The sequence below is a fragment of the Salvelinus fontinalis genome, chromosome 27 (assembly GCF_029448725.1).
Source record: "Salvelinus fontinalis isolate EN_2023a chromosome 27, ASM2944872v1, whole genome shotgun sequence".
NCBI classification, from domain to species: Eukaryota; Metazoa; Chordata; class Actinopteri; order Salmoniformes; family Salmonidae; genus Salvelinus; species Salvelinus fontinalis.
The window spans coordinates 23,602,823-23,711,123 of NC_074691.1; the positions used below are offsets into that span (position 1 = coordinate 23,602,823).

A 108,301-nucleotide genomic window follows, 5' to 3' on the forward strand; every position below is an offset into this window, starting at 1 on the left:
AAAAAGGGACTCATGAGTTCTGCTAGTCAGTGCCTAAATTGGAACCATTATAGTGGATTGGCTCAACTGATAAGACTGTTACACATTATGCCTAAATATCAACTCAAACCCAATATTTTTTAGTACGACTTTGATGAGGAAAGATGTAGCATATCCATGGATGTATCACTTTTCATGCCTCAGACTCAAACACATTGTTGAAAAATTCACTACAAATGTTTTCCTGATCCCCAAAAACAGACTGAAAACACTCTGTTGAGGACAGTAAATACACAGTGGCTTCATCTGAAATGGAAGCCTATTCCCTACGTAGTGCACTACTTTTGGCCAGAGACCTGTCTGTGTCCTGGTCAAAGTATAATGCACTACGTAGGGAATAGGATGCCATTTCAGACACACCCAGCTATTATTTGATGCGTTGACGAATGACCATTTCCTGTACGGGGGAGGCAGAAAAATTGCCAAAAACAGCAGCCCTTCCTGTAGTGCCAGCCGAGCAAAGTATCATCATGAAACACGAAATGGTGTCTGTTGTGCTAGGGGAGATGGGAAAGTACAGCATTCCCTCAACAGCTGATCTAGGGCCTGTTTGACTTGTTCTGCTCATAGTCATTGAGGTTAAGTTTGCAAAGAAGAGAGCTGATCCTGAAGTTGGCAGAGCTGATCCTAAATCAGTTGTTAAGGTCCCTAGAGCGGTGTTTCTCAATCCTGGTCCTGGGGACCCAAGGGGTGCACATTTTAGTTTTAGCCCTAGAACTCGCACACCTGATCCAAATCAAAGTCTTGATGATCAGTTGATTCAAGTGTGTTTAGTTCTATGGCAAACTAAAATGTAGGTCCTCATGCGTCCCCAGGAACAGGATTGAGAAACACCGCCTTAGAGGGTATCGGAAGCATTGTGACATGCCTAAAGACGCCACTCATTTACTGAGGTGAGTAGGGGCTTGGTTGGTGGGGATTCAGAGATAATTTAAAAAAAATGGCATCCTTCCTGCACTCAGACCCTGTCCCACCCCTGGCGGTCGTAATGACCCTGGTGTTTACCCCACAGGGGCCATTTTGGGGCAGTTGCTTCTCACAGGAAATGACAGAGTGGGGGGTGAACCGGGGCAGATGCCGTTTTGGTGCTAATTGCTGGTTTTGCCACGTTCACCTGTGCTTGTGTACGGCTGTACACGTATGTATTTGCATAGTGACTGTGTACCTTGTAATAAATGTGTGTGTGATCCCCTAGGTGAAGGCTAAGCTGACATCCTGTAATATTAAGACTGATATGAAACAGACTGGGTGTATAAACAACTGTAATTTGTGGCACTTAGCTAGGTGTCCTACTGTACTAATACTAGCCACTGCTTAGCTAGGTGTCCTACTGTACTAATACTAGCCACTGCTTAGCTAGGTATCCTACTGTACTAATACTAGCCACTGCTTAGCTAGGTATCCTACTGTACTAATACTAGCCACTGCTTAGCTAGGTATCCTACTGTACTAATACTAGCCACTGCTTAGCTAGGTATCCTACTGTACTAATACTAGCCACTGCTTAGCTAGGTATCCTACTGTACTAATACTAGCCACTGCTTAGCTAGGTATCCTACTGTACTAATACTAGCCACTGCTTTGCTCTGTGTGTGTGTGTGTCAGAGAGACCGAGATGGGGAAAGGGAGTGAATGGTCAGTGTCAGTATGTAACAGGTGGCATCAGCTTCTGGAGTTTGTCAGTGTAGCTGAGAACAATAGCTGAGGATATCTGTGAATGCTGGCTTTTCTGGCTCATTGTGCAGCAGGAACCCAACAGATGTGTGTGTGGTAGAGAGAGGGAGGGAGCAAGGGAGAACGTAAGACTGAGGAATTATATGTGTGTGTGTGTGTGTGGCCTATCCATTGTGTCCTCGGCCCTCAGCAGATGTGGCCTGAACAATGAACTGGGTAAATAAAAGGAAGTGGCGTATAAATAGCCTCTTACGTCTGCATGATTGGAGTGTGTGTGTCTAGTTCCTGTGTGACATGAATTAATGTGTTTTGGAAGTTCCATGGCAGAGTGTTCTCTAGCTGCAGCATTCTAAACTAGTCTCAAAGGTTAAGGTAGAAGCTTGAACGTTGCTCATGCGCAAATGTCTCCTGTTTTTACGATGCCCTGCAGGTCTCTCCTTCCTGTCCGCCTCTTTCTCTCCCTCTCTGGATCCAAAGGTGAACACACTGAGTGGTAGTCGGAGGTGTTGGTTTTTGCTTTCTCAGTCAAGGTCAAATTTCTATCCCCTCAGGAGGATGACACCTAGGGCTGGTTTCACACACACTGGTCAACTAAAAACTAAATTTCAGAAAGCAAGAAAACATATTTTTTTGTGGCTGTGTGTTATTTTTCTAGTGTTTTCATGTGCGACACTCAAATTCTGAGTTTTGTGCATAGGGCCAGTGTTGTAGTGTAACATGCTGACCACACCGCTAACGTTGTGTGCTGCAAAATAAATGTATTCAATCATTGCATCCAAACTGCTTGTGCGCGTCAACGAGCGTCTGCGTAGCCAGGCGCTAAAATAGAACTTGGTTCTATTTGTGACGCGCTGCAAGTCCCGCCTCTCCCATCTCCTCATTGGTTTTTAGGAGTATATTGTACACCCATGTGGGTGATTGAAAGATGAACTGAGGTCCACAGTCCAGTTGGTAATGCACCTTAAAGTTGGTTTCCAACCACCATATAAAGTCTGAAGAAGAAGAGGCCTGAAGGAAGAGAGATTAAGTTGGTTTACCTTTCTATCTGTGGATTAATTGTCGGAGTAGAGGACCTTATGCATTTCAGGTTAAATAACAACCCAATGTTTATATCCCAGGACAAATTTAGCTAGCAACAGCAAGCTAACTAGCAAAAGTGCCATAAATGTTTGCTTTTTGACCTGCCCCCAAATTAATATAGTTGGTTCAGAGTTCGTTTTGATATTTCAACCTGCGTGTCCTCATCGCGTCTAGTGTGGGTGAACAAAATCAACATGCACATGATGGCGCACACGGACGAGCGGTCTGGTCAGCATGTAAGAGGCCTATTTTTAATCGGTGATTGAAGCCCTGTTAGGAGCCAGGTCCTAAATCACATCCTGGTTATAAGTGTGCTAGGGAACAGCTAAATATACTCAACACCTTCCCCTTCCCTCCTTCCCTCTGTCCTCACCTTCTCTCCTTCTCTCTGCCCCCCTTCTCCGGGGGACGAAGGGAAGCTTCGTCCCCCGGTCATCTCTCTTCTCCTCCTGTATCCAGGCCACATATAGTGCCATAAACACTCACTCACACCTACTCAGTTTTCTAGGCCACCTCTTGAGCTGGCCTGCCCCAGTCGGGTAGCTTCTATCTGGGGCTGAACTAGGCCAAGCCTCAGCCTGCCAATGCAGACAATGATTATGGTACGGTACTGCATTATATTATGCTCATCTATAAGAGACAATGAGGTGGATCTCTCCCCTTTCTCTCTCTTTTGTGGTAAATTCTAAGTGGATCCCAGTAGAGTGGTGACAAACGAGCTCTCATGTCCTAATGAGCACTTAATTGCAGCTATTACCGCAAACCCATACCCCCATACTAACACACACACTCCTTTCTGCATCTCTATATAACCCTCATTAATCCTATGCATTTCCTCTCTCCCGTTCACATTGTTGCAGATTTTAGTGATAGGTATTTGTTGCCGAACAGACGCATTTCTGAGTCTGTGAACGAATTTCACCTACTATCTAGAGATGTTGACAGGTGGACACACCTCTCACACACACCTCACTCATACACTCACTCATACACTCACTCACACACACACACACCTCACTCTCACACACCTCACTCTCACACACCTCACTCTCACACACCTCACTCTCACACACCTCACTCTCACACACCTCACTCACACAGCCACACAGACACAGCCACACAGACACAGCCACACAGACACAGCCACACAGACACAGCCACACAGACACAGCCACACAGACACAGCCACACAGACACAGCCACACAGACACAGCCACACACAGACACAGCCAGCCACACACAGACACAGCCAGCCACACACAGACACAGCCAGCCACACACAGACACAGCCAGCCACACACAGACACAGCCAGCCACACACAGACACAGCCAGCCACACAGACACAGCCAGCCACACACAGACACAGCCAGCCACACACAGACACAGCCAGCCACACACAGACACAGCCAGCCACACACAGACACAGCCAGCCACACACAGACACAGCCAGCCACACACAGACACAGCCAGCCACACACAGACACAGCCAGCCACACACAGACACAGCCAGCCACACACAGACACAGCCAGCCACACACAGACACAGCCAGCCACACACAGACACAGCCAGCCACACACAGACACAGCCAGCCACACACAGACACAGCCAGCCACACACAGACACAGCCAGCCACACACAGACACAGCCAGCCACACACAGACACAGCCAGCCACACACAGACACAGCCAGCCACACACAGACACAGCCAGCCACACACAGACACAGCCAGCCACACACAGACACAGCCAGCCACACACAGACACAGCCAGCCACACACAGACACAGCCAGCCACACACAGACACAGCCAGCCACACACAGACACAGCCAGCCACACACAGACACAGCCAGCCACACACAGACACAGCCAGCCACACACAGACACAGCCAGCCACACACAGACACAGCCAGCCACACACAGACACAGCCAGCCACACACAGACACAGCCAGCCACACACAGACACAGCCAGCCACACACAGACACAGCCAGCCACACACAGACACAGCCAGCCACACACAGACACAGCCAGCCACACACAGACACAGCCAGCCACACACACACCTCACTCTCACACCACACACACACAGACAGCCACACACACACCTCACTCTCACACCACACACACACCTCACTCTCACACCACACACACACCTCACTCTCACACCACACACACACCTCACTCTCACACCACACACCTCACTCTCACACCACACACCTCACTCTCACACCACACACCTCACACACCTCACTCTCACACCACACACCTCACACACCTCACTCTCACACCACACACCTCACACACCTCACTCTCACACCACACACCTCACACACCTCACTCTCACACCACACACCTCACTCTCACACCACACACCTCACTCTCACACCACACACCTCACACACCTCACTCTCACACCACACACCTCACACACCTCACTCTCACACCACACACCTCACACACCTCACTCTCACACCACACACCTCACACACCTCACTCTCACACCACACACCTCACACACCTCACTCTCACACCACACACACCACACTCTCACACCACACACCACACACCTCACTCTCACACCACACACCTCACACACCTCACTCTCACACCACACACCTCACACACCTCACTCTCACACCACACACCTCACACACCTCACTCTCACACCACACACCTCACACACCTCACTCTCACACCACACACCTCACACACCTCACTCTCACACCACACACACCACACTCTCACACCACACACCACACACACCACACTCTCACACCACACACCACACACACCACACTCTCACACCACACTCCCACACCACACACCACACTCTCACACCACACACACCACACTCTCACACCACACTCCCACACCACACACCACACTCTCACACCACACTCCCACACCACACACCACACACACCACACTCTCACACCTCACACCACACACACCACACACCACACACACCACACTCTCACACCTCACACCACACACCACACACACCACACTCTCACACCTCACACCACACACCACACACCACACACACCACACTCTCACACCACACACACCACACACCACACACCACACACACCTCACTCTCACACCACACACCTCACACACCTCACTCTCACACCACACACCTCACACACCTCACTCTCACACCACACACACCACACTCTCACACCACACACCACACACACCACACTCTCACACCACACACCACACACACCACACTCTCACACCACACTCCCACACCACACTCTCACACCACACTCCCACACCACACACCACACACACCACACTCTCACACCTCACACCACACACACCACACTCTCACACCTCACACCACACACCACACACACCACACTCTCACACCTCACACCACACACACCACACTCTCACACCACACACCACACACACCACACTCTCACACCACACACACCACACACCACACACCACACACACCACACTCTCACACCACACACACCACACACCACACACCACACACACCTCACTCTCACACCACACACACACAGACAGCCACACACACACCTCACTCTCACACCACACACCTCACACACCTCACTCTCACACCACACACCTCACACACCTCACTCTCACACCACACACCTCACACACCTCACTCTCACACCACACACCTCACACACCTCACTCTCACACCACACACCTCACACACCTCACTCTCACACCACACACCTCACACACCTCACTCTCACACCACACACCTCACACACCTCACTCTCACACCACACACCTCACACACCTCACTCTCACACCACACACACCACACTCTCACACCACACACCACACACACCACACTCTCACACCACACACCACACACACCACACTCTCACACCACACTCCCACACCACACACCACACTCTCACACCACACTCCCACACCACACACCACACACACCACACTCTCACACCTCACACCACACACACCACACACACCACACTCTCACACCTCACACCACACACCACACACACCACACTCTCACACCTCACACCACACACCACACACACCACACTCTCACACCTCACACCACACACACCACACTCTCACACCACACACCACACACACCACACTCTCACACCACACACACCACACACCACACACCACACACCACACACACCTCACTCTCACACCACACACACACAGACAGCCACACACACACCTCACTCTCACACCACACACACACCTCACTCTCACACCACACACCTCACACACCTCTCTCACACCACACACCTCACACACCTCACTCTCACACCACACACACCACACTCTCACACCACACACCACACACACCACACTCTCACACCACACACACCACACTCTCACACCACACACCACACTCCCACACCACACACCACACACACCACACTCTCACACCTCACACCACACACCACACACCACACACTCTCACACCTCACACCACACACACCACACTCTCACACCACACACCACACTCCCACACCACACACCACACACACCACACTCTCACACCTCACACCACACACACCACACTCTCACACCACACACACCACACTCTCACACCACACACACCACACTCTCACACCACACACACCACACTCTCACACCACACTCTCACACCACACACCACACACACCACACACCACACTCTCACACCACACACCACACACACCACACTCTCACACCACACACACCACACTCTCACACCACACACACCACACTCTCACACCACACACCACACACACCACACTCTCACACCACACACCACACACCACACACCACACACACCTCACTCTCACACCACACACACACAGACAGCCACACACACACCTCACTCTCACACCACACACACACCTCACTCTCACACCACACACACACCTCACTCTCACACCACACACCTCACACACCTCACTCTCACACCACACACCTCACACACCTCACTCTCACACCACACACCTCACACACCACACTCTCACACCACACCACACACACCACACTCTCACACCACACACCACACACACCACACTCTCACACCACACACCACACACACCACACTCTCACACCACACACCACACACACCACACTCTCACACCACACACCACACTCCCACACCACACACCACACACACCACACTCTCACACCTCACACCACACACCACACACTCTCACACCTCACACCACACACACCACACTCTCACACCACACACCACACTCCCACACCACACACCACACACACCACACTCTCACACCTCACACCACACACACCACACTCTCACACCACACACACCACACTCTCACACCACACACACCACACTCTCACACCACACACACCACACTCTCACACCACACACACCACACACACCACACACCACACTCTCACACCACACACCACACACACCACACACCACACACACCACACACCACACTCTCACACCACACACACCACACACACCACACACCACACACCACACACCACACACCACACACACCACACCACACACACCACACACACCACACACACCACACACACACCACACACCACACACACACCACACACCACACACACACCACGGCCACACACCACACACACACCACGGCCACACACCACACACGGCCACACACACACCGCGGCCACACACCACACACGACCACACACACACACGGCCACACACCACACACGACCACACACACACACGGCCACACACACACACGGCCACACACACACACGGCCACACACCTCACTCTCACACACACACACGGCCAGACACAGACACGGCCACACACCTCACTCTCACACACAGACACAGACACAGCCACACACACACAGACACAGACACACACACACAGACACAGACACACACACACACACCTCACTCTCACACACCTCACTCTCACACACCACACACCACACACACACACACACACCACACACCACACACCACACACACACACACACACCACACACACACACACACCACACACACACACACACACACCACGGCCACACACACACACACGGCCACACACACACACACACACCTCACTCTCACACACCTCACTCTCACACACCACACACCACACACCACACACACCACACACACCACACACACACACACACACACCACACACACACCACACACACCACACACACACACACCTCACACCACACACACACCTCACTCTCACACCACACACACACCTCACTCTCACACCACACACCTCACACACCTCACTCTCACACCACACACCTCACACACCTCACTCTCACACCACACACCTCACTCTCACACCACACTCTCACACCACACACCACACACACCACACTCTCACACCACACACCACACACACCACACTCTCACACCACACACCACACACACCACACTCTCACACCACACACCACACACACCACACTCTCACACCACACACCACACACACCACACTCTCACACCACACACCACACTCCCACACCACACTCTCACACCACACTCTCACACCTCACACCACACACCACACACCACACACTCTCACACCTCACACCACACACACCACACTCTCACACCACACACCACACTCCCACACCACACACCACACACACCACACTCTCACACCTCACACCACACACACCACACTCTCACACCACACACACCACACTCTCACACCACACACACCACACTCTCACACCACACACACCACACTCTCACACCACACTCTCACACCACACACCACACACACCACACACCACACACACCACACACCACACTCTCACACCACACACCACACTCTCACACCACACACCACACACACCACACACACCACACACTCACACCACACACCACACACACCACACACCACACCACACACACCACACACCACACACACCACACCACACACACCACACACACCACACACACACCACACACACACCACACACACACCACACACACACCACACACACACCACGGCCACACACCACACACACACCACGGCCACACACCACACACACACCACGGCCACACACCACACACGGCCACACACACACCACGGCCACACACCACACACGACCACACACACACACGGCCACACACACACACGGCCACACACACACACGGCCACACACCTCACTCTCACACACACACACGGCCAGACACAGACACGGCCACACACCTCACTCTCACACACAGACACAGACACAGCCACACACACACAGACACAGACACACACACACACACCTCACTCTCACACACCTCACTCTCACACACCTCACTCTCACACACCACACACACACCACACACCACACACACACCACACACACACACACACCACACACACACACACCACGGCCACACACACACACACGGCCACACACACACACACACACACCTCACTCTCACACACCTCACTCTCACACACCTCACTCTCACACACCACACACACCACACACACCACACACACCACACACACACACACCACACACACACCACACACACACCACACACCACACACCACACACCACACACACACACACACCACACACCACACACACACACACACCACACACCACGGCCACACACACACACACCACGGCCACACACACACACACCACGGCCACACACACCACACACGGCCACACACACCACACACGGCCACACACACCACACACGGCCACACACACCACACACGGCCACACACACCACACACGGCCACACACACACGGCCACACACACACACGGCCACACACACACACGGCCACACACCTCACTCTCACACACCTCACTCTCACACACACAGACACACACACACACAGACACACACACACACAGACACAGACACACACACACAGACACAGCCACACACACACAGACACAGCCACACACACACAGACACAGCCACACACACACAGACACAGCCACACACACACAGACACGGCCACACACACACAGACACGGCCACACACACACAGACACGGCCACACACACACAGACACGGCCACACACACACAGACACGGCCACACACACACAGACACGGCCACACACACACAGACACGGCCACACACACACAGACACGGCCACACACACACAGACACGGCCACACACACACAGACACGGCCACACACACACACGGCCACACACACACACGGCCACACACACACACGGCCACACACCTCACTCTCACACACCTCACTCTCACACACCTCACTCTCACAGACACACACAGACACACACACACACAGACACACACACACACAGACACACACACACACAGACACAGACACAGCCACACACACACAGACACAGCCACACACACACAGACACAGCCACACACACACAGACACAGCCACACACACACAGACACAGCCACACACACACAGACACAGCCACACACACACAGACACAGCCACACACACAGCCACAGCCACACACACAGCCACAGACACACACACAGACACAGCCACACACACAGCCACACACACAGACACACACACTGCCACACACACTGCCACACACACTGCCACACACACTGCCACACACACTGCCACACACACACACACAGCCACACTCACACACACACACACACACACAGCCACACTCACACACACACACACACACACAGCCACACACACACACACAGCCACACACACAAACATGCTCGTCCTCTTGCTCGCCCGTCCTCTCGCTTACCTGCCCGCCCGTCCTCTCGCTCGCCCGCCCGCCCTTTCTCTCGCTCGCTCGCCCGCCCGCCCTCTCTCTCTTGCACTCTTTGTCTTTCTTTTCTTTCTTTCGTTCTTTCTTAGCACTGGGCGTCCTAGATCCTGAGTTCTGTTACAGCACCTTAGGGAGCCAGGCGAGGAGGGTTAGAGAAGGGGTGGGTTTGGGCTGGGAGATCTGGGTGTTGTCATTGAAGTCACAGTTGTCCTATATTAGCAACACACTTGGGCTGAAACGTAATACAGGTAGCCAAGGCTGCAGATCAGTTTAATAAATAGTTAGGGAGAGAATGAGGGGGAAGTGAGAGCGAGAGAGAAGTGTGGGTTATAGATTGGAGTGGTGTCAGAACGTACATTCAAACTACTGTGTGTCCTTCTATTAAATCGTGACCACTGGTATGATGGTGAATAAAGCCTTTGACTGTGTTGCCCCATATCTGTGTGTGATATGATGCAGTGCGAGAGCTCCTGTTCCCATTCGTTACCTCTAGGACTTGATCCAATTAACGCACACACGCACACACACTATCCACCCTGGTCAAAGTGCTGCCTAGTTAATCTTACCCTTGACCTACTCTCACAGTACCTGTCAAATAGGTTTTGAGTTCAGTGCCGGGCTCCTAGGAGAGGAGCAGTCTATCACATGATGTCTGTAGGAAAGTAAGGGTATGCATTGCATTAAGCTCTCACACTCTCACTTCAGAATTAGACGTTCATCCATGTTTCTCAAACGTCAAATTTCGAAGTGGTTCTCTCGGCTAGCTGGAGCCTACAGAGATGATCGCCTCGCTTCTAGTCCTTAGGAAACTATGCAGTATTACATTTTATAATTTTTTTTTTCTCCCCTTTTTCTCCCCAATTTTCGTGGTATCCAATCGCTAGTAATTACTATCTTGTCTCATCGCTACAACTCCCGTACGGGCTCGGGAGAGACGAAGGTCGAAAGCCATGCGTCCTCCGAAGCACAACCCAACCAAGCCACACTGCTTCTTTAACACAGCGCGCCTCCAACCCGGAAGCCAGCCGCACCAATGTGTCGGAGGAAACACCGTGCACCTGGCCCCCTTGGTTAGCGCGCACTGCGCCCAGCCCGCCACAGGAGTCACTGGAGCGCGATGAGACAAGGAAATCCCTACCGGCCAAACCCTCCCTAAACCGGACGACGCTGGCCCAATTGTGCGTCGCCCCACGGGCCTCCCGGTTGCGGCCGGCTGCGACAGAGCCTGGGGGCGAACCCAGAGACTCTGGTGGCGCAGTTAGCACTGCGATGCAGTGCCCTAGACCACTGCGCCACCCGGGAGGCCGTATTACATTTTTTATGTATTATTTCTTACATTGTTACCCCAGAAAATCTTAAGCGTTATTACATACAGCCGGGAAGAACTTTTAGATATCAGAGCGACGTCAACTTATTAACATTACGACCAGGAATACGACTTTTCCGAAGCAGATCCTTTGTTTGCACCATCACCCAGGACATTTAATCTAATTCCAGAGGCCGACTCGAAACAAAGTCGCCACAGAAGAGGTAGATGGAGCGGCCTCCTGGTCAGACTTCGAACGCATACCCACCGCTTCCGAGTATATTACTTGCCAATGTCCAGTCTCTAGACAAGGTAGACAAAATTAGGGCAAGGGTTGCTCTCCAGAGAGACATCAGAGATTGTAACGTTTTCTGTTTCACGGAAACATGGCTCTCTCGGGATATGTTGTGGAGGTGGTACAGCCACCGGGATTCTTCATGCATCGAGCCGACAGAAATAAACATCTCTCTGGGAAGAAGGGCGGGGGTGTATGGTGAACATACAGGAACTCGAGTCCTTTTGTTCACCTGACTTAGAATTCCTTACAATCAAATGCCGACCATATTATCTCCCAAGAGAATTCCCATCTGTGATTCTCAGCCGTGCATATCCCCCCTCAAGCCGATATCACAACGGCCCTCAAGGAATTTCTTTGGACTCTATGCAAACTAGAATCCATATATCCTGAGGCTGCATTTATTGTAGCTGGGGATTTTAACAAAGCAAATTTGCGAACAAGGTTACCAAAATTCTACCAGCATATTGATTGTAGCACTTGTGCGGGCAATACACTGGATCACTTCTACTCTTAACTTCCGCTAAGCATACAAGGCCCTCCCCCACCCTCCCTTCGGCACATTTTTTGCTAATGCCGTCCTATAGGCAGAAACTCGAACAGGATGTGCCCGTGACAAGAACTATTCAACGCTGGTCTGAACAATCGGAATCCACGCTTAAAGATTGTTTTGATCATGCAGACTGGGAAATGTTCCGGGCAGTCTCAGAGAATAACATCGATTTACACGCTGATTCTGTGAGTGTGTTTATGGAAGTGCATTGGAGATGTACCCACTGTGACAATTAAAACCTACCCTAACCTAGGGATGGGAGGTATACAGTATTTGACTATATACCGGTATTGATGCACGGACCAGTTTTGGTTTTTACTTTACCTTCTATAACGGTATTTTAATGTTTGGTTTGTTAAATGTGATACACCGTGTGTGTAACGTCCATTTGTATAGTTTACTCTGCTACCTGAGTCATCCCTCTCTCCTCTGTCTCTCCACACCGCTTCCACACAGACCTAGTCCCACCTGTCACTCAAGGAGCTTATGTTGTTGTTGCTTGACCACGAGACACTTTCATTCAGTCTGCATGGTCAATGCAGCACATGCAACAAAGTGTGTAAAGACAATGTTGTTGTTTCCACTTTGATCTTAATATAAATCCACAAGCGTTCTATAATTACAATATTTGTGTTTCTTACATCTGCAAACAGCTAGTTTGTATTTTCTTAGCAAGTTAAGCTAAATCGTGTTAGCCACTAATGCTAATCGCTAGTTAGCTGGCTAGCTAAAGAGCTAATAAAAGTACTGAGTCAGAGCAAACATAGCTAGCTAATACAGCCTGATACCAGTGCTGGTGGAGGCCTATATCAGCATGTTGTTTGTGCAACAGTATCTTCTAAATCAAAGAGGAATAGGCAAAGCATGAATATGTTGGCTACATGAATAAAGATTTAATGTAACCAAAGATTATAGGGTCCCCTTGGAAACCCTGAATATCACTTTGGTTCCAACCCTGTCACAATAACTCGTCCATGGCATTTTCATTTGTCATGTCAAACACTGTATTCAAAGTGCCCACTATTATTTATATTCTAACTAGATAATTAGAATAAACATTCTATTTCCATAATTCCAAAAGTTCACCCAAGTGTTTTGATCTAAATCTCAATTGCAACATTTGCTTAAAAATAAGGCCTAGTATTTTTGCCCATATTGTGGCAGTGGGAAATTATCTCAAATGAGTGCAGGAAATGCAGAAATTGATGGAAATGCAGGAAATTATTTTAGGTTGAATTGAACAGTATAAAAGAATCAGAATGGAGAAAGACCGATTTGAAATAATTTAGAATAAATGTGTTGCCACCCTATGGACACGCACTACTCATAAAGCAAATGTAGAACTTTTATTAATCAAAAACATAAAATACCATCATACTGTCAATTTGAAAAATACCATATGATATTTTGGCTCTACCCTAACCAGAGACCGTGGATAGATGGCGGCATTCGCACAAAACTGAAAGCTCGAACCACTGCATTTAACCATGGAAATAGGTCTGGGAATATGTCGGAATATAAACAGTTTAGCTATTCCCTCTGCAAGGCAATCAAACAAGCGAAATGTCGGTGTAGGGACAAAGTGGAGTCGCAAATCAATGGCTCAGACACGAGACATATGTGGCGGTTACTACAGACAATCACGGACTACAAAAATAAAACCAGCTACGTCACGGACACCGTCTTGCTTCCAGACAAACTAAACACCTTCTTTGCCCACTTGGAGGATAATACAGTGCCGCCAACGTGGCCCGCTACCAAGGACTGCGGCCCCCCCCCCTCCTTCTCCGTGGCTGACTTGAGTATGACATTTAAACTTGTAAGGCTGCTGGCCTCGCAAGGCTGCCGGCCCAGACGGCATCCCTAGCCAGCATCCCTAGGCCAGCATCTCGGAGTCACCTCTTCACCGATAGACGTTGAGACTGGTGTTTTGCGGGTACTATTTAATGAAGCTGCCAGTTGAGGACTTGTGTCTGTTTCTCTAACTAGACACACTAATGTACTTGTCCTCTTGCTCAGTTGTGCACCGGGGCCTCCCACTCTTTCTATTCTGATTAGAGCCAGTTTGCGCTGTTCTGTGAAGGGAGTAGTACACAGCGTTGTACGAGATCTTCAGTTTCTTGGGGATTTCTCGCATGGAATAGCCTTCATTTCTCAGAACAAGAATAGACTGACGAGTTTCAGAAGAAAGTTATTTGTTTCTGGCCATCTTGAGCCTGTAATCGAACCCACAAATGTTGATGCTCCAGATACTCAACTAGTCTAAAGAAGGTCAGTTTGATTGCTTCTTTAATCAGAACAACATTTTTCAGCTGTGCTAACATAATTGCAAAAAGGTTTTCTAATGATCAATTTGTCACTACTTTTGCTGAATTCGGCTCCTCTCCTTGTTCGGGTGGCGTTCGGCGGTCGACGTCACCAGTCTTCTAGCCATGGCCACTCCACTTTTCAATTGTTCCATGTGTTTTATCTTGTTTCCCTGCACACCTGGTTTACATTCCCTAATCTCACTACATATATTTTCCCTCTGTTCTTTGTGTTCTCTCTTCACTACAATTCCACGCCACGTGTTTTGTGTGACACGCCAGGCTGGTTTTTCCCCGGGTACTGTGTTTAACCCAAAGTATGTTTAATTGTTAAACATTTGCATCATTGTGACTGTTGTCGCGCTTTTCACTTTTGCCATTGGCTGGAGGTTTTTTGACGCAGTTCCATCCGTCTGTTGTTGCTTCTGCCAAATCAAGTGTGTGCCTGATATCAACTCTCTGCTCTCCTGCACCTGACTTCTATACCAGTAGAACACAACCTGACTCAATTAGCCTTTTAAAATGATAAACTTGGATTAGCTAACACAACGTGCCATTGGAACACAGGAGTGATGGTTGCTGAAAATGGGCCTCTGTACGCCTATGTAGATATTCCATTAAAAGTCGGCCGTTTCCAGCTACAATAGTCATTTACAACATTAACAATGCCTACACTGTATTTCTGATCAATTTGATGTTATTTTAATGGACAAAAAATGAGCTTTTCTTTCAAAAACAAGAACATTTCAATGTGACCTTAAACTTTTGAACGTAGCAAAATAATCATAAAAAAAAAACTAAGCTATTTGTCCTTCGAAGAGTGGGGGTGGTGGAAAAATTTAAATGCTGTTCATTAACTACAGCTCAGCATTCAACACCATAGTACCGTCCAAGCTCATCATTAAGCTTGAGGCCCTGGATCTCAACCCCACCCTGTGCAATTGGGTCCTGGACTTTCTGACAGGCCGCCCCCCATGTGGTGAAAGTAGGAAACAACATCTCCACTTTGCTGAGCCTCAACACTGGGGCCCCACAATGGTGCGTGCTCAGCCCCCTCCTGTACTCCCTGTTCAACCATGACTGTGTGGCCATGCATGCCTCCAACTCAATCATCAAGTTTGCAGACGACACAACAGTAGTGGGCTTGATTACCAACAACAACGAGACAGCCTACAGGGAGTAGGTGAGGGCACTCGGAGTGTGGTGTCAGGAAAACAACCTCTCACTCAACATCAACAAAACAATGGAAATGATCGTGGACTTCAGGAAACAGCATAGGGAGCACCCCCCCTATCCACATCGACGGGACAGCAGTGGAGTAGGTGGAAAGCTTCAAGTTCCTCAGCGTACACATCACGGACAAACTGAAATGGTCCACCCACACAGACAGTGTGGTGAAGAAGGCGCAACAGCGCCTCTTCAACCTCAGGAGGCTGAAGAAATTTGGCTTGTCACCTAAAACCCTCACAAACTTATACAGATACACAATTGAAAGCATCCTGTCGGTCTGTATCACCGCATTGTACGGCAACTGCACCACACACAACCATATGGCTCCCCAGAGAGTGGTGTGGTCTGCACAACGCATCACCGGGGGCAAACTACCTGCCCTCGAGGACAACTACAGCACCTGATGTCACAGGAAGGCCAAAAAGATCATCAAGGACAACAACCACCCGAGCCACTGTCTGTTCACCCTGCTACCATCCAGAAGGCGAGGTCAGTACAGGTGCATCAAAGCTGGGACCGAGAGACTGATAGAAGCTGTTCATCTCAAGGCCATCAGACTGCTAAACAGCAATCACTAACACAGAGAGGCTGCTGCCTATATACAGATTCAAAATCATTGGCGACTTTAATAAATGGATCACTAGTTACTTTAATAATTCCACTTTAATGTTTACATATCTTATCTCATATGTATATACTGTATTTTTGGGGGGGATGCACGATATATCAGTGAACAATCGGACGATATTAGTTAAAAATGCCAACATTGGCATCGGCCCGATGTCTAGTTTAACGCCGAAGTACAAAACTGACGTCAAAGCTGACGTGCATACTTATATACATGACGTGATGTCACCACATGAAATTTTGCGCTACATGTGCAACACAGCATTCCTAACCTAGCCCACAATGTCTGCTGTGTGGATTGAGCAGCCATTTGAAAGAGTAATAAAATTTCAGCGAAACAACTCAAAGGCGAAATCCATTAATGCAAAGATAATGGAATCCTTTGCCCTTCACGATCAACTGTTCTCTGTTTGCTTTCGCCGATTGGTTGAGCACCGGTACACAAGTTGCCCTACTGGAGTTACATAGTAATGGCGTCACTACTATTAGCTTCACAACGTACTATGGATCGCCCTTTGGGTCTTTTGCGTGTCAAAAAAATATACCCGTGAAATTACGCTTTGACGCATTAAATAAGCTTTAAATTTGACGGTCAAATAACACAGTTCTATTATAGAATGTTGTGTGTTCTGAATTTGCACGTGCAAGCCAAGCGCAACCACTATCAGTATCACTGTCAAGGCTGTACAAAAAAGTCCTCAAACAAGCAAAAACCGGCCACGAACGATGTGTTTACAATACCACGTTGATAATAAAGCATTATTTGTTTGACCGCAACTTCTGGGGTAGCTAGCTTTAGTTTGGTACCTAGCTAGCTCCAATACAACCAGCCTGAAAACAATGACCAGTAGAAACTGCAGTCGTTTTCATTATTCTTAGCAATGATTTAGGAATCCTTGTAAGTATTAGCTAGGAAGTTCACCTATTGAAATTGAACTTCAGTTCATGAAAATAAATAGCTAGCCAGCTACTTAACCCTGTTGCCCAAAGCTAACGTTATAAGCAGCCAGCTAGCTTCATCTGGCTAGTGAGGCTCTACCGGACCGGGTTATGTGTTGTGAAGCTAGCCACAATAAGGATTAGGCACAATAGTGGAATTTGCGGTTTGCCTTCAAAATAAACGTACCTCCTTTGAAAGTGATGCAGAAGGTTACAATTGGTGTTGTCATGCCATATTTAGACTAGATAATGTTAAACACGGTTGGAATGAGAAGCAATGAAATGGGGTATCAGTCTACTCAGTGACACCCACAGAACACAACTGTGAAGAGTTTATGCAATTATTAGCATTGTAGTTCTTGTCGCAGGACTGTGACTGTGTGAAATCCCCTCCCCAGTCAGCCCATTGTGTATATTGGCATTCATATTGCACTGTATACCTAAGGATTGGGGATCAATGAAATGGGGTATCAGTCTACTCAATACCCAAGATATTTTTTCCCAACGTCCTCCTCAGAATAATCAGACTCAAACATCCCTGCAGTATTGTTTTTCCTCAGGAATAGTGTTCAATACACATAGGTTGACAATAAATGTGGCTCAACTCACAGTGTCCGAGTCCCACAAAAAGATCTACGACGCTAATGTTCTTTGGGAGTCACTGAGTAGACTGATACCCCATGTCATTGATCCACAATCTATAGGTAAGGCTATGCAGTGAAATAAGTATGCCCCCAATGCAATTCTAAAGTATAATACATCCAGCGTGATTTCAACATTTGTCAAATTATTGTCTTTTGTTGATTTTTCTAACTATAGCTACTGAAACTGATGTAATTTTGCTATGTTTTTGGGGAAGAACATTGTTTGCATCCATGAGCTAGCTAGCTTTTTTTTATGACCAGCACTGTAGGTGCCCGAGACAACTTTACCAGCATCATAGCATAGGTATCGAAGAATCGTTGTGACGTATGAAATACGAGTGATAGTGTAATCAATGTGTAATAACTACGTAAAAAATGTATCAATGTTTTCAATTATTATGTGACGTGCAGTCATATTCAGGTCTTGATTGGTCAACAAGCTTATTTGACACGTCAAATAGACCCGAACAGCATTCCATAGTATGAGAAATCCTGTTTGAGAATGAAACGACTGAACAACGAAACAGCACAGCAAATAAGTGGAAGAAATAGGTTTTGATTGTTTTACCAGTAACACTTAAATGCCAACAAAGTAACTTTTTGGTGTGTGTGTGACCTTTTTAACTAGCCAAGTCAGTTAAGAACAAATTCTTACATACCCGGACGACACTGGGCCAATTGTGCACTGCCTAATGGGACGTCCAATCACGGCTGGATGTGATACAGCCTTGATTTGAACCAGGGACTGTAGTGACGCCTCTTGCACTGAGATGCAGTTCCTTAGACCGCTGCGTCCGTGTGTGTGTGTGTGTGTGTGTGTGTACTATTTAACTGTACTAGAATGTTTAAAAGGCATCAATAATTTTAAATATCGGTATTGTTTGTTTTTGACATGAAAAATATGGGGTATCGGCCAAAAATGTCATAACGGTGCTTAACTCATTATATAATATCTTCTGCATCGTGCCTATGCCGCTTGGTCATCGCTCATCCATATATTTATAAGGACATATTCTTATTCCATTCCATTTTTGTGTATTAGGTAGTTTTTGTGTATTTGTTAGTCTAGCAATATCTAACAAAAAATCTATCGGAACTAGATGCACAAGCATTTCGCTACACTCGCATTAACATCTGCTAACCATGTGTATGTGACCAATAAAATAAAATGTGATTTTATTTTAAGTATAGGCATTAACTCTAAATGGTTAAGGTTTGGGATAGGCTTAAAAAAAAACGCCCCAAAAAAACATCACTGGATTCGAACATGCAACCTTTTGGATTAAAGACAGATGCTTACAAACTAGCAACCTTTTTGTTACTGGGCTAACGCTCTAACCACTAGGCTACCTGCTGCGTATTGGAGAGAGTCTGTCTTAAATCATTTTCCACACACAGTCTGTACCTGTATTTAGTTTTCATGCTAGTGAGGGCCGAGAATCCATTCTCACATAGGTACGTGGTTGCAAAGGGCATCCGTGTCTTAACAGCTTGATTTGCCAAGGCAGGATACTCTGAGCGCCGCCCTATCCAGAAATCTGGCAGTGGCTTCTGATTTTAAATTCAATTTTCACAGAACTGCTTGTTGCAATTTTGATGTGGCTCTCTTGTTCAGATGGTGGACTGGAAGCAGGGCATGAAAGGGATAACGAATCCAGTTGTTTTTCATCCGTTTGAGAAAGTACCTGCGTAATTGCGCACCCAACTCACTCAGGTGCTTCGCTATATCACATTTGACATTGTCCATAAGTTTGAGTTCATTTGTACACAAAAAATGATACAATGATGGAAAGACCTGTGTGTTGTCCTTGTTAATGCAGACAGAGAAGAGCTCCAACTTCTTAGTCATAGCCTCAATTTTGTCCCGCACATTGAATATAGTCGCGAGTCCCTGTAATCCTATATTCAGATCATTCAGGTGAGAAAAAACATCACCCAGATAGGCCAGTCATGTGAGAAACTCGCCATCATGCAAGCGGTCAGACAAGTGAAAATGATGGTCAGTAAAGACAACTTTAAGCTCGTCTCTCAATTCAAAACAACATGTCAATACTTTGCCCCTTGATAACCTGCGCACTTCTGTATGTTGTAAAAGCGTTACGTGGTCGCTGCCCATATCATTGCACAGTGCAGAAAATGCACGAGAGTTCAGGGACCTTGCTTTAACAAAGTTGACCATTTTCACTATAGTGTCCAAAACGTCTTTCAATCTGTCAGGCATTCCCTTGGTAGCAAGAGCCTCTCGGTGGATGCTGCAGTGTACCCAAGTGGCGTCGGGAGCAACTGCTTGCTGCGTACCACTCCACTATGTCTACGTGTCATGGCTTTTGCGCCATCAGTACTGATGCCAACATGAGCAGCAGCTACGTTTGGCTACATATGGACCGTTAGTGGAATTCCCGCGAGAGAGAAACGGTTAATGTGATTGGATGTTAATTATTTGACTAGGCTACTTGTATTTGACATTGTGTTGTTATTTCGCTGAAGACTAGATGGTTTCATTTGATTTTTGGCAGGGAAACGAGGCTACTCAGGTGAGGAAAAAAAACTCACACAAATGTATAGCCCCGTTGGAAAATATAAATAGACTGTTGGAAAATGTGAAGATTTATTTGTATTTATTATATATTTTTTAAAATGTGAATCACATTTTATTTGGCGTACCCCCGACGGCATTGCACGTACCCCAGTTTGGGAATACCTGTTTTAGGTGATTAGGCCTGGCTCGCTGTCTGCGTTCCAATTTATCCTAAAGGTGTTCGATGGGGTTGAGGTCAGGGCTCTGTGCAGGCCAGTCAAGTTCTTCCACATCGATCTCAACAAGCCATTTCTGTATGGACCTCGCTTTGTGCACTGGGGCATTGTCATACTGAAACAGTAAAGGGCCTGCCACAAAGTTGGAAGCACAGAATCATCTATAATGTCATTGTATGCTGTAGTGTTAAGATTTCCTTTCACTGGAACTAAGGGGCCTAGCCCGAACCATGAAGAACAGCCCCAGACCATTATTCCTCCTCCACCAAACTTTACAGTTGGCACTATGCAGTCGGGCAGGTGGAGTTCTCCTGCTATCCGCCAAACCCAGATTTGTCCGTCGGACTGCCAGATGGTGAAGCGTGATTCATCACTCCAGAGAACTGCTCCAGAGTCCAATGGTGGCGAGCTTTACACCACTCCAGCCGACGCTTGGCATGACACCCCATTTCATGAAGCTTCCAACGAACAGTTCTTGTGCTGACATTGCTTTGAGGCAATTTGGAACTCGGTACTGTGTGTTGCAACCGTGGACAGACAACTTTTACGTGCTTCAGCACTCTGCTGTCCCGTTCTGTGAGCTTGTGTGCTCACCGCTGGACCATTGTGGCTCCTAGACTTTTGTACTTCACAATAACAGCGCTTACAGTTGACCCGGGCAGCTCTAAAAGGGCAGACATTTGACAAACTGACTTGTTGGAAAAGTGGCATCCTATGACGGTGCCACGTTGAAAGTCACTGAGCTCTTCGGTAAGGCCATTCTACTGCCAATGTTTGTCTATGGAGATTGCATGGCGGTGTGCCCAATTTTATACACCTGTCAGCAATGGGTATGTCTGACATAGCCGAATCCACTCATTTGACATGGTGTCCACATACTTTGGTGTGTGTATGTATAGTGTAGATTTCACCTGCATTCACCCAGTCAGTCTGTCATGGAAAGAGCAAGTATTCCTAATGTTTTGTACACTCAGTGTATTTCAGGATGTTATTTGGTCAAATTCTCAATTTTGTGTATGTTTTCCTAGAAACAAGGGTGGCTCAACTTACCCCTTTGGCTCAACTTACCCCACTCTCCGCTACTCTGAATCATGTCTAACAAAGTCCACACATCAGCAGAAACATGTCTCTGCGTTGTGAATAACTCTGGAGTTTGTCCTGCAGAGAAGGACTTCCTCCCTCTCTGGCCTGTTCTGGTCAGAAAATCCACCGTTTTCTCCTCATTTGGGAGAGGGTGAGGAAGAATGAGAGAGGGAGGGAACGCTAAAGAGGGAGAGCGAGTTTCTTTTGGTACTGTAAATAATAGACCTCTGAGTTGGACGGCTTTCAGGGCTCCTTTTGTTCACGATGACATCTTAGGTTCCCTGAAGGCTGCAGAGGGCCAGGTTGCAGGTGTTTTCACTGTTCACTGACAGCATTGGAAACCAGGGGTGTTAACCTAGGATTAATATCAGAGAATATAACCCCCCCCCCCCCATACTGTAGGTGAAAAGCAAACTGCCAACATTCCTCCCGCTTCTTGATCTGGGGCATGCACAAATACACACGCTATCAAACAGTAGCACACATACGTACGATTTTAGCTTCACCCCCTCTTCACCACCAGCAAATGGAGGAAACTTCACCAAAACTCAACAGGCACTAATGCGTTTTGGCCAGGATTACTGAGGCGAAGGCTGTTTTCATGAGAACAGCTCTGTGGTAGCGTTGTGGCCTACTCTTTTCTACACTGTAATATAGGTTTTTAATTTTAATAGCAAACGCATGGGTTCCATCTAATGCCCAATTACACATCTATAGTGTGGTGTATTTGAGAGGGACTTAGTACTCCCTAGGTACTCCCTTTGACATATTTTCTATAAAAACATTTTTTAAACTGCTTGTCTGTTATTTTCGTGCGTCGGACTTGGCCTGAAATGATCGACCACTTCACTTGAAATTTTGCTTACTCATTCAATGACGTTATCTCTCTATACTGCTGTCACACACAATCTAATTCCAAAGTTCATCATAATCTGACATGAGCTCATTCAGCAGAACCAGGAAGTAAACAATGATACGTGTTAAATGATACCATCATCAGAACAACTCATGAGAATGAAAAGATCCCTGATTAGAGAGAGAATGAATGGATGGGGTTTCGACTGACTCCCCTGGAGTGACAATGCTACTAAATGGAGATGATTCATGTCCCAGGTGGATGACATCACTTCCTGTTTGATTCCTTAATTTCCAAACATCCGGAGAGGGACAGGAAGGGGTGGGATGGCGTTTCCTGTGGAAGTTTGGGGCGAGTCCGAGGCTGTTATTCGCTCCTCATTACATCTATATTAGGGGTTTATTTTGACTGGCCACTGATTTCCACCAATACCACCTCTAGTGTGCTGCAATATCTCACCTTTCTGTGACAAACACATGTGCGCAGCAAATGACGGTGGGTGCCTTTTGACTCCTACACTCCTAACCTACCTTAGATGGCAAATTTCTCTCCCAAATGCATCTATATTCTCGGATGGTGCACGTGTTAGGTAGATCATATGATATAAGTAGTCAAAACAATGTGTCAATGGAAGCACTATCTACCTCTCTGTAGGTCATTCTAGTATTCCCCTCATAATATGACCCTTGGGGCATCTCCATTCCATCACCCAGAAGCAGTCCTTATTGTGTTGTTTAGGCTATATAATCTTCACTCCCCATCTTTGGCATCCTGTGTTGTGCTAATACATTATTCTGGAGCCCAACCATGGACATTGCCCAAGGATATCATAAGCACCAGCTAATATCTATTATTCTCCTCATCTCTTGTAGGTCTGGGGTATTGTGTGTCGTATAGGCCTGGCACAATTACCGTATAATTGTGTAACCATTGATTATGGATGAAGACTGTCTTGAAATTAAAATAACCAACATAATGTTTTTTTTGGGGGGGGGGGCATTACAGCTGACTGTAGATGGGACGGCCAGTATTTGTGCGGTGTCCTTTTCTGCGTTAACATGGATTCTTTACAACGTAATGAAACTTTGTTGCTCCTTGCTCAAACAGGCAAGGTGTTGTAGCAAACAAGTCTTTGGTTGCCTAGGCACTGCCCCTTCCCTGCAGTCAGGAGTGGCGTCAGGAGCAGAGGAGAAAATGTGCGTCTTTAAAACGAAATCGTGCTGTTCAAATGATTTATAACATGTCCGCTGTCATCTGGCTGACCAATAAGTCATCCAAAATGTCATCAACGTCACAGCCCTAGTGTCTTACACATATAGGTATATATGTTTTTAAATGCCATGTTTGTACTGAGTGTGTAGGCTGTTGTGTATTGTGTGAGTGTTATTCCCTGCTCTCTGGGTGTGGCAGCCTGGTGATTATACAGGTTAAGATAACAGCTGGTGACCCATATCCTCTCTGCCCACAGAGTATGAATAGCTATGGTCGGATCGCCACAGACTATATGTCAGAGTCAATGGTTAACATTACTTACTGTAGTGTGTGTGTGTGATACATACAGTGCATGAGTGATTTCCCCAGAAGGATAATTGTCCAGTCCAAGGACTGGCATCCTCACAGTTTAATATTTCTAGAAAATGAAAATCCTTCACTGAGAACATAGAAATGAGGAAGTGAACTGGTGTTGGGAACTGGGCTGTGAGGTATCTGATCCCAGGCAGCCTTGTTGGAGTGAGGAACGCCGTTGGCTCTCAGTGAGGGGACTTTCCTCTGGCCTGGCTGTGCACACTGCACTGAGGATTCAGAACAATGAGGCCCTACTACTCACAATGACTATTCACCCAGATATGCAGTATGTTTTTTATATGATTTATTTCACCTTTATTTAACCAGGTAGGCCAGTTGGGAACAAGTTCTCATTTACAGCTGCAACCTGGCCAAGATAAAGTGAAGCAGTGCGACAAAAACAACAACACAGAGTTACACATGGAATAAACAAACGTACAGTCAATAACACAGTAGAAAAATCTATGTACAGTGTATGCAAATATTGTAAGATTAGGGAGGTAAGGCAAGAAATAGGCCATAGTGGTGAAATATTTACAATTTAGCATTAATACTGGAGTGATAGATGTGCAGATGATGTGCAAGTGGAGATACTGGGGTGCAAAAGAGCAAAACAAAAATTACAATATGGGGATGAGGTAGTTGGGTGTGCTATTTGCAGATGGGTTGTGTACAGGTTTCTCCATGCCGAGAAATGATTACATCCTGTAAAGTACAGCGATTTGTCTGTCAAGGTAGGCACTAATTTAAGTTTGTTTTGCTTGACTTAGTATGCAAGGGGAGAACGTGAGTCCCCCACTTTCAGTAACATGCACTTGATTTTTTTTTTTAGTTTTGCAAATAAAACTCAAATCAATTTGCAAATAAATTCATCCAAAATCCCACAATGTGATTTTCTGGATTTTTCTCCTCATCTTGTCTGTCATAGTTGAAGTGCACCCATGATGAAAACCACAGGCCCCTCTCATCTTTCCAAGTGGGAGAACCTGCACAATTGGTGGCCGACTAAACACCTGATTGGTAAGCTGCTCTAACAGCTGATGCTTAAAGTTAGTGAGGGAGATATAGGGCTCCAGCTTCAGTGACTTTTGCAATTCGTTCCAGTCATTGGCAGCAGAAAACTGGAAGGAAAGGCGGCCAAAGGAGGTGTGGCTTTGGGGATGACCAGTGAAATATACCCGCTGGAGCACGTGCTATGGGTGGGGGTTGCTATGGTGACCAGTGAGCTGAGATAAGGCGGGGCTTTACTTAGCAAAGACTTATAGATGACCTGGAGCCAGTGGGTTTGGCAACGGATATGTAGCGAGGACAAGCCAACGACAGCATACAGTTCGCAGTGGTGGGTAGCATATGGGGCGTTAGTGACAAAATGGAGGGGACTGCGATAGACTACATCCAATTTGCTGAGTAGAGTTTTGGAGGCTATTTTGTAAATGACATCGCCGAAGTCAAGGATCGGTAGGATAATCAGTTTTACGAGGGTATGTCTGGCAGCATGAATGAAGGAGGCTTTGTTGCTAAGTAGGAAGCCGATTTATAGATTTCATTTTGGATTGGAGATGCTTAATGTGAGTCTGGAAGGAGAATTTACAGTCTAACCAGACACCTAGGTATTTGTATTTGTCCACATATTCTACGTCAGAACCATCCAGAGTAGTGAGGGGGTGCGGGCAGCAATCGGTTGAAGAGCATGCATTTAGTTTAACTAGCATTTAAGAGCAGTTGGAGGTCACGGAAGTGTTGTATGGCATTGAAGTTTAAGTGTCCAAAGAAGGGCCAAATGTATACAGAATGGTGTCGTCTTCGTAGAGGTGGATCAGAGAATCACCAGCAGCACGAGCGACATCATTGATATATACAGAGAAAAGAGTCGGCCCGAGATTCGAACCCTGTGGCACCCCCATAGAGACTGCCAGAGGCCCGGACAACAGGCCCTCCGATTTGACACACTGAACTTTATCTGAGAAGTTGGAGTACCAGGCGAGGCAGTCATTTGAGAAACCAAGGCTATTGAGTCTGCGGTGATAAGAATGCGGTGATTGATGAAAGCCTTGGCCAGGTCTATGAAGATGGCTGCACAGTACTGTCTTTTATCGATGGCGGTTATGATATCGTTTAGGACCTTGAGCGTGGCTGAGGTGCACCCTCAGAGGGTGTGTGTGAGAGGGAGGGAGCGTGCGTGTGTGTGATTGTGAGAATGGGGGCGTGTGTGTGAGGTAGCGTGTGTGTGTGTGATTGTGAGAATGGGGGCGTGTGTGTGAGAATGGGGGCGTGTGTGTGAGAGAGGGAGCGTGTGTGTGAGAGAGGGAGCGTGTGTGTGAGAGAGGGAGCGTGTGTGTGAGAGAGGGAGCGTGTGTGTGGGAGCGTGTGTGTGGGAGCGTGTGTGTGAGAGAGGGAGCATGTGTGTGTGAGGGAGAGCGTGTGAGAGAGGGAGTGTGTGTGTGAGAGAGGGAGCATGTGTGTGTGAGGGAGAGCGTGTGAGAGAGGGAGTATGCGTGTGAGAGAGGGAGTATGCGTGTGAGAGGGGGAGTATGCGTGTGAGAGGGGGAGTATGCGTGTGAGAGGGGGAGTATGCGTGTGAGAGGGGGAGTATGCGTGTGAGAGGGGGAGCATGCGTGTGAGAGGGGGAGCATGCGTGTGAGAGGGGGAGCATGCGTGTGAGAGAGGGGGAGCATGCGTGTGAGAGAGGGGGAGCATGCGTGTGAGAGAGGGGGAGCATGCGTGTGTGAGAGGGGGAGCATGCGTGTGTGAGAGGGGGAGCATGCGTGTGTGAGAGGGGGAGCGCGTGTGTGAGAGGGGGAGCGCGTGTGTGAGAGGGGGAGCGCGTGTGTGAGAGGGAGAGCGCGCGTGTGAGAGGGAGAGCGCGCGTGTGAGAGGGAGAGCGCGCGTGTGAGAGGGAGAGCGCGCGTGTGAGAGGGAGAGCGCGCGTGTGAGAGGGAGAGCGCGCGTGTGAGAGGGAGAGCGCGCGTGTGAGAGGGAGAGCGCGCGTGTGAGAGGGAGAGCGCGCGTGTGAGAGGGAGAGCGCGCGTGAGAGAGAGGGGGAGCGCGCGTGAGAGAGAGGGGGAGCGCGCGTGAGAGAGAGGGGGAGCGCGCGTGAGAGAGAGGGGGAGCGCGCGTGAGAGAGAGGGGGAGCGCGCGTGAGAGAGAGGGGGAGCGCGCGTGAGAGAGAGTGAGGAAGCGTGTGTGTGAGGGAATGCACGTGTGGAGAGAGAGGAAGCGCGTGTGAGAGGGAGCGTACGTGTGGAGAGAGAGGAAGCGCGTGTGAGAGGGAGCGCGTGTGTGTGTGAGTGAGAAGGAGCGCATGCGCGCATGTGAGAAAGGGAGTGCGTGCGCGTTTGCAAGAGGGAGCGTGTGTGTGAGTGAGCGGGAGCGCTTGTGTGTGTGTGTGTGTGAGTGAGAAGGAGCGCATGCGCGCATGTGAGAAAGGGAGTGAGTGTGTGCGTGTTTGTGAGAGAGGGAGAGTGATGGAGAGAGAGCGAGAAAGTGAAAGAGAGAGGTTTCTCTTGCAGCAGTAATTGGTCAGGATGTGGGCTGGCTGGAGGAGCGCTCCCTTCTCTCTCCCCTCCCAGTTGGCTCTGCTCCTTTCTGTTCCGCTCCCATCTGCTCTCCTCGCTTCTCTCCCCTCTCTCTTTGAGCTGACTGACCTCATAGAGGTGGGGACCTGTCTTTCCACTGACCATCCCAATATACAGAATAGCTCTCTGCTTTAGAGCGTGTGCCAGTTTTAGTGTGTGTGTGAGGCAAAACTTCTCGATTCGTGGAGATGGACCTAAACAGTTAAAGGATACTGGGATATCATCAGCGACTGGCTGCCCAAAGGAAAGACTAGCCGTTGGAACAGTCTCAAAGGTGAGGGACTTCCTAACGCTGTTGTTCTGTAATATTGCTATATACTGTACACTTATACTGTGTGACTATGAAACAGACTTTGTCAGGGAGATTCACAGTAGAGGTCTTTTTGAAAGTGTGTATCAGTTTTAAAGTAGTGAATTTGTAAGGCTGAAATATAAGCTGTCATGTGTGATGCAGCTTCTGTGCTGAAGCTGATCTCAACACGAGTCTCCTTTACATTAACTCTAGACGTGGTTTTCCCTGCCAGAGTCTCCTATACATTAACTCTAGACGTGGTTTTCCCTGCCAGAGTCTCCTATACATTAACTCTAGACGTGGTTTTCCCTGCCAGAGTCTCCTATACATTAACTCTAGACGTGGTTTTCCCTGCCAGAGTCTCCTATACATTAACTCTAGACGTGGTTTTCCCTGCCAGAGTCTCCTATACATTAACTCTAGACGTGGTTTTCCCTGCCAGAGTCTCCTATACATTAACTCTAGACGTGGTTTTCCCTGCCAGAGTCTCCTATACATTAACTCTAGACGTGGTTTTCCCTGCCAGAGTCTCCTATACATTAACTCTAGACGTGGTTTTCCCTGCCAGAGTCTCCTATACATTAACTCTAGACGTGGTTTTCCCTGCCAGAGTCTCCTATACATTAACTCTAGACGTGGTTTTCCCTGCCAGAGTCTCCTATACATTAACTCTAGACGTGGTTTTCCCTGCCAGAGTCTCCTATACATTAACTCTAGACGTGGTTTTCCCTGCCAGAGTCTCCTATACATTAACTCTAGACGTGGTTTTCCCTGCCAGAGTCTCCTATACATTAACTCTAGACGTGGTTTTCCGTGCCAGAGTCTCCTTTAATCATGATTGTGGTGGTTGATGCGCCTGGGCTGCTCTGATCTGAAAGGACTCTGTCCAAGGTTTTAATTTAGCCTGGAGCTTATGGTAGCCTTGGATCCCCCTTTAATTAGATGTCAGTCTATTGGTATTATAGCATCTATCCTCTCTTCTGCAGTTAAGGTAAAGGTGTGTGTGTTTGTGTGTCACTGTCTAGTGTCCACTAGTGTCCAACAGTGTATACATCCTTCTGGTTCTCTGAAGCTTCATGTTTGTGTATATGATCATGCGCAGCTGCAGGTTGGCAGGTACAGTATCCTTTGGTTAGAGGGCTAGGATGTGTGTGTGATGGAGGGTTGTTGTATTGAGATGTTAGTGTTTTTTTTGTCTTGTTTTATTGAAATGGAATGAAGAGTGTGTCTGGATTTTAATGTTCTAAGCCTTCTATGATTGAAATGTGATTGACTTATTGGATGTGGAGGATAATGATGGATTGATAGGGTTTTGGCCTGTTGTTTTGTCATGTTGAGATTGTTGTTGTCTGTCAACCTCAGACTCTAGTATCTCACCTTTCGAACACTAGTGTGTGTGGTTGTTTGTGGTTGTGTGTGTGTGCGCGCGCTCCCTTATTGTGAGAGGGGTAACTGATGCATCCAGCCAAACTGCGACACACGGAGGACAGAACAACTTGAAAGTACTTTGTCTTAGCCTTGATTTATTTGAACTTCTTACATAATAGAACAGTACTGTTTATGTTTACATTTTGAGTTTCATAAACTCTAAGTTACCAAGGAAGCGTGGGTGTTTCATTGAGACGTGTCTGTTCTTCCTATGTCCAGGGGGCTGTGTTAAGTTGTGTTGTAATGGTGGGAGTAGAGAGGGAAGAGGTGGAGTAGAGAGGGAAGAGGTGGAGGAGAGGTAGGCCCTTTCACAATCTCTTCCTGCTGGACCCTCATCCTGCATTTTTAATCTGAGTCCAAACACAGCTTCCTCCATATGTCCCCTACACACACACACACACACACACACACACACACACACACACACACACACACACACACACACACACACACACACACACACACACACTACCATGTCCAGTTGTAACTCTGGCAGTCTCTTCTCTTTCTTGCCCCTTTTAAGTTCTGTGCCCCAGTTCACTTATCCCTCCCTCCCTCCCTCACTCACCCACTCACTCACTCACTCACTCACTCATTTCCACTCCTCTTCCGCCTGTAGTGATTTGTTTAATCATTAAGCCGTTTATGTGAATACTAAACACTATACTAGTTACTACCTTTTATAGTATTGGATGTTGCCGTTTCTATTGTGGTCAAAGAGCTGCTGCTGCTGTTGTTTCAGTGGCAATGCTGTTCATTGTTGTTGTTTAGTCTGCTATAAGGCAGAAGCTGCTCCTTGTTTTCCTCATGGGTTTTCCAGTTTCTCTGGTCATCCCAAGGGATCCCTGCTCTTATAGGAGCTTTATTCACAGAGTCTGAATTCTGTCCCCCGGACTCAGACATTCCTGGACTTGTCCCGGCACCGTGGCCAGACTGCTGCACACTGCTCAGGGAATATGGGAAGCTCATAAGGCAGGAATCTTAGGAAAATAAATTATACACATTATGGAGGCCACCAGGTAGAGGATAGTGCTTTTCAATTGGTCTGTTTCAGTGATGTCATTTTTTTATTCACTGCTATTCATATGGACTTGAATCGTACTGAAAACCCATATGAAACTCTTGTTGCACTGTTAGGCTTTAGTTGAAGTAGTTGAAATGAACGTTGATATACTGTATCAAACAGTACAGTCAAATATCAAAAGAGAATGTAAGAGGTGAGGTATGCAGAATGATTGATTATGTTGACTTTCCTACAGTGACATTAGGTGAATGTGGACGAGAAGAATGGAGCTTCCCTCAGATCTACAAGTGATCCATCTCTGGGCTGACAGTGTAACAGGGTCACAGATGGAGGAGAGGAGAGTATCTGTAAATAAATGACCCCTCCCACTCTATCTAGCCCTCAGTACTGAACCCCTCCTCCTCTGCTCCCCAAACTGGTTTACTGTAGAAACACACTGGCCTCATTGTGACTGGCACAGCTGGGAAAACGAAGGAGCTGTCAGGTCGTCTGAGGAAGCGCACACGCGTTCACTCTGTGCCGACTGCAATAACAACCACCCCCCTTCCCGTCTGTAGCACCCCCTCCTCTTGGGACAGATGCTAAAGCGCAAAGGGGGTTGGAACGAGACACTTTTTTCCTTTCGTGTAGAACTTTTTCCCAAAGTTTGTTTGTCTCTTGTTTTCAAGCTCTCTTATCGTGTGTGTGTGTGTGTGTGTGTGTGTGTGTGTACCCTTACCCCACTCCAAGTGTCTGTCTGTCTGAGTGCTATGAGGAATAGAGGGCTTTATTGACGCTCTGCTCTCGGTGCCTCTCTTCACTCCCTTCCTCAGACTCGGGGGTGAGCTGAGCGCCTGACTGTTGCCATGGTGACCACAGCGCTATAGCCTCAATCATCCTGGCAACCACACAAACCCTAAGTGTGTGTGTGGATGTGTTTGTGGGTGCTCTGTGTTAGCCATGAAGTGGGGAGAGGCCTTGTGATGGGCTGTTTTCAGAAGAATCGTTTTGCTTCTGAAGAGCCAGAGGGAAAGTGGAGGAGTTGTAAAAAGTTATATTAGTTAGGAGGAAACGAGGGTAAGAGAGGCAAGAGCAGCTGGGTTGTAAGGGTGTCAGATAGGATAGGCTGTGACTGACTGTAGGGATTGGTCCTTAATGAACTGTCTAGACTTCGGAGCAGGAGCGCTGGTCAATGGTGTTGTGTATTTGCTTAGCCGGGAGTGCTCGTTATGTGGCAAGGGGAGAAGGCGGTCGGTGTTTGGGGTTAGGGGGAGAGGGTGGAGGCAGAGGCCTTCATGGGTCAGTGGGTCCCCTTAGTACTAGAGGGGTTGTGCTGCTGGAGATGGACTACTTACTGGAGGTTTCCTGAGACATGTTGGGGTGGGGGCTCTAGTTAGAGTTCCCACAGAGGGTTCACTAGCGTTGTATGGTAACCTACTGACCAGTGACCAGTAAGCTGCACTGACCAGTAGGGGGTAGGGGAGGGGGGCAGTATTATTGTATGGTCAGTAAAAGGGGGAGGGTTTAGGGGACGCCCTGCTGCTGGGACCAGTACCTCTCATCTGAAGAAGGGGGACAAATAGCCGACCTACTCGTGTGTGTGTGTGTGTGTGTGTGTGTGTGCAGAAGCAGCTATTGTCTAAAACGTGTGGTCATTAGCTGGTGTCTGTCCTGACGTGAGCTGAACTGTCCGCAGACTAGGTGATCACTCATAAAAATGGAAATGAAATATTTGTAACCGTTTGTAATAGACAAATGGTGTTCATTTGGAACATGTGGCGATTACCTTGGCTTATGAAAGAAATATACTTCCTGTTGCATTCCATTCTTGTTTGATGCACAGTGTACCTGTATGTGTGCAAACTTACTCTCACACTTGTCCCATTACAAACCCATTCTGTGTATATGGGGGGGGGGGGGGGGGGGGAACTGAACACTAAACGTAAGTAGTGTGCTGGGGGGGTCTTTTGTTTGGGACGGCTACCAGCTATTGATTAGGGCTAACCTTAATCAAGAGAGTGTGAGTGAGAATCTGTGGAATTTGAGAGATAATTCAATTTGAGTAAATTTCCTGCAATTCTCCACATTTTGCCATGGGGAGGAGAAAATATTTCGCAATTTAACAGATTTTCATGCAATTCTACTCATTTTGCCATGGGGAGGAGTTCGGGCTGGGCTATATGACCAAAATCTCATGTCCCCGATATAGGTCATTTCATATCCCGATAACGATACATATCACGATATAGCACATTTTGTGTAAATTCAATGAATAAATAGTTTATATAAAATGACCACATGTTAAGGGCTATTTCTTATTACCTTTTGAATTATACTCAACAACTAAAAAGTACTTACTCATATTTGATTATTTCTCCTTTTATTTAGAACCTTTGTACAAATTTTCAATTAAGCATGTAACAAAATATAAATTATTAATGTATAAAATCTAAAAAGGTAAGTAGAAAACACAAAATAAATAGGCCTAAAATGTGAATATGGTCTAAAATATCCAAACCAAACAACGTCTGAGTCGGGGGTTTGTTTTGAGCACCCGACTGTACATTTTTGGGTCTCGTCCGTAGACTCTCTCCGTACTGTTTCACATGATTCTTGCGTAGGTGGTAAAAGAGGTTAGCCCTTTGACGCTTACAAACACATGGGTGTGATCATTTTACAGTTCTCCCTGCAGCGTACGCTCAAACCGGTGTGAGTAGAACATATTATATTTGTATTAGGATATTGAATTTGTTTTCAATATTTTTGAATGTTTACTGCACAAATTGAATCATTGAATTCATAAATTGAACTTGTTTTTCTTGATTTGAAATGGAATTGAATGAATATTGCATTCAGTTTCAAAACCAAATGTAAATTTAATAGAATATTCAAATTCAATATTTTATACATTCACTTTCAATATGATATTGCGTTCATTGTCTGTGTATCAAGTTCACAAACCATAATTTCAATTTAATCAAAGTTTCATACACTTGAAGTGGGAAGTTTACATACACCTCAGCCAAATACATTTAAACTCAGTTTTTCACAATTCCTGACATTTAATCCTAGTAAAAATTCCCTGTTTTAGATCAGTTAGGATCAACACTTTATTTTAAGAATGTGAAATGTCAGAATAATAGTAGAGAGAATGCTTTAATTCAGCTTTTAAGTCTTTCATCACATTCCCAGTGGGTCAGAAGTTTACATACACTCAATTAGTATTTGGTATCTTTGTTTTTATGGCGGTTTTGGAGCAGTTGCTTCTTCCTTGCTGAGCAGCCATTCAGGTTATGTCGACATAGGACTCGTTTTAATGCGGATATAGATACTTTTGTACCTGTTTCCTCCAGCATCTTCAGAAGGGCTTTTGCTGCTGTTCTGGGATTGATTTGCACTTTTCGCACCAAAGTACGTTCATCTCTAGGAGACAGAATGCGTTTCCTTCCTGAGCCGTATGACGGCTGCATGGTCCGATGGTGTTTATACTTGCGTACTATTGTTTGTACAGATGAACGTGGTACCTTCAGGCGTTTGGAAATTGCTTCCAAGGATGAACCAGACTTGTGGAGGTCTACAATTTTTTTTCTGAACTGATTTCTTTTGATTTTCCCATGATGTCAAGCAAAGAGGCACTGATGTGAAGGTAGGCCTTGAAATACATCCACAGGTACCCCTCAATTGACTCAAATTATGTCAATTAGCCTATCAGAAGCTTCTAAAGCCATGACATAATTTTCTGGAATTTTCCAAGCTGTTTAAAGGCATAGTCAACTTAGTGTATGTAAACTTCTGACCCACTGGAATTGTGATAAACTGAATTATAAGGGAAATGATCTGTCTGTAAACAATTGTTGGAAAAATTACTTGTGTCATGCACAAAGTAGATGTCCTAACCAACTTGCCAAAACTATAGTTTAACAATACATTTGTGGAGTGGTTGAAAAACAAGTTTTACTGACTCCAAGCTAAGTGTATGTAAACTTCCGACTTCAACTGTATATTCAACTTCTCATCCTGGTACTTTGCCAGTCAGGAAAGGTGGAGCTGAACAGATAGAATCAAACGCTTACTATGGTAAACAGAAACTTCTGGCAGTTTCTGAAGCCAATGTGGCATGTTGAATTCATTTTCTTAAGGTGAATTTGACTCTAGCATTTGAACCATTTTGGCTATGAGCTATTATGACCCCATTTCTGAAAGCTAAGACTCTCTGGCGTTTGGATGTGCGTTCTGTTTCCCTCTATGATGATCACAGGCCAAGTTAGAAGGGAGTGTCACAGAAAAACGCAATTTGTCCCCCATAAGAATGAGTCTGACCCCATTTAGTCGTCTGGTCGATTGTTTGGTCAATAGGCTGTTGGTTGACCAAGATCTGATAGTATTTTCTTAACTTACCACCACTGTGGAGCTTCTCAAAGTAATTTTTTCTTCACCTCAAACAGCAAGTAAAAAGGGGGTAAAAAGGGGAGGGGGGGAATGTAATGCTCTGATCCAGGGGAAACGTCATAAAATAGGCCTACCCGATTACTTATTCTTTGCGTAAATTGCCTACAGCTATGTCTATCCTGTCTGGAGCTCATTGGTGCAGGAAACTCTGAGGGCCCAGAATTTTTATACAATGTTGCAAGTTTGCTACTGCCAGCATCAGGCCAGACCAAAGTTAATAGTTGATACAGTACAATGTTTCAAGTTCCTTGCAGACAGGCCATGCATATCCAATGTGATTTATAAGATATTTATTTTTATCAGGATATTGTCTACCTGCAGGCTGCAATGTTTTTATTTGTTGGCATTTTAGAATTTGGATTAACCACATGATAATGATTTTGAGATAGCTGGTGTAGCCTATTATCGAACTGCAACTTCAGGAGCTTAACAGCAGAATCTGCTAAGGCCAGCAGCAGCAGGAGGAAGAGGGTCGGAAACAGCTAATTAACCAGAAGGAAAAAAACTATCTTGATCTCTGGCTCCCTCTTGAATAATTAGTGTCTTAATTATTTAATCACAATGTGCTTAAAGCATCAGACAAGCTCAGTAGCCTATATATTGTTGATTTGACTAAAACACACATATATGTGTGTATATATGTGTGTGTGTGTAGGGAAAAATACATGTTTAAATTCTACCTATCAATTGGTCGAAAGGACATACAACTCTAGGTCGATCAAGATTTAGTTGGGGACAGCTCTAATAAGATATAGTTGTCTAGCACCAATATAACTGACTGGGTTCGAAGTCGGGCCTACTGCACAACAACACTTTGTGGCAGAATTATCTGTGCACTCCATTTAATGAGTGCACAGATGAGTGCAACAGAGGTGGTGATGCGTAGCCTCGTAATTACCAGACTGATTACCTTGTGTAGCGAACCATTCATGTAAGCTTTCGGGATCAGGCCGTCTCACGAGGCTGTTTATTTATTTTAAAAATTATATATTTCACCTTTATTTAGCCACGTAGGCCAGTTGAGAACAAGTTCTCATTTACAACTGCGACCTGGCCAAGATAAAGCAAAGCAGTGCGACGAAAACAACAGAGTTTCACATGGGATAAACAAACGTACAGTCAATAACACAATAGAAAAATCTATATACAGTGTGTGCAAATGCAGTAAGATTAGGGAGGTAAGGCCATAATAAGTAATTACAATTTAGCATTAACACTGGAGTGATAAATGTGCAGATGATGATGTAAAGTAGAGATTAGAGGTCGGCCGACTAATCGGAATGAGCGATTAATTAGAGCCGATTTTCAAGTTTTCATAACAATCGGTAATCGGGATTTTTTAACACCGATCATGGTCGATTACGTTGCACTCCACGCGAAGACTGCGTGGCAGGCTGACTACCTGTTATGCGAGTGCAGCAAGGAGCCAAGGTAAGGTGCTAGCTAGCATTAAACATATCTTATAAAAAAACAATCAATCTTAACATAATCACTAGTTAACTCCACATTGATGAAATTACTAGTTTATCTAGCTTGTCCTGCGTTGCATATAATCGATGCGGTGCCTGTTAATTTATCATTGAATCACAGCCTACTTCGCCAAACGGGTGATTTAACAAGCGCATTCGCGAAAAAAGCACTGTCGTTCCACCAATGTGTACCTAACCATAAACATCAACGCCTTTCTTAAAATCAATACACAAGTATATATTTTTAAACCTGCATATTTAGTTAATATTGCCTGCTAACATGAATTTCTTTTAACTAGGGAAATTGTGTCACTTCTCTTGCGTTCTGTGCAACAGAGTCAGGGTATATGCAGCAGATTGGGCCGCCTGCCTCGTTGCGAATTGTGTGAAGACTATTTCTTCCGAACAAAGACAGCCAACTTCGCCAAACGGGGGATGATTTAACAAAAACGCATTTGCGAAAAAGCACAATCGTTGCACGAATGTACCTAACCATAAACATCAATGCCTTTCTTAAAATCAATACACAGAAGTATATATTTTTAAAATCTGTATATTTAGTTAAAATAAATTAATGTTAGCAGACAATATTAATATAGGGAAATTGTGTCACTTCTCTTGCGTTCATTGCACGCAGAGTCAGGGTATATGCAACAGTTTGTGCCGCCTGGCTCGTTGCGAACTAATTTGCCAGAATTTTACGTAATTATGACATAACTTTGAAGGTTGTGCAATGTAACAGCAATATTTAGACTTATGGATGCCACCCGTTAGATAAAATACGGAACTGTTCTGTATTTCACTGAAAGAATAAACGTTTTGTTTTCGAAATTATAGTTTGCGGATTTGACCATATTAATGACCTAAGGCTCGTATTTCTGTGTTATTATATTATAATTAAGTCTATGATTTGATATTTGATAGAGCAGTCTGACTGAGCGGTGGTAGGCAGCAGCAGGCTCGTAAGCATTCATTCAAACAGCACTGTCTTGCATTTGCAAGCAGCTCTTCGCTGTGCTTCAAGCATTGCGCTGTTTATGACTTCAAGTCTATCAACTCCCGAGATTAGGCTGGCAATACTAAAGTGCCTATAAGAACATCCAATAGTCAAAGGTATATGAAATACAAATGGTATAGAGAGAAATAGTCCTATAATAACTACAACCTAAAACTTCATACCTGGGAATATTGAAGACTCATGTTAAAAGGAACCACCAGCTTTCATATGTTCTCATGTTCTCAGCAAGGAACTTAAACGTTAGCTTTTTTACATGGCACATATTGCACTTTTACTTTCTTCTCCAACACTTTGTTTTTGCATTATTTAAACCAAATTGAACATGTTTCATTATTTATTTGAGACTAAATAGATTTTATTGATGTATTATATTAAGTTAAAATTGGTATCGGCTTTTTTGGTCCTCCAATAATCGGTATCGGCTTTTTTTGGTCTTCTAATAATCGGTATCAGCGTTGAAAATTCATAATCGGTCGACCTCTAGTAGAGATACTGGGGTGCAAAAGAGCAAAGAAAATAACAATATGGGGATGAGGTAGTTGGGTGGACTTTTCACAGATGGGCTGTGTACAGGGGCAGTGATCGGTAAGCTGCTCTAACAGCTGATGCTTAAAGTTAGTGAGGGAGATATAAGTCTCCAGCTTCAGTGACTTTTGCAATTCGTTCCAGTCATTGGCATCAGAGAACTGGAAGGAAAGGCGGCCAAATGAGGTGTTGGCTTTGGGGATGATTAGTGAAGTATACTTGCTGGAGCACGTGCTACGGGTGGGTGTTGCTATGGTGACCAGTGAGCTGAGATAAGGTGAGGCTTTACCTAGCAAAGACTTATAGATGACCTGGAGCCAGTGGGTTTGGCAACGGATATGTAGCAAAGGCCAGCCAACGAGAGCATACAGGTCACAGTGGTGGGTAGCATATGGGGCTTTAGTGACAAATTGGATGGCACTGTGATAGAGTACATCCAATATACTGAGTAGAGTGTCGGAGGCTATTTTGTAAATGACATCGCCGGATCAATAGGATAGTCCGTTTTACGAGGGTATGTTTGGCAGCATGAGTAAAGGATGCTTTATTGTGAAATATGAAGCCAATTGTATATTTAATTTTGGATTGGAGATGCTTAATGTGAGTCTGGAAGGAGAGTTTACAGTCTAACCAGACACCTAGGTATTTGTAGTTGTCCACGTATTCTAAGTCAGAACCGTCCAGAGTAGTGATGCTAGTCGGGCGGGCAGGTGCGTGCAGCAATCGGTTGAAGAGCGTGCATTTAGTTTAACTAGCGTTAAAGAGCAGTTGGAGGCCACGGAATGAGTGTTGTATGGCTTTGAAGCTCGTTTGGAGGTTTCTTAACAGTGTCCAAAGAAGGGCCAGATGTAACAGAATGGTGTCGTCTGTGTAGAGGTGGATCAGAGAATCACCAGCAGCATGAGCGACATAATTGATATATACAGAGAAAAGAGTCGGCCCGAGAATTGAACCCTGTGGCACCCCTATAGACTGCCAGAGGTCCGGACAACAGGCCCTCCGATTTGACACACTGAACTCTATCTGAGAAGTAGTTAGCGAACCAGGCGAGGCAGTCATTTGAGAAAACAAGGCTATTGAGACTGCCGATAAGAATGTGGTGATTGACAGTCTAAAGCCTTGGCCAAGGTCAATGAAGACGGCTGCACAGTACTGTCTTTTATCGATGGTGGTTATGATACCGTTTAGGACCTTGAGCGTGGCTGAGGTGCACCCATGACCAGCTAGGAAACCAGATTGTATAGCGTAGAAGGTACGGTGGGATTCGAAATGGTCGGGTATTTGTTAACTTAGCTTTCGAAGACTTTAGAGAGGCAGTGCAGGATGGATATAGGTCTGTGATGAGCATCCTTGGCTGAGACATCAAGACGTGTTAGTTTGACTGATGGGTCTCCTGTGCACCAGGAGTTTATTAGTCATATGCACAGCGTCGCACATGAAATTGCAGGATACAGTGAATTTCTTAAGCTCCGAGCTCTAACAGTTACTCATCACACAAACATGGTCAGCGAACCACCTGCTACATTTCACCCCCCTTTGACCTCCTCCTTGAAGAGACCCATCCAAGTCACAGGACCAATGCCTATGCTTTAGCTCAAAAGGCTAACAGTCTTAACCCAGTCAGTCACATTTTAGCCTTATAATGACTACCCTTGCCGGAGACTTGAACCTAGACTATGTTTAAGACAAAATAACACATGTCAAACTAACATGTCTCAGGCAAGGTTCTCATCACATAAGCATGGATCACCAAACCACGCGAGTAACCTTGCTGGATCTTGAAGACTTGTGTTAGTGTAGCAGATGGGATCTGTGAAACTCTGAAGTGTTGCCCCTTTTTTAATAGCCTTTTTTAATAGCACGATGGGTTGAAACGCTTCAGGAGGGCTGTCACGTGTGTTTGCGAGGCAGATGTCCTGAGTTTGAGCTGTAATCGTTAAGCAAGCAATGTGTTGTCCTTTACATGAACTTCCTGTACTTTTCTCTATAGGCTTTAGCTAAATGGGCTAACACAGTCTTGTTATCTGCAGGAGACCTGGTTTGAACCCAGTCAGTCACAAGTCCAAGATTAAACAGGGAGTGGAAAGACTATCCTTAGAAGGGCTATGAAGGGGCATTTCAACCTATATTCTTATGGGTCCAAATACATATATTTTTTTGTGACACTCCTTTCTAACGCAGCCTGTGATCATCATAGCGGGGAACGTCCATGCTCCAGAGAGACTTAGCTTTCAGGAAAGGGGGTCATAATAGCTAATAGCCAAAATGGTTCAAATGCTAGAGTCAAATTCAGTGTAAGAAAATGAATTCAACATGCCACATTGGCTTCAGAAACTGACAGAAGTTTCTGTTACCACAGTAAGCGTTTGATTCGATCTATTTTCCTCTACCTTTCCTGACTGTCAAAGTACCAGGATGTTGTCTCTGGTTTTGTTGAATATACATGTCTGAAACTTGGATAAACTTGAAATTATAGTATGTAAACTTGATACACAGAAAATGTATGCAATACCTACCATATTGAAAATGAATTTATAAATATTGAACTTGAATATTCAATTAAATAGAATTTTAGAACTAAATGCAATATTCTGTTTCAGATCATGAAGTACAAGTTACATTTCTGGATTCAATTTTTGCATTACAAATAAAAAAAATATTACATTCAAATTCAATATCCTAATACAAATTCTAAATTATGGGATTCAAATACAGTTTCTGTTGTCACTGAAATCGCACCATAGGGGTAGCGGTGTTTCTGTGCTGTACAATGTAGGCCTACATTGTATGCCCTCCCGATTTTGATACAAATCATCATGATATCATTCTGCCAGGTAGGTCTACTTTGCAGTCAACATTTATTGGGAATGTTTGTTGGGAAAGAAATGTTCATTCAAACATCGCATGATGACTGCATTGCGCATCGCAAAGTTTCAACCAAGACTTCGGAACAAACTTTTTCAATGCCTGGCCTGCATACCCATTGTTGCCTTAGTTGGCATTTACTGGTAGATATAAGTTGAAACGTCTTTCCAATCCTACCGATGTTGTTCACTATTCTACTTTGATACACATCAGTCGGGATTAAGAAGTGAGTATACGGGCCTCCCGGGTGGCGCAGTGGTCTAGGGCACTGCTTCGCAGTGCTAACTGCGCCACCAGAGTCTCTGGGTTCGCCCCCAGGCTCTGTCGCAGCCGGCCGCGACCGGGAGGTCCGTGGGGCGACGCACAATTGGGCTAGCGTCGTCCGGGTTAGGGAGGGTTTGGCCGGTAGGGATTCCCTTGTCTCATCACGCTCCAGCGACTCCTGTGGCGGGCTGGGCGCAGTGCGCGCTAACCAAGGGGGCCAGGTGCACGGTGTTTCCTCCGACACATTGGTGCGGCTGGCTTCCGGGTTTGAGGCGCGCTGTGTTAAAGAAGCAGTGCGGCTTGGTTGGGTTGTGCCTCGGAGGACGCATGGCTTTCGACCTTCGTCTCTCCCGAGCCCGTACGGGAGTTGTAGCGATGAGACAAGATAGTAATTACTAGCGATTGGATACCACGAAAAATTGGGGAGAAAAGGGGATAAAATTTAAAAAAAAAGAAAAAAAAGAAGTGAGTATACGCAATGCCAACTGAAAAAAAATATAGCCCCCCCCATTGGTATGTGCCCGATTTTGATAATTCAACCATGATTACTACAAGTTTATTTAGCTGGCTAGACTAATTTAACCAATCTCAAAAAAAAAATCCTGACATGGACTAATTGAGTCACCGTCAGTTACTGACATATCAAGAGAGAAACTACTGATTCACAACCCCATTTCGAAATTGCACCTTGTATATTCTACTATTCTAACTTTCAACAGAGACAATTGAGACCCCGACTGAGTTCCCCCAAAACATTTTGGTGGTCACGGGCCCCCTAGCGGCCAGGGCCCTAAGCGACCGCTAATGTCACTTATACCTGGTGCCGGCCCTGGAGAGAGCACTTACTGTGGAACTCCGGTCCTTGTAATTTGTTGTGGGAGAGAGGGGAGGAGTCAGGGGGAGGGGAAAGCCCAGTGGGGAGGGAACAGGGGAGAGCAAAGGCCATTCAGTCTGATGCACACACAGAGATATACAAACATATACAGAGTGTATGTGCTACCACTAGAGAGAGGAAAAGAGAAATGTAGGCTTCTGAAAGAGCGACGAGCCCAATGAGAGTTTTAGCAAGCCAGCAAAGGAGAAAGAGAGAGAAAGCTATACAGAGCATCAGAGAGAAAGAAAAGGATAGCAAAAGTGGTCAGCTGCTACACCAGTGAGAAGTCTGTCTGTGATAGGTGAAAGAGTGAGTGTGTTGGGAGCAGCGCACTGCACGCTTGCTCCCTGAAGAAGGAAATGTATCGGGCTGACTGAGAGAATGTGAGGTGTGCTGTGGCTGCGGGAACTGGGAGTACTGCGATCAGTATAGTCTGCTCCCTGTGCATATGTGAATTTTCCTGGACTGTTGTTTTCTTATTAACAATTCACTCCTGTTATTTTTGCTGAAGGAAATTCAAAGCCATTATGCCAACTGGTAAGCAGAATTTATTTCAGGTATTTCTAATGTAGACTGTTTTATGTACTAGGCCATTTGAGAGCTCAACATCAGTTGGTTTTGTATGGTTAAAAAATGCCTAGATGTATATTTTTTCCTCAGGTGTTTGATCTGCAGTCAAAGGTGCAACAGAGTTTAGATTTCTTTATCTTTCATATAATATTTTAGTTTTTGTGGTAAACTGGGGGCCTTGTGGTAAATTGAAAGTCTTTGAAGGTGAATGCCTCGATGGTGTGTCTGGTAGGAATGAGTACTCCTATTCATGTTTTTATTCACATGGATGTAAGAGCTGGCTCTGTTTTAGTTCCACATGTATTTCTTGCGTCTGGTAAAGGTCATTTGAATGAAACTTGTGTTGTGTGCTTTTGTCGTCCTTTTTGGTTGTTGGTTAGTTGTGTGTTGTATCTAGCCCTCTTATTGCTGTCAGTTGTGGTTGTGCGTTGGCTCCATTTGTGTGTTGGTGTGATATCTTCTCCCTGCTGACACTGTTGTGTGAAGTATGTGTGACCTCTTTGTCGAAAGGTTCTCTCCCCTATGCTGTGAACAGTGTTTTCTAGTTTTCCTGCTGAGGCAGTTGAATGAAACATGTTTGCTTTTCCGCAGGGTTGTTGGTTCTTGATATTGTTGTTATTCCATTGCAGATTACGAGTGATTATTTAAAATTCAGATCATCGTTAGTTCCTCTCCTGTAATTTCTCCACCACAGACGTTGTTCGTAGGTAGAGCCTATTCTCACTGATTTGAGAGGTGGAGGCACAGTTGAAGTCAGAAGTTTACATACACCTTAGCCAACTACATTTAAACTCAGTTTTTCTCAATTCCTGACATTTAATCCTAGTAAGAATTCCCTGTTTTAGGTCAGTTAGGATCACCACTTTATTTTAAGAATGTGAAATGTCAGAATAAAAGTAGAGAGAATGATTTATTTATTTCATCACATTCCCAGTGGGTCAGACGTTTACATGCTACCAAATACTAATTGAGTGTATTGCCTTAAAATTGTTTAACTCGGGCCAAACATTTTGGGTAGCCTTCCACAAGCTTCACACAATAAGTTGGTGGAATTTTGGCCCATTCCTTCTGACAGAGCTGGTGTAACTGAGTCAGGTTTGTAGGCCTCCTTGCTCGCACACGCTTTTTCAGTTCTGCCCACACATTTTCTATAGGATTGAGGTCAGGGCTTTGTGATGGCCACTCCAATACCTTGACTTTGTTGTCCTTAAGCCATTTTGCCACAACTTTGGAAGTATGCTTGGGGTCATTGTCCATTTGGAAGACCCATTTGCGACCAAGCTTTAACTTCCTGACTGTTGTCTTGAGATGTTGCTTCAATATATCCAAATAATTTTCCTCCCTCATGATGCCATCTATTTTGGGAAGTGCACCAGTCCCTCGTGCAGCAAAGCACCCCCACAACAAGATGCTGTCATCCCCGTGCTTCGCGGTTGGGATGGTGTTCTTCGGCTTGCAAGCCTCCCTCATTATGGCCAAACAGTTCTATTTTTGTTTCATCAGACCAGAGGACATTTCTGCAAAAAGTATGATCTTTGTCCCCATATGCAGTTGCAAACCGTAGTCTGGCTTTTTTATGGTGGTTTTGGAGCAGTGGCTTCTTCCTTGCTGAGCGGCCATTCAGGTTATGTCGATATCGGACTCGTTTTACTGTGGATATAGATACTTTTGTACCTGTTTCCTCCATCTTTACAGGGTCCTTTGCTTTTGTTCTGGGATTGATTTGCTCTTTTCGCACCAAAGTACGTTCATCTCTGAGACAGAACGTGTCTCCTTCCTGAGCGGTATGACGGCTGCATGGTCCCATGGTGTTTATACTTGAGTACTATTGTTTGTACAGATGAACGTGGTACCTTCAGGCGTTTGGAAATTGATCCCAAGAATGAACCAGACTTGTGGAGGTCTACAATTTTTTTTCTGAGGTTTTGGCTGATTTCTTTTGATTTTCCCATGATGTCAAGCAAAGAGGCACTGAGTTTGAAGGTAGTCCTTGAAATACATCCACAGGTACATCTCTGATAGGCTAATTGACATAATCTGAGTCAATCAGAAGCTTCTAAAGCCATGACATAATTTTCTGGAATTTTCCAAGCTGTTTAAAGGCACAGTCAACTTAGTGTATGTAAACTTCTGACCCATTGGAATTGTGATACAGTGAAATAATCTGTCTGTAAACAACTGTTGGAAACATTACTTGTGTCATGCGCAAAGTAGATGTCCTAACCGACTTGCCAAAACTATAGTTTGTTAACAAGAAATTTGTGGAGTAGTTGAAAAACGAGTTTTAATGACTCCAAGCTAAGTGTATGTAAACTTCCGACTTCAACTGTATATCCGGTATAGATACAATGGAGGAAGCTTCTCACCGATGCTGTTGACAGAAGTTTATACTCAAATGTTTTCTGTGTAGAAGTGTCTGTTTGCTAAATTGACATGGAGTTATTTCCATGCACTGTTTCTATGTAGAGTTAATTTTTTGCATGGGCCATGAATGGGCTATGTCAGTGGTGTAGTGCCTGGAGAAGTGTGTACTCTAATTTAGCAAAAACAAATCCTAACCGGCTCGCCCGGCGAAGGGAAGGCCAACCCAACCTGTACTCTGCAAGTAGGCTAATAGTAGGCCTACAATTGAAACAGATACATTAGGCTGTCAGTTAAGTCAGAAATTTAGAGGTTTTTAAAAACAACAAAAGTGGGTGTTCTAAGTCCACAACAATGCGTGAACCACATCGTGATGACTTTTGAGGTCTGGGAAAAATGTAAGACATTTTTATTTTTCATGTAGTTACCCTTTAATTAAACTGTGCTGCAGGCACCTAGCAATGTTGTGTGGTTAGCATTGTTTCTGTAGCGCATATGAGATGGAGTTTGCAAAAGAAATGGACACTGGATTGATGCAAATAATCATGGTATCATTCTGCCAGGTAAGCATAGGCTACTTTGTAGCTTGTGAACATTTAATAGAGATGGTTTCTGGGAAAGCCTTTCCATCTACCAGAAGATGGTTAGGTCTATCATTAGCATCACTATATTTTTCCTGTTTCTTCATTGAATGAAACCTGGACATTTTACTTCATATTCTGAGGCATGTCTTACCTTGCTTCAAAGTAACCTATAGCCAAAATACCACCATAGAAACATGGCGGCAATTATTTTATAAAGACTTTATTGTATACGCTGTCCTGTTCTTTCATTGTCTGGCAGCCAAAGACATTATCCTAGTCATATATCGACCCATAATAGTTGTTGCATCTTCAGATCTTCCCTCTTTCTAAACTTCTAACAGATATTTCCATCTCTGTCTATGAAACTGCTTGCATCCGCTTGTATGTGCATGGTGTTTTCCCGCAATTGCATTTTGTAACATTTGTGTGGAATGCCCACTGGCTGTGTGCCTATTGCTGCTCTAACAATGCGAAGAAATAATAGTTTATCAACATTTTAAGCTAAACATTCTGATCTGTTATATCAACCTTATTAATTGATACGGCCTATTCCACCACCACACTACTTTGATACGCATCGTGGGAATTAAGAAGTGAGTATATGCAATGCCGTATACCTGTGTATACCCTCCACTGCACACCATTGGGCTATGTTGACTCTCTTTTTAAATTGTGTGTTATTTAATTTCTCCATCTCTTCACTCCTGGTATCTCTGAGGGCCTTTTGTTAGTTGGTGTGTGTTGGTTTCCTCTCCGTACCTGCCTGTCTGTCTGTTTGACAAAGTAGCTGTTTGGGTAGGGCAGAAATGCCATTCTGCAGCCCATGACCCAAATTAGAGCCCTCAGTGGTGGCAGGAAGGGCGCGAGGTGTTGAGGCAGGGGGGGCTAGAGGGGGGCTTAATTACTATTGAGAGGCTCAGTGGACAATACACCACCAACCTACCCTAGCTCAGTTGGACATCTGCCCCCATACTTAGCTAGCCCTGCTGGGGTAGGGATGGGGAGGGAGCATGGTGGGAGGGTGGGAGGTCAATTTGGGTGAAATTGCTCAAACAAAACAAATCAATATCTTCCCCTTTCACCCTCAAAGTTCTCATGTGTATTGTTAAAAGAGAGATAGTGAGACTGAGGGAGGCTGTGGACAGCAAGCACAGGCTAGTGGGACAGATGCAGACCTTAATAATGTGGGAAGTTGTAAGGGATACTAGGGAGAGAGAGAAGTGAAAATCTATGTCAGGCTTGATGAGAGGAAGGGATAGGATAGGAACACAACTATTTCAGTTCCTATGGTGTGGATTTCTGTGGGGTGGTGAGATCCAATCACTTTTGAGAATAAGCCCAGTATGTCACATAGTCATAGGAAGGGCGAGAGAGTGTGCCAGGGGGCTTGTTGGTGTCCCAAAGGTGTTTGTGTGTGTCTGTCTGAATTAAAGGGGGTGTTAGTGGACTTTTCCCCACAGCAACTCTCTCACCCTCTCCGCTTTCAGCTATACCACCACCCCTCCCCCCTCTGAGCCCTCTCCCACTGTTTTAATAACACAGAATTAACACTATACTAATGTGTCCCATACTGTTATTTTCATGTTATAGACACTACTAAGATACGAGGTGTTCGTCTGTTGTTATACACACTATACAGTGCATTCAGGAAGTATTCAGTCCCCTTGACTTTTTACACATTTTGTTACGTTACAACCTTATTCTAAAAATGTATTAAATAAATGTTTTCCCTCATCGATCTGCACACAAAACACCATAATGACAAAGTGAAAACAGGTTTGTAGAATAAATAAAAAAATGTATTAAAATTCAGACCCTTTGTTATGAGTCTCCAAATTGAGCTTGGGTGCATCCTGTTTCCATTGATCATCCTTGAGATGTTTTTACAACTTGATTGGAGTCCACCTGTGGTAAACTCAAACTTGAACTTAATGAACTCGAACTCAAACTTAAACTTGATTGGACATGATTTGGAAAGGCACACACCTGTCTGTATAAGGTCCCACAGTTGACAGTGCATGTCAGAGCAAAAACCAAGCCATGAGGTTGAAGAAATTGTCCGTAGAGCTCAGAGACAGGATTTTGTCGGCACAGATCTGGGGAAGTGTACCAAAACATTTCTGCACCATTGAATGTCCCCAAGAACACAGTGCCCTCCATCATTCTTAAATGGAAGAAGTTTGGAACCACCAAGACTCTTCCTAGAACTGCCTGTCTGGCCAAACTGAGCAATCTGGGGTGAAAGGCCATGGTCAAGAACCAATGGTTTACTCTGACAGAGCTCCAGAGTTCCTCTGTGGAGATGTCAAAACCTTCCAAAAGGATAACCATCTCTGCAGCACTCCACCAATCAGGCTGTTATGGTAGAGGGGCCAGACAGAAGCCACTCCTCAGTAAAAGGCACATGACAGCCCGCTTGGAATTTGCCAAAAGGCACCTAAAGGACTCTCAGACCTTGAGAAACGCTGGATGTATTATACTTTAACCAAGATTGAACTCTTTGGCCTGAATGCCAAGCGTCTTGTCTGGAGTAAACTTGGCACCATTCCTATGGTGAAGCATGGTGGTGGCAGCATCATGCTGCGGGGATGTTTTTCTGATGCAAGGACTGGGAGACTAGTCAGGCTCGAGGAAAAGATGAACTGAGCAAAGTACAGAGAGATCCTTGATGAAAACCTAATCAAGAGCACTCAGGACCTCAGACTGTGGCAAAGGTTCATCTTCCAACACGACAACAACCCTAAGCACACAGCCAGGACAATGCAGGAGTGGCTTCTGGACAAGTCTCTGAATGTCCTTGAGTGGCCCAGCCAGAGCCTGAACTTGAACCCGATCAAACATCTCTGGAGAGACCTGATAATAGCTGTGCAGCGATGCTCCCCATCCAACCTGACAGAGCTTGAGAGGATCTGCAGAGAAGAAACTCCACAAATCAAGGTGCACAAAAAATGTTGCGGCCTTTTAAGCATTCTAGTACAGTTAAATTGTTAACACACACATGGATGCAGCGGTCTAAGGCACTGCACTACAGTCCCTGGTTCGAATCCAGGCTGTATCACATCCAGCCGTGATGGAGAGTCCTATATGGCGGCGCACAATTTGGCTCAGCGTCGTCCGGGTTTGGCATTGTAAATAAGAATTTGTTCTTAACTGACTTGCCTAGTTAAACAAAGGTTACATACACACATACACACACGACCGAAAAGTTATTTTGTTGGCATTTACGTATGTCCCCATTACCAGTAAAACATAATCAAAACCTATTTCTTTCACTTACTTGGAATGATGTTTGGGTCTATTTGACGTGTCAAATAAGCTTGTTGACCAATCAGGACCTGAATGTGACTGCACGTCACATAATAATTTAACGCGTTCATACATGTTTTACGTAGTTATTACACATTGATTACACTATCACTCGTATTCCATATATCACAATGGTTCATCGATACATATGCTATGATGCTGGTAAAGTTGTCTCGCGCACCTACAGTGCTGGTCATTTAAAAAAAAGCTAGCTAGCTCATGGATGCAAACAATGTTCTTTCCCAAAAACATAGCAAAATTACATCAGTTTCAGTAGCTATATGGTTAGTTAAACAACATCTGTTTCAGTAGCTATATAGCTAGCTAACTATATAGCTTGGGTCATCTAATATAACCCTAATTTATAAGACACTTCTTATTTGATTAATGGTGGTCGGCCCATCTGTGAAGCTTGCCACAATAAGGATTAGCCACAATAGTGGACTTTGTTGTTATCCTTCAAAACAAACGTATGTAATTGACAGTGATGCAAATTAATACAAATAGGAGAATTATGCCCTAGTTGAATAGATCATGCTAAACGAGGTTGAAATGTTGTTATATAAAATCAAAAGACAATTTGTTAATTTGACAAAAAATTGTTGAAATCACGCTGGATGTATTATACTTTAGAATTGCATTGGGGGCATACTTATTTCACTGCATAGCCTTACCTATAGATTGTGGATCAATGACATGGGGTATCAGTCTACTCAGTGACTCCCAGAGAACATTAGCGTCGTAGCTCTTATTGCGGGACTCTGAAACAACTGTGAATTGAGCCACATTTATTGTCAACCTATGTGTATTGAACACTATTCCTGAGGAAAAACAATACTGCAGGGATGTTTGAGTCTGATTATTCTGAGGAGGACGTTGAGAAAAAATATCTTGGGTATTGAGTAGACTGATACCCAATTTCATTGATCCCCAATCCTTAGGTAAGCTGTACACTGCAATATGAATGTCAATACACACAATGGGCTGACTGGGGAGGTGATTTCACACAGTCACAGTCCCACGACAAGAGCTACAACGTTAATATTTCCATAAACTCTTCACAGTTGTGTTCTGTGGGTGTCACCGAGTAGACTGATACCCCATTTCATTGCTTCACATTCCAACCGTGTTTAACATTATCTAGTCTAAATATGGCATGATTCCACCAATTGTAACCTTCTGCATCACTTTCAAAGGAGGTACTTTTATTTTGATGGCAAACTGCAAATTCCACTATTGTGCCTAATCCTTATTGTGGCTAGCTTCACAACACATAACCCGGTCCGGTAGAGCATCACTAGCCAGATGAAGCTAGCTGGCTGCTTATAACGTTAGCTTTGGGCAACAGGGTTAAGTAGCTGGCTAGCTATTTATTTTCATGAACTGAAGTTCAATTTCAATAGGTGAACTTCCTAGCTAATACTTACAAGGATTCCTAAATCATTGCTAAGAATAATGAAAATGACTGCAGTTTCTACTTGTCATTGTTTTCATGCTGGTTGTATTGGTGCTAGCTAGGTACCAAGCTAAAGCTAGCTACCCCAGAAGTTGCGGTCGACGAAATAATGCTTTATTATCAACGTGGTATTGTAAACTCATCGTTCGTGGCCGGTTTTTGCTTGTCTGCAGGCTTTTTTGTACAGCTTTGACAGTGCTACTGATAGTGGTGGCGCTTGGCTTGCACGTGCAAATTCAGAACACACAACATTCTATAATAGAACTGTGTTATTTTAAATGTCAAATTAAAAGCTTGTTTGACTTGTCAAATAGTGTTATTTGACGTGTATCTTTTTTGACACGCGAAGACCCAAACGGCGTTCCATAGTATGGAGTGAAGCAAATAGCAGTGACGCTATTCATGGGTAACTCCGATAGGCGAAAGCCAACATCACCCACGACAGAGAACGGTTGATTGTCAAGGGCAAAAAAATCCAAAGATTTCCACTTTGAGTAATCTCGCTGAAATGTTCTTAGTCTTTCAAATGACTGCTCGACTTGTTTATTGCTCGATCCACACAGCAGACATTGTGGGCAAGGTTAGGAATGCTGTGTTGCACGTGTAGCTCAACATTTTATGTGGCATCAGTATCATCTCCAGTGTTTAATCATGACAGGCCCTCTTCAGGTTGAAATACTGTCGTGCAGATGTTGTTGTTTTTGTTGTTGTTGCAGCATGCTCATGCAGAGCCAAGGCATTAAGTGTGGAAATTTTTTTTTTTTCCACTCCGACACACATGCGAGTGTGCATGCACACACATGCAATCTCTGAAGTTCACTATGATTCTCTATTTTCTGCTCTCTTTTTCTTTCTATGTCTAACGTCTGTTCTGTACTGTATGGCCCAGTCATGGCAGGTGTGTGTCCGGTATTCTCTCTCCTACTCTCTCTATTCCTTCTGTTCCTTTTGGATTCATTGGGCTGCAGTGTGAAATCCTGAGTGACACTTTAAGTTGTTAAACGTCGGTGAAGATCAGCCCTGCATCTCTATCAGAGAGAGAGACACTTGGAGGACAAAATATCAGAGCCAGAGAGAGAAGAGTGGATCCACTCCGAGGTGTTTATTAGATCCATACTAGCCTAAATATGTCAGGTTGTAGATAAGTCTAATAGTGCAACACTAAGTTAAACTTTCAAGGTAGGACTCCGAACAGTGGGGGGAAAAGGAGGGAACGAACAGAAGGTTGGCATTTGTGACTGATTATTTTTTCTCAGTCTTGTGTTCTCTCCCTCTTGGGTTAGTCCTTGTCTGATTTAATCACATTTAAAACCGTTACCATAACGTTGCCGAGGCGGAGAGACTGCTGTAACTCACGGCAACGCCTTTGGCCTATTACAGCTACTCATGTCCCTATGAGTGTCCTCTGCCCCTCCTCCCAGACCCAATACACACCCCACCTTGGGCACTATTTGTACTTGGATGTTGTTGTTACTTGTTTTTGTTTGTGTTCAACTCTCTTATTGCAGACATGTCAGACACCATCCATAATGATTGACTGTCACCACAGATTTAGTGCAATGAGTAGAGGGCAGTAAACAATTGTGTGGCATAGACACTGCTATCAGTTGGCACTGTTGTTCTTCTCTATTGTCCATGCGGCAAACAAGAACACACAAGGTTGATGGAAGGGGAATGTGTGGTCAGACCCTGCCCAGTCAGAGGTGCTCCTCTCTGAGGTGAAGAAACCACATTTGGCCCCTTGGTGAGAGAAGAGCTGGAATTTATTCTTACTTGATTAAGAACCCAGTCCCAGATTCTCTCTACTTTCTCTGTTGTCCCTCTCTATATATAGTAGCTCTATGTATAGACCGACCCCTGACTCCTTGGTATGACAGAACAGCACATCATGGATTCACCTTGATAAGATCCGGGTGAAGATCACAGATATAATTCAAACGGTTTTAGAAACTAGAGAGTGTTTTCTATCCAATAGTAATAATAATATGCATATTGTACGAGCAAGAATTGAGTACGAGGCCGTTTGAAATGGGCACCTTTCATCCAAGCTACTCAATACTGCCCCCGCAGCCCAAAGAAGTTAGCCTCTGATGACCAAGCTATGAGAGGAGAGGTCTGTCCATGGCACTCTTACGGCTCCCACAGCACTCCTTTAGCACTTCATATCAATATCACAACTGTTTATCTGTCATATAGCTCATATAAAGTTTATGGACTTAAGATTTCAAGTGACAGTTGTGATTGACATGTTGTTTAGCAGTGTAAGAGAACTCTTAGTGTGGGTGAACATCTAGAGATTTGAGAACTAGGCTTGGCACACTCATGTTCTCTGTATTCTATGTGCCCTAGTCTGTAAGTATATATGCTCTGCCGTGTGTGTATATTTTAATATGGGAAAGTATATGCTTGGAGTGGTTCGGAATGACCCTCAGAATCCCTCTGGAATCTCCAGGGCTACTTATAGGGAATGCTGGACTTGGCAAAGCTGTTAGGGGAGACATTATATGACTTCCTAAACATCATGTCTCTATGGATATCACTGTCATGGAAGACCTGAAGAGGTGACAGTTATATTTATGAGTTGGGGGAAATGAGGTAGGAAGGAAGGAAGGAGGAAAGTAATGAATTAATGAATGGAGGGAGTGAGATGGAGAGAGGGGGGAAAAAGTCAGATGGAGAAAGGAAGAGGGTGAAAAAAGTGAGGAAGAAAAGAGGAGAGGGACACAGGGAGAAAGAAAACAAGGGAGAGGTAGGGGAGGTCTAGAGCTCACAGGCCAGGCCATTGTCCTGAATGGAGCTGAATTAAATTACGTCATGATTTAGACTGAGTCTCTCAGCAGTAGCACTCAACAAGGGTATTGGGGAAAGGGGGAAGGGCTCCCTCCATTTCTCCCTCTCCTTTTTTATCCTTCCTCTCTTTCTTCTCTATTTTGTCTCTATCCATATTAACTTTCTTTCTCTCTCCTTTCCTTGGGCTCAGACAGATTTGATAGATTAGATATGAATGCGGGAGCTGCTTGTGGATGTTTGTTATTTTGGCGGGTGGGATCATGGTGGTAGGTAGAGAGGATGAGATGTGCATGGAGTGTGTGTGTGTGTGTGTGTGTTGGGGGGGGGGGGGGGTCCTTTGTGTAGTGAGAGATCTGACGGATGAAAGCTGACTCAGGCTGTATTGTGATAGAGGGGGAGAGAGAAAAGGGAGAGATAGAGAAAGAGAGGGCTGCAGCTGCTCTATACACCCTATACAGACCTGATTCTATCTGTGTCATCTGCTGACTACGAAGGCACATAAGTCTCATACAGCAGCCATAGGACATCTGACTGTCAGTCTTCCTTCAGAATCACCTATATTCTCCAAATACATTTGCATGTACAGGAATTTGACTCGTGAAATGGTGCTGCCACAACAAACAGAATATACGGACAGACAAACAGAATATACTGACAAGATATAGAGACACAGCATCCATACAATCCACATACAGTATGTACACAACACACAGCAAAAAACTATGGACTGCACTATGAACACGCTAAGCTACTTTATGAATTGTGCCTGTATAAACAGTATGAAGAAATTAGGCATTTTACAGGATGATGTGCAATAGAGTAAATATACTGTGTATATAGGGTCTATTGAGATGAACTAAATGTATATTATGCTATAACATTAAATTTCATTGTGCTCCTGTAACTCATACCACATTTATATAAGTGTTCATGTGTTATGAAGCTTCAGTACTTGTTGATGGAACACATGAGGCTGTGAAGGTTCTGAAGGATGGGGAATCATGGTTCTCACGGTTGTTTGTTGACCTCTCCTGGGTGAAGGGCACTTCAGCTGGCCATAAAGTGTGGGACTGAAGTGGACTTGTAACAGTGCCTTCAGAAAGTATTCACACTCCTTGACTTTGTCCACATTTTGTTGTATTACAGCCTGAATTTGAAATGTATTAAATTTAAATTTTGTGTCACTGGCCGACACACAATACCCCATAATGTCAAAGTGGAATTATGTTTTTTAGAAATTTTAACAAACAAATTAAAAGCTGATATGTCTTAAGTCAATACGTATTCAACCCCTTTGCTATGGCAAGCCTAAATAAGTTCAAGAGTAAACATTTGCTTAACAAGTCACATAATATGGACTAACTGTGTGCAACAATAGTGATTAACATGATTTTTGCATGACTACTTCATCTCTGTACACCCCCCCCCCCCCCCCCCACACCCCCACCCCCACCCACACACACACACACACACACACACTTATCTGTAATGTCCCACAGTCGAGCAGTGAATTTCAAACACAGATTCAACCACAAAGACCAGGGAGGTTTCCAATGCCTTGCAAAGAAGGGCACCTATTGGTAGATGGGTTAAAATAAAATAAAAAGCAGACATTGAATATCCCTTTGAGCATGGTGAAGTTATTAATTACACTTTGGATGGTGTATCAATACACTCAGTCACTACAAAGATACAGGCGTCCTTCCTAACTCAGTTGCCTGAGAGAGAGGAAACCACTCGGGGATTTCAACTTAAGGCCAATGGTGATTTTAAAACAGTTACAGAGTTTAATGGCTGTGATAGGAGAGCACTGAGGATGGATCAACAACATTGTAGTTACTCTTTCAATACTAACCTAATTGACAGAGTGAAAAGGAAGCCTATACCGAATAAAACTATTCCTAAACGTGAAAAGAAGGAAACCTGTACAGAATAAAACTATTCCAAAATATGTGTCCTGTTTGCAATAAGGGACTACGGTAAAACTGAAAATAAATTAACTTTGTCGTGAATACAAAGTGTTATGTTTCGGGCAAACACATCACTGAGTACCACTCTTCGTATTTTCAAGCATGGTGGCGGCTGCATCAGGTTATGGGTATGCTTGTCATCGGCAAGGACTATGGGGTTTATATAGATAAAAATACATTTTAATAGAGCTAAGCACAGGTTAAATATTAGAGGAAAACCTGGTTCAGTATGCTTTCCAACAGACACAGGGAGACAAAATCACCTTTCAGCAGGACAGTAACCTAAAACACAAGGCCAAATATACACTACCGGTCAAAAGTTAACACCTACTCTTTCAAGGGTTTTTCTTTATTTTTTACTATTTTCTACATTGTAGAATAATAGTGAAGACATCAAAACTATAAAATAACACATATGGAATCATGTAGTTAAAAAAGTGTTAAACAGCCACCTTTTGCTTTGATGACAGCTTTGCACACTCTTGGCATTCTCTCAACAAGCTTCACCTGGAATGATTTTCCAATAGTCTTGAAGGAGTTCCCACATATGCTGATCATTTTCCTTCACTCTGCAGTCCAACTCATCCCAAACCATCTCAGTTGGGTTGATGTCTGGGGATTCTGGAGGCCAGGTCATCTGATGCAGCACTCATCACTCTCCTTCTTGGTCAAATAGCCCTTACACAGTCTGGAGATGTATTGGGTCATTGTCCTGTTGAAAAACAAATGATAGTCCCACTAAGCTAAAAAACAGATGGGATGACGTATCGCTGCAGAATGCTGTGGTAGCCATGAAGGTTAAGTGTGGCTTGAATTCTAAATAAATCACAGACAGTGTCACTAGCAAAGCACCCCCACACTATCACACCACCTCCTCCATGCTTTATGGTGAGAAATACACATCCGGAGATCATCCGTTCACCCACACTGCATCTCACAAAGACGGCGGTTGGAACCAAAATTCTCCAAATTTGGACTCCAGACCAAAGGACACATTTCCACCGGTCTTATGTGTCCATTGCTCGTGTTTCTTGTCCCAAGCAAGTCTCTTCTTATTATTGTTGTCCTTTAGTAGTGGTTTCTTTGCAGCAATTCGACAACGAAGGCCTGATTCAGACTGTCTCCTCTGAACAGTTGATATTGAGATGTCTTTTACTTGAACTCAGTGAAGCATTTATTTGGGCTGCAATTTCTGAGGCTGGTGCATCTAATTAACTTATCCTCTGCAGCAAAGGTAACTCTGGGTCTTCCATTTCTGTGGCGGTCCTCATGAGAGACAGTTTCATCATGGCGCTTGATGGTTTTTGCGACTGCACTTGAAGAAACTTTCAAAGTTCACGCAATGTTCCGTATTGACTTACCTTCATGTCTTAAAGTAATGATGGACTGTCGTATTCTCTTTGCTTATTTGAGCTGATACTGCCATAGTATGAACTTGGTCTTTTACCAAATAGGGCCATCTTCTGTATACCCCCCTACCCTGTCACAACACAACTGATTGGCTCAAACGCATTAAGAAGGAAAGAAATTCCACAAATGAACTTTTAACAAAGCACACCTGTTAATTGAAATGCATTCCAGGTGACTAACTCATGGAGCTGGTTGAGAGAATGCCAAGAGTTTGCAAAGCTGTCATCAAGGCAAAGGGAGGCTATTTGAAGAATCTCATATAAAATATATATTTTTTTGATTACTACATGATTGCATATGTGTTATTTCATAGTTTATGTCTTCACTATTATTATACAATGTATAAAATCTTAAAAATAAAGAAAAACCCTTGAATTAGTAGATGACCGGTAGTGTACACTGGGGTTGCTTACCAAGACATTGAATGTTCCTGAGTGGCCTAGTTAGTTTTGACTTACATTGGCTTGATGAACAACCAACTTGACAAATTTTGAAGAATTTTTTAAAGAATAATGCGCAAATATTGTACAATTCATGTGTGCACAGCTCTTAGAGACTTACCCAGAAAGACTGACAGCTGTAATCGCTGCCAAACGTGATTATAACATGTATTGACTCAGGGGTGTGAATACTTATGTAAATTAGATATTTGTCTTTCGTTTTCAATAAATTTGCAAAAAAATGTAGGCCTGGTCTTTGTGTCCTTATTGAGTTAGCCTAAATGTAGGCCAGATTCTGAGAGCCACTGGTTCACTGTGTTGCTGTTCTGGCAGGAAAGGTAGAGCTCACAGAACTAATACCCAGTCTAATCCTTAAACACACACACACACACAGACATAGACACACAGACTTAGACATGCACACGCAACTGGAGAAACAGTACCAACTCTGAGGCTTTAGGCCCGTAATTAGAGAGAATTTACACAGATCAGTTTGAACATAATCTGGGCTGAAGATAACCCCAACCCCCCTGCTCACCTCACTCACACTCTACTTGTTCTAGTCACATTTTACCACTGTTACTCACACAGAGGTTGGGTGTGCAGTGTGCAAGCGCGCGTGTAACAGGTTAGGTGTGTCCCGAACAGGGGGTCTGGAAGGTGCAAGGGAAGGGCTGGGTAAACAGAAGTAAGTCTTCGTCTGTTGTTTGGTTTTCACTAGGGGTAGAAACACATGGTTTCTTTGTGTGAATGTTGCTGGCCCATGCCTAATAGCTCTAATGGCTATAAGGAGTCCCACTAAAACCATTAGCTCAGTAAGCATTATCTCAGGGGTGATAAACCAAATGCATGTAAGAAACACACACGAAACACAGAGTTCTTCCAATCTCACGGGTGTAAGTACCATGGAGTGGAGAAGCATTGAGGTTGCCTCTCACCTGACTCACCATCCCTCTGCTCGTTCTCCCTCCCTCCACTGAGAAAAGGAGACATAGTCTTCCAGCTGATGGTGAAACTCAAGTCACTGCATTATTTCTGCCTCATGCACCAATTCATGTTGTTTCTCCTATGACCAGAGAGAGTGAAATATTCCTTGATATTAGACACAAGCTGCTAATAAGTTCACTTTACTATACTCATTCATTGCAGCTGCAGTTCTGGTTGTAGCATGAGTGGAAGTAGAGAGAATGCACATTACATAAGTCCCACAGTGCATGTCAGAGCAAAAACCAAACCATGAGGTCGAAGGAATTGTCCGTAGAGCTCCGAGACAGGATTGTGTCGAGGCACAGATCTGGGGAAGGGTACCAAAATTTGTCTGCCGCATTGAAGTTCTCTAAGAACACAGTGGCCTCCATGATTCTTAAATGGAAGAAGTTTGGAACCTCCAAGACTCTTCCTGGAGCTGGCCACCCGGCCAAACTGAGGAATCGGGGGAGAAAGGCTTTAATCAGGGAGGTGACCAAGAACCTGATGGTCACTCTGACAGAGCTCCAGAGTTCCTCTATGGAGATGGTTGTCTTTCTGGAAGGTTCTCCCATCTCTGCAGCACCAATCAGGCCTTTGTGGTAGTGGCCAGACGGAAGCAACTCCTCAGTAAAAGGCACATGACAGCCTGCTTGGAGTTTGCCAAAAGGCACTTAAAGGACTCTCAGACCATGAGAAACAAGATTCTCTGGTCTGATGTGAAAACAAGATTGAAATCTTTGGCCTGAATGCCAAGCATCACGTCTGAAGGAAGCCTGGCACCATCCCTACGGTGAAGCATGGTGGTGGAAGCATCATGTTGTGGGGATGTTTTTCAGTAGCAGGGACTGGGAGACTAGTCAGGATCGAGGGAAAGATGAACTGAGCAAAGTACAGAGATGACAACCTGCTCCAGAGTGTTCAGGACCTCAGGACAACGACCCTAAGCACACCAAGACAACACAGGATTGGCTTCGGCACAAGTTTCTGAATGTCCTTGAGTGACCCAGCCAGAGCCCGGACTTGAACCCGATTTTAACATATCTGGATTAGAGGTCGACCGATTAATCGGAATGGCCAATTTAATTAGGGCCGATTTTTAACGTTTTCACAACAATCGGAAATCGGTATTTTTGGGCACCGATTTGCCGAGTTTTTTATTTAAAAAAAAATATATACATTTATTTTTTATTTATTTTATTATTATTATTATTATTAAAAAATATATATATATATATTTTTAATACCTTTTTATTTAACTAGGCGAGTCAGTGAAGAACACATTTTTATTTTCAATGACGGCCTAGTGGGAGGGTGGGTTAACTGCCTTGTTCAGCGGCAGAACGACAGATTTTCACCTTGTCAGCTCGGGGGATCCAATCTTGCAACCCTACATTTAACTAGTCCAACGCAATAACGACCTGCCTCTCTCTCGTTGCACTCCACAAGGAGACTGCCTGTTACGCGAATGCAGTAAGCCAAGGTAAGTTGCTAGCTAGCATTAAACTTATCTTATAAAAAACAATCAATCATAACCACTAGTTAACTACACATGGTTGATGATATTACTAGATATTAGCTAGCGTGTCCTGCGTTGCATATAATATGACTGAGCATACAAGTATCTAAGTATCTGACTGAGCGGTGGTAGGCAGACGCTTTTCGTTGTGCGTCAAGCATTGCGCTGTTTATGACTTCAAGCCTATCACCTCCCGAAATGAGGCTGGTGTAACCGAAGTGAAAGGGCTAGCTAGTTAGCGCGCGCTAATAGCGTTTCAAACGTCACTCGCTCTGAGTTGTTCCCCTTGCTCTGCATGGGTAACGCTGCTTCGATGGTGGCTGTTGTCGTTGTGTTGCTGGTTCGAGCCGAGTGAGGAGAGGGACGGAAGCTATACTGTTACACTTGCAATACTAAAGTGCCTATAAGAACATCCAATAGTCAAAGGTTAATGAAATACAAATGGTATAGAGGGAAATAGTCCTATAATTCCTATAATAACTACAACCTAAAACTTCTTACCTGGGAATATTGAAGACTCATGTTAAAAACGAACCACCAGCTTTCATATGTTCTCATGTTCTGAGCAAGGAACTGAAATGTTAGCTTTCTTACATAGCACATATTGCACTTTTACTTTCTTTTCCAACACTTTGTTTTTGCATTATCTAAACCGATTTGAACATGTTTCATTATTTACTTGAGGCTAAATTGATTTTATTGATTATTATATTAAGTTAAAATAAGTGTTCATTCATTAGTACAAATACATTTTTTTTAAATCGGCCGATTAATCGGTATCAGCTTTTTTGGTCCTCCAATAATCAGTATTGGCGTTGAAAAATCATAATCGGTCGACCTCTAATCTGGATAGACCTGGAAATAGCTGCGCAGCGATCCTCCCCATCCAACCTGACAGAGCTTGAGAGGATCTGCAGAGAGGAATGTGAGAAACTCACCAAATACAGGTGTGCCAAGCTTGTAGCGTCATACCCAAGAAGACTCAAGGCTTTAATCGCTGCCAAAGTTGCTTCAACAAAGTACTGAGTAAAGAGTCTGAATACTTATGTAAATGTGATATATTATTTTTTTTTTTTATACATTTGCAAGAATCTAACGTTTTTTGTTTAGTCATTATGGGGTGGTGTGTGTAGATTGATGATGGAAAAAAACTATTGAATCAGTTTTACAATAAGGATGTAAAATAATAAAATGTGGAAAAATATGAGGGGTCTGAATACTTTCCGAATGCATTGTATACATTTTCCAACTATTTTCCATCCCAAAAATGTTGAATAAGATTGAAAGTAGATTGAAAAGGGGTCTTAGAAAACATCTACCAGAAAAGTCATTAAAGGTATTAAAAATACATCAAAACACAACTAAGATCAACACTTATGTTTAGTTTTGGAGAAATGATTTGCCTTCTTTAAGTTTAAGAAATATTGCCTTGTAATTCCGTTACCAAAAACCCACATTACAAGTACAAGTAGACCTGCTAGCACCAACCCACAACGGACATCCATGGACTTTCAAAAATTGTTTACATTTGGTCATTCCGTCCTGGCAAGACCAAATCTGAACCAATCATAGACGTTTGTTTTGCATGATGTACAGTAGAAAACAGTACAGAACAGTAAAGAAAAGTAGAGTACTGTAAAATCACCCCTTGGACCTCCGTTTGCGCCATTTGCACAAGTGTCCCAAAGCTGAGGGAGTGAAAATTATCTAGGGTGTAGGGGCTAATTAGCCCCACCGTCAGTTACTTCAACTGAGCCTGCAATGCTGCCGGCTTCATAGCGAATTGGAATCCCATAAGGCACAGCGTTATTGTTGAGTTTGTGCAATTTCACACAAAAGATTGGAGTGGCGTGCCTAATTATATGACACATGCATTTGTTTGTCTGATGGTGAGACTTGACACATATGAAATACCTCCCAAATTAAATGTTTAACTGTAACTGAAGTTTAAATTTTGTAAAACGACAGGGGATTTGTTCATTTGAATTTCATGTTCGTCAGCAACACGTAATAACAGTGGGTCCTCAAGGGCGAGTTGGGAGGGGCGAGGCGTGGTTTGGGATTCATACCTCTTTCACTTACTCACTCTCTCTGTCTCTCTCTCTGGTCTCTGTCTCTCTCTCTGGTCTCTCTGTCTGTCTCTCGGTCTCTCTCTCTGGTCTTTCTCACTGGTCTCTCTGATCTGTCTGTCTCTCTCTCTGGTCTCACTGTCTGTCTCTCTCTGGTCTCTCTCTTTGATCTCCCTGTCTGTCTCTCTCTCTGGTCTCTGTCTGTCTCTCTCTGGTCTCTCTGTCTCTCTCTCTCTGTAAATGACTTAGTGTGGTCATCATGGTTTGGTAGAGTGCTTATTTTTGTGTGTGTTCAAAGCCTTCTGGCCATGGTATGAGTTGAGGACATGGTTGTGGTCAGTTTCAGTTAGGCTGGACACTATGCTCTCACGACTGTGGTATGGCCTGTTTTTCAGTTGGAATCCTAAACCGATCAGGGGACATGAACAAGGTGTGGGTTTTCTACTTTGGCCTTTCTGCTGAGAGAGAGAGGCAGGCTCCAGTGTCTAGTTAAACTGTGGCCTGGCAAGCTTGCCACTTGGAATCCAGATAGGGACCCTGTGGGAACATAAAGGGGTTCACTTTTTGTTGTTTTATTAGGATGGTTGAGGCGTTTAAGCATCTTCCTGTTTTGTGAGTATTAACAATGTTTACTCTGAACTTGATGAGAGGACAAGGATAAAGGTCTCAATTCTCACACTTCCTTTTCTCTCTCTCTCTCGCCTCCTTATTTCAGACGATTACACGGATGCCCTCCCTCCTCTCCCAGAGATTCCGGATGCCGGCTCGGTCCTGAGCTCAGTGGGCGTTCCGGGACGCTTTCGCCACTCCGACATTCACCACACCCCTCTACGCTACTGCTCCGCCCACAGCATGGACTCCTCCCCAGACAGTGCTGAGCGCCCAATCAGCTACGGCTCCACCTCTTCCTCTGCCTCCTCCAGGGATAGCCACTGTTCACTGGGCAGCCGCTCCACTTTAGTCCCCTCCCCTCACTGTCACCCCGCTCCTGACCGGGACTCCGGGGCGATCCGGTTGGAGCTGGTTCCAGCCAGGCAGCTGGGATGTGGGGATGAGGAGGAGAGGAATATTGGAGGAACAGATGCAGGAAAAGGGACTGTTAGACAGGTGTCTGCCCAGACCCCCCAGCCAGACACCAAGGCTGGGGAGAGGAGCTCCCCGGGGCCCAGGGTGCAGTATGTGGACAGGGTGGTTCAGGAGATAATGGACACTGAGAGGACCTACGTACTGGACCTGCAGAGCATCGTACAGGTAAGGAACATGGTACCACACAACACCACTGGGGAGACACAAACATAGTACTTATCCTTCTTACAGGAGTCTGTCCAGTACTGTGAGGAACGGGGTACCACACAACACCACTGGGGAGACACCAGCTATCACTGCACCTACATACAGCACAGGGGTACACAGCACAGTTTTCAGACTGTTAGGTGAGATGCAAACAGTAGGACAGCGCAGGCAGTGTTTCCCTATTCCAGTCCTCCCAACAGTACATATTGTTGTTGTAGCCCCGGACCAGCACACCTGATTCAACTTGTCAACTAATCATCAAGCCCTCAGTGAGTTGAATCAGGTGAGTTTGCCCAGGACTAAAACAAAAATGAGTTATGTTGGAACTGCTGGAGGACTGGAGATTAACCCTGTTGGGACTGTTGGAGGACCTGAGATGAACTCTGTTGGGACTGTTGGAAGACCTGAGATGAACCCTGTTGGGACTGTTGGAGGACCTGAGATGAACCCTGTTGGGACTGTTGGAGGACCTGAGATGAAACCCTGTTGGGACTGTTGGAGGACCTGAGATGAAACCCTGTTGGGACTGTTGGAGGACCTGAGATGAACCCTGTTGGGACTGTTGGAGGACCTGAGATGAAACCCTGTTGGGACTGTTGGAGGACCTGAGATGAAACCCTGTTGGGACTGTTGGAGGACCTGAGATGAACTCTGTTGGGACTGTTGGAGGACCTGAGATGAACTCTGTTGGGACTGTTGGAGGACCTGAGATGAAACCCTGTTGGGACTGCTGGAGGACCTGAGATGAAACCCTGTTGGGACTGCTGGAGGACCTGAGATGAAACCCTGTTGGGACTGTTGGAGGACCTGAGATGAAACCCTGTTGGGACTGCTGGAGATGAAACCCTGTTGGGACTGCTGGAGGACCGGAGATGAAACCCTGTTGGGACTGCTGGAGATGAAACCCTGTTGGGACTGCTGGAGGACTGGAGATGAAACCCTGTTGGGACTGCTGGAGGACTGAAGATGAAACCCTGTTGGGACTGCTGGAGGACTGGATGGAACACTGCAGTGTAGGACAGATACTAGTATATTACTGAACAGCATTATACCAGTCAGGACCTGTGAAAGAAAGAACGGGGGTCAAGATGAGTGTCATAGAGTGTTCATAGACAACACCCATATACAGGAGAAGTTGATTTGGGCGGAAGAGTTGTCGTCAGAGGTCCCAACCAGCAGGAAACTGGTCCTTTCAGAAAGAGATAGAGGGGGTGGGTGAGTGAGTTAGTTGTCAGAGAAACTGTTTCCTCACCCCTCCCACCCTGTCACATGGACCAAGATGGATGTCCTTACCCCCACCATCCCTCCTCGCTCCATTCAGGGTGAGGAGAATAGGAATGGGAGAGCGGTGCTGTAGGAAGAGGGATTTAGAGCTGCAATAACAATGTCTAAAGTAGGTTAGCTAAACACTGAGCAGAGATCACTTTAAAGACGTATACTCCCCTTAGACCTGGACCCCCCTAACTCAACAAGACCCTCTTATCAGATCTATGTGGCCGGACACCCACTCTTCCACTACACTTTTAGACAGGACCATAATTTACTCCTTTCTCCCCCCTTATTATGTCAATCTCTGTTAAGACTTCCAACACTTACGCTATTCATCATCAGTGGATTACATTCAGAGCAGACTGCCCTGCTATATCTAGCGCTTGTCAGCAGGTCCCATATCACTTCACATTAAGTGGGTGTAACACATCGCACTCATTCACCATCATATTCACCACCACCACCACCAATGTACAGTATAGTGCTACTATCCACCGTGGCCACTCTCCACCCATTACCCAGAATCCCCTGCATGGTGCTTTCCGCAGGGTTAGAGGGGGGGATGGCCCAAACACAAATATTTAACCAGACTCCTGTGGGCTCTCGTGCGCTCCATCTGTCAACGACGGACGGTGATGTGGCCTGCACAAGCAGTGTGTTTGTATTGGTGTGTGTAGTGGTTTGTGTGTGTGGCACATGATGCATGAATATGTACAGTGCATCCCATCAAGATACACACAATACCCCATAATGACAAAGTGAAAACAGGTTTTTAGAAATGTTTTCAAATGTATTACAAATCAAAAACAGATACCTTATTTGCATAAGTGTTCAGACCCTTTGCTATGAGACTCGATATTGAGCTCAGGTGCATCTTGTTTCCATTGATAATCCTTGATGTTTCTACAACTTGTGGTAAACTCAATTTATTGGACATGATTTGGAAAGGCACACACCTGTCTATATAAGGTCCCACAGTTGACAGTGCATGTCAGAGTAAAAACCAAGCCATGAGGTCGAAGGCCAATTAACAAGGTCGAAGGAATTGTCCGTAGAGCTCAGAGACAGGATTGTGTCGGAGCAGCCACGCTCCCCATCCAACCTGACAGAGCTTGAGAGGATCTGCAGAGAAGAATGGGAGAAACTCCCCAAATATAGGTGTGCCAAGCTTGTAGCGTCATACCCAAGAAGACTTAAGGCTGATGTGCTTCAACAAAGTACTGAGTAAAGGGTCTGAATACTTATGTAAATGTCCTATTTCAGTTTTTTATTTTTAATACATTTGCAAAAATGTCTAAGCAGTTTTTTTGCTTTGTCATTATGGGGTATTGTGTGTAAATTGACGAAGGGGAAAAAACAATTCAATCCATTTTAGAATAAGGCAGTAATGTAAAAAAAAATGTGGGAAAAGTCAAGGGGTCTGAATACGTTCCAGATGATGCACTGTAACTGTGTGTAGTACAGGGTAGATTCACCCTGTATATGGTGGTCCTTCCCTGGCTGAATAACTGTGTGACTAGTACAGGGTAGATTCACCCTGTATATGGTGGTCCTTCCCTGGCTGAATAACTGTGTGACTAGTACAGGGTAGATTCACCCTGTATATGGTGGTCCTTCCCTGGCTGAATAACTGTGTGACTAGTACAGGGTAGATTCACCCTGTATATGGTGGTCCTTCCCTGGCTGAATAACTGTGTGACTAGTACAGGGTAGATTCACCCTGTATATGGTGGTCCTTCCCTGGCTGAATAACTGTGTGACTAGTACAGGGTAGATTCACCCTGTATATGGTGGTCCTTCCCTGGCTGAATAACTGTGTGAGTAGTACAGGGTAGATTCACCCTGTATATGGTGGTCCTTCCCTGGCTGAATAACTGTGTGAGTAGTACAGGGTAGATTCACCCTGTATATGGTGGTCCTTCCCTGGCTGAATAACTGTGTGAGTAGTACAGGGTAGATTCACCCTGTATATGGTGGTCCTTCCCTGGCTGAATAACTGTGTGAGTAGTACAGGGTAGATTCACCCTGTATATGGTGGTCCTTCCCTGGCTGAATAACTGTGTGAGTAGTACAGGGTAGATTCACCCTGTATATGGTGGTCCTTCCCTGGCTGAATAACTGTGTGACTAGTACAGGGTAGATTCACCCTGTATATGGTGGTCCTTCCCTGGCTGAATAACTGTGTGACTAGTACAGGGTAGATTCACCCTGTATATGGTGGTCCTTCCCTGGCTGAATAACTGTGTGTAGTACAGGGTGGTCCTTCCCTGGCTGAATAACTGTGTAGTACAGGGTAGATTCACCCTGTATATGGTGGTCCTTCCCTGGCTGAATAACTGTGTAGTACAGGGTAGATTCACCCTGTATATGGTGGTCCTTCCCTGGCTGAATAACTGTGTGACTAGTACAGGGTGGTCCTTCCCTGGCTGAATAACTGTGTAGTACAGGGTAGATTCACCCTGTATATGGTGGTCCATCAGGCTTCTCCAAATGAACTCACAGAGAAACCTGGAGAACGCCTTTCATCCCTTTCCCCCTGCTCCAGTCCCGGACATGGGACACATCTTTCATCCCTTTCCCCCTGCTCCAGTCCCGGACATGGGACACATCTTTCATCCCTTTCCCCCTGCTCCAGTCCCGGACATGGGACACATCTTTCATCCCTTTCCCCCTGCTCCAGTCCCGGACATGGGACACATCTTTCATCCCTTTCCCCCTGCTCCAGTCCCGGACATGGGACACATCTTTCATCCCTTTCCCCCTGCTCCAGTCCCGGACATGGGACACATAGATGTTGACCAGGAAAAATCACAGCGCCTCTGGGAATTCTCAACAGAGGCTTACGGGGTTCCAGAAATGGAATATGAAGGAGTTAACATGTCCTAGTGAATGGTTTTCATGTGGACGTATGGAGTGAGGAGACTGGGTGTCGGTGTATGTTAGATTTAGAGAAATTGAGAGAAAGTTTGTATGTCTTAATGTGTAACGTGGGGAATCGTCAAATTCCGTTTATATTGAGTCTCAAACGTTTGAGAAGCATAGCTGGAGGTGTGTGTGCGTGTGTTTTGGAATTGTGTGTGTTTCAAGATGTGCGTGTTTGGTTTTGCTATCGTTGTGGGGACCAGACGGCGTGGGGTTTAACACTTTGTGTGTGTGTGATCAGGCTCAGACTAGGCTGTGTTGATTGACTGGGTCAGGGCAGGTCACATGGCTAATAAAGCCGCACCTTACACCTTAACCATGGCCAACAACCCAACCCTAAACATGACCCTGGTCCCGTACCGTGACTCCACCGACCACCATTATCCTAACTTAAATTATCCTAGCCATGACTCTAACCGCCAAACTTGGCCCTAAACCATTGCCCTGAAACCCCCATATTTGCCCTTTCACCCCTAAATCCTCCAAACTGTATCCTCTTACCTCAGAACCTTGACCTTCTATTTTACACAATGATTCTGTCAGAGTTCCCCCTCTGGGAGTGGATGACCACACCAAACAATCTAAGAGTGTTGTGTGTGCTAGAGAGGGGGAGTGGGGGGGGGGGGGGGGGGGGGAGACGCAGGTTGGCTACTTTGTGTAGCCTGCAGATAAACAGTTGAAGTCAGAAGTTTACATACACCTTAGACAAATTCATTTAAACTCAGTTTTTCACAATTCTTGACATTTAATCCTAGTATAAAATCCCTGTCTTAGGTCAGATAGATCACAACTTTATTTTAGGAATGTGAAATGTCAGAATAATAGTAGAATGAATTATTTCTTTCAGCTTTTATTTCTTTCATCGCATTCTCAGTGGGTCAGAAGTTTACATACACTCAATTAGTATTTGGTAGCATTGCCTTTAAATTGTTTAATTTGGGTCAAACTTTTTGGGTAGCCTTCCACAAGCTTCCCACAATAAGTTGGGTGAATTTTGGCCCATTCCTCCTGACAGAGCTGGTGAAACTGAGTCAGGTTTGTAGGCCTCCTTGCTCACACACGCTTTTTCAGTTCTGCCCACAAATTTGCTATAGGATTGAGGTCAGGGCTTTGTGATGGCCACTCCAATACCTTGTCTTTGTTGTCTTTAAGCCATTTTGCAAGTATGTTTGGGGTCATTGTCCATTTGGAAGACCCATTTGCCACCAAGCTTTAACTTCCTGACTGATGTCTTGAGATGTTGCTTCAATATATCCACATAATTTTCGGTCCTCATGATGCCATCTATTTTGTGAAGTGCACCAGTCCCTCGTGCAGCAAAGCACCCCCACAACATGATGCTGCCACCTCCGTGCTTCACGGTTGGGATGATGTTTTTCGGCTTGCAAGCATCCCCCTTTTTCCTCAAAACATAACGATGGTCATTATGGCCAAACAGTTCTATTTTTGTTTCATCAGACCAGAGGACATTTCTCCAAAAAGTATGACCTTTGTTGCCATGTGCAGTTGCAAACCGTAGTCTGGCTTTTTTATGGTGGTTTTGGAGCAGTGGCTTCTTCCTTGCTGAGCAGCCTTTCAGGTTATGTCGATATAGGACACGTTTTACTGTGGATATAGATACTTTTGTACCTGTTTCCTCCAGCACCTTCACAAGGTCCTTTGCTGTTGTTCTGGGATTGATTTGCACTTTTCGCATCAAAGTACGTTCATCTCTAGGAGACAGAATGTGTCTCCTCACTGAGCGGTATGACGGCCAGACTTGTGGAGGTCTACAATTTTTTTTCTGAGGTCTTGGCTGATTTCTTTTGATTTCCCCATGATGTCAAGCAAAGAGGCACTGAGTTTGAAGGTAGGCCTTGAAATACATCCACAGGTTCACCACCAATTGACTCAAATGTTGTCAAGTAGTCTATCAGAAGCTTCCAAAGCCATGACATCATTTTCTGGAATTTTCCAAGCTGTTTAAAGGCACAGTCAACCTAGTGTATGTAAACTTCTGACCCACTGGAATTGTGATACAATGAATTATAAGTGAAATAATCTGTCTGTAAACAACTGTTGGAAAAATTACTTGTCATGTACAAAGTAGATGTCTTAACAGACTTGCCAGAAGTAGTTTGTTAACAAGAAATTAGTGGAGTGGTTGAAAACGAGTTTTACTGACTCCAAGCTAAGTGTATGTCAACTTCCGACTTCAACTGTAGATGGTGTCAGTGTGAGAGAATGTACTTATCCCATCTGTCAATGAGACGGAGACGAGAGGAGAAACAGGATGAGGGAGAGACAGTTTGTGTGTGTGTGCGCGTTGTACCGTGTCTGTGTACGCGTGGAGAGAAAGCTGAGGCGTATAATCACTATTGGTAGCTGAACATGTCATGACTGATGGCTGAGATGGTGGGATAGGATACTGTCTGAACAGACACAGCCTTGGTTCCTTAAACACTTCTCTACAAGCCTCTCACCAGTGTATCCTATTTGCTTTGGACACTGTCCATCTGTGAATACTGTAGGCCCTTAGACATTTTGCTGTGCTGGTCAAACAGCCATCTGGACAAAGAGGAGTACCCACTGAATAGTCTCTAGTTAAGTAGGCGGGTTAAGACTGGACTGGTCAGGGAGAAGTGGGCTGTGGGCCCAGTTTTTTTTACTAGACAGGAATGCTCTTCGTCTAAAGCAGATTGAATGTGTGCTGAATAAGTGTGAGAAGTGTATGTGGTCTCAAAGTGTTTATGATGCTGTGTATTTATAAGTGGAGAGTGTTTTCATAGTGTGTGTTCAGAGTGCATGTTGGTGGGGGGTTGGTAGAATGATGCCAGGGAGCATGTCAGTCATACTGTCCCTCTCGCATGACTTGATGAGATATTCCTCAAAACACTTTGATGTGGGGGTCAAAACTGACTTCGCTCTCTCCGTGTCTCTATCTGTCGCTGCCTCTTGCTGTCCCTCTCGCTCTCTCCGTATCTCTGTCTGTCGCTGTCTCTCTCTTTCTCTGTGTCTGTTGCTCTCGCTCACGTTCACTCAATTCACTATGCTTTATTGGCATGAAATATATTCTGTAATTGGCAATGTATTTCAAAAACCATACATTTAGAAGTCGAAAGTACAATTGCATAAAGTCACATACATTGTTTCTCAAAAAACATATGTTTTTCTCTCTCTCTGTAGGATTACCTAGAGTGTATCAGTAACCAGTCTTGCCTGGCACTGAGCTCAGAGGAGAGAGGCTCTCTATTCGGGAACATCCGAGACATCTACCACTTCAACAGGTAAACGCACGCACGCACGCACGCACGCACGCACGCACGCACGCACGCACGCACGCACGCACACACACACACGCACACAAAAAAAATACAGAGTGCAGTATCCAAAGAATCTACAGAATGAGAACAGTTTGTCTCGCCTGTCGATGTGTGGGGGGCCAGTGACCAATCGACATTGTGTGTCCATGTTGTTTTGTCCATCTGAGGAGTGTATGTTCAAAACAACCAGCTCTGCTGGAAGCCTAGTCTCTCAGACTGTCAGCTGTCACATAAAGACTCACAGCTACAGAGAGAGAAAAACCTAGGGAGAATTCACATAGTGAGGGAGTTTGGTTTGACACAAACTCCTTACAAACAGTCACAATGACCTTATTCCCTAGACATGTAACAGTGGTTTCACCAGTTGACCATATATCCATCAACCAATAAGAATTAGGGACACACACACACAACCTATTTCAATTCACGGAAGTTACTTTTTGTTGTAAGCAGAGTACCCTAGGACCTAATACTGTGTCCCAAGTTATATTTGTTCCTGAACATTTTTGATGTTTATAACAAAGAGCGATGGGGAGCAGTTTGGTAAGTGTGTAACTGTCAGTTTCTATTCCAATGATTTAATTAAGTGTGTGGTGTGCAAGTGGTTAATGTACTGATATGCTGATGTGATCATTTTTGGGGTTTACAGAGATCTGCTTCATGACCTGGAAAAGTGTAAATCGGACCCTGTGGCCATTGCAGAGTGTTTCGTAGCCAAGGTAGGTCTCTTTCTCTTCTTTTTCTTTCTTGTTGAAGCCTGTCTGAACAGCTGGTTCGGGACAAAAAACACTCAAAAACATGTAACACACACAACATGGGCGGCAGGGTAGCCTAGTAGTTAGTGTTGGACTAGTAACCGGAAGGTTGCAAGTTCAAATCCCTGAGCTGACAAGGTACAAATCTGTCGTTCTGCCCCTGAACAAGGCAGTTAACCCACTGTTCCTAGGCTGTCATTGAAAATAAGAATTTGTTCTTAACTGACTTGCCTAGTTAAATAAAGGTATAAAAAAATATATATACTGTATGTAACTAGTATTGAAAAATGATGTAACTACACTGAAATATGTAAGAAAGTGAAAAGCTGTGAAAAATCTCAATGCTATCCAATTTGTAAGTCGCTCTGGATAAGAGCGTCTGCTAAATGACGTAAATGTAACATTATTTAGGTTACAAACTAACCAAAATCGTAATCATACTTAGTCATACTGACAGAGAAGCACAATTTCTGAGGAAATTTAAGGGCTGGCAAAATTTATAATCACCATTTACTGGTGAGGGCTAATGGTAATACTTCAACACCTGAGAAAAAAACTATTCTCCTCTCGTTTCTCTTATCTGTGTGTGTGTGTGTGTGTGTGTAACTGTGTTTGGTCTTCTTTTCAATCCTTTTCTACATTAAATCATTCTATTTCATGATAACTGCATACTAACACTTAATCAACAGACGTATCTCTACCAATACCACAATAAGTACACAGTAATCTGTCTGTAACCCGAGTTTATCAGTCTGGACATGCACAAACACACTAGTCATTTCACAGCGGTCTGTGCCAGTGTGTACGATAGTAGCTCTTGTTGAATTTGTATAGTTACCCAGTCCATGCTCCACATATTCATCATTCCCATACCACAATAAATCACTTCAAAAGTATTCATACCCCATGACTTATTCCACATGTTGTTGCTTTACAGTCTGAATTCAAAATTGATTGGCAACAACTCTGGTGGACATTCCGGCAGTCAGCATGCCAATTGCACGCTCCCGCAAATCTTGCGACAACATTGTGTTGTGTGACAAAACTGCACATTTTAGTGTGGCCTTTTATTGTCCCTAGCACAAGGTGCAACTGTGCAATGATCCTGCTGTTTAATCAGCTTCTTGATATGCCACACCTGTCAGGTGAATGGATTATCTTGGCTAAGGAGAAATCCTCACTAACAGGGATGTTAACAAATTTTTGCACAACATTTTAGAGAAAGACGTTTTTTGTGCGTATGGAACATTTCTGGGATCTTTTATTTCAGCTCATGAAACATGAAGCTGACTTTACATGTTGCGTTTTATATTTTTCTTTAGTATATTTTACAATACACTAGTAATGAATCAAGGGCCTCCGTGGTTTGTAGGTGGCCTTATCGCAGTCACTTTACACATGTTAAATGTGTGTTTTACTTACATATTTAGTACAGTTTCAATCCTGCACTCTTTTGATTGCAGTTATCCAAAGTAGTGTGTGCCATCACTGTTACGTGACCATAAAATAGAGGTTGCGTGCGTTCAGAAACGTTCCCTGATTATTGTAGTGTTGTGTGGGTCATGAATTGGTGTTGGGTCAGTAGCCAGACAACTGCCTGGAAACATTTGTTCATTGCAGACAATCCCCCCCCAACTTAGAGTCACAACTCGGCAAAGCGTTTGAAGGAGCGAAAAAACAGACCATAAATCCCGCTAATCGTCTATCTGTCCTTATGTTCCTTACCCTGCTTTCAGTGAAATGTGTTGAGTAAGCAGCCTAGTCTTTATGGGTCCCTACATGCTGACTGCACCACTGTTGCGCAATTAAAACAAGATCATAATGTTTTATCATCTGGTCTAAAAAGATCTTTCCTCTTCAGCGTTTAGCTGATCTCCTAACCCATAGCTCCTCTCGCCAGTCTAGACCCCTCAGCATGCCAGCCGGTCGATACAGAAGCAAAACTAATTACTATATAACATCCCATAATGGTTTATTCCTATCATAATAATGACGAGCAGCACAGTCTGGAGATGTACTATATATAAATCTACATCTATGGTAGCTCAGCAGAAATCCTCAGGTTTAGTCTCTGCCTTGCTGTTCTGAGATGATCTAAACTTCACTATTAATTAGGGATGGGGGGTTTTAAACAATTTCACTGTTCGAATAGTATCCTGAATTGTTGTTGCATATTCAAAATACATGTGTGTGTAGCGAGCAGACGGAAGGAGAGAGATGCCAAGGCGACTCGGCTACAGCCAAGAATAGCTAACTTGTAGCAACCACAATGTTATTTATCATCCATATAACAGTGCCTGTCTTGACTGGAGTAGCCTAGAGAAGCTAGCTAAATAGCAAAGCCAGCCACCTATAGCTAGCCAGGCTAATTGAGGCCACATGCTGCGCTTTTCCCCCAACCCCATTTAGATAAAACAACAGCTATACCGGTTGGTTGCTTGTTATAGCCTACTCCTTCTCATTTCACTAAGATTTGATTCCGTCTTGTATTGCATTAGTGAACTCTCACTCCACTTGTTACACATTTATCTTGAGCCTCTTTGGCCAAGATAAACAACAAGCTACGCACGTGAAGGCATCATGCTTGTCATAACTACATTGGAAAGGTTTTAATTGAATTGAATTAATAATTAGAAATGTCATGGTATATCTTTGAATGTAACAACGTCACATGGATATTTTTATCTAATTTAGAAAATACCTTTTCAGTGTTAGAATCTGTTTAAAATGGGAATATATAAACATTCCCGTAGAAATTAATATTCACACAAGTATTCGAATACAAATGTCCCGACTATTAATCTATATCTATGTTATATCAGGAGTGATTGATAATGTAATTTAGAAAATGTCCTCACAGATCAAAGATGAGCAGAAATCACAGATTCCATCTCTGCCTTGCTGTATTATCAAATTGTATTTGTCACATGCGCCGAATACAACAGGTGTAGGTAGACCTTACAGTGAAATGCATACTTACAAGCCCTTAACCAACAATGCTTTAAGAAGTTCAGAAAAAAAGTGTTAGGTAAAAAATATATAAGTATAAAATATATATATATACACTGCTCAAAAAAATAAAGGGAACACTTAAACAACACAATGTAACTCCAAGTCAATCACACTTCTGTGAAATCAAACTGTCCACTTAGGAAGCAACACTGATTGACAATAAATTTGACATGCTGTTGCGCAAATGGAATAGACAAAAGGTGGAAATTATAGGCAATTAGCAAGACACCCCCCAAAACAGGAGTGATTCTGCAGGTGGTGACCACAGACCACTTCTCAGTTCCTATGCTTCCTGGCTGATGTTTTGGTCACTTTTGAATGCTGGCGGTGCTCTCACTCTAGTGGTAGCATGAGACGGAGTCTACAACCCACACAAGTGGCTCAGGTAGTGCAGTTCATCCAGGATGGCACATCAATGCGAACTGTGGCAAAAAGGTTTACTGTGTCTGTCAGCGTAGTGTCCAGAGCATGGAGGCGCTACCAGGAGACAGGCCAGTACATCAGGAGACGTGGAGGAGGCCGTAGGAGGGCAACAACCCAGCAGCAGGACCGGTACCTCCGTCTTAGTGCAAGGAGGTGCACTGCCAGAGCCCTGCAAAATGACCTCCAGCCGGCCACAAATGTGCATGTGTCAGCATATGGTCTCACAAGGGGTCTGAGGATCTCATCTCGGTACCTGATGGCAGTCAGGCTACCTCTGGCGAGCACATGGAGGGCTGTGCGGCCCCACAAAGAAATGCCATCCCACACCATGACTGACCCATCGCCAAACCGGTCATGCTGGAGGATGTTGCAGGCAGCAGAACGTTCTCCACGGCGTCTCCAGACTCTGTCACGTCTGTCACATGTGCTCATGTGCTCAGTGTGAACCTGCTTTCATCTGTGAAGAGCACAGGGCGCCAGTGGCGAATTTGCCAATCTTGGTGTTCTCTGGCAAATGCCAAATGTCCTGCACGTTGTTAGGCTGTAAGCACAACCCCCACCTGTGGACGTCGGGCCCTCATGGAGTCTGTTTCTGACCGTTTGAGCAGACACATGCACATTTGTGGCCTGCTGGAGGTCATTTTGCAGGGCGCTGGCAGTGCACCTCCTTGCACAAAGGCGGAGGTAGCGGTCCTGCTGCTGGGTTGTTGCCCTCCTACGGCCTCCTCCACGTCTCCTGATGTACTGGCCTGTCTCCTGGTAGCGCCTGCATGCTCTGGACACTACGCTGACAGACACAGCAAACATTTTTGCCACAGTTCGCATTTATGTGCCATCCTGGATGAACTGCACTACCTGAGCCACTTGTGTGGGTTGTAGACTCCGTCTCATGCTACCACTAGAGTGAGAGCACCGCCAGCATTCAAAAGTGACCAAAACATCAGCCAGGAAGCATAGGAACTGAGAAGTGGTCTGTGGTCACCACCTGCAGAATCACTCCTGTTTTGGGGGGTGTCTTGCTAATTGCCTATAATTTCCACATTTTGTCTATTCCATTTGCACAACAGCATGTGAAATTTATTGTCAATCAGTGTTGCTTCCTAAGTGGACAGTTTGATTTCACAGAAGTGTGATTGACTTGGAGTTACATTGTGTTGTTTAAGTGTTCCCTTTATTTTTTTGAGCAGTGTATATATATATATATATATATATAATATATATATATAATATATATATATATATATATATATATATATATATATATATATATATATTTTACTTATATTTTTTTACTGAACACTTTTTAATATATTTAAAACATTTTTATATATATATATATATATATATATATATATATATATATATATATATATATATATATATATATATATATATATATATATATATATATATATATATATATATATATATATATATACACACACAAACAGTTGAAGTCGGAAGTTTACATACACCTCAGCCAAATACATTTAAACTCAGTTTTCACAATTCCTGACATTTAATCCCAGTAAAAATTCCCTGTCTTAGGTCAGTTAAGATCACCACTTTTATTTTAAGAATGTGAAATGTCAGAATAATAGTAGCGAATGATTTATTTCAGCTTTTATTTCTTTCATCACATTCCCAGTGGATCAGAAGTTTACATACACTCAATTAGTATTTGGTAGCATTGCCTTTTTAAATTGTTTAACTAAGGCCAAACATTTTGGGTAGCCTTCCACAAGCTTCCCACAATAAGTTGGGTGAATTTTAGCCCATTCCTCCTGACAGAGCTGGTGTAACTGAGTCTGGTTTGTAGGCCCCCTTGCTCGCACACGCTTTTTCAGTTCTGCCCACAAATTTTCTATAGGATTGAGGTCAGGTCTTTGTGATGGCCACTCCACTACCTTGACTTTGTTATCCAAACATAATGATCAAAACAAATCAAATGTATTTATATAGCCCTTCTTACATCAGCTGATATCTCAAAGTGCTGTACAGAAACCCAGCCTAAAACCCCAAACAGCAAGCAATGCAGGTGTAGAAGCACGGTGGCTAGGAAAAACTCCCTAGAAAGGCCAAAACCTAGGAAGAAACCTAGAGAAACCTAGAGAGGAACCAGGCTATGAGGGGTGGCCAGTCCTCTTCTGGCTGTGCCAGGTGGAGATAACAGAACATGTCCAAGATGTTTAAATGTTCATAAATGACCAGCATGGTCAAATAATAATAATCACAGTAGTTGTCGAGGGTGCAACAAGTCAGCACCTCAGGAGTAAATGTCAGGTGGCTTTTCATAGCCGATCATTAAGAGTATCTCTACCGCTCCTGCTGTCTCTATAGAGTTGAAAACAGCAAGTCTGGGACAGGTAGCACGTCCGGTGAACAGGTCAGGGTTCCATAGCCGCAGGCAGAACAGTTGAAACTGGAGCAGCAGCACGGCCAGGTGGACTGGGGACAGCAAGGAGTCATCAGGTAATAACCAATGATGGTTATTATTGCCAAACAGTTCTATTTTTGTTTCATCAGACCAGAGGACATTTCTCCAAAAAGTATGATCTTTGTCCCTATGTGCAGTTGCAAACTGTAGTCTGGCTTTTTTATGGCGGTTTTGGAGCAGTGGCTTCTTCCTTGCTGAGCGGCCTTTCAGGTTATGTCAATATAGGACTCGCTTTACTGTGGATATAGATACTTTTGTACCTGTTTCCTCCATCTTTACATAGTCCTTTGCTGTTGTTCTGGGATTGATTTGCACTTTTCGCACCAAGTACGTTCCTCTCTAGAAGACAGAACGCGTCTCCTTCCTGAGCGGTATGATGGCTGCGTGGTCCCATGGTGTTTATACTTGCGTACTATTATTTGTACAGATGAATGTGGTACCTTCAGGCATTTGGAAATTGCTCCCAAGGATGAACCAGACTTGTGGAGGTCTACAATTTTTTTTCTGAGGTCTTGGCTGATTTCTTTTGATTTTCCCATGATGTCAAGCAAAGAGGCACTGAGTTTGAAGGTAGGCCTTGAAATACAATAAATGCACATTTGTGGCCTGCTGGAGGTCATTTTGCAGGGCTCTGGCAGTGCACCTCCTTGCACAAAGGCGGAGGTAGCGGTCCTGCTGCTGGGTTGTTGCCCTCCTACGGCCTCCTCCACGTCTCCTGATGTACTGGCCTGTCTCCTGGTAGCGCCTCCATGCTCTGGACACTACGCTGACAGACACAGCAAACCTTTTTGCCACAGCTCGCATTGATGTGCCACCTGGATGAACTGCACTACCTGAGCCACTTGTGTGGGTTGTAGACTCCGTCTCATGCTACCACTAGAGTGAGAGCACCGCCAGCATTCAAAAGTGACCAAAACATCAGCCAGGAAGCATAGGAACTGAGAAGTGGTCTGTGGTCACCACCTGCAGAATCACTCCTGTTTTGGGGGGTGTCTTGCTAATTGCCTATAATTTCCACCTTTTGTCTATTCCATTTGCACAACAGCATGTGAAATTTATTGTCAATCAGTGTTGCTTCCTAAGTGGACAGTTTGATTTCACAGAAGTGTGATTGACTTGGAGTTACATTGTGTTGTTTAAGTGTTCCCTTTATTTTTTTGAGCAGTGTATATATATATATAATGAAAATAAAAGTAACAAATAATTAAAGAGCAGCAGTAAAATAAGAATAGTGAGGCTATATACAGGGGGTACCGGTACAGAGTCAATGTGCCGGGGTACCGGTTAGTCGAGGTAATAGGTACATGTAGGTAGAGTTAAAGTGACTATGCATGGATAATAAGCAGAGTAGCAGCAGCGTTAAAGAGCGGTCTGGGTAGCCCTTTGATTAGCTGTTCAGTAGTCTTGTGTCTTGGGGGTAGAAGCTGTTAAGAAGCCTTTTGGACCTAGACTTGGTGCTCCGGTACCGCTTGCCGTGCGGCAGCAGAGAGAACTGTCTATGACTAGGGTGGGTGGAGTCTTTGAAAATTTTAGGGCCTTCCTCTGACACCGCCTGGTATAGAGGTCCTGGATGGCAGGAAGCTTGGCCCCAGTGACGTACTGGGCCATACACACTACCCTCTGTAGTGCCTTGCGGTCGGAGGCCGAGCAGTTGCCATACCAGGCAGTGATGCAACCAGTCAGGATGCTCTCAATGGTGCAGCTGTAGAACTTTTTGAGGATCTGAGGATCTATGCCAAATCTTTTCAGTCTCCTGAGGGGGAATAGGTTTTGTCGTGCCTTCTTCACGACTGTCTTATTGTGTTTGGACCATGATAGTTCGTTGGTGATGTGGACACCAAGGAACTTGAAGCTCTCAACCTGCTCCTCTGATTGTGGACTCCACTTTTCCTGTTGTCCACAATCATCTCCTTTGTCTTGATCAGGTTGAGGGAGAGGTTGTTGTCCTGGCACCACACGGCCAGGTCTCTGATGTCAGTGTTTCTACTGTGGTCCTTTGTAGCTCAGTTGATAGAGCATGGCACTTTACATGCCAGGGTAGTGGGTTCGATTCCCGGGGCCACCCAATATGTAAAATGTATGCACGCATGACTAAGTCGCTTTGGATAAAAGCGTCTGCTAAATAGCATACTGTGTAAATGCCTGTTGTGGTTTAGGACTCAATCAGGAGGACCCAATGTACTGGATATACTTTGGATTGTGTGTGCGTGCGTGCGTGCACACCAGTCAAAAGTTTGGACACTCAAGGGTTTTTCTTTATTTTTTACTATTTTCTACATTGTAGAATAATAGTGAAGACATCAAAATTATGAAATAACTCACATGGAATCATGTACGGTAGTAACCAAAAAAGTGTTGAAGAAATCTAAATATATTTTAGATTCTTCAAAGTAGCCACCCTTCCCCTTGATGACAGCTTTGCACATTCTCTTAACCAGCTTCATGAGGAATGCTTTTCTAACAGTCTTGAAGGAGTTCCCACATATGCTGACCACTTGTTGGCTGCTTTCCCTTTACTCCGCGGGCCAATTCATTCAAAACTAATCTCAATTGGGTTGAGGTCAGGTAATTGTGGAGGCAAAGTCATCTGATGCAGCACTCCATCACTCTCTTTCTTGGTCAAATAGCCCTTACACAGCCTGGAGGTGTGTTTTGGGTGATTGTCCTGTTGAAAAACAAATGATAGTCCCACTAAGCACAAACCAGATGGGATGGCGTATCGCTGCAGAATGCTGTGGTAGCCATGCTGGTTAAGTTTGCATTGAATCATAAATAAATCGCTGACAGTGTCAACAGCAAAGTACCATCACATCTCCTCGTCCATGCTTCACGGTGGGAACCACACTTGTATACTCCTCACCAATGTCCAGTCTCTAGACACCAAGGTGGATGAAATTAGGGCAAGGCTTGCCTTCCATAGAGACATCAGAGATTGTAACATTCTCTGTTTCACGGAAACATGGATCTCTCCGGAATATGTTGTCTGAGTCGCACTGACAGAAATAAACATCTCTCTGGGAAGAAGAATGGCGGGGGTGTATGCTTCATGATTAACGACTCATGGTGTAACCATAACAACATACAAGAACTCAAGTCCTTCTGTTCACCTGACCTAGAATTCCTTACAATCAAATGCCAACCATATTATCTCCCAAGAGAATTCTCGTCAGTTATCGTCACAGCTGTGTATATACCTCCTCAAGCGGATACCACAGCGACCCTCAAGGAACCTCACTGGACTCGATGTAAACTGGAAACCATATATCCTGTGGCTGCATTTATTGTAGCTGGGAATTTTAAAAATGCAAATTTGAGAACAAGGCTACCTAAATTCTATCAGCATATAGATTGCAGCACTCGTGCGGGCAATACCCTGGACCACTGCTACTCTAACTTCTGCGATGCATACAAGGCCCTCCCTCGCCCTCCCTTAGGCAAATCCGACCACGACTCCATCTTGCTCCTACCGTCCTATAGGCAGAAACTCAAACAGGATGTAACCGTGACTAGAACCATTCAACGCTGGTCTGACCAATTGGAATCCACGCTTCAGGATTGTTTTGATCACGCGGACTGGGAAATGTTCCGGGCAGCCTCAGAGAATAACATCGATCTATACGCTGACTCTGTGAGTGACTTTATAAGGAAGTGCATAGGAGATGTTGTACCCACTGTGACTATTAGAAATCTACCCTAAACAAAAACCATAGATGGATGGAAGGCATTCGTGCAACACTGAAAGCGCGAACCACTGCATTTAACCATGGAAAGAGGACTGGGAATATGGCCGTGTAGTTATTCTCTCTGCAAGGCAATCAAACAAGCGAAATGTCGGTATAGGGACAAAGTGGAGTTGCAATTCAACGGCTCAGACACGAGACGTATGTGGCAGGATCTACAGGCAATTACGGACTACAAAAAGAATACTACGAACAACGTCACGGACAACGCCGAATTGCTTCCAGACAAACTAAACAGCTTCTTTGCCCGCTTTGAGGATAATTTCAGTGCCACCGACACTGCCCGCTAACAAGGACTGCGGGCCCCCCCTCTCCTTCTCTGTAGCCGACGTGAGTAAGACATTTAAACGTGTTAAACCTCACAAGGCTGCTGGCCCAGACGGCATCCCTAGCTGCGTCCTCAGAACATGCACAGACCAACTGGCTGTTGTGTTTACGGACATATTCAATCGCTCCCTATCCCAGTCTGCTATCCCCACATGCTTCAAGATGGCCACCATTTTTCCTGTACCCAACAAGGCAAAGGTAACTGAAATAAATGACTATCGCCCCGTAGCACTCACTTCTGTCATCATGAAATGTTTTGAGAGACTAGTCAAGGATCATATCACCTCCACCTTACCTGCCACCCTAGACCCACTTCAGTTTGCATACTACCCCAACAGGTCCACAGACGATGCAATCGCCATCACACTGCACACATCTGGACAAGAGGACTACTTATGCTAGAATTCTGTGCATTGACTACAGCTCAGCATTCAACACCATAGACCATCCAAGCTCATCATTAAGCTGGAGGCCCTGGGTCTCAACCCCGCCCTGTGCAATTGGGTCCTGGACTTTCTGATGGGCGGACCCCAGGGGGTGAAGGTAGGAAACTACATCACTTCGCTGACCCTCAACACTGGGGCCCCACAAGGGTGCATGCTCAGCATATATATATATATTTTTAGTGGATGAGTTAATTTACTTTTACAAGGGCAATATTTTATAGATCTGTTCTATTTCTGTGACTTTGGTTTGCTGTTTTTGGGTCACAGAGTACATGTTAGGATGGAGAGAGAGTGTGTGTGTATTAGGAGTGTGTGCGTGTTGGTGGGACATCTGGTTGTGTTTAGCTGGCTCTCTGGTGGCAGACTGCTGGAGACTAAAGAGAAGCCTGCTCTTCAATTTACTGCTTTTCCCACGGAGAACCTTCAGGCAGTGTTTGTGTGTGTGTGTGTTCACACCTACACATGTACTATAGTATAGTATGTATGTATGTACACTAAAAGTGTGTGTACACCTGCCTTTTTGAACATCTCATTCCAAAATCATGGGCATTAATATGGAGTTGGTCCCCCCGTTCCTGCTATAACAGTCTCCACTCTTCTGGGAAGGCTTTCCACTAGATATTGGAACATTGCTGCGGGGACTTGCTTCCATTCAGCCACGAGCAGTAGTGAGGTCGGTCACTGATGTTGGGCGATTAGGCCTGGCTCGCAGTCGGCGTTCCAATTCATCCCATAGGTGTTCAATGGGGTTGAGGTCAGGGCTGTGTGCGGGCCAGTCAAGTTCTTCCACACCAATCTCGACAAATAATTTCTGTATGGACCTCGCTTTTTTGCATGGGGGCATTGTCATGCTGAAACAGGAAAGGGCCTTCTCCAAACTATTGCCACAAAGGTGGAAGCACAGAATCGTCTAAAATGTATTTGTATGCTGTAGCGTTTAAGATTTCCCTTCACTGGAACTAAGGGGCCTAGCCCGAACCATGAAAAACAGCCACAGACCATTTTTCCCCCTCCACCGAACTTTACAGTTGGCACTATGCATTCGGGCAGGTAGCGTTCTCCTGGCATCTACCAAACCCAGATTTGTTCTTCAGACTGTCAGATGGTGAAGCGTGATTCATCACTCCAGAGAACGTGTTTCCACTGCTCCAGAGTCCAACGCCGGTGAGCTTTACACCTATTGAGCCAACGCTTGGCATTGCGCATGTTGATCTTAAGCTTGTGTGCGGCTGCTCGGCCAGTAAAACCCATTTCATGAAGCTACCGACGAACAGTTATTGTGCTGACGTTGCTTCCAGAGGCCATTTGGAACTCAGTGAGATGATTTTTACGCACTTCAGCACTCGCCGGTCCCGTTCTGTAAGCTTGTGTGGCTTACCACTTCGCGGCTGAGCCTTTGTTGCTCCTAGACGTTTCCACTTCACAATAACATCACTTTCAGTTGACTGGGGTGGCTCTAGCAGTGCAGAAATGTGATGAACTGACTTGTAGCATAGGTTGCATCCTATGACGGTGCCACGTTGAAAGTCACTGAGCTCTTCAGTAAGGCCAATCTACTACCAATGTTTGGCTATGGAGATTGCATGGCTGTGTGCTCGGTTTTATACACCTGTCAGCAACGGGTGTCGCTGAAATGGCCAAATCCACCAATTTGAAGGTGTGTCCTCATACGTGTGTGTGTGTGCGGGTGCGTGCATGGGAGTTATTTTTGGTATGAATAGAAGGGTGTGGCCTTCTATAATTGTACTTTTTTGACTGTATGTCACATGCCCATGTGTGTTGATGGCATCACTTGTTCTTGTTCTCGAGTGTTTACGGTATATGTGCTTGTAGAGTATGAGTGTTTATGTGCAGAGCCACAGGAACCAGACAGCTCCCCAGTCATCTGTCCTCTGTGTTTATGATGCTGTTTCCTGTGATAACTGTCCACTTCCTGTTTCTGGCCTAACCCAGAGTATTTATGGACACATGATGAACACCATCAGGACCAGGGCAATTATCAGTTACGCAACTCCAGGGTCATGTGAATGCTCGACAGCAAGTGGAGGGGGATGACAAAGGAAGGAGGGTATGGAGAGATGGAGAGGGATATGAAAGCTAGAGGGCTAGAGATGGAACATGAGAGAGGGAGAGATGGTAGAAGATATGTAATGGCATAAGTAGTGAGAGACTGTGATCAAGAGTGAAAGAGCGTGAACAGAAGAGACAGAGACATTCAGCTTGATGGAGGTAGAGAAAAAGGGATAGGGAGGACAGCGAGGTTCATTCCAGCTTTGATAAGTCATGCTGCCTCTAATGTCTTTAAAGTGCAGGGAGGCATGAGAGGTGGAAACGGACAAATTAAAGGGGTAGGGATGGGAAAATCAGTGTCTACAGCATATAGCGCTCAACATTGCCTTTAAAGGGTCAATCAGAAGTTGCTACATACATTTTGGTACTCATAAATTAATGATATGTACCCACTGATTCTTCAAGATATAACATATAAAGTCCTCATGAGCTTAGTTCAACTGTCGTACCCAATCAGAAACCAAAAAATAAGCTTGTTTTACTCCAATGTTTGTAAACAAAATAAATGTAAACAAACACTTGTATAGCCTCAAAACATGGTTAAAACTATAAATGTGATATCATGGAAGGTCAGTCCTTGCATCCATAGCTGAGAAGTTGAGAACTATGAATTTGAGAGTGGTTACATTTCTCCAGCCCCGTCCTTCAGCTTTTTACCGAAACAGGGGCGGAGAGAACGCTTTGTTACCGTTTCAACTGCTGATTGAAGCTTTAACTTATCTGGGATATGTGGGACGCTAACGTCTCACTTGGCCAAAAGCCAGAGAAAATGCAGAGCGCCATATTCAAATAAATTACTATAAAAATCCAACTTTCATGAAATCACACATGAAAGACACCAAATTAAAGCTACACTGGTTGTTAATTCAGCCAACATGTCAGAATTCAAATAGGCTTTTCGGCAAAAGCAAACGATGCTATTATCTGAGTTAGCACCATTGTAAACAATGAGAGATAAGCATATTTCAACCCTGTAGGTGCGACACAAAACGCACAAATAAAAATATAATTCATGCCTTACCTTTGACGAGCTTCTGTTGTTGGCACTCCAATATGTCCCATAAACATCACAAATGGTCCTTTTGTTCGATTAATTCCGTCGATATATATCCAAAATGTCCATTTATTTGGTGCGTTTGAGCAAGAAAAACACTGGTTCCAACTCGTGAAACATGACTACAAAATATCTCAAAAGTTACCTGTAAACTTTGCCAAAACATTTCAAACTACTTTTGTAATACAACTTGAGGTATAATCGTAAATAATCGATAAAATTGAAGACGGGATGATCTGTGTTCAATACAGGATTAAAACAATCTGTAGCTAGCTTTCTGGTCATGCGCCTCTAACAAACAGTACACCACAAGTGACCCTGATTCAAAATGGCCGTACTTCTTCATTACACAAAGGAAAAACCCTCAACCAATTTCTAAAGACTGTTGACATCCAGTGGAAGCGGTAGGAACTGCAAGAAGGTCAATTAGAAATCTGTATTCCCAATGAAAATCCATTGAAAAGAGAGAGAACTAAAAAAAAAGATCTGAATGGTTTGTCCTCGGGGTTTCGCCTGCTAAATAAGTTATGGTATACTCACAGACATGATTCAAACAGTTTTAGAAATTTCAGATTGTTTTCTATCCAAATCTACTAACACTATGCATATCTTATCTTCTGCGGATGAGTATCTGGCAGTTGAATTTGGGTATGCTTTTCATAATTTGGGTATGCTGCCCCCTATCCTAGAGAAGTTTTAAGACATGGATACTGGTAATCAAGGTTCACTTTCATTCTCTGCCTCTAAACTGATGTGAGAGGCCTCCTTATTCTATCCTCAGGAACGCTTGACCACTGACTCACCCGTGGTAACCTCCCCCCTTCCCCTTGACACAAACACTCCATTTACTGGAAACTCACTCTCACTCTTCCCTGTTGGCACACATTTAACAAGGTTCTAAAAATTCTCTAGTCAATAGAGGAATTTAGGTTGGTTCTAGGGAGGATGGTTTATTTCCTCCGCTGCTGCTACTGGTATGAGTGATTTCAGGTACTGATGCCAATGTAACATGAATGTAATTATTTGATCAGGCCCTGATGCTAATGTAACATTAATGTAATTATTTTGTCTTTCTTTCCCAGAGTGAAGAGTTCCACATTTACACTCAGTACTGCACCAACTATCCAAGGTAAGCAACCCCAACTATGACTTCTTACACAAGATTATTTTATGGTACTTGTGTGGTAAAACCAAAGGCTATTGTCTATATTTGGGTGGAAAATAAAGTTACATTCTAAATTTGGGTGGACAAAGTTATATTCTACTTGTGGGATAAGTTGAGCAATTTTTTACATTGTGCATCACTCTGTGCATCACTCTGTCAAGGGAAATATAGTATTCTTTCTAACAAAGTTATCTACATGTAAAACTGTATACAAAAAATTAGGAACACCTTCCTAATATTGAGTTGCACACCCTTTTTCCTTCAGAACAGCCTCAATTCGTTGGGGCATGAACTACAAGGTGTCAAGTGTTCCACAGGGATGCTGGCCCATATTGACAATGCTTCCCACAGTTGTATCAAGTTGGCTGGATGTCCTTTGGGTGGAGAACCATTCTTGATACACACAGGAAACTGTTGAGTGTGAAAAACCCAGCAGTGTTGCAGTTCTTGACTCAAACCGGTGCGTCTGGCACTCATATCCATACCCCGTTCAAAGGAACTTAAATCTTTTGTCTTGCCCATTCACCCTTTGAATGGCACACATGCACAGTCCATGTCTTGTCTCAAGGCTTAGAAATCCTTCTTTAACCCGTATCCTCCCCTTCATCTACACTGATTGAAGTGAATTTAACAAGTGACATCAATAAGGGATCACAGCTTTCACCTGGATTAACCTGGTCAGTCTGTCATGGAAAGAGCAGGTCTTTATGTTTTGTATACTCCGTGTAGTCTGCCACACTCATTGTGTGTGTCAGAGGATGCTGGTGGTAGGGGCTGTAGGAGGACAGGCTCATTTGTAATGGCTGTAATGAAATACATGGAATGGTATCAAACATATGGAAACTCCATTCCATATGACTCCATTCCATTTATTCCATTCCATCCATTACAATGAGCCCGTTGTCCTATAGCTCTTCCCACCAATCTCCTCTGGTGCGTGTTTGACAGTCTGTGTAGTATGAACATATATAGACGTATAATCTTCCTCCTTGTGATCTGGATTTGCATACAGGTGAATCTCACCTTCAAGTTCTTGATTCCCAGAGTGTCGTATATCTTTGTACTGTCTTTATAGAGCTACAGTACCCCAGCCTCTCTCTCTGGGTAGCCCTGATATACATCCCAACCCAACAGGAGTCTATCTCCCTCTCTATTTAGTTATTTATTTGAAAGGGAGCCTGTTGATAGAGTTACAGCCCCTTTTCGGACAGGTGGGTATTATATCCGCCACCTTATCATACTCAGTGGCTGGCTTTAATGTTTTATTTCACCTTGTGTGAACGACGTCTTGTCATAGGAAACCATGTGCGTGTGTGCATGTGGTGTGTCTTGGGGCCGAAAATGTGAGACAATTCTTCACAATGAAGCCTAATGAGAGCAGTGCGTTTCACAATGGTTGTGACACATTACAAGCCGTACACCATTGGCTGCGACGTGTTGTTTTAGCATTGTGATGAAACACACACTTCACATGCTACTACTGACAAGTGATTATTTAGTAGTTGAAGGTGATTATTTAAGTAGTTAAATATAGCGTGTGTGTCCACATTCTAGTGCAGCTCTCCACAGGCCTCACATTGTTATCTCTGTGAAACCCAACCTGAGAGCTCAGAATGACGGAGATACATCTACAGCCTCGGTTCCTACTGTAATTGTGTGTGTCAGTCGGGTCACCAGTCGTTAGCTAGGGTCACCAGCTGTGTGGGGGGGGTGGTTCACACACATACATACATACACACACACACACACACACACACACACACACACACACACACACACACACACACACACACACACACACACACACACACATACAGTGCATTCGGAAAGCATTCAGACCTCTTGACTTTTTTCATTTATTTTTTTTTAGCCCTTTTTCTCCCTGATTTCATGGTATCCAATTGGTAGTTACAGTCTTGTCGTATCGTTGCAACTCCCGTACGGACTCGGGAGAGTCGAAGGTCGAGAGCCGTGCGTCCTCCGAAACACAACCCAACCGAGCCGCACTGCTTCTAGACACAATGTCCACTTAACCCGGAAGCCAGCCGCACCATTGTGTCAGAGGAAACACCGTGCACCTGGTGACCGTGTCAGCGTGCATTGCACCTGGCCTGCCACAGGAGTCGCTAGTGCGCGATGGGACAAGGACATCCATGCCAAACCGTCCCCTAACCCGGCCGACACTGGGCCAATGGTGAGCCGCCCCATGGGTTTCCCGGTCACGGCCAGCTGCGACAGAGCCTGGACTTGAACCCAGAATCTCTAGTGGCACAGCCTTAGACCACTGCGCCACTCGGGAGGCCCTAGACCCCTTGACTTTCCCCATATTTTGTTACGTTACAGCCTTATTCTAAAATGGAGGAAATCGTTTTTCCCCCTCATCAATCTACACACAATACCCCATAAGAAGTATTTTTACATTTTTGCAAATTTATGAAAGAAAAGAAACACATTTACGTAAGTATTCATACCCTTTACTCAGTTCTTTGTTGAAGCACATTTGACAGCGATTACAGCCTCGAGTCTCTTGGGTATGATGCTACAAGCTTGGCACACCTGTATTTGGAGAGTTTATCCCATTCTTCTCTGCAGATCCTCTCAAGCTCTGTCGGGTTGGATGGGGAGTGTCTCTGCACAGCTATTGTCAGGTCTCCCCAGAGATGTTTTATCATGTTCAGGTCTGTGCTCTGGCTGGGCCACTCAAGGACATTGAGACTTGTCCTGAAGCCACTCCTGCGTGGTCTTAGCTGTGTGCTTAGATTTATTGTCCTGTTGGAAGGTGAACCTTCGGCCCAATTGGAGGTCCGGAGCGCTCTGGAGCAGGTTTTCATCAAGGATCTCTCTGTACATCGTTCATCTTTCCCTCGATCCTGACTAATCTCCCAGTCCCTGCCGCTGAAAAACATCCCCACAGCATGATGCTGCCACCACCATGCTTCTCCGTAGGGATGGGCAGCAGGGTAGCCTAGTGGTTAGAGCGTTGGACTAGTAACTGAAAGGTTGCAAGTTCAAATCCCCGACAAGGTAAAACTCTGTTGTTCTGCCTCTGAACAAGGCAGTTAACCCACTGTTCCTAGGCTGTCATTGAAAATAAGAATGTGTTCTTAATTGACTTGCCTAGTTAAATAAAGATTTTAAAAAATATATATCTTTCCAATTTGTAAGTCGCTCTGGATAAGAGCGTCTGCTAAATGACTTAAAATGTAAATGTAAAATGGATGGTGCCAGGTTTCAATATTGGTTTCATCAGACCAGAGAATCTTGTTTCTCATGGTCTGAGAGTCCTTTAGGTGCCTTTTGACATACTCCAAACGGGCTGTCATGTGCCTTTTTACTGAGGAGTGGCTTCCGTCTGGCCACTACCATAAATGCCTGATTCTTGGTCACCTACCTGACCAAGGCCCTTCTCCCCCGATTGCTCAGTTTGGCCGGCTCTAGGAAGAGTCTTGGTTTTTCCAAACGTCTTCCATTTTAAGAATGATTAAGGCCACTCTGTTCTTGGGGACCTTCAATGCTGCAGAAGTGTTTTGGTACCCTTCCCTACATCTGTACCTCAACACAATCCATCTACTTACAAACACTCTGACCTTAAATGGGCCTTTACATGACCTTGCACTGTTCCCTTAGACAGGACTGTGTCTGTGGGATCTGTCATTCTGTATTTTAATTGGGCTACAATATCTGTCATTGTTTCCTAGGATTAATATCATATTTTCTTTTTCCTTCTCTCCCTCCATCTCTCTCTCTGCAGGTCAGTGGCTGTGTTGACTGAGTGTATGAGGAATAAGGTGTTGGCTAAGTTTTTCCGGGAGCGTCAGGAATCTCTGAGACACTCCCTGCCTCTGGGCTCCTACCTGCTCAAGCCAGTGCAGAGGATCCTCAAGTACCACCTACTGCTGCACGTCAGTAATACACCTAAGCGCACACACACACACACACACACACACACACACACACACACACACACAGACACAGACACAGACACACACAGACACCTACATCACACTAGCAAAACCCCACATAAGCCTAACACTCAGACCACAAAGAACTGTGTGTACGGTAATATACTGTATGTAAAGTTAGCCACCAGTCTATTTTTGAACAAGCTAACCCTACTGCCAAGAAATACCGGGCCAACATAGCTGGCTACTGCAGAAACAGATGGTACCCAGTCTAACGTACAGCTATCCGTGTACATTACCCACTCTAACACTGGATGTGTTTTCTGTCCCCTGTAGGAGATAGCCAACCACCTGGAGAAGGACACAGAGACATATGAGGTGGTGCAGGAGGCCATAGACACCATGCAGAGAGTGGCCTGGCACATCAACGACATGAAGAGGAAACACGAACACGCCGTCAGGCTGCAGGTAAGATTACACTTGCAAATGAACATGCTCACACACATATACACATGCACATAGGCACACATTCTCACACATACCTGCATATGCAGTCAGGATTTTTACTATAGTCTGGTCATGGCAATAGATGTATGTAGAGCAGGTACAAACACACACACACCTGCCATGTTACAAGTTGGCGAACACACACACACACACACCTATAAGTTGGTCAACACACACACACTTGTCATGTTACAAGTTGGTCAACACACACATTTATTCTGCTCCAACAAAGTACATTTGGAATAGTCTGCATCTTAATGGTTTGAATTAGACTGACATTAGTGGCTGTCCACATATCCTACCATTGTTTCACTAGCTTTCACCAGTCTAGGCGGCTTCCCAAATGGCATGCTATTCCCTACATAGTGCACTACTTTTTATTAAAGCCCTATGGGCCCTGGTCAAAAGTAGTGCACTATATAGGGAATAGTGTTCCATTTGGGACGTAGATTCTGTCTGTCTCCGCTAGGTTATGCAAGACATTGTTTTCCAGGGCTAATGATGGCCTTGCATAACACAGCCGGCAGATAAAAGAGAAAGTAGCTTTATTCAGTGGGGAGGAGGATGATCAGATGAGTGAAGGAATGTGTGTGGAAGTATTTACTTAGGATCTGAGGAAGAGTGCTTAGCTGACCTGTCTAATTCTCTCTGTCCTTTTTTGTCTCGCTCCTCTCCTTCCTCTGTTCTTTTCTTCCTCTCTTCTCCTTCTCATGTCCTTTCCTGTTCTTCTCTTGTTCTCTCACCTGTTTCTCTTAACTCATTCTCATCCTATTCCTCTCTCTCTTTCCCACCTCTCCTCCTCCGCTCTCTTGCTCTCTCCTCCTCCTCTCTCTCTCTTTCCCTCGCCCTCTCACATACTCTTCCCCCTGTCCTACTCACTCACTCACTCACTGACTCACTCACTCACTCACTCCTCTCCCTCACTCCCTCCTCTTCCTCCTCCCTCTCTTCCCTCCCCCTCTCTCAGGAGATCCAGAGTCTGCTGACCAACTGGAAGGGGCCTGATCTGATTGGCTACGGTGAGCTGGTTCTGGAGGGGACATTCCGTCTGCAGCGGGCCAAGAACGAGCGCACACTCTTTCTGTTTGACAAACTGCTGCTGGTCACCAAGAAACGCGAGGAGGCCTTCACCTACAAAGCCCACATCCTAGTCAGTCACAACACTAATGCTAAAATATTTGACAGAAAATACCTCCCAAAACTTCCTAAGGTGTAGCAGTCTTTATACTTCTAACCCAAAGTGAGACTAACCATAATACTAACCATGTCTCCGTCATTATAGTGTTGTAACCTGATGTTGGTGGAAATCATTCCAAAGGAGCCACTCAGCTTCAGTGTGTTCCACTACAAGAACCCCAAACTACAGCACACCGTACTGGTAAAGTAAAACTACACCCCACAAACCAAAATTACAGCATATTCAACAGTTGATTTTACAGCATAGAGTAAAAGTAGCCTGTGCTATGCCACCAAGCTTTGCCAAGCCCACCCCTCCTACGTGCCCAGACATGTTGAATGAGAAGGGCTTGTTGTTTCTCAACATAAGTGTTTTGGAAGGGACTTCAAACACCACCATAATCTGTTTTATGTAACAACACATAAAAGAGTGGAAGGGCATATCCCATTGTTATGGATTTGTCATGGTCATCTTATACTTCGTTTAAAGCTAGAATCCTTAATTTAAACAATTTCTCCCCGCTCCTGTTTTGCTAAAAAGCTACGGGATGGGCCTGGAGAAATTTAACCACTCTCAAATTCATAGAGCTATGTATGCAATGACTGACCATCCATTATATCAAATTAATAGTTTTAACCATGTTTGGAGGCTATACAGTGTTTTGTTTACATTTGTTGTTTACAAACATTGAAATAAAACAAGCTTATATATTGTGTTCTAATGGGGTCCGACTGTTGAACTAAGCTTATGAGGCATTTAGAAGTTATATTCTTCAAGAATAAATGGATATATATCATTAATTTATAAGTACCAAAATGAATGTCGCAACTAAGGATTCAAAATTTAAAGTCTAGTTTAATGTCTCTCTCTCCTTTTATCCTCTCTGTTGTGCTGTGTTCCGCCCCCAGGCCAAGTCTCAGCAGGACAAACGCATGTGGATCCTACACCTGAAGAGACTCATACTTGAAAACCACCCAGCTAAAATCCCAGCCAAGGTGAGACACGGAGCAAACAATGTGTGTCCTCACTAATGACATTAACACAACCTTGAGTGGGAGGAGGTGGAATGGTCTCACTCTCCCTCTTTCATTTTCGATCACCCCTCTCGCTCGGTCTTCCTCTCCTCCTCTCTCTTTCACTTTCTCTCTCTCCATTTTTTCTCTCTTTCTTCTCTCCACCTCTCTTTGGCTCTGGTGAAAATGGAAAATGATGCTTTTGTCTGGGGGAAATCCTTGAGAGGGTTCATAGTAATTACATGAAAGGGATCTCTTGTTAAACTTGATGCTTGTAAAGTAGTCCGCTTCTCTTGGAAAAGACTACTGTCTGGCGCCATCTAGTGTCTGGTACCCCCATATCTTCAAATTCAATTATAGGCTTGCTGAATTCTGTAATATGGCGCTCACTTTAGTGTTTTTATCATCTGTTTTTCAGGCCAAGCAGGCCATTTTGGAGATGGATGTTATGCGTAAGTATCCATTTGATATTGGTTGAAGCCTCTTGTGACTATTGTCAGATCATTAAGTTTGTTGGAGTTTATTTGGGTGCTTGATAACATTCCCTCTCTCCTCTGTCCTCTCCAGACCACCCAGGGTTCCACTACAGTCCTGACGGGGACAAGAGGAGCCCCCACACCAAGGAGGGCTCCACCACTCGACGGGTCCGCAGGAAGTCAGGTGAGAAACAGGAGGGACAGGAACAAGGTACTGTAAATGATCAGTGCTGATGCCAATGGACTGGGCCAGTTTCTTTGACATGTCCTGTCTGTCTCTCCTCAGAGCCTCTGTCCAAGTTACTGAAGAACGCTAAACATGGTGTCAAGGAAGATGGCTCAAAGGTCAGCTTAAACCCACATTAGTAATTTATGGATGGTGACACAATGCTACAGTTACACAAAGAAACAGTGTTATATCCATATAGATCCTATTAAATGAATAGAGGGGCTATGTCATGAACAATCAAAAGTTCCAGAATGGTATGATAATGGGTGCCATTGTGGTCAAGGAGAAATTCTTGTCTTAACATGCTGTCTAGACCGGCGCACGCATGTTGATTTTGTCCATCCATATCAGACGCGATCAGGACATGCATGTTGAAATATCAAAACAAACTCTGAACCAACTATATTCATTTATTAACTGTATTAACTTGCTGTTGTTAGCTAATATATCCTGGGATATAAACACTGTTGTTATTTAACCTGAAATGCACAAGGTTCTTTTACTCCGACAATGAATCCACAGATAAAAGGGTAAACCGAGTTATCCTCTCCTCCTCCAGTCTTCTTCGTCTTCTTGTTCTTGTTCTACTTTGGACTTTATATGGTGGTTGGCAACCAAATTTAAGGTGCATTACCACCACCAACTGGACTGTGGACCTCAGTTCATCTTTCAATCACCCACGTGGGTATACAGTATACTCCTAAAAACCAATGAGGAGATGGGAGAGGCGGGACTTGCAGCGCATCAAGCATCACAAATAGAACCAAGTTCTATTTTAGCGCCTGGCTACGCAGACGCTGGAGAGCAGTTTGGATGCAATGATTGAATAACATGTAAATGTATTTAGCAAAGCGACACAAGCGGTGTGTTCAGCATGTGATATCAGTAACTGTGTAACACAATTATTGTAAACCTAAAATATTGTCGTATAATTATAAATAGTTTATACTGGTTTTATATACATTTATGTATAAATAGTCTCTAAAATATATGTAAACAGACTGTAAATGTGTGTTTTTATGGAAAGCTGTTTTTTGGATTTACAACTTGTCTAAGTCCTATCATCAACAGATTTCAGCCAGTGAACGGCTGTAGATTGACTGCGTTGTTTGTATGGAATGTTGGCATATTGGCAGTTAATTTGAAACATTTATGGAATCATTCAACTTAAACTGGCTGGCTAGCTTGCTAACAAACATACAGTGCAGATAATCTTCAAATTCATTGTTTTACGCTATATCTTATCACAGCACTGACTGACCATGGCTGACCAGCTCCCTGACCAAAATGGCTGAACTTTTATACTGTCATAAGAAGGTTCATGTCCATTTTAGTATTATCATTCCTAATTCTATGATTATATCCCCATAATAGAGTAACATTTTCAGATAGTTTAGGTGTTATTTGCAACGGTTGCTACACTCTTCAATCACGCACACATTTAACACTCTCTGGCTTATCACCCTCTCTCTGTAGCGGACGAGTCTGGGTGCCACCCTGCTCTCCCCCGTGTCCCAGCTGGCTCTGGGCACTATTGGTCGTAGCCGCAGCCTGGTCAACCAATCACAGGAGTCCCTGGATCCTGGCGACCATTTTGACCATAGCGACAGGGAGGACGGGGAGGAGCCACACCAGCAGGATGCCGACGATGAGGACGACAGTGGCCTGGTGAGTCTCTCCTACCTACCCACAATGCATCAGTTTGACCTTTGAACAACTTTCTCCTCATTCAAGTTGATCAGATTTGCCTGATTTTATTTTGATCCTTAGCCCCTTGCTCTAGCCTATTTGCAGGTAAGAAGGGATTAGATAGGTAAAGGCATGTTAATTACACAATTTTCTAACTGTGTGCAGGGTGGGGGAAAGAGGCTGCGAGTCCCAGAGAAGTCTAGCAGGAAGAAGTTGAACCAACAGGCGTCTATGGACAGCAGCATCGACCAATGGAAGACCTTCAACATGAGCGCCTCAGACCTACAGGTGACTGACCCTAACAGTGTGATGTGAATGACTAGTAGGAATAGTTGTGTACAGGACTTAACGCAAATGTAATAAAGTTATCGCTAGTACATCTACATTTGCACATTTACAAAATAATGTAATTTACCCTCCCTCCATCTCTCCTTCTCTCCAGAGGGCTAACAAATCTCTTCAGGGAGGTCACCACCCTCCTCTCCTCAGGACGCCCCGTGTGATAGAGGAACCTCCGGACACCCATGTCCCCTCCATGCTGGTCCCAGGGGGTGACCCCCAGACGGTGGGGAACATCTGGGCGGACCACCGTGTCCGCAGAGCCATGTTCCCTACGCGTCAGCGCACCATGAACCCCGACGAGGAGGAAGAGGACATCTACCAGATGTTTGTCCCCACCGAACCTGGCGGGCAAGAACCAGAACCACTTCCTGTTAGGTTAGAGGTCACGTCGTCTCCCAGCAAGACCCAGGGACGACCCTTCAGCTGGCACATGGAGCAGGTTCCCACGGTGCAGATAGACCCCCCATCCACCGGGGACAGCAGAGTGCTGCGGAGAGCCAGCAGCGTGGGGGAGAAACAGACTGGCGGCCGACAGAGCCCCCCTGGTCAGGATGATGACCAGGAAGGGATGACCCATGCCGAATCGTCCAGCAACGACATCTCGGGATCGTCGTCGGCCGAGCAGCTGACAATAGACGACATAGAGAACATTTACGACAACATCAGCTATGAGGACCTGAAGAGCATGGGGATGATCAGGAGGGAGCAGGAGGGTCGTGGGGCCCAAAGAGAGGCCCCTAGAGACACACAGTGCCCTGGGGCTCTAAACTCAGGGGTCACTGGGAGTATTACAGAGCCTCTCATGGAGCCAGACTGCTTGTCTGACAGTAACCACTCCTCCACTGTCCAGGAGGGGGTGCCATTTGGGACGTGTGCCCTGAAGATCGTGGAGGAGGAGAACATCTATGATACTATCATCTTTAGGCCGCCCCCAGCCAAGGTTGACAGGGATGGGGACAGACCTGTACAGGAGAGGGACAGTCTGTTGCCGTGTGCCTCTGAGCCTGACCTGATGGGCTGTGAGAGCCTGGGGGGCTTCGTGTCCGAGGAGAGCCTACATTTTGGGGAGGACGAGAGGACGGAGGATAACTCCCATCCAGTCCACGGCACCTCCGAACCGGACTACTACTCCTCATCCGCCTCGGAAACGTTCTCCCAACGTTCCCACACCGGTGACCAGATGTCGGAGCAGGTGGACGAGATCTGGAACGATTTGGAAAACTACATCAAGAAGAACGAGAAGAAAGCGGACCGCCTTCCCGCCGCATTTCCCGTGAGTGCCAGTGAGGCCCCCAAGACCTCGTCGGTCAAGAGCAGCCCCAAAAAGAACAGCTCCCAAAAACACAGCTCCCCTACCAAGAGCCCCCCAGCCCGCAATCCCAACCCTCCCACTGTGTCCCCCACTCACCAATTCACCATCCCCATCCCCATCCTCAACTTCCCAGAGCTGGTCAGAGAGGCTACCTTTGAAGATGAAGATCATTACCCCTCCCCCTCTCCCCTCACTCCCCCGTCCCTCCCCCTCCCTGCCTTCCCAGACCCTGCCTCTTCCGGGACAGTCAAGACCATCCGTAACAGACTGGCCCGCCTCAGCAGTGGCAGCTTCCGTCTGGAGGATGATGATGAGCTGGGGGATCTGCCCCAACGGGACCCCAGCCAAAGGGACCCCTCCATCAGGGACCTCCACAACCTGTTCCCTGGAGAGCTGGCTGGCCTGGGGGGTCTGGCCTCCTCTTCTCTCCTTCCGGGGGACTCAGTGGACAGCTTCTCCCAGGAGCTCATGGACAAGACCAAGAACCGTGTGTTCTTGATGGCTCGCCAATACAGCCAGAAGATCAAGAAGGCCAACCAGCTGCTCCGCATGAAGAGCATGGACCCCGGCGACATGGGGTCAGGAGGACGCAACAGGGAGGAGAAGAAGCAGCAGAAAGACCTGGAGAAGAAGCAGAAAGACCTGGCAGCCATTTTGGAGGATAAGAAGCAAGGCGGCGCTGCCATAGGTAACAAACACAATCAGTAGTTGCTTATACAGTCATGATATGTACATCTAACTACAGTCAGGTCAATAATTATTGGCACCCTTGATAAATATGAGCAAAAAAGACTATATATAATTAATACAAATACTGAGCTATATTGCATGCAAAATGTAAACAAAAAATACCTTATTTTATACTAACAATTGCTCAGAGAAATAGATTTTGTTTTACAAGTACTAAAAACAATGTAAAAAAAGATAGTGGTGTAAAGGATTGGCAGCCTGTTTCCAGTACTCCATACCCTCGCCAAGATAACGACACTGACATTTTCTACACCGTTTTTTTATGAGATTGAAGAACACATTGGGAGGGATCTTAGACCATTGTTCCATACAGAATATTTCCAGATCCTTGATATTTATTATTATTATTTAAATGTTTAATATATTTTTAACCTTTATTTAACTAGGTAAGTCAGTTAAGAACACATTCTTATTTACAATGACGGTCTACCAAAAGGCGTCCTGCGGGGACGGGGGCTGGGATTAAAAAATTGAAATATAAATAAAATATAGGACAAAACAAACATCACGACAAGAGAGACACTACAACACTACATAATGAGAGACCTTAGACGACAACATAGCATGGCAGCAACACATGACAACACAGCATGGTAGCAACACAACATGGCAACAACTTGGTAGCAACACCACATGGTAGCAGCACAAAACATGGTACAAACATTATTGGGCATAGACAACAGCACAAAGGGCAAGAAGGTAGAGACAACAATACATCACGCGAAGCAGCCACAACTGTCAGTAAGAGTGTCCATGATTGAGTCTTTAAATGAAGAGATGGAGATAAAACTGTCCAGTTTGAGTGTGTGTTGCAGCTCATTCCAGTCGCTAGCTGCAGCGAACTGAAAAGAGGAGCGACCCAGGGATGTGTGCGCTTTGGGGACCTTCAACAGAATGTGACTGGCAGAACGTGTGTTGTATGTGAAGGATGAGGGCTGCAGTAGGTATCTCAGATAGGGGGGAGTGAGGCCTAAGAGGGTTTTATAAATAAGTTTCAACCAGTGGGTCTTGCGACGGGTATACAGAGATGACCAGTTTACAGAGGAGTATAGTGATGTGTCCTATAAGGAGCATTTGTGGAAAATCTGATGGCCAAATGGTAAAGAACATCTAGCCGCTCGAGAGCACCCTTACCTGCCGATCTATAAATTATGCAATCTAGCATGGGTAAAATGGTAATCTGAATCAGGGTTAGCTGGGGTGAAAGAGGAGTGATTACGATAGAGGAAACCAAGTCTAGATTTAACTTCAGCCTGCAGCTTTGATATGTGCTGAGAGAAGGACAGTACTGTCTAGCCATACTCCCGAGTACTTTTATGAGGTGAATACCTCGAGCTCTAAACCAAGGTGAGGCAAAGTACGGCCCGCAGGTAGTTAGTCTTGTCCAATCACTGCAACTCCCGTACGGACTTGGGAGAGGCAAAGATTGAGAGCCGTACGTCCCCCGAAACATGACCCAGCCAAGCCGCACTGCTTCTTGACACAATGCCCGCTTAATCCGGAAGCCAGCCGCACCAATGTGCTGGAGGAAACACCGTACACCTGGCGACAGTGTCAGCATGCATGCGCCCGGCCCGCCACAGGAGTCACTAGAGCGCAAGGAAATCTCGACCTGCCAAACCCTCTCCTAACCCGGACAACGCTGGGCCAATTGTGCCCCGCCTCATGGGTCTCCCAATCACGGCCAGCTGTGGCTGGGATCGAACCCGGGTCTGTAGTAACGCCTCAAGCACTGCGATGCAGTGCCTTAGACTGCTGCGCCACTCCGGAAGCCTGTGCAAATTGATTTTAACAAACAATTGGTCACCAAAAAAATGCATCCCTCCATTGAATTTCAAAATCCCGATATGGCCCTCGAGCCCAAAAAATTGACCACCCCTGCTCTAAAGTCTCAGAGGTAGTAATCACACCTGTGTCAAGAGGGGCATTCTTCTTACCAACGAGAAAGCTAGTTGGACAATAAGAAAGTTGTAGAGCGTTTAACACAAAATCCAGGGAGGGGCCAGCTGAATATAAGACTGTATCATCTTCATATAAATGAATGAGAGAGCTTCCTACTGCCTGAGCTATGTTGTTAATGTAAATTGAGAAGCGCATGGGGCCTAGGAGCCTTGGGGTACTCCCTTGGTGACAGGCAGTGGCTGAGACAGCAGATATTCTGACTTTTTACACTGCACTCTGAGAGAGGTCGTTAGCAAACCAGGCCTTAGACCCCTCAGAGACACCAAAACTCATTAGCCGGCACACAAGAATGGAATGGTCTACCGTAATCAAAAGCTTTGGCCAAGTCAATAAAAATAGCAGCACAACATTGCTTAGAATCAAGGGTAATGGTGACATCATTGAGGACCTTTAAGGACACATCCATAACCTGAGCAGAAACCAGATTTCATACTAGAGAGAATACTATAGACATCAAGAAAGCCAGTCAGTTGATTATTGACAAGTTTTTCCAACACTTTTGATAAACTGGGCAAAATAGAAATTGGCCTATAACAGTTAGGATCAGCTTGATCAGAGATGGGCTTGGCGATGATAGGGGCAGCAACCTTAAAGAAGAAAGGGTCTAAACCATGTTTTTTGGGGGTCAAGTTTAAGGAGCTCCTTTAGCACCTCGGACTCAGTGACCAACTGCAGGGAGAAACTTTGTAGCGCGGCATGGGAAAAAGAGGGAGGAGCATTGGGGCTAGACGCATTAGAAAGGGGTGGGAGATGAGGAAATGTTGAACGGGCAAGGAGGCATGGCTGAGTCAAATAGGAATCCTGAATTAATGAAGTGATGATTAAAGAGCTCAGCCATGTGCTCCTTGTCAGTAACAACCACATCATCAACATCAAGGGACATAGACAGCCGTGAGAAGGAGGGTTTATTCTCCAGGTCTTTAACCGTTTTCCAGAACTTCTTGGGGTTAGACCCATGGAGAGAACTGCTCCTTAAAGTAACTAACTTTGGCCTTGCGATAAGCCTGAATGCACTTATTTGCCTGAACGAGAGCCAATCAGCCTGAGTATGTGTGTGCCGAGCCTTTCTCCAAAGGGAATTCTTGAGGTGGAGTAACTCTGCAAGATCACAGTCGAACCAGGGGTTGACCCTGTTTTTTATTCAATCATTTTTTTTATGGGGCGTGTTTGTTAACAACACCACTGAAAATATCTTAAAAGAAGGTCCAAGCGTCTTCAAGCTGATTCTATATGAATTTACAGAGGCCAGGTTATGAAGGAAGGCTTGCTCATTAAAGTTTTTTAGCAAGCATCTATAACAAATCAGGAGAGGTCGTTTCACTGAGCAGCCATTACGAACACAGGCTGTAAAACACTGATCACTAAGGTCATTACAGAAAACACCAGACTGATACCTATCAGGATTATTTGTGAGGATAACATCAAGGAGAGTAGCCTTTTCTGGGTGTTTGGAGTCTTACCTTGTGGGATTGGTAACAATCTGAGAAAGATTTAGGGAGTCCCATTGCTTTAGGACTTGGTCAGGGGGTTTAAGCATGTCCCCGTTTTGGTCACCTAGCAGGACAAATTCAGACTTAGTGTAAGGGGCCAGGAGAGAGCTTAGGGCAGGCAGGGTACAGACCGGTGCTGATGGAAGACGATAACACCCAGCAACAGTCAACAAAGATCTATTCGAAAGTTAAATGCTTAAAACCAGCAAATCAAATTGTTTGGGGACAGACTTGGTGGAGACAACCGAGCACTGAAGGTGTTCCTTGGTAAAGATTGCCACTCCCCCACCTTTGGAAGATCTGTCTTGCCGAAAAAGGTTATAACCAGAAAGGTTAACATCAGTACTCAAACACTCTTTCTTAACCACGTCTCAGTAATGACCAACACATCGGGATTGCAGCTGTGAACCCACACTTTCACTTGATCCATTTTAGGTAATAAGCTTCTAATGTTAATGTGCAGAAAACCCAGGCTTTTACGAGAGCAGAAATCAGTGAAGCAGATATCAGAGCACAAGTCAGAATTGGGCCTAGCAACAGTAGATGGGCCAGGGTGTACATGCACATTTCCAGATATCATCAGCAGTAATATAATCAGCGCACGGCAGAGAACAGGGAGAGCTCTGCAGTGATTTATGACATTTGAATGTGCATTAGATGGCAACAAGATCATATTGTACAGCAATTTCATCAGGTAACATGAATACAAAGTGGTGATTAGAATAGGATGGGAGGCCAAGAGTCTGTGTAATCAATAGAGTCAGAGTACCGAGTGTGGGAACAAACATAGTCTGTCCCACGGTTGGGTAAACAAGCAAGTTCATAGTCATCAAAGCATGCAGGAGTCATAAGGCAAATAGCATAAAGCACAAGAAAACAATATAACGGCTTGGGGCTAGCCATTGTAAGTTCAGAGTCACTCTCCCCAACAGTGCGTGTGTGCTGGAGGCGAGCGAGAGAGTGGGTAGTGTGGCGAGGGTACCTGTATCAGACGGGCAGACGGTGAACAGATCGCCAGGTGGAATCTAAGCAGCAGTGCAGCAGGCAATGGGAGTAGGTGTCACACCCACTTTGGAGAAGCTTTTTTTCTGGAGGCAGAATCCTTGTAGAAAATGCCAGGGGATGGTCTCTGAACAGCGGGAGGGGGCTTCAAAGGCCTCTGGATTTGGGTGGGGTAGGCTGTGAGACTCTCCTGCCATGGCTTTGGCCAAGGCTTTGACACCTCTCACTTCACACCACAGTGCTAATTGAAGTTGTATCTGTTCTGTCCTAGCAAGCTTGGTAGCTTATGGACTGCCCTCTTCAATTCAAACCACAGGTTGTTAATGGGATTCAAGGTCGCCATTTGCTTCCAATCGTTCTGGTGCCCTTGTTAAGGTCTACAGCATCAAGAACTTTAGTACCAGGACATTTTAGCCAAAAACCCGGTTGCCTCTGCCAGGAAAACTGTGGTTTGAATTGAAGAGGCCAGATCTGGAAAAATTCTGAATGAAGGAATAGTCTAAGATCGTCCCCAATGTGTTTTCCAATCTCATAAAATATTTTAGTAAAATGCTCAGTGTTGTTATCCTCGTAAGGGGAGGGTGCTAGAGTATTGAAAACAGGGGTGCCAATCATTTTTAGAATAGTTTTTATTACTTGTTGAACAAAATACATTTTTCTGAGCAATTGTATAAAATAATGTATTTCCCAATTTTATACTGTCTTTTTTGCTCATCTTTATCAACGGTGCCAATAATGTTGGACCTGACTGTGTTTGTTTGGTTAATGAAAGGACTAAACATGAATTCTGTGTATTTTATTAAGGTCACTTTCTCCCACTCTCTCTGTCTCTTTCTTTCTCTCTTTCTCTCTCAGGTGCGAGGATAGCCGAGTACTCCCAGCTGTATGACCAGGTGATGTTTAAAGACTCTCCAGGTCAGGGCTCCAGCAGCCCGGGCCCTCCTGGCTCGCACCATGCCCACCCAGGGCTGGCCTCCTCCCCATCCCTGCCTGAGACCTGCTCCTCCCTGGGCCTAGGGCTGGAGGATGACTGGCTCCTCTCCACCTACAGCAACGGGGAGCTGGCCAGCTTTGTGTCAGAGATACGGTCCTCCACCCCCCAGTGCAGGCTCACAGCAGCCTGCTCCGTACCCACCCTAAAGATCCTACCTCCCTCCCCAGAGACCTCACCCACCCAGCGGTGGAGCTCTTGTGTCTCCGCCCCCAGTGAGAAGGAGGAGCATGTGTACAGTTCTATTAAACGACACACCTCCTTTAACTCCGCCTCCTCTTCCTCATCCTCCTCTAAACCACCTACCAGCCGCTGCCAGTCTATCTGCTCACTGGGCGACCGGCAGCAGGAGAAGGAGAATGACCTTACCGGGTCCAACCGTAGCCCAGCTGTGGTCCAGAGTTCCTCAGAGAGACTCCATGGTCCCAGTAGTCTGGGCCGGGCCGGTCGGCAGAGCAGCCTCCCGGAGCGGTCCAGTTGCGGTCACGGTCACTCTGACCTCACCCTGCAAGACGGTCAGCAGGTGGTGGTCCTGAACCGTGCCTCCGCGCTGAGCATGCTCACAGCCACCCAGAACTACCTAGCCAACTTCAAGGACAATGGAGACGACGATGACGACGATTACGTGGAGATCCGCTCTGAGGATGAGAGCGAGCGGGATCAGGACTGCTCCGGGCAGCGTAACAACGGTGGTGGTGGTGGCTCCAGAGGGCCAGCCCAGACCCAGAGTCTGCCCTGCACCCCGTCGAGGTCCTCCTGTGGGATGACGGACCGGGAGCGTCTACAGGAGTACCTCTGGGCGGAGCAGCCGGCACAGCAGAACCAGCCCAACATCGTCCAGTCACTCAGAGAGAAGTTCCAATGCCTCAGCTCCAGTAGCTTCGCCTGAGTTGCCATGACCACCCACAACACACCACCATATGAACATACTAGTAGACGTAGTTTAAGCAGGTCTGTAGCTTTGCCTGCCTCATCATGACAACAAATAACACTAAACAGCTGGAGTTTTGTTGACAAGGAATGACACACTACATGGTAAATTCAACACACTACTGTACGCACAACACTACACACGACACAGGTCTTTAGCTTTGCCAGAGTCTTCAGGACAAAAAAGTTCCAATATTAATTTTTGCCTGATTCACCGGTACAACGTCACACGCAACATGCAATACTGCAGCTTTGCCAAAGTCACATGGTCAAATTTCAACATATCACAAAACAACATGCCAAATACTGCACTTGAGTAGTCATGGCAACATACATGTACAGGAACATATTAGTACTACAGAGGCACTCCACCCCCACTGCACTTCTTTACAGTCTTCCATGTCAAGCAGATTGACTTCCGTATCTATTTTAGATAAGTTGAAAAATAACTATGAAACGGTCAAAGTTATCATTTTAGCAAACTGGATGATATTGCTGAGTACAACAGTGTGGCAAGGGGCTCAGAGTGTATGGGCTTTACAATTTAAAGGGAAGCATACAGACCATCTTTTAGAGATGTTGGAAATGAGTATTCCATATACTGTACAGATATTTCTGCTAATTTCTGTTATAAATGGTAAGAAATAGATAACTATCCATTAATTCTAACCGGTCCCCCCTTCAACAAAAATACTGACATCCCAAAAATGTAATTTGGTACACTGCTGCAGTCTGCTAGCATCTCTTGATGAGGAAATGGCACTGGCTGAATTTGAGTTATGTTGCTGTAATTTGCTCTTTTGAACAACATGTCATTTTAGTTAACAACCGCCTAATCAAGGTTTTCAACTTTTGTTTGAGTTACTTTTTCAAGGTTGTTTTAGCGTATTTAACTTTCTATAGCTGAGCTTACCCCTTATCAGAGGGATGATCCTATGTGACTAGGTGTCAGTGGTACTGTTTTAACTGTGCATAATACAGTGTCAACCAATTTAACACAATCTGTGCAAGCAGCTTAATGAATTTGCAATTAGCTCAGGATTATAGGCTAGGTATGGACAGTTTATCAGCAATAATATAAAGAGGATCCACGTGCCTTTTTAAACATGGAGCCTCCACACATAGTACCTTGCTGTTCATTAGGTTGAGTATATTTTACATTGGGCTGTGGTGATGTAAAGCAGTAGATAGCCTATACCAGTCTTAATATAATGATTGGGTTTTCTCAACCTGCTCAAACGCCTTGGTCATGACAAGGGGATCATGCTTTAAACAGAAAAAATCTTAAAATCAAGAGAAAGTGTGCTGATATTCAATAAGCAGCCGCGATAGGAGTTATCTATTTATTTTGAATCTGTGTGTCTGAAAATGGTAATAAGTATATTTTAGTCTTCTGCATACACTACGTAGGTTGAGTGGCATAGTGCATCTTAATAGGAAGAACCTAAAATGTTATTTTATCTTATTCATTTTAAAATGTTGTTTCTAAGAGGGACCATGGAGGAGAGCGTTGAATGAGTGCAGTACTGTGTTTTGATGTACATTTCTCTTCAACCTCACAGAATTTCGGGTCAGATTTTTTTGTTTACTTCATGGGACACCCCTCACCTTCACACTACTGATCAGCACCCCACCCCTCCCACTCCCTTTCTAAACACGTTATGCCTGAATATCATCCAATCATCCTGATTCATTAAAATATTCACAATAATGTCATGTTAGGATAGATTGTCACATACATTGAGTTTACTTTTTGTTTTAACTCGGACGTCACTTTACAGTTTCAGTAGTGAGGATCCACACTTATTGAGAATTTGTTTCATGTTTGATCTCATCAATGTCTCCAACTTATGTCTTATTTATTTACAACAACAAAAAACTATTCTTGACCCCCACACATTGCTATTATGAAACAACACAGCCAGTTTGTAAATTAGAATAATAACGTTTATTTATTAAAAGTTTGGCTTCTTGATGAATTTCGGGACACTTTGGATAAAATTTGGTTCATTTGTTTACTGTGAATGTTACAAAAAAATGTAGTTTTGTTTTACGCACTGATTATATTTTCCTTACCAAAATAATAAATGAAAAGTTGGAATGCACAATATCATGGCCTACTGTTCATATCAATGTAAATGTATCCAAAACAACTTAAAAATATGAAGTATGTTTCTTTTATTCATTGTATATTTTGTTTCTCATGTTTCACTGGTGGGGATTGTCAACCTTCATTGAAATTGAATTGACTCTTGCACTTTTTATTTCTTATTATTTTTTTTAACATTTGATTTGAAAACACTTTGTAAAGATGTACATTTTAGGAGAGTTATTCTTGTATGCCATAGGTTTGCTATATGATGATTTAATGTTTAAGTTAAGTGTACTGTAATTTTTTTTAACTGCTAGTTGGCATTGCTTGATAAAACAAATGTATTTGAGGTCATAAATAAAAGACAATGTGGGTTTCCGTGACTTGTTGAACAATTATTCACTGATCAAATACACCCATGACTGAAAAACCCATGATGGATAATATAAATTCATACACAAGGTTGCATGAGAGCTATTCAGAGCATCAACTGACCAATGATATAGACATTATTTTAGCACAAAGACATCCATATAGGCCTAAGCAATACAGTAAGTAAAACAAGTCAGTAATCAAAGACTACTGTTATCAAATTTTATTTGTCACAAACACATGGTTAGCAGATGTTAATGTGAGTGTAGCTAAATGCTTGTGCTTCTAGTTCCGACAATGCACTAATAACCAAGGAGTAATCTAACCTAACAATTTCACAACTACCTTATACACACACAAGTGTATATGTTAGCTGTGAGAACTACAGATTGTATACAAATGACAGCTGGTTATATTTGGCCTCATGAGGATTTTAGGATGAGTTCAAAGTGGATGAATCCCCACCCCCCTGCAGAATCAACTGATATAGAAAACTTACTGGTGACTTGCTGTACTTGTTTTTTGTATGGAAAATGCTTGAGACTACAAGCAAGTGCTACAACACCTGCCAAAGTGAGCTGCAAATTTTTTTCTAATTTAACCTTTATTTAACTAGGCAAGTCAGTTAATTAAGAACAAATTCTTATTTACAATGACGGCCTACCTCAGCCAAACCCGGACCACGCTGGGACAATTGTGCGCCGCCCTATGGGACTCCCAATCACGGCTAGATGTGATACAGCCTCGATTTGAACCAGGGACTGTAGTGACACCTCTTGCACTGAGATGCATTGCCTTAGAACGCTGTGCCACTTGAGAACACAAGACTGTCATTACTTCTAGTTAAATAAAGGTTCAATAAAACATTCTAGGCTACTGATTACAAATCAAATGCATCACTATTATTTAACAATAACAATTGCACAGCAATCGCCACCAACACTATGAAGTACGCTGTGATGACCTTGGCCAAAT

The 108,301-nt window shown here is 44.8% G+C and overlaps 1 protein-coding gene across 3 annotated transcripts; it reads left to right on the forward strand.

Moving 5' to 3' along the window:
- The first annotated feature begins 29,021 nt into the window (after positions 1-29,021).
- LOC129825324 (pleckstrin homology domain-containing family G member 1-like) lies at positions 29,022-107,337 on the forward strand. Of its 3 annotated transcripts, none has more exons than XM_055885329.1 (17): positions 29,022-29,521; positions 63,591-64,126; positions 71,525-71,625; positions 72,311-72,380; positions 87,008-87,054; positions 90,842-90,992; positions 91,329-91,460; positions 92,467-92,649; positions 92,782-92,877; positions 93,585-93,671; positions 94,108-94,141; positions 94,257-94,349; positions 94,452-94,510; positions 95,871-96,062; positions 96,249-96,371; positions 96,526-98,425; positions 103,797-107,337. In XM_055885329.1, the coding sequence occupies exons 2-17, from the start codon at positions 63,728-63,730 to the stop codon at positions 104,819-104,821; spliced, it is 4,692 nt and encodes a 1,563-aa protein (XP_055741304.1). In that variant the 5' UTR covers positions 29,022-29,521; positions 63,591-63,727; the 3' UTR covers positions 104,822-107,337. The 3 variants fall into 3 exon arrangements, with proteins under 3 accessions (XP_055741304.1, XP_055741303.1, XP_055741305.1); XM_055885328.1 differs by lacking the exon at positions 29,022-29,521 and adding an exon at positions 43,519-43,971; XM_055885330.1 differs by lacking the exons at positions 29,022-29,521; positions 63,591-64,126; positions 71,525-71,625; positions 72,311-72,380 and adding an exon at positions 81,037-82,898.
- Positions 107,338-108,301: the final 964 nt, after the last annotated feature.

What these genes read in the sequence shown, in the direction of transcription:
- LOC129825324 (XM_055885328.1), top strand. An exon ending in CAGAGTGTTTCGTAGCCAAG is followed by an intron (nt 72,381 to 87,007) that starts GTAGGTCTCTTT and finishes TTTCTTTCCCAG; the next exon opens with AGTGAAGAGTTCCACATTTA. An exon ending in TGAGCGCCTCAGACCTACAG is followed by an intron (nt 96,372 to 96,525) that starts GTGACTGACCCT and finishes CCTTCTCTCCAG; the next exon opens with AGGGCTAACAAATCTCTTCA.